Below are 144,179 nucleotides of genomic sequence, written 5' to 3' on the forward strand. Positions count from 1 at the left end.
GAGGAACTCCCTCGCTACTCTGCAGCTTTACACGTCTGCTGTGGCTGAGCACAAAATGCAACTCTGTGTGTGTGTGTGTGTTTGTGTGTGTACCGGTGGCAGAGTGCTTTGTTTCTGCAGGACAAACACAGGAATGCAGACAAAAACACACTGGAGAAGGTTGTGATCATCAAGTTACTAAAACTTTTGCTGCAAAAAATATTTTATTTACTTTTTTACTAATCCAATCAGACATAAATATATTAACAGCCTGTCATTGCCAAGCTTGAGATTTGAATTATTTCTGCAGCATTTATTTTTTAATTTTCCTTTCAGAAAACTGGAGCTCAGGCTCGAAGCTGCTCTGATGCAACCAAACTCATTTTTAATAAGCACATTTCCCCCCCTCTGTTATCGGTATGGACAGCTTATATTACAGAATGCAGGGACACCAGCAAGCCACTGAATACAATATATAAACTGTCACAAATGCAAAGAGGTCAACAAGGGAAGAAATACAAAAAAAAATTCAATTCCATCTAAAGAATTGACATATGATAGAACATGCTGATTACATGATTCATCTGCATCCCATTAACATGAAGCCAGTGCAGCCTACAATAAAAGCTGACAGACCGAATCCCCTCAATTCATTGTTGGACCTGAAATTCAAGCTGAAATTGCTTTCTTCTAAATTGCCCACAGTGCAAAAAATGTTCATGCATTGGAACGGCAGTAAAATGTCGCTGCGGTCGGTTTCATTTGCATTGAATTATTATGGGTGGCTTTTACTCACTTCATTTTAGGTCCACAAATTGATCTGAACCGACTGTTGTACAAGCAGGCAGGCAAATAGCTGCAAGTGACATCAAGTGCAAATAGAAATGTCATATTGTTTAACACTACAGTACAACACTGTGCGAGTCCCTTTTAGCTGTTGTACTTGAAAGTGAAGAGACAACACCTGAGGCAGATGGCGTGATCAATAGAACACTGACGAGTGGCGTCACTATTAATCAAAAAGGCCTAATTCTTCAGATGAAAAGACTTTAGCAGATGACGGCTTGTAAAATGTGATGTAATCATTTAAAAAAAAAAAAAAGAGGAGGCGGTACTGTCCTCGCCAATCAGACGTGTCTGTCAGGAGTTCATGCTTCCAGGTAAAGTTGTCTGACAAAAAGGTTGCCTGGTTCAGATGCTCAGACGTCAGTGTTAGGTGTGTTAAAGGAACAGTTGAACTTTTTTGGAAATGTGCCATTTGATATTTTTTTTTTGTTACAGTAGAAGATGTATAGAACTCTCACGTATGTACGCTAAATATGAGCCAGCTGCCAATTAACTTTGCATAAAGACTGGACGCTAAACACCAACCACAACCCCTACGCTTTACTAATTAACACGTTTTATCTTTATTGTTTAAGTTTGTGCCCAAACCGAAACGTGGCTTTTATTAGGAGGTAAAGGAGAATTCCGGCCAATTTTTACGTTAATCTTGATCGCTATAAATATGCGTGTACTTTCGTTTGAAAAAAAAATCGGTGCACGCAACACGGAGTAGCTGCAGCTACAGTGTACAAGCTTCCACTGAGCTAAAACGGCAAGTTTTAGAGTGCCTTTGTGCCTCCTAACGGACACAAAATGCAATTAAAATGTCATGAACAGGGCCCTTACGTGACAACAAGATGCGTTTTCAACTCAGACATTGTTTTAATTCACCTACCCTGTCTCGATTCTGTTGGCAGCTAGCTCGCCCTGTTAGCTGCTAGCTGCTGTCCGTGATAAGTGTGTTCAGCCAAAAGTAGCAGTTCCGTGTGTATTTGTACCTCATCCATTTTGTGTGTGATCGATCTGGTGTTGGTGAGTAGGAGGCTTGGCAGTGTCAATCTGTGTGGTAGTTCCCTTAGCCGCGCTAGCAGGCCCGACCGGGATCCTTGCTTCTGATTCCTCCCCACCTTCGTCGTCTCCCGCTCCCGAAAACAATCCAGTGAGCGCCCGGTGGTCTGGCTATGTCCTCCAGAGGACAGGTCATGCCTTCGCGACGAAAACTTGAAGTTTATTCCCACTTAAAAACAGATAATTGAGCACTGTAGTGGTTATGACCATATCAGTGACTATGTAACTACATAGAAGGCTATCTGTAGTCTCGCGCTGAACAGGAAAAGGTAAACAGTGTGCAGAGCGCTCTGAGAAGCAAGGTCGTGCCTGCTAGCGCTGCTAAGGGAACTAGCTACTACACCGATCGACACTGCCAAGCCTCCTACTTACCCACACCAGATCGATCACACACACAAAATGGATGAGGTACAAATACACATGGAACTGCTGCGTGATATTTTGGCTGAACACACTTATCACGGACGGCAGCTAACAGCTAGCAGCTAACAGGGCGAGCTAGCTGCCAGCAGAATCGAGACAGGGTAGGTGAATTAAAACAATGTCTGAGTTGAAAACGCATCTTGTTGTCACGTTAAGGCCCTGTTCATGTGGCACAGACATATTAATTGCATTTTGTGTCTGTTAAGAGGCACAAAGGCACTCTAAAACCTGCCCCGACCACTGCAGTTTTAGCTCAGTGGGAGCTTGTACACGTAGCTGCAGCTTCTCCGTGTTGCCAGCACCGATTCGGGTCGGGTTTTTTTTCAAACGAAAGTACACGCATATTTATAGCGATCAAGATTAACGTAAAAATTGGCCGGAATTCTCCTTTAAGTGCTGGAACTTTCTGCCCGGGCGCAGCAAGTTCCTAAAAACTTAACTTGTCATTTTTTACATTTCTGTTTATAAAGATAAAACATGTTAATAAATGTTTAAAACAAGGGCCAGGCTAGCCGTTTTCCCTGCTTCTGGTCTTGAGGCGAAGCTAACTGCCTGCCAGCTGGTCTGGTTTCCTGGAGGTACAGTGCGTGTGTAATGCATGACATCTGGCGGCGGGCATTCTCCTCCCTTTTCCGCCATCTCCGCTAATTATTTTTGCAAGGCCACCGTCGCTGCATTCGAGGCTTGGCGGCGCCCAGGAAGGTTGTGACTGGTTTAAAGAAACACAAACGAGACCCTTTTCAGAATGTTAACTTGTGCAGCCAGACCAAACTCCAGCTTTTTTTTTTTTTTTAATTACTGTAGAAAATCAGAAATCTGTGGCATGTAAAGTTAGAACGAAGTGAATCATATAAGTTTACACAGACTGTGCGTCGACACCCGGCGACGAAAACACTAAAAGTTGTGTTTGGCAGCAGGAAGACAAACCAATGTTTCTGTGCACATTATGGATATTTGTCTTTGTCAAAGAAATAAAAAAAAAGAAAAAAAGTGCTTTCTTATTCACTTTGCTCATGTGTTGAACGCAGATCTGCCTGCCAATAAGTTCTTAACGAGGAACATTAGCCTGAAGAATTGAGCCTAAAAGATTAATAGTGATATCACATAATACTAAACCGGAAAAAAATATTCAAGGCGCGATCCCTTTTCTAGATAGATTACATCCATCCATCTCTCCATCTGTCCATGTGTTGGGTTTTATTCTCGTCATCACGCCTTCATTCGTCCCGTTTTCCTCCCTGCTGAGAGGTAGAGGAGCTGCAGCCTCATTCTCCTCCGCAGGCTCACCGTCTGAAAAAACAGGTAGGTAAATTAATCAATTAATGAGTGGTAATTGGGTGTAGTTTCGAGAAGAAATAAAAATATAAAATAAATGAATTCAAAGTTACACGAGGCAGGCTGGCCATCTTTGTCAGCATCACACTGGGCTCAAAGTCACTGTAGATGTTATGATCCTGACCGGGGTCGTCTGCCAACATGTACAACTCTCCAGCATGGACATCTGAGACATTCACCTAGATGGACGCACACACACACACACACACTTTAGCAGTATGTATGGATGAGGAGTGTGTATGCGTTTTTGAAGAATAAGTAAGCATTTTAACTAGTAGCGGTCCATGAGTTGATGTTTTGCACATTGTCTATGTTTTGGGCGTTTTAGCCTGTGGTTTTACTGTCCACCATGTTTTTTGGTTGTGATGTTTTGTCTATGCCTTTGTATTGTCCATGCACCAACTTGCCCAACACACATTTCTCCCAAGGGAGACAAATAAAGAAACCTTGACACAAAAAAAAGGAGAATAATACAACGACACAGATAAGAGAAGATGATTTTCATGCTGTGCAGGTATGTGATACACCAACCTTAAATGTTTTAGGGTTGAATCCCAGCCAGAGAGTGTATCTATAGTCCCAAGAACGTATAGAGTAACCCATGATCTTTATGTCTTTAAGATCAGGAAGGTCAGAGTTCACCTGAAAAGAAAGAACATTGAACTGTAGAAGCATCTCACAGTACAGATCCATTTGACCGCGCAACGCTTCTGTCGCGGCGCGCTTCACTTTATTCCTATGGGTGACATCAAGCGACTTCAACGCGCCCGCAAAGCATTCCGGGAAGGCGGCGCTGCATTTGAAAAAATGCTGCGCGTCCAAAAGCTGGCCGATACCCATCTTTATGCAAATTAATCCGTTGAACGCGACGCGACTATCCAGTAGAAGTAAACGAAAATCTTTTAAACTGACCTTTGTCGATCTGAAATAAAGACAGATTCAGCAACTGCATGGCCTATTTCTCGCTTAAAATGTTTTCAGAAACACGTTTCGGTGAACTGTTTTCGTAAAATATGAGATCGGATTCTCAACGAGCCGCCATGACACTGTTGAAATTCTCGAGAAGCCAAACCCACGTCAGGCGTTCGTCCAATCAGCTGCCGGTCAAGGGTGTGGAGCATCAACCATGGATGTATGATGTCGCGACACCACGCTTCAGTCGTGTCGGACAAATGGATCTGTACTGTTAGGTTACATCTACACTACTACGTTTTGGTTTAAAATCCAACGTCTTTCGCAACGTTTACGCCTCACGTCCGCACTACTCCAGCGTTTCCGAGCCCTTAAAACGGAGACAATTGGAAACACTGACGCCCCCCCCCCCCCCTTTTGCTTTGAAATCTTTAGGGTTGCCTTTTAATCTGGGCGTGCACAAACGGAGACCTTTGGAAACAACGACGCACGTCAGTCTTATAATTAGGTAGGCTTGCAGAACTTTCAGTAACAGTTCAACCTCGTCATCGGTCCAAGCTATAAATTACTGGTCTTACTCTTGGCCATTGTTCTTTCTCCAAAGTATTTTCAGTATTTTCAACTTATACATCCATGATTTTGGGCCACAGAGTAAAGTCAAGACAATCCACTTCATGTTCACACCGGCACACACATGCCCAGTGTATGCAAGTGGTCATGTGATATGCGTTGTCAGACGTGTTAACTCTTGGGTTATCTTCATGCAACTTTTTGTTTTTCTGGGTCAAAATGTAAAAACACGACACTTTTGTCGCTTTCCCTCGATGTTTGTCTCTTTTTTCTACGTTTTTGTCACATTATCTGATGTTTTTGTCTCTTTTTTTCCCCCCTTTTTCTGTGCTTTTTCTGACAATTTTTCAACGTTCATTCATCAATTTTTCTTCAAATGTGATAAGATTGAATAAAACACCCAAATTCAATGAAAGTAGTGAACTGAAAATGTATTTTATTTGTGAAGAGCGTTGTATGGACCATCCATGTTATTTTTTATTTATTTTTTTTGACAATTTGGTTGAAAGAAACCCAAAGTTCTGATATAGAAACTTTTTGAAAATGGGTCAAATTTGACCCGAGGACAAAAGGAGGGTTAATATGGACCGAGATTAGTTCTGCTACTGGCGCTAAAACTCATCGTCTTAAAACGGCACCTAAAAATGAAAAGGTAGAAGTGTAAATGTAGCCTTAGAAACCTTTCTGCAGTGCTGTCAAATCTACGGCTGCCTCTTCAAAATGGGGCGGCACAATATATCATTTTCATTTGTTTTAAATTCAACAAGCAGAATACTGAAGGCAGCTGAAATACAGAACGGAGTACACTTTAATATCAGTTTATCGCAAGAAATATCGTTATCGCGATATTCAACAACATATTTTCCTCATATTGAGCAGCCCTACTACTGTACAAACTCCATTCGTTTAAAGATCGAGACGAATAAATGATTTAACCTTTAGACAGCTCATGACAGCTTTTTAATTTGCTGTTCTAAAAAACACTCCCGCCTGCTACCTGTGGTGTATCAGCAGGTCGAGGGTACTGGCTGAAAGATATGGCTTCCTCATCCTGTCCTTGTCCTTGCTCTTGGTGTAGGAAGGTGTAGGCCAGGTTGTTCCCTTCTGTACACAACTCCTTCTGGAAGCAAGAAAACAGACCCAAGAGTAAAAAGGAAATGGGCGTCAGATCACATTCGTATCGGCCGTGTTCGGGCTTGTTTATATTATTTAAGTGTTTACTTCTCCATTCATTTTGTTTGGCAATGTTAATACAAGGCTGTTTGAACAAACTGTACAAAAAAAGGTGCCTGAAGGTCTCAGTTCTGTTCTTGTGCTGCAGTTTGTAGAGAATGCGAAGTACAGGAAATGACATGAAAACATGGTTTCAACTTGAGATTACAGGAGTTCAACAAGCTCAGTCAAAGTTGCCGAGACTGAATTACATTTCGAATCCCACTTCTTTCTAAAGGTTTAAATAAGTTTAAATACAACAAGACAGAGTTTACAGCCATGCTAGCTGATCTGTGAGGCTCTACTTAAAGCTAAATGCTAACATCAGCATGCTCACAATGACAATTGTTGTTAGATTCATCCAAGACCATTACCTTAAAAAGGACAATTCCGGCGCAAAATGAACCTAGGGGTTGATAACAGGTGTACCGAGTTGACTGTTCTCTGGGATCTGTTTTCAAACAGCATTCGTGGTTCGACTGATCATGACTGTTTTCCAAGATGGCGCCCGAATGTAAACATGAACGCTACTGTCTTTATAAACTATCTTTTTAATGAAATGTTTGTACACTTACAAAGTTCTCAATGCTTTGGTTTACATGTAGGGACCCTCATTATGCTAAGTGTGGTGCTATTTTGAGCCTTGTTAGTGGTGTAGAAATAGCGATTTACCCTCTGCCTCAAAAGCTAGCGTTAGAAGCTAATCAGCGGTTTGTGCTAGCTTGTTTCAAGCTAGAGACACATTCGATTAGCATGAAAACATATCCCAGAGAACGGTTGACTCGGTACACATATGTTATTAACCCCTAGGTTTATTTTGCGCCAGAATTGTCCTTAACTATTAAACTTGTAGTCACACCAGATACACATCTACCTAATACCTAAAGCACATTTGTACACATTTGTCGCAGATTGGAAAGCAAATACTGTGTTGTTGGTTTTTTTGTTTATGTTAATATTGGAGTCGTTAGTTAAACTGTCAGTGATCATGTCAGCAAATTTACGTCATTTGCGTAGGCCTAATACTTTCAACTAAGTGGAAGACATCGCAGCTGTCAGAAATTCCTGATATGACAGCGAAGGCGAGCAGCTTTTTGTTTACATTCAACATGACGGCCACCGAAGCGCAGCAACCTGTTGATGCTGCTGTGTTTGCTACGTCACCCGGATCGTTGGTCTGATTGGTTGAAAGACTATCCAATTGCGGCCAGAGGCATTTGAGCGCCGTCCGTTGGTGACGCCCCTTTGGAAATGGGCTGTGAATGAAGCTTGCCCAGACCCACTCTCAGTTACAACTGAGAAAGGTCTGGTGTCAACCAGACTAGTTCCTAACGGCAGTGCAAGTTTCCACCGCGCTTGAAGAGAACCAATCGGAGCCGAGGAGTCTCTAACGCAGCGTCAATGACTGCTGGCGAACTGCAGTCAGACTGTAAAACTAGGCAGCGCTGATTAAATAACAATATTCTGTTATTGTATTGCCTATTTCTCACCTCAAATGTTTTCAGAAACATATTTTAGTGTGCTGTGAAGCTGTAAAATAAGTCATTGACACTGCATTAGAGACTCTTCGACTCTAATTGGTCGCTTTCCGTATGCCATTAGGAGCACCAGGAGGAGGCGGAGGAGCGTGACATTTTGCACAGATCATGTAGCACTGTCTGGATATAGTGATAGTTCTGAGCAAATATGACAAGTTATTTATTTATTTTTGAAAAGTTACCTACTGTCGCTTTAAGTGAAAACTACTGGATTGAATAAATGCATTCATTTTCATCCATTCATACCTGGAAGGAAATGTCAGGACAAGGTTGAGGTGCTTTGAGGCCAGCCATGTAGGAGACGGTAGGAAAAACATCCACCAGCTCCACCATGTTTCTTATAACTTTGTCAACTGGGGGAGGGGGGGGGGAGAGAGCGAGAGACAGAGAGCGAGAGAGAGAATGAGAGAGCGAGAGAGAGATGAGCGAGAGGTCAGCCAATTAGAGAAAGTCTTGCATAGCCACCGACGCAAATTAGTCAAGATATCTGAAATGTACTAGATACCCTGCTCTTTCATTTCATCATCATTGCACCATTTGCACTTGAAGTAAGAAAACTGTCCAAGGCAAAATATCAAAGTGTATTCCTGTCTAAATACTTTTGGGAGCTCTGTGTAAATCAAAGACTTCATTAAAGTCAAGTTGGCATAATAATAAATGTTTTAACACATTTTTAAAGAGGAATTAGGACCATGAATAATAAATCAAACTTCAGTTCCCTTCGGTGTCTTGAAGGATTGTACAGGGTTTTGGTTAATCAATAGTAACTTGTTGTCAGTGAAGGGGCCTTACTCTTAAAGATGGGCTCTGATTGGGTGAGGGGATCTATAAAGGGAAAGGTGGACTCTCGCAGCTGATCACGGCATGAGGTGACCCCAGGAACAAAGAAGATGAGAGGGACGTGTGTCGTCACATCAAAATTTGAATATTTAGCCCATTCGCCGTGTTCTCCTAGCGACCATCCTGCAACACGGGGGGACAAAGAGCGATAAGAATGATGTTAGTTTAAAAAAAATGGTAGAAATAAACTGAGCAAAAACTGTAAATATATAGCATAAAAGAACATGTTAGATACAGATTCCCAGTCATCAAATATTTGAAAATGATGGCATTTGAGTAAGCTCTACAGTGTATATATCAAACAGTCGTGGAAAAGATTCACTGCAGCATCCTCCACTGAAGGAGACATTAAAAGAAATTGAGTTTCCAAGTCACAAAGTTTAAAAAAAAACAAGGAGAAACTGCAAGAAAGAGCTGGGTTTTTAAGACTACAGCAACACTGTGGAAGGAGCCAATGCAATATGCTGTTACAACACTGCCATCTGGTGGTGAAAGCTGCCACAAGTCTGCAATACTACTACTACCTAAATAATTGAGAGCCTGATAATTGAGTTATTTCGATAAATATTTGAAAGAAAAAGACATGTCAGTGTTTTGAAAGAGAAATCAAACTCTACGGACCATGATCTGAGGTGAACACCACCGTCGTGCTGTTGGCCAGCCCAAGCTCATCCAGAGCACGGAGCAGACGCCCAACTTGAGCGTCCATGTAAGACACCGCAGCGTAATAGTGCTGACGGATACGCAGCTGGAAGACATTGGTGTATAAATATTTCAGGGAGCAGCAACTTGAAAACCAAGTTATAAATGGTTTAAATTTGAATGCAGCCAGTTCATACCTGAAAGTCTTTAGGAATTGGTCCATATGGGAAGCTAATGTTGAGCTTTTGGACATCGTCTCTCTTCCTCACGTCCGTCCAGGGGTTGTAGGCCACAGGTGGAAGTAGTTTAGGGACATTGGGGTCAGGGGCCAGAGTCATTTGCTCTATGGGATACAGACCCAGGTACTCCTGTAAGATGTAAGCAACAGGTTTCTAAAGGATGTTACATGAAAACAGGTACACATACACACAATATAAATACTGCATTTGCATTATGACGGGGCCTACATAGCTTAGGCTATGCTTAGACGGAAACGATCTGAAGAGAAAACGCAAAAGTGGCGTTGCGTTCTCACTTTTTATTCCGCGTTTAGACGAGTGTTTTTTTTGGGGGGGGGGGGAATCTAAGTGCATATGGTGACGCAAAAGTGTGAAATTCGGCGTAGTATGCACACCACGCGGCTAAGTTGTAGTGTGACGCACTGCCACACAACACCACCAAGTCTGCGCGCCTGCGTAGAACCTTCCTTCTACTTCTCTCCCTAGTAGCGCAAAGCAAACAACAAAAGCTGACAATTCTGTCTGCACGCACACACATGCATGCACACACACACACACACACACACACACACACGGTCAAGTCCCCGTACGGCTTAAGTACAGAGTGCGGGGGTTCGGTTCAGCTCCCGGTTCACCTCCTGGGTGGTGCCTTTCAGCAAGTCACCAAATCCCCAACTGCTCGGGGCGCCTCACTCTGACATCTTTCCATTAATGCATGTACAAGGTCCTGTTTTTGCATGTGTGTATGGTATCAATTGAGTGTACAAATGTAATTTCCCCCTGGGGATGATTAAAAGTATGTCTTCTTCTGTTCATCTGTTTTCCAAACTAAAGGAATGATCATCCCAGAAGCCTAAACATTTGCCAAGTGTATCCATGTTTTTACCACAGCACACCTCCAATACGGTGACACCTTGTTCACCTGCCTCAGCATCTCTCCATCTCAACTGGTCCAAAACACTGCAGCTTCTTTACATTGGCTCCCTGGCATTTTTAGGATCAATTTAAAGGTTAACTTCGTTTTCGTTTTTTTTTTTCAACCTGGACCCTATTTTCCTGTGTTTGTGTGTGTGATTTCAGGCTTTTATCCCAGCAATTTACATCTGTTGAGCCCGACTAGCATCAGATCAGTCCATAGCTAAATGAAATTGCAAAAGCTGGGTTTCAACCAGTAGAGGGCAATATTTAAGCACATTTATAACACAATATGCATAATTCAAATACCTTGAACCTAAACGTCAAGAGACGGACGGACGCACGCACGTCAAATGTCTGAAATATAGTGCAATGGCTTATCTTGCGTTACGGGAAGACTTGGCAAACAATGCGCTCAAAGATCATGCTGATCTGCTTGGCGAGGGCACAGAGTGGCTTCTAAGTAGGCCCAAACATGTACTGCTGGATTTGTGTTGCGATAATTGTGACCTTCTCCCATGCAGCATTTTTTGTTTTGTTTGTAATACCTCCTGCACTGAGTGAACCAAACAATATTTGTTGGTTGGATTCAACCTCATCTACCTGTTCCTCCATTTCTGCATTTGAGAAGTTCCTCTTCTCTGCCATCTTTGCCATTATTGCGGTGAGGGAAAAAAAAAAAAAAAACACATGAATGTGGTTGATAAAGGGATGTGTTGTTACCATATACGGTTAATTGACGGCGTTTCTGAACGCAAATGGCCTAATCGTGAACGAGCATGGTCGATAAGAACAGGTGGGATTTATCAAGACCGATTACTTACTGATGTGCGTACGATGGGCTTGCACACGTTTGATAAATGCCGATATTTCTTTCGTACTTTTTGCACATACTAAATTTCATTTATAAAGACAGAAATGTGAACATTTTCCACACACTGTTGATAAATGAGGCCCCTTGTGATTATTGCCAATGTACAGTATACAGGAATCCTTTTCATATGATCATTAACATGTGGGAAGTGACAGACTTTTCAAAAGGACTTAAGACTTCTCTAACCCTTGCGTATTGCTGATGTTCCCAGATGTCTTTGCTTCATTGACTTTCATCACTCCAGAAACTGCCGTTTTGGAGTTTTTAAATCTGGCTGAGCGCGCTGTGGCGTGTCCAGACACTATGGGGTAAATCACATGTAGCATACTGGTACATCACATGCCCAGAGAGCGCTGGCTTGACCTCCCCCCCCAATTTTCATCTCTCAACTTACACTTTGTGGGAAACCCGTTTGGCATGCTGACATTCGTCTCCGTTCCGTCTGTCTCTGCTCTCATCCAATTTTCTCTTCATCATGCCAAATTGCATCTCCCATATATCTAGATCAGTCCTCATTAAAAATTCACTTCACATACAGCATGCATCTGTCAATTCTAGCTTTCAGAGGTTCCTTTTCTGTTTTCTATTGCCTGGTTTTTACACATACAGACCCCACATCAAAACTAGCACCCTGATTGGTGTAACTTCAGGCTTCCGCTTCATAAAAACATTGTATTAAAAACAAAAACAATACCTAATTAACATAGCAACAGACCATATCAGATCCCAGGCGCGTGGGTTCTCCAAGATTCAAGTCTTTGTCCACAACAGCACTGTCAAGCAAAACTGCCTCTTGCAGCAGGACAAAGACATTCACTTTTCCACTCTACAAGTATAGGGGCCGGGGACTAAGTGAATTGTATAATGCATCCCAGTCGGTCAATGTCTGCCTTCATGAATGAGCATTACAGAGATTCTACCAGAAGAATAGTTGCATCCAGTTAAGAAAGAAAGAAAGAAGGTCTTTGCAGACCTGTGGTGTTCAACTAATGGTTTTGCAATAAAGCTAGACTGACGTGTCAGCAGATATATAAAAAGGACACATGTCAGCCAATAAGTAACAAGACATTTAGTACAGGAATGCCAAATCTATGGTTTAGGTCATTTAGAAATGTGTGTCCATCACATGATTTGTCCACCAGACAGTGACAGGTTTAGTTTTCAACTATAAGATGTCTCAGTCTGGCTATGGTCTGCAACTCATCAGTCAAGGTTCACAAGAGCTCTTCACAGACAGCATTATCAAGTCATGTAGCTCCCGTTAGATGTGCATGACCACCGATGCTAGGCAACAGCTCATTCACAGTAACCAATGAAAGAAACTGTCTTGTAAGATTACCAAAGTGTATCATACAGCCTAGGGCATTGAAAAGGAAGTGAATGGACAATCTTTTCAAGCGTACTGAGGCAGGCTGTTATTGCACAAGAAAGCATGTTAACACATCTACAGCATATGATCACCTGGCAGGAGAACGATTTGCCATGCATTACTCTTTTACAATGCACTGCAAAGAGACGAACAAATGACACCATTGACCAATATGGTTTAAAACTGTGGCTCAGATAGAGATCAAGCATTTCCCCCAGCGGATTGAAGAATGGTCTTAATAAATAAACTTGCTCTAGCATCTTATACACTAGGACTGGGACGATATGCTTTTGTCCCAATTCGATTCTTTCACGATACGTGGGTGGCGATAGCCTGGCTCCGCCCTCCTACGTACTTCCGCTCAATTTTTATTTTCCTTCAGTACGTCGTCTGGGTTTGCGGTATATTCGCGGGTTTTCTCCGGCCAAATCTTTACCGGTCCAATCAGCAAACAGAGGGAGTGGCTGAGAGCGATGACGTTGAGGTCGTGCACTAGTTTGAAAGTTAGAAAGATGCGAGCGAAGCCATTCGGTCCGTGGTGGCAACGCTGCCGAATGTCCAGAAGTTAAAGCCCGAGCAAGAACAATCTTTGCTGAGTTTTGTTGGTGGCCATGATGTTGTGGGCCCTCCTCCCTACGGGTTTTGGGAAAAGTTGCATTTCTGCATTTTACTGCTGTCGGCAGTTTTGCTGGAAACGGATATGCTGTAGTCGCCGTTGGCGGTACCATATAAACAGAAAATATTTAGCTGAATCATTTTTAAAAATAAATAGATTCTAGGGAAAAGAATCGATTTTAAAAATCGTTGCAAAACACCCTCCCCCCCACCCCCATATATACGATTTTTGATTTTTATTTTCACCCCTATTACACATAAAGGTTTTTAATACAGCCCTAAACATAATCAAAATGAATGTTACATCAAGCAGCAACATGTGCAGGAACTGGTGCATTTAAGGAGGACTCAGACAGGCACCTGCAGCTAATATCAATACAGGTTTTCACAATACAACTATTATTATTTAACTATTATCTAACCATTAATGCACGTCACATCTCAAGCGGTGTACTGAGGGTCTGACTGGTGTTGATATTAAGTCATGTACCTGTGGTATCCTGAAGGGTATGTGTGGTTTGTGAAAGCCCACAGCCAAGAAGAACGGAACGTCGTCGTTGGCCCGAGTCTTCAGTAATCTCACTGCCTCGTCTGTGCTCTCCATGTCAGGGAGGGTTCCCCCAGGCTGCTGGGTCACGTTCACTGCGCACAGTAAGTTGGCGTGGAGTTTACCATCCTCTCCTTTACACATCTGGAAACAAGGTTTTAATGCAAATTATTAGGGCTGGGCATCGTTAAAAAATATTCAATACCGGTACCAATACTGGGATTTTGATACCGGTTCCTGGAAGATTTTTATAAAACAAAAAGAAACAACATCACACATTACGGTACAAATCTTTTCATTTTTCAGCTCCTACTAGATGAGCCCCGTCTCTGTGCGTAACGTAGAGTTTTTCCTGCATGTCTCTACGATGTGCAACGTTAGACAGCCAGCATTATTATTAGATCTTGGTAGAAGCATGCTGCATGCTGATTGGCTCACTGACTCTGGTGAGATCTGCTCTTTAGGTATTGAAATTAGGTATTGACATTTAGTATTGAATGACAAGGCCTTTTCGATACACGATACTCATGCTGCGTTCCAGACACAATTTTTAGCCCGTAAGCTACGACTTCAAGTCACGACTCACGACTTGGTAGCGTTCCAGGCAAAGTCACCACAAACCCTTCTAGCTAGCGTTAGCTAGCGGCTACCTAACGTTGACGTTAGCTAGCGCTAGCTGATACTAGCGATTTCTAGTCGGCGACATATTTTGGGCTTCATTCATCAATTCCATACTTTTTAGGCCCCGACCGAATTGCCTCGTCACTCAATACCCAATTTCAATACCTAAGGAGTAAATCTCATCAGAGTCAGTGAGCCAATAAGCATGCAGCATGTTTCTACGAAGATCTAATAATGCTGCCGATTGGCTGTCTAATATGTTACACATCGTAGAGACACACAGGGAAAACTCTACGTTACGTAGTAGGAGCAGGAAAATAAAAAGATGTGCCGTAATGTGAAATATTATAATTTCTTTTGTTTTATAAAATTGGTATCGAAAAAAAGTATTGCTTAGGAACCGTTTCTATTCAGACCTGAAAACTACAGGATGCTTAGGTGATTACTTTCAGATATATTCCAATACAAATTACAGGAGGGGGAATAACTTGTAATAAAAGTGAACGGTCAGTGTCTGGTTCATTCACTAACCCGACATGCAGCGAAAAGCTACTTGAAGCAGGACATACATCCTTGCACTTAAAATAGTATTGCTGACTGACTTGCATTTCCCTAGTCTCTTTGGATCGCTGTTGACATTATATTTATTTCTTAGTTGTTTTTTTTTCTTAGTTTTTAAGCCCATTCTTTGCAATCCTTCAATGCCAAGACAGACAATGTCATCCAGGTTAAAAACCCAACATTTATAAACACAGATGCACATGTAAAGTTATGATCTTGATTTTCATTTAAATAAAATGTCTCTCAAAAGGTGCAGTAGGTAAGACTTATAAATAGGGCTGTCAAACGATTACATTTTTTTTTAATTGCGATTAATCGCTGAAGTTCTATAGTTAATCGCATATTTTATCACATGATTAAAATTCTATTATTTTGCATTTCAGAACAGTTTTTAAGTACATATTACCAATCGAAAGCAATTTTTACCAGTGTATCTTGATTGGGAATCAAATGAATGCAAAGAAAGTTACTTTATGAACTTGATTTTAAGATTTGTAATTATTTATTTACTGTAAACAAAAGAAAAATGTGTGAATCTGTCATTATTGCACAATTCCTCCAAGTACCTAACTAAAAAACTAAAAATCCCTATCCTTACTAGAGTCAATATAGTGTTTAGGAACTCCTAAATAATGTTGATTACTCACCACCAGTGATCACCGGTTAATGAGCAGCTCATTTCTGCACAAGTCCGTGTTAACACAGCCCATCTCCACTCTTACCCGGCGACAGAGAAACAGGCTGGATAGTCCGGTACGCTGTTGTTTCCACAACAACAAAAACACAGCGGTCTCTGAACTCGCGTTGGGAGTTTCGTTGAAGTTGGATGTAGTCCAGTTTTTGTCTAATTTGTCTAATGAGCGAACACAAGCAGGATTGATGGAACAGGTGGCCGGCTAGCGTTAGCTTTCCACCTAGCTAGGTTATACTCCAGCCCCCGTTCGTGTTTCACCGCTGAGGATGTCCCCCCGTGATCGCCCGCTCCGGCTGCCGTAGCTGCTGCTGCCCACTCCGGCCACCGCTGCTGCCCGCTGGTCAAACTAACCTGTACGGCGGGCCACAGCAACCGTAGGTGGTAGCTCGGGCTTCGGTGATATTTTAATTCGGCTTTACACAACGTGCATATGGCTTTCGACTTGTCTACGAGCCGTCCGGGAGTTTTGGAAAATAAAAAGCGCCATTCAGGATTTCATTGCTGCCGTCTTTCTCCATCATGCCTGCAGCCTGCACATAGACAGTATACAGGTGTTGGTCATATAATTAGAATATCATGACAAAGTTGATTTATTTCAGTAATTCCATTCAAAAAGTGAAACTTGTATAATGTATACATTCATTCCACACAGACTGATATTTCTTTTACTTTTGATGATTAGAACTGACAACTAATGAAAACCCCAAATTCAGTATCTCAGAAAATTAGAATATTACTTAAGACCAATACAAAAATAGGATTTTTAGAAATGTTGGCCAACTGAAAAGTATGAACATGAAAAGTATGAGCATGTACAGCACTCAATACTTAGTTGGGGCTCCTTTTGCCTGAATTACTGCAGCAATGCGGCGTGGCATGGAGTCCATCAGTCTGTGGCACTGCTCAGGTGTTAGGAGAGCCCAGGTTGCTCTGATAGTGGCCTTCAGCTCTTCTGCATTGTTGGGTCTGTCGCATCGCATCTTCCTCTTCACAATACCCCATAGATTTTCTATAGGGTTAAGGTCAGGCGAGTTTGCTGGCCAATTAAGAACAGGGATACCATGGTCCTTAAACCAGGTACTGGTAGATTTGGCACTATGTGCAGGTGCCAAGTCCTGTTGGAAAATGAAATCTGCATCTCCATAAAGTTGGTCAGCAGCAGGAAGCATGAAGTGCTCTAAAACTTCCTGGTAGACGGCTGCGTTGACCCTGGACCTCAGAAAACACAGTGGACCAACACCAGCAGATGACATGGCTTCTTTAGCCCAGGCGAGACTTTTTCTGACGCTGTGTCTTGTTCAAGAGTGGCTTGACACAAGGAATGCGACAGCTGAAACCCATGTCTTGCATACGTCGTGCGTGGTGGTTCTTGAAGCACTGACTCCAGCTGCAGTCCACTCTTTGTGAATCTCCCCCACATTTTTGAATGGGTTTTGTTTCACAATCCTCTCCAGGGTGCGGTTATCCCTATTGCTTGTACACTTTTTTCTACCACATCTTTTCCTTCCCTTCGCCTCTCTATTAATGTGCCTGGACACAAAGCTCTGTGAACAGCCAGCCTCTTTAGCAATGACCTTGTGTGTCTTGCCCTCCTTGTGCGAGGTGTCAATGGTCGTCTTTTGGACAGCTGTCAAGTCAGCAGTCTTCCCCATGATTGTGTAGCCTACAGAACTAGACTGAGAGACCATTTAAATGTTAGATGTGTCTAACTGCGTGTCAATCACTGCTCATGCACACGCATTCATTCTCCCTTGTGGGGGGAGGGGCTTAGGAGACCGTTTTGGGCTTTAGCGGAAAGTGGGGAGGGACTGAGAAGTTGTCGATGTTCAAATTGTTTGGCTAAGTCCTGGATCTTCACAATCCTACCTACGGCACCTTTAAGTCACTCTCTATTGCTGCACAAGGTAACACTATAGTGATTGTGCATATGGCCCATTGATCAAAGTATTGCAATATTTATACATTTGCAGTATTTTGAACTGGGTGTCCAGCATGACTTTTCCCTGGAAAAAAAGATGCTGCATTTCAGTCCCCCCCCCCATTGTATACACACATAAAATGGAACTATGCACACTAGGGCTGTGTATTGGCAAGAATCTGGCGATACGATGCGTATCACGATACATGGGTCACGATTCAATGTATTGCAATATATTTCGATACTGTGCGTAAGGCGATATATTGGGATTTTTTTAAAGTATAATTTTAGAAAAACTAATATTTAAAAAAAGACATGATGTGCATAAAAGTCAAAGAAGTTTACTTTAGGTAAACAATTCAGTACACAGAAAAATCAAACTGCCAGTTTGGGATTGTGGTTCACAGGTTCTTAGTGAGCTAATGTTTATATGCTAAAGTAGGCCAAAGTTCAGCCATAGCTACATTGTTAGCTTCTAGCAAAAAGTCAGGCACTGCTAGGGACTGTTAGGCAAGGACACTAGTGGTGCGTCTCAGCATAGCCATCTAGCGGTAGGAGGTTTAAACACAACATCAACGTGAACCACTGTCTTAAATGAAATTTTTTAAATGAGATTTTTGGGGGATTTTTTTTTCCCATCCCCAAAAAAAAAAATCAATATTGCGTTTTTGAAAATCAATATAGTATTGCTAAATAAAATATCGCGATACTCAAGTGTATAGATTTTTTCTTACACCCCTAATGCACACAATTTGAAAAACTTATAGCTCATGTATCAACAAGAACACCATGTAAATAGTATGAGATTCTTTCTGCATTAAAATGTCTAAAAATGCCTAAACCTATGTTTTTACTTGTGTACTTGCACTATTACAAATGTTTCCAACCGTGTTCAAAGCCAGAGAAATCTGTCATTTTAATCAATGACAGGTGTTGTGTTGTTTGGTCGTCTCAACGGCGTCATATAGCCTTTGAGCCCTCTAGTGACTCCAACTTCCATCAAAACACAGGAAACGCCAGACGATACGTTCGAGAGCAATTGCAAATCATACAACGTTAAAGAATTATACTGAGTAACGCAGCATTTTTTTTGCCACACAGCATCATTTTGTTCATTCATTAAATGATACTTTTTCCTATTCACACCTTTTCTTTCTCATATCTGAACGAAGCTGGGTGGTACGCAGGGATGGACCAGCTGTAAGGGTAGTCATCAGTGTGGTTCGAGGCAATACCTAAAGAAAGGAAATACAACCATTGTTACTGCTATACAAATCGGATGGACAGACTTTTTGAAAGTAAACAAATTCATTCTACCTGTGTGCTTCAGAATGGATTTAAAAAGTTCTTTTACCGTATTTTCCGGACTATAAGTCGCACTTTTTTCATACTTTGGCTGGTCCTGCGACTTATAGTCAGGTGCGACTTATATATCAAAATATATATAATTTAACATGTTTTTAAATGTTATTTCATGCTGAAAACATTACCGTCTACAGCCGCGAGAGGTGCTCTAGGCTTGTGACAACTATACGCTGCTCCTAAAGACAACTGAGAAAGAAAAGAAACTGCAGGAGACTGCAGGTGGTAAAATACGCAGCCGAAAACGGTAATCGAGCAGCAGAACGAGAGTTTGGAGTGAGAGAGAAACTTGTGAGGGACTGGCGTCTTACTGCAATGAAGAAAACAAAGAAAGCTAGTCGCGCGCTGAAATCCAGATGGCCAGAGCTGGAGGAAGGAGTCCACAGATGGGTGCTTGAACAACGTGCTGCTGGGAGAGGCTCGTCAACAGTGCAGTTACGTTACGTTAACATAGGGACACCTACCGTATTCAGCCCCTTGTTCTGGCTGCTGTTGGGTAGTTTAATAACTTGCCTTTCCAGATTAAATATCTATTCTTGGTCTTGGATTTTGTGAAATAAATTTCTAAATAAATGCGACTTATAGTCCAGTGCGACTTATGTTTTTTTCCTCTTCATGACGCATTTTTTGATTGATGCGACTTATACTCCGGAGCGACTTATAGTCCGGAAAATACAGTAATTTGTTTTTAAAGCTCTGAATGGTCTTGGCCCTAGTTATTTAGCTATGAGCCCTCTAGAACCCTCAGGTCCTCAAGTCATTTTATTGTAGTTGACTTTACCAGCTGACATCGCTATTAGCTGTTGAAACAGGTGATGTCTCTTAAGTCCAGTTCAGACCATAGACTGTTAATATTAATGGACAGAGCATGTGTGATGTCAGCCATTGGTTTGTGGAGATCTGCTATGAGCCGTTGAGTTTGCTGTTACGGGATTTTAGATGAGAGGGAGGAGTCATAATTCGAGGTAAGATTTAGCTTCAATAGGTTTTAAATGGGCGATAGTATATAGATGAGTATATAGGGTATTTCACACTGTTTACTTAGTCTTTACTTCGACCCCCTTAGCGACTTATTTTCTTTAGCCGGCTGTCATGTCAGACTGTGGAGCATCTGAACTCCGACACAGTTGAACCAAATTTGCAATTAGCCATCAATTTTTGTAAAACGGTCCATATTTGAGCTCTACATAGTCGATTTCTCGCATAAAAACGTCTCAGAAGTGAATTTAGTAATGAAATAGCAGACGAACAATGTATAAAGTGTCTAAGATCTGCGCAACAAACATTCAGAACACCAGCTGGTCTCAGACCAGTGGTTTGCAAGTAGATTTTGGGGTGTGACAAAGGTTCAGACTAGAGCCAAATAAGGTACAGCCACCTGAGTTGACGTCAACTACTGGCTTTGTTGAGATTGGCCCGTTTTTAGCAGCAGTTTCAAATTGTGAGATTTGCAGAGGAAAGGGTGGTCAATGGGACTTTGAGGTTCTACGTATGCCTATTTTACCCACCGGACTGATACAATCTCAAATTACAATCATGAACCTGAAATATGCATAATATGGCCACTTTAAAGTTTTGGCCATTTCTTTGCTCGCAGGTTTCTCTATAGAGCTCCCCCTACAGCTTCGGAATAGATATTTGGCAGGTCCGACGTTTACTTGTGTGTCTGAGTCCTCTCTCGGTCAGTCTGCCGTTTCCTCTCCCTGTTCTTCCGACAATGCTTTCTGCTTCTTTTTTGCCGGCTCAGCCATGACGATACGAAACTCCATCGTTACCTTGTTCTTCTAGCTAGCCGGTTCCTGAATGGGCGTATGTGTGCAGTGCTGTGAAGCCATTCGTTACATGGCGAGACCTGATATCACGCGATACTTCCTGACGCTGAGGGCGGCGGCCCCCGGCCCAAAGTTGCAAGGGTGGTTTTTCCGCTCACAGGCGCTAGGGGGAAGCGAGACGACCACCATTCAACCCGAAAAAAGTCATATAAACATTCCAATGACTCCAAAGTTGATCAGTTAAGGTAAATTAAGCTAAAAAAAACCCTGCATAGTTCCCCTTTAACTACCGCTTTTAATCATTTATTTAACTTCAAAATGCTGGGAGTTCGGTTCGGTTTTTTTTTGGTCTAACCCTAACCATGATCCATGATAGGGTTTCCCCAAGTTCTGATTTTATCAATTCCTGTTATTACTGATTTCATTTTTTCCTGTGTTTTTATATTAAAGTGCTCATATTATGCTCATTTTCAGGTTCATAATTGTATTTAGATGTTATACCAGAATAGGTTTACATGGTTTAATTTTCAAAAAACACCATATTTTTGTTGTACTGCACATTGCTGCAGCTCCTCTTTTCACCCTGTGTGTTGAGCTCTCTGTTTTAGCTACAGAGTGAGGCATCACACTTCTGTTCCATCTTTGTTGGGAGTCGCACATGCTCAGTAGCTAGGTAAGGACTACTAGCCAGTCAGAAGCAGAGTATGAGGGCGTGCCATGCTAGCAGCTAGGCGAGCATTATAACGTGTTACAAAGTGACGCACTTTTGTCCCTTTTGTGCTGTATCACTTAAAATTAAAAATGTAGATTATGAATCTCACCTGGATGAAACACCTTGCCCACAGACATAGTGAAGTACCCTTGAGATTTGAAGTATTGTGGCAGGGTGGTGTAGTTCCCAGAATGGACTCTCCAGTAAGACTTGAAGTCATAGAGCCTGGTGGTGTCTGGTCTTCGACTGGTTAACATGGACGTACGACTGGGAGCACACACAGCTTGCTGAGAGAGAACAAAACACAACTTCAAAAGGATTTCCACAAGGTAATATTTCAGAGCATAAACATATACAACACCAACTGACCTGCGCATATGCATTGAGAAAAACTTTGCTTTTGGATGCCAGTTGGTCAATGTTTGGGGATTTGACCACAGAGTCCCCATAGCAGCCTAATGATGTCCGCAAATCATCTGCCATGATGAAAAGGACATTTCTCCTCTCTGAAAGAAAAGGCACACCACACAACTGCTCTGAATGAACCCATGAAGTTTAGGCATATTTTCCAGATTCCTGCTATGTAACCTTAATAGTAGGGATTAGGGCTGGGCGATATGGAGAAAATCAAATATCACGATATCTTTGACCAAATACCTTGATATTGATACAGCAACGATATTGTAGCATTGACTATTGGTGCTTTCACAAAATATTTACACAATGAGATTTTTGATTAATAATCATCAGTAATGTGGATATAATGACTAAGTGGGTAAAGGCAAATAATAGAACAGTTACAACAGTCTGGTAAGTTCAGAAAATGACATCACTTTACTGTAATGCAGCCTTTAAAACCAGGAAAAGACAACACTTATGGCATATTACGATATCCAAAATCTAAGACGGTATCTAGTCTCATATCATGATATCGATATATTGCCCAGCTCTAGTAGGGATACAATTATCCTAGTAATTGTAAACTAGGTGGTATTAAATACGTAAATACAGCAACAACTTCAGTGTGTAATAGGGGTGGAGGGGAAAAAAAACGAATGTATGGTGACTCTTTTGCGACCATTTTTTAAAATCAATTATTTTCCCTAGAAATAATACATTTATTTTGAGCAATGATTCACCTAAGTATTTCCAGTTTATACGGTACCGCCGACTACATCATATCCGTTTCCAGCAAAACAGGCCGAAAGCAGAAAATGCAGAAAAATCCACGTTATGTACTTTTTTTTTTTTGGTTTTTAAAATGCAGCACACACCGGGCCGATAATCGGCCGTCGGACAGTCTGGCGAGGTCAGTGACTCGAGTCTGTTCGGTGTGTTCCGTGCCGTCGTTCGTCCGAGGAGCTGTCGGCCTTCATTTTGGCCGACCTGACATGCTCAGTCGGAGACAGGGCAGTCGGGACTCACCCTGAAATGGCGAGCGGGATGACCGTGACTAAGACTCTCAAAATCTGACGAAAACCTTTTAAACTGACCTCTGTCAATCTGAAATGAAGATAGATTCAGCAACTGCATGGCCTATTTCTTTTCGGTGAACTATTTTAGTACAATATGAGATCGTATTCTGAATGAGTCGCCAGTAATGGCTGGTGGAAAAAATCCAAAAATTCGCTTTTAATTTTATGGGCGACAAGACAGATTAGCGGCGCCTGCTGTTATGGAGACGTATTACGTCTCGTCGTTTCCGACGCACTTTTTTGACCAACTCGGGGAGACTGATCAGTCACACTGCTTTTTCTGCCGAGGGTCGGCCGTCTGGTTGGTCTGTAACGGCCTTAAAAGTTTAAAAAAAATGTCAGGCTGGCTGACTGTGCATTCTTTTAGAAATGTCTCATGATATATTCTCTCTAGAAGTGTATTATTCAACTTTTGTTGGAAGGAAAAGGAAACGAAAATTGCAATACGCAATACTATCAAATCGCAATTCTTCTAGAATTGCAATAAATGAAAACTGCAATACAAAAAAAAGCATATGTCCCAGCCCTAGTGTGTAACGTACTAAATGAAAGTTAGAGTGACACTGGGTAACATAAATACCACAGATAAAAGCTTGACAGAAGCTAGCAAGTTTCACTTCAACTAATATTAAATTCAATTAGAACTCAATAAATCTTTTCACGTGGCTCTAATCATCTTCCGTACCTTACAACCAAAGCACCATTCAATGAGCAAATTAAATGAATTAACATTAGCTTACTCTAGCTACAGCCACTAAATAAACATAACAAGCACTCATTAGTCGCTAATGTGAGCTAGTTAGTGAGATTTAGTGTCCAATAAAGCTGACAGCCTAACACAAACCACTCAAATAAATCTACAACCACACTATTAAGTGTATATGCCCCTGTTAGCCTTCATATGACATTTCCACACGTTTTGCTAGCGATACATTCAGCATTTGCTAAGTACAAACTCTAGCTAAGTTACCTCTTCTTGGCACAACAGCAAGAGCCAGAGTGTGAAGAACCGTGAGGAGAAGCCATATTCGGACCCATGTGAACATTTTGGACTGGATGGAGAAGACTAACGACACAATGCTGTCCTTCATAAAGTGTAACGTTACTTAAAAGTTAATCTTGCATCCCCATTACAGCTTCGGCAGTCTTCCCACAGTTTGGGATCTAAACAAATGAGCGTGGCCTTTGTCATCTTTAAACAATGTTTTTATTGGTCCACTCAGCAGTTGCCCCGCCCCGAAACGCTAATCATATTAGTTAAATTATGTGTCAATCACCTGTGTTTTTATTTATGAACTTGACACTGTGGGTAAGATATAGTACATGAAGCGAGGTCTCACTCTGCACCAAATTGACTTCTGCGATTGTAACGAAATTAACCCCAGGGAAATCTTATGGTAGAGCCCAAGTAAGTCTTACACTCAAAATCTTAACAAAGTATGTAAAAGTATATAATATTATCATCCAAATTAACTTAAATACTTAAAATAAGTATTGATTGTGCAGTAAAATGTTTCCCGTCAGTGTTTTATTATTATATGTGATGTTTCTGGATTAATATTACTGCTGCATTGTGTATGTTGCATGTATTTATTTATTGCATTTAGTTTAATCTACAGCAATGCATCATGTTCTATAAGATCATCATATGTTTTTAGCGTCGCTGTCCTGTTAGACGGGCAAATTGTCTCTATATTGAAGAACATAACGTTATTATCATTAATAAAAACCATTCCTATCTTTAGCACGGCAAGAGAGTCAATGCACGAGGCTCCGGACAGGGTTCACGGTTGTTGAGTGAGTTATCTTCTTACACATACACGATCTTTGGCCACAAAAGCAGCAACCACGAAACATGGCAGACACCCCGGCTAAACGTGAAATTGACAGTGTTGTAACTGATGAATTATCTCAGAAAGTCAAGAGGGCGAAAGCTGACAATGAGAATGGCGGAGGAGAAGTTGGAAAAGAACCTGAATCTGAAAATATTCTGCGTGAGTTTAAAACGTCCAACGTCTTGAGTGATTCTGCCCGGGAGAAAAACATCTTCATTCATGGAAAGGTAACGTTAAGGTTGTTGTAACGTACAAGTTAGCTAACTTAGCTTAACTTAGCTGTTAAATAAGGTATTTAGCTAACTCCAGCAATGGTTATGCAGTTGACAGCAAGTTTTGTTAACGTTAGAGGAAAATGTGTTATATTCAATATTCAAATTGGTCTGAGTAGTTTTGGAGATAGAACATGTCCTTCCGGTTCGATATTTCAAAATAATAGTCTGTGTAAAAGTGCATTATTGTAAAGATGGATTTGATAGAAATGAGCATCACAACGACATGCTTAGGAAAGGGCTGTTTTGCATTAATTTTATTAATTCGGGGGATAACGAGTCTTATCAGCCCAGACAGAAATAATACACTTGAACTGTATGGACTATACATCTGCCTATTGCACATAGTATATATTTTTTTGCATTCTTTACTTAACCCCATTCAGCCTTCTTTTTCTTATACTAAACAGCTATTTTGTATATTTGTTTGTGTTGCCGTATCTATTGTTTATTTCTTCTTGTGTAATATGTATGTTTGTGTATGTACAGTGCTCAGCATAAGTGAATACACCCATGCTAAAGTTGACTAAAAAGAGGAATAAAAAAAATCATCTTTTGGAAATTGATCTTAATGCCTGGATAAAAAAAAATGAGGAAAAATCCAACCTTTAAGGACACCAATTTTCTTGGTGAATGAATAATGTATCGTAAATAAATAAATGTTCTTCCTTTAAAAAACGGGGCATAAGTAAGTACACCCCTATGTTAAATTCCCATAGAGGCAGGCAGAGTTTTATTTTGAAAGGCCAGTTATTTCATGGATCCAGGATACTATGCATCCTGATAAAGTTCCCTTGGTCTTTGGAATTAAAATAGCCCCCCCACATCATCACATACCCTTCACCATACCTAGAGATTGGCATGGTTTTATGTCAGTTAGCCTAATAGCTGGTTTGATTTGCATTGAGAGATGATCTTATGGAAAGTACCCCATGCCAATCTCTAGGTACTTACTTATGAACATTTATTTATTTACGATACATTATTCAGTCACAAAGAAAATTGGTGTCCTTAAAGGTTGGATTTTTCCTCTTTTTTTTAATTAAGGCATTAAGATCAATTTCCAAAAGATGATTTTTTTTATTCCTCTTTTTAGTCAACTTTAGCATGGGTTCATAAACTTATGCTGAGCACTGTATGCACCAATTGCCAAGGGAAATTCCACGTAGGTGTAACTTAATGTGGCAATAATCTCCTTTCTGATTGTGATTCTGATTCTGAACATGTCATCGCCAGCTTGCCGATCAGGAGGCTGTGGTTATCCTGGAGAAGACTCCCATCAGAGAAGACACCCTGGCTGAGCTTTTCAGTGGTTCCAGGCTGAAACTGGAGATGAAGAACGACATCTACAGCACATATCGTTTACAGGCTCCCCCTCATCTCAATGGTACAGTCAGGAAAAAAAAATGAACTGACTAAAGAGATTGTGAATCCAGCAGCCACTTTTGGCCAGCTGGAACCAAGGTTTTGACACCCTCTGTGTTTCTGTTTTGCAGAGATCAAGACTACAGTCGTGTGTCCAGCCACAGAGAAGCACGTCAAGAAATACCAGCAACAGGAGAGTTTCCTCGTGGAGGAGACGGGGGAGGACTATCAGTCCATCATATTGCCCTACATTCAGAAGCAGAGTTTCAGCGTGCAGGTCAGTGTCCTGAAAATCTCCTCCATCGGTAACATGCTTGCATTGGCGCTCATGATGCATACTTGTGAATGTACACCATTATCTGTGGATTCATTTCAACATTACCTTCACTCCCCAGTGGGTGTACAACATCCTTGAGAAGAAGGCAGAGGCCGACAGGATAGTTTATGAAGATCCGGATCCAAAAGTTGGCTTTGTCCTCCTCCCAGATTTCAAATGGGACCAGAAACAGGTGAGATGCCACGAATATTGGCCACACTACATTTACACCTCTCAGGACTACAACCTTTTCTCCTGGTATGAAAAAGAACCTAATGTCAAACCCAATTGTGTAGTTAACGCTATAGTGCCTAGTTTCCGTCGACCCCCATGAGGAATTCTAAGTAATGACAACAACACTCTCGGCGCCATCCACATGACGTAAGCCTTCACTATTTGCTACTCCTAATATGTTACAAAACCCATTACTAACCTGTTCAAGAGCAGTAAGGCGACATCCGTGTCAGACCTCAGTCCTTTTTTTCGTTCTTTTTTTCAGCGCTCTTCAACTAGAAAAAAGCCACACCAGTTGTTTTCCGCATTTGTCACTTCACTCGTGGACGCTTCCTCGGGTTTTCAGCCATGCCTTCACCTGTCGCAGCAGTCCTCTTTCTCTCCGAAGCTGAACGCTGCCGTTGTCGTTTCTAGGCGGGGGTGTCGAACGCATCACTCGAGCTGCTGCGCGCCAAAGTCGCCAGACAACACCATTTTGTTCCAAAGTGACCACGTTTGTCTCTGAAGTAAAGGCTGGATTACAATAGAGCTGTTTGGAGCAGTTTGTGAACAGTGTTTTCTGTCCCTTTGGGGTGGACTTTGGGCTTTTTCACCTTGTAAACCTATAACGTACACAAAAAAAGATATATAACACAATAAAGGAAAGGGAAAAAGCCAAAAAGCATAATATGAGCACTTTAAAAAAATGCCAATAAAGCAGAGCACGTTTTTCTCCCATCCCGGAATGTTGTGTGGACCAGCCTACAACTGTAGGCATGTTGTTAGGGACCACTGACAAGTTTCACACATGCATGATTAGTAATGGACAATAATCCTATATTATCAGCACAAGAATTTCACCCCCGTCCACCTGATATCATTTTCATAAAGATAATCATGTAGGCTTAACAAGGCAATTTTCATGGCGACACAAACGGCATTCTTTTTCCTGTGCCATTTTGGACTGTACTGGCCGATTTCTGCACAAAGGCTAACTAGTGCTGCCTGCAGCCATATGTGACGGGGATTTAGGCCTGGTGGTGTGCCACTAGGCTTGCAATACGATGAGGGAAACCCTGCCATGTGGCAGTAAGTGATGGCTCCAAATCTGAGCACATTAGAAGTCAATGACATTTTTTGTTTAAAATGTGTTTAACTTGATAACCGGTCCTCTCCAAAACACAGACTGGTCCGTTTAAATGCAACTCTCTAATCTACACAAAGATAGAATTAGGCTACGTTCACACCGCAAGTCTTAATGCTTAATTCAGATTTTTTTTTTTTTGCTCAGATCCGATTTTTTTCATTTTGGCTGTCCACATTACCTTTTTAAAATGTGGCCTGTATCAGATTCCAGTGTGAACTGTTTGTGGTTTCGAACTGACCCGCATGCGCAAAAGAACAATAACAATGACATCAGATGCAGCACGCTGTCGCACTAAAGTTAGGGAGGTGATGGAGGAAGGAAGCATTTTGGCAGCCGTAACATTAATGAGCACACACTAATTGGGTCTAACACCTCACTCTCCCTCCATTGACTTGCTCCATCACTGTTCTCCACTTTGTAGGCCTCGTCAAGTTTTTAATGTTACTGCCTGTGTCTAGGGCTGACTTCCCGCCGGGGCATAATTGTGACAAATGTCGATGTAGATTGATGTAAAAGTCGCATCAAATCCGCCTTGGTTGTTCACACTGCGGCCGCATTGAAAAAAATCAAACCTGGGTCTGATTCAGGACCACATATGGAAGTGGTCTAAATCTGATTTGAAAAAATCAGATCTGGGCAAGATTTGAGTGTTCACACTCTACTCTGAAGAAGTCTGACCTGGTCACTGGACCCCAAAAAAAAAGATTTTGGACCACTTTTGCCTGCAGTCTGAACACAGCCTTAGAAAGAACAGGGTTTTTTGGGAGCCATACTTTAAAAATCTTAAGCCTCTGACTGGACTATGCAGTTTCACAATATCTGTCTTCTTCTTTTAGGTTGATGATTTATACCTGATTGCCATAGCACATCAGAGAGACATCAGGAGTCTCAGAGACCTGACGTCAGAGCATCTACCACTGCTGCAGAACATCTTCCAGAAAGGAAAGGTGAGGTAACGTAGTCACCCCAGGGGGTTACTTTGGAGAGAAAAAAGAACAGAACATGACCTGTTCTTCTAGCAGCTGCCATTAATATAACCTTTAATAATATAATCATTATCTTCAACCAGTTATACTTTCCATTTCATAGAGCTAGGACAAGCCATAGCTCTGAAAGGGGAACTTTGGGGGTTTTTTTCAACCTGGACCCTATTTTCCCATGTTTTTGTGTCTAATTGACTGAACAATAATCTTTGTCCAGTATTAAGCGAGATCGCTGCAGTCAGCATACAATATACAATAGAAAATGTAAGTCAACGGGCAATTGCACACCTTCAATTTACGTCCACAAACATGTAAATGAACAGTGACTACACTTCATGCAAAGTCGACAGACACAAAATAAAACTCAAAAAAGCCATTTTGGGTCGTCTTTTTCAATTAACCAACAATCACAACTCGATTTTTGGTTAAAAGTCTAGTTTTTTTTTTTTTTTTTTGTGTAAATGTAGTCTGGTGGGTTTAGCGATAACAAACTCTGAGCTGTTTCTGGTTAAACAAAAAGGTCTGCCTCTGTAGGGATCCTTTCCATAATGTTGTCAGACACTTTGAATAACAATCTGAGCCTGTCAGCGGCAGAAACGGAACTTTAAGTGGAAGAAATTGACGATGCACATTTGCCCTATAGGATTTTGCCCAAGCACTCCTGTAAAAAACAATTTTTTTAACCTTTATTTATAGACCTATCTCGTATCTTTAGCGGAGCAGAGAGGCGCTTCACGTACGCTTCTGGGATGCGCCGTTGCATGGCTGGTTGAATATCAGGCGTTGACTTGAATGGCCGCAATTGCTCGCGGGGCCTAGCCTGGAAATCCAGACCCAAATCTGAAAGATTAAGGGTCTGGCAATGAGTAATGAAAAATGGTCAAACTCAAGGGGCGGCACCAAGCATGCATTTGAAAATCTCACTGCACGCAATTGGATAACACTACGACCAATCAGGCTAATGCTTAGCTACCAGCGGAGCTAACTAGTAGATTAATTTTTTGCCGTATCCGGTCGGCAAAACAGCAAAAACGTCCTTGCGAAGGAACGATTTGAGGGCCATCTTCTGTTCCTCTTTTAGATAAAAAGCCAAGTCTGACTCGTTCATTGTAGCGGCCAAAGCCGTTTCAAACAACTGGAGTTCATCCGTAGCCATCTTGCAATGTTTACTAATGACTTTGACGTCGCAGCGCTGTCGTCATCTGTTTAGCTCGCCTCTGGCCCGCCTATATCAGATACACCGATGTGATTGGTGCGGCTCGGCTACAAGGGCATAGTTAATGAGCATCATTAATGAATGCCAGAGTGACTCGCTGAGCAAATTCAAATTGTGCTCTCGCGAGAACTCTGGACTTCCAGGGTCCGTAGGGCCCGCGGCACCTCCGGAACGCAGCAGAGAGAAAATGCCCGTTACACTGCAGCCCAGTACGTGGCTGCTGGTTACAGGTTGACAAAAATGAAGTTACTCTTTTATTACAGTATTAGAGACAAAAGAGAAATCCTTGGACATATTCATAATGCCAATCATAAAGAAAGAATGACAAAACCTGTGTGATTGCGATTTAGGATGCCATCCTGGAGCGCTACAAGCTTCCAGCCAGCAAGCTGAGAGTCTACCTGCACTACCAGCCGTCCTATTATCACCTCCACGTCCACTTCACAAAGCTCGGCTACCAGGCGCCCGGCTGCGGCGTCGAGCGGGCCCACCTCCTCGCAGACGTTATCCAAAACCTGCAGTCTGACCACCAGTACTACAAAAGCCGGACCCTGTACTTCCCCCTGAGGGCCGACGATGAACTGTTCAGCAAGTTCAAGGAGACGGGGAGGCTGTAACGGACCGTGTCGTGCACTTATTCACCGCATTAGTAGATTCCCAGCCAAACTGTGTGTTTTTGGGATAATACATTCATACATAATTTGTAGTTGTTTGTGTGAATCCTCAACAAGGTGTTTTTGTAATAATTTTCATATTCCTGCTTTCATTATGAAAAAAGAAGAGAACGTAGGACTGGCTGGACGTGACAAGAGTCAAACCAGTGGATAAAGGATGTTTCTGTCAATCTCTGTTTGAATATTTTTCATGTTTTCTATGGTGACTGAATTAAAGAGTAATTTTTTTCTACTCAGCCTTTTGATTTGACTTGTTTGGAATATCTGAGACAGGTTCAACTGCCTGAGACAAAATCACTGTATCGGCCAGTTTTCCAAAGTAGAGATATATCCCTCACCTAAAGGATTATTAGGAACACCATACTAATACCGTGTTTGAACCTATCCTATCAATATGGGCCAACATTTCTAAAGAATGCTTCCAGCACCTTGTTGAATCAATGACACAAAGAATTAAGGCAGTTCTGAAGGCGAACGGGATCCCCTACACCATTACTACACCACACCACCAGCCTACACAGTGGTAACAAGGCATGACGGATCCATGTTCTCATTCTGCTTACGCCAAATTCTGACTCTACCATCTGAAGGTCTCAACAGAAATCGAGACTCATCAGACCAGGCAACATTTTTCCAGTCTTCAATTTTGGTGAGCTTGTGCAAATTGTAGCTTCATTTTCCTATTTTTAGTGGAGATGAGTGGTACCCGGTGGGGTCTTCTGCTGCTGTAGCCCATCCGCCTCAAGGTTGTGCGTGTTGTGGCTTCACAAATGCTTTGCTGCATACCTGGGTTGTAACGAGTGCTTATTTGAGTCAAAGTTGATCTTCTATCAGCTTGAATCAGTCGGCCCATTCTCCTCTGACCTCTAGCATCAACGAGGCATTTTCGCCCCACAGGACTGTCGCATACTGGATGTTTTTCCTTTTTCAGAACATTCTTTGTAAACCCTAGAAATGGTTGTGTGTGAAAATCCCAGTAACTGAGCAGATTGTGAAATACTCAAACCAGCCCGTCTGGCACCAACAACCATGCCACGCTCAGAGTTGCTTAGATCACCTTTCTTTCCCATTCTGACATTAAGTTTGGAGTTCAGGAGATTGTCTAGACCTGGACCACACCCCTAAATGCATGGAAGCAGCTGCCATGTGATTGGTTGATTAGATAATTTCATTAACGTGAAATTGAACAGGTATTCCTAATAATCCTTTAGGTGAGTATATATATCTGTGTTAAGTGTTATATACATGACTTAGGGAAAGGCACGTTTGTAAAGCACCTTTTAAACACGGAGGGCAATTCATACAAACTGCCAAGTTTTATATCAAGTTTCATTTCATAATGTTGAGATACATTAACCCAGGCACAACACTAGATGGCAGCAATAATCCCAAAATGATTCAACGTTTGCACTGTGACACTGTCCTAATACAAAAACAAAACTCCAGTCTTTGGATACCAGGGTTTCTGTTTGTCTCCCTTTTCTTTACAAAATGAAGCAATGGTATGTTATGCTATACTTTTGCAGGTCATGTAGACACAAGGTCTATCATTTTCCACCAAACTATATTTAACCAAAGTCCGTTTACATACTTTTCGGAGCTGAAGTACCATATTTAGTTGGATTGATACCCACAATGCCAGAGGTTCACCGCGACATGCTCTTCCAGGAAAGATGACAGACAGTAGGCCTACAGTCTGAGAAACATAACAACTGGGACAGTCACAGCTGATTTGTTAGGAGTTTGGTTCTTTAACTGTGCAGGCGAAGAGATGTTCAGAGTTGATACATGATTCAATTGTTTGTTAATAAAGACATTTCATTCAGCGACATTTCTTATATCATCACAAAGTCAGTTGGCCGGTGCTGTGCTTAAGGTGCGTTTGAGTGTTCCTCGTAAAAATGTAAACTCATTAACAGTACCCAAACTTGTAAGGAAATACAACGATAGACTAATCCTTACTGATTATTATATCCAGGCACTATGTCAAGGGCTCTTTTCTATCAAACCCTGAGAAGCTACAAGTATATATATATATATAATTTGAACAAGGTTCAAGGGAAGTTTGATAAGCTCCAGCTAGGTTTACAAGTTGCAATATTAATACAAATATTTTTTTTAAATCCTAATTTTAGGGGGGGGGCGGAGTAATTTTAAGCCTGAATTCCCCTCTGGCCCCCCTAAATGTTGTGAATATTTTTTACACATTTTTCACCCCACATTTCTCCCCAGAGAGGGGAAAATTGTAATTGTTTCTCCAGCCGAACAAAATGGCGGCTTGTACGAAATACGATATCGTATTTTACGAAAACAGTTCACCGAAACGTGTTTCTGAAAACATTTTAAGCGAGAAATAGGCCGCGCAGTTGCTGAATCTGTCTTCATTTCAGATCAACAAAGGTCAGCTTGAAAGATTTTTGTCAGATTTTGAGAGGCGTTCGTCACTCATCCCGCTCGTCATTTCCGGGTTAGCACTCCACCAATCAGATTGGTCATTGAGTCCGACTGCCCGCCCTCCGACCGAGCAAGTCAGGTCGGCCAAAATGAAGGCAGACGGACGACGGCACGGAACACACCGAACAGACTCGAGTCACCGACCTCGCCAGACTGTCCGACGGCCGATTATCGGGTTGGTGTGTCAGGGCCTTTAGCGCCTGTCTCTTTAAGCTCTCCCCCCTCCTGAACATGCCCACTCTGCTCTGATTGGTCAGCGTTTCTCTGTGAATTGAGCGTTTTGATACTTTAACAGTATTTATATAGCACCTCGTCCTGCTTTATAATCAACAAAGACATGGGAATCTCACTTCTTACCAGTGGTGGAATGTAACAAAGTACATTCACTCAAGTACTGTACTTAAGTACACATTTGAGGTACTTGTACTTTAATTAGTCTTTTCTTTTCTTGCCACTTTCTACTTCTACTCCGCTACATCTCAGAGAGAAATATTGTACTTTTTACTCCACTACATTCATCTGTTACAGCTTTAGTTACTAGTCACTTTACACATTAAGATTTCTGCACACAAAACACATGTAGTTTATAAAATATCATTTTATTATAAATTAAACTACCCAACAACATAGACCAAGTCCAGCTGAGATGATTTGCCAATTAAACACGTAGTTGATTGACAGAACTGTTTGGATCGTTTCCGGTCCCTAAAATGTGAGGATTCTTCAGCATTGAGTACTTTTACTTTTAATACTTTAAGTACATTTTCCTGATGATACTTAAATACCTTAACTTATGTGAGATTTTCAGTGCAGGACTTTTACTTGTAACAGAGATTTTTACAGTGTGGTATAAGTACTTTTACTTAAGTAAAGGATCTGAATACTTCTTCCACCACTGCTTTTTACAATATGGGACCTTTAACCCTCCCGTTTTCAAAGTTTCCGCATCAGAAATGTGGGTCTCTTTCAACCAAATTGCCCCCAAAATAACACGCATTATTTTTTATTCAATTTTTATAGCATTTGAAAAAAACATGAAATCTCTCGCTTTTCTAAACAGTAGGCTATCCTGACTAAACTGTGACGGTCTGTGATTATCCACTAAATCGTAACTATTTGTCAAAATAGTTCATTATTTCAGAGTTTTTTAACTCAAAAATGAGGTATAATTTCATGTGAATGAGGTTTATCAATGATGAATTCCAAAAAAAAGTGCAAAACTAGAGGTAATAAGTTGATGTTAGTGGTGAATCCGGTGGTAGTGAAAAAAAAAGCGCAAAAAAAAAAAGGGAATCTTGGGGGGAATCGCCAGCAACATAAAAAAAAAAGGCGTCTAAAAAGGGTTAATTTTCATTTTTTTACCTGGGTGTACAACAAGTTGAATGGTCAACGGGAAGACAACACAAGGGTTAAACTCTATCAGCCAGTAGAGTTAGGATTTAGGAGATTCCGAGCCGCCTCTGAACGCAGCACCGCGGAGGAGCAGAGGACGCAGGGCAGGACAAATAATCCAATCATTAGTCCACTAAAACAGCGCAGATGTCTTGGTTCCAGTCTCTGAGGGATGAGTTCACACTGAGACCGTTTGAGATAGAGCAGACGCAGTAAGTAGACCTATCCTGTCCCTTTAACTGCACTACAGCTTTCTGAGAGAGAAACTTTGGCTTTGTTGTGCGCGGAGATGAGTTATTATTGGGCTGCGGAGGATTTCTGACGTGCGACCGGTGATCGATAGGCTACACGGCGGTCCCGAGTCCCGCAATGCTTTGCTTTTTGTTTGTGCATGGGGCTGAAGATGTTGATGGAGGAAAAGTGTGTGTTTCTGTTCGGGTCATGATTCATTGGCAACACTAAAGGGCGATGTAGGTGGGCTGTTTTTGGCTGTGAGTATTCTCCAATAGTCCAATAGTGAGACACATCTATGATATTAAAACTGAGAATAGGTTTGGTTATGCTGGTAACTGTCCCAAAAAAAAAAGTATAACTTCCAAAGGGTTTATAAAAAAAAAAAAGAAAGTTGTCTAAACTGTAAGTTTGAGTGTTATCAGATCAAACTTTGCCAGCAAAGTGAGCTCAGTGTTTGGTAGTGGCGGGTCAAGGACGGTCCAGATTAAACAGTTGTCTCTCAGAGTGGGAGCCACTGTAATCCTGAACACAGACACTGACTGATTCAGACTAGTTGTGTTGTTCGGTGTGAGAGGATGAAAGACTCTATTGATCTTGGATCTGCTGATCTGATCCTCATGAGGATTTGACTGTAGCACAATCTGAGCAAACACACACAAAAATGATGACGATAGACTGGGCATTTGGAGTTGGGGCTGCACAATATATCGTCATCTCGATATCAATTGCCGCAATAAACGCATCGTGAAAGGCTGCGACGTATCGCCACATTTTTTTTGTGTGCGTTAGTTGTAAGAAAATATTAGCAGACAACTGGATTTAATTATGTAACTGTCATCCTTTTTTTGTTTTTTGTAGTGGTGTCTTTTCATATTCAATTCCATGTTCCATTTGTTAAATAAAAGAATGTGGGCCATTATTTCCTTTCATTTGTTTTAAATTGAACACACAATTTGTTGTATTTTAGCAGAACACTGAAGGCAGCAGAACTGAGTACACTTTTGATTTCTGTGTATTTATCGCAAGTAATATCGTTATGGCGATAGATATTTTCCTCATATCAACAGCCCTAATTTGCAGTAAATCAAGTTGGCACTATCACACTGGAATCAGGACATGACGGGCCCCCACAAAGATAGTGAAACGAGTGTGTGTGTGTGTCACAGCCCTCCTGATGTGAGGGCAGATCAGGTCATCTGTCACTGGGTCACTGAACAACCCCTCAGGGGTTTTACGGGGACGTCCTGTTTGCTGTTCCTGTCTGTGAGAAAACCCTATCATGATAACTGACTAATACATAATTAGACAATTAGACATGTTGCTGTGTCCCTCTCAGAGTGTAACTTATGTTTGTGGTTTGTCTCTCTTGCATGCAGCCTGAGTCACTTGATTTGAGACTGAGTTCTGTATTATTTCCTGCATAATTATTAAAGGGGAACGCCATCAATTTTACAAATGCAGGTTATTGTACTTTGCCTGTTACTGCTCAACCTGTGAAGAAAAAAAAAGGTGTGTGATGTTTTTGCGTGGCTCTGGAGGGTATTTATCAGGCAAGGAGCGTCCAACAAAACTATTTTGTTGGTGGTATTATGGGAAATGTAGGATTTAGCTAGACTGGGTAAACCCAGCCCGATCTGCCGGCGATTTGATTTCTCCCTGCAGCTCAGGCTGGAAAAGGCTGGTCTTATCCACCTGGCGCGCTATTGGTGAGGTTTAACACGATGACGATAGAGAAGCGACCGAGCAGCTTCTTGTTTACATTCAACGTGGCGGCCACCAAAGCGCAGCAACCCGTTGATACCGCTGTCGCTGCTACGTCACCCGGATCGTTGCTCTGATTGGTTGAAGGACGGTCCAATTGCGTACAGAGTCATTTGAACTATGCCCGTTGATCACGCCTCTTGTCTCCCCGGACTAATGTTCAATCTGAAAAGATTGAGCTTGGTCTGGTGATAGCCAGACTAGGATTTAGCGTTATTGGAGCTTGACTAAAAGTTAGGATATCTTGGCCTTTGCTGCACAGATTTTTGATTTATTTTATTTATTCATCTGTCCCATGTGACTGAGTCCCCCAACTTTATGAATTTGCAATACTAAATCACCGGAGTGCCCCCCTTGGCAGTTAGTAAGTCTGGTAAGTTCAGAAATGACATCACTTTACTGCAGCCTTTAAAACAAGGAAAAGACAACGCTTGTGTCATATTACGATATCCAAAATTTAAGACAATATCTAGTCTTAAATATCGATGTCAATATAGTCTCGATCAGACTGAGCTGCGGAGGAGGGTCTGGCGAGTCCACACAACACTCCGGGATGGGAGAAAAACGTGCTCTGGTTTATTGGCATGTCTTTAAACCAATCACAGTCGTCTTGGGCGGCACTGTTTTAGTTGTGCAACAGAAAACTCAGATTGGACAGATAGTCTAGCTGTCTGGATTTACCCTGCAGAAAAGAGTGACATCCGATGGAATTTCCGGCTGCACCAGAGCAATCCCGGAAGTGGAAATAGACTAATGTCGATATATAATATTGATATATTGCCCAGCCCTAGTCTAGTGCTGCATCTCATGTCTCTTATTTGATAGCTCCTCGGTCCTCTGCTGAACCGGAAGTTGTTCTGTCCCTCTTCGGTGAAGGCCGTCTCAAAGCTCTTAGTTGTACCCCGAGGAGTGAGGAGCGAGGATTGATCACCAAGGAGCTATAGGCGAGGATACACAAGAGCATCCTTCCCCAGAAGCCGTGCAGCTAACGGACTAAGACGCGAGGAAGGGAGGTAAGTGGAGGAGCCGGGGGATGCAATTTAAGAGAACTGAGTTGCAGCTTAGGCATGCCAGGAAAGGTAATGTCCCTTGGTAAAGGTGCGTTCACAGTAGGCTTGGTGGTGACTACGGGGGAGCTAGGGGGAGCTCGGCTCCCCTTAATAAGACATGGGCTCTCCTGAAAACGTGATTTGTGAATTTTTTTTGGGGGGGGGTCTCTAAAAATATTGACAGTGTGTCATTTTGACGTGCAATTTCATTTTTGTGTAATATGATCATCGTGGATTATTATGTGTAAAATTGCAAAAATATAATTCATTCATGCATGACGGCGATTTAAACCTAATTCACTTCAATAACTATACATGCTAGCATCAAGGCGTGGCAGCGCTGCGGTGCAAATTCAACTCATGTTTAGTACATGTTAACTCAAAGATTCATAGAAAAAATACAAATGTTGGAGGCCATTAATCGGCACGCAAAGTCCTTGAAATCCATTCTGCAGTTAGCATCATATAGCCATGGCAAAAAGAAAACAAGGCAGTTTAATTCATTTTGGTTTTACTAAGAAATTGTGTAGCGATGGCGTTAATAGCACGACCGGTTCACCTGCTGCAAGCCCTGTTAGCACACCTCCCGCCGGGGTGACGACGCAAGAAGAAGCTGAAGAAATAATGTCCTCTCTGGCTGAAGATGGTGGTGGTAACCGCTCGTCAGAGTTACTACTGAAATTGGAACAGCCAGCAGTGGAGAGACTGGAAGAGCCGATGTACGTGGCTGTGGAAGCTTGGGGTGCGTCGCCTAGGCCTAATTGAACGGAGGAATTATGGTATTCTTCGGTAGCCTGAGTAACTTTAAACTATACTTTTTTTCTGGGATTTGGTCTCTGGTGCTTCCACATGCATACAAACTTGGAAAAAAAAAACATCCATGCTGTTTTGAGTGAGATACGGGTTTCTGAATGTAACCTGCCTTCAGTCTCCGGGTGAGCTGGTCAAAATCTGCACGGCTTTTTCTGTCACTAGCCGAAACGAGGTGGCTAACCGTAACATGCTAGCTCGTTCTGAATGGCAAAACACTGCTACAACACACACTAGTTCACCATAATCTACAAAAGAACTACTTCCATGTCCCTGTTCTGCAGGTATTCCACGCAAAGTAGGAAGTGTGCCCTCGTTTAGAAGAAGTCTCCCGGCTAATCCTGCCTTGTACTACTGAAGTTGTAGAAACAAACAGCTAGCTAGCTGATGTGATCTTACCTAGCTACTGAGCATGTAGTCCTTACCTAGCTACTGAGCATGTGCGACTGCCAACAAAGATGTTACAGCAGTGTGAGGTCTCACTCTGTAGCTAAAACAGAGACCTGAACACAGGGTGAAAAGAGGAGCTGCAGCAATGTGCAGTACAACAAAAATATGGTGTTTTTTGAAAATTAAACCATTTAAACCTATTCTGGTACAACCTCAAAACACAATTATGAACCTGAAAATGAACATAATATGGCCACTTTAACCGTTGTTCATGTGAAATCTCAAAGACAGCCTGATGCTTTGTTTATGGACTATTTGTGGGTGGCTGTTTGCTGTTTGACCTATCAATTCCTGTCGATAAAGTATAATTCAATCCTGCATACACTTGTACCTGTTATGTATCTTTGTAAGTCATTGTAAGTTGCAAGCGCAACCGCCCCCGGTGAAAAAAAGACAAGTGGGCTCCCTCAAAGGCCACGGTATAAAAACGGTATAAAAGTGAGACTGAGCAAATATTCGCACAGTAGTGTAATGCGAACATACACTTAGCGTGTGGTAGGTAGAGGATGAGGAAGTTTAGTTTTCTTTTTTTTTTATCCATACTCACTGAGTTTTGGATTTTGCTGTTTAACAGTTTTAAGTTGTAGCTCCCTTTTCCTTTCTTTCCTTGCGTTTTCCAAGCATTTAGCAGTATTTTATGTGCTTCATCTGGCTGGTAGTATGGAATAGAGAATGCTCAGATCAACAGTTGCAGGAGACTGTTTATTACAAGCCTTTTGCTGCACCCTGGAGGAATGAGAAGCATCATAAGTGTGTTGACGCTGTATAAAAGCTTCAGTTTCAGGTTAATAGGCGAACGTTATTAAGGTAAACTCTTTGAGTCAATTTTCTCATTTGCCTCATGTCGTTTCAACACACACACACACACACACACACACACAGGTTTGTGGCACTATCTTTGTGGGGACCCGTCATTGACATAATGCATTCCCTAGCCCCTTACCCTAATCTTAACCATCACAACTAAATGCCTAACCTTAACCCTTACCCTCACCCTAACCAGAACCTCATTCTAACCCTAATCCTAAAACCAAGTCTTAACCCTCAAACAGTCCTTTTAAACTTGTGGGGTCCAGCATTTTGGATCCACAAAGCTGTCGGGACCCCACAAGTATAGTGCACTCCCAGTTTTTGGACCCCACGAATATAGTTAAACAAGCCCCACACACACACACACACACACACACACACACACACACAGAATAGAATTGTGAGTGAGCAAGTAGAGTTGTAGACGGCTGTTTTGTTTTTATCGCCCCATAAACCTCAGCTGGGACCTGGGGTTGCGAGAAAGAAGAAATCTCAGCTTGTTGGAGGAGTGTGTTATGTGTAAGATCTTACACACACACACAGATATACACACGCACACACACACACCACCCAGTGCGGCAGGCTTGGTGCTGGAGTATGATTACAGGGCTATTTACATTACAACATAGAGCGACAGAGAAAGGGGGCGAGAGATTGGCAAAGAGAGAAAGAAGATGGTTTCCAGATGTGAGGTGGAATTCAGAGAGCTCCCCTCCTACTCTGTACGGAGAGCGAGAGAGAGAGATCTAGATCAGCGTGTGCACGTTGTAATGGAGAGAATAGGAGACAGAGAGAGAGAACACAAAAAAAGAGGAGAGGGAAGAGGTGTTGCACTGCAGGGGGTGTGTGAGAGGAACTCCAGCCAGCCAAGGGGGAAAGAAGTGATGGAGATGGGGAAGGGGATGGAAAGACTAAAGAAGAATGAGGAGAGGGTAATAAAAGCAGGGCCTCTTGGTTGACCACAAGTCCAGAAATCTAACTGGATGGGAATTCTGTTTGGTTTTTAGCATTGGTGAGCAAAGAATCCACCAAAATGAAACACTTTGCAGAACTCTTTTCCAAAAAGCTGTTGTGCTTCTATCAGGGTCAGTGGTGTAGTCTACGTGATAACGCAGGTATACACAGTATACCCACCAAGAAAGCTCCAGGATTTCCATAGACCCACTTAAAAATGCCCAATGACACGCAACAACATACTTTACATTATATTTTTGATATATTTTGAATTGTCATCTGCGTTTTTCTTCTTCACATATAATAACACAATAAAGGGATTTCCACCGTAAATTGGTGCATGAAAAGTGTATCCGAATACAGGAAATGAAGTCGTTGATGCTCAAAACTTCCCTGGGGGAGGACACCCAGACCCCCCCACTATGATATGCCCCCCCCCCTCCCCCAAATGCAGATTCTGGCCAATATACAGTACAGTATACCCACTACAATACATTAGACTACACCACTGATCAGGGTCTTATCTGAGCTTGTTTCTGGTGTCTTTTTTTATATATATATATACATACACATAGCACATCAATTATAGGTCATGGTAAGACGGACATAGGCACTGTGTGATAAAACTTAGCCCCTTGTTCATTTCATTTCAATCAATTTGTTTCCTCGGACAAATGAAATCCACCGGTGATGTTGCCAACAGGTTACTGTGCTCTCTACATACTCTCTCCCTCCTCATTATGCGCCCCACAATACCTTTCGTTATCCGTAAATTATGAGGCATGTTTTCCTCCTTTTTGTTTTTTTAGGTGCCACTGGTCAGCAGGTGTCTCTGATTGTCACCATGGAAGCATGGGGACAGCCTAGGGGTGAGGGTGGCTAACCTTTTTTAGGCTTAAAATAAATCAAGTCTTTGTCTGTGTGAGACTGTCTGAGTTTACATTGGACTAATATGAGAGCAAAATGAAGAGAGGCCTAATGGTGTGTTCCAGTTGAACAAGGAAGTTGGAATTTTCGAGTTTCCACTCGTAATTTTCAACTGGAACGCCCCCTCGAATGTCAGACTCAGAAAGTGGAGAGAAGCTCCCCAACCCCCGACCTCCCAATCCAACATGGCTGCTCGGAGCATCAACAGCAGTGAAAGCTGTAGTAAAATGTCCAACTTCTAATCTGTGGACATGTTGCTATGGTGTTTGTACGCACAAGCACACAGCATAATGCGTTGCTATCAACTGGTATTGCTAACAGTGGCTAACCTCTATAGGTTTTTCCGACATGCAACTGTAACAAGGTCAACCTGGGTGTGGCGTCTTTCCCAGTTCGGAGCTCCAACTTCCGAACGCAGCGTAACACTACAGACCAGTCTAAAATATCTTTGTAAAACCATCCACAAACAAACTGCTCAAACTAAAGCAGCTAAATGGAATTCAGCCATCATTTATACCTGTGCTTTACCTACAAGTTTACCACAAGTATACTGGACTCCCGGTTTTTGGACCCCACGAATATAGTTAAACAAGGCCACACACACACACACACACACACACACACACACACACACACACTCTCTCTCTCTCTCTCTCTCTCTCTCTCTCTCTCTCTCTCTCTTTCTCAGTTGGTCCAGACTGAGGGCCATTTCAGGAAATACCAACATCTACTGTTTTTTTCTTCGAAGGGAAACTGACCGACATTCCTCTTGGCTCTATAAACAGAAAGCTGTGTGATTGATACATGCATATGCACATATATACACACGTACACTCGTGCACATTTACATATTACATGACGAATTGCGCCATGCTCTCGGATCCGTTTGGACATGTCGGCATTGAGAAATTCATACGGCACGCATACACAGAGTCATTGGATAGCTGTGTTTGGAAAAACTCCTCTTGTTGATCTTCGAGAGGTTAAAACGAGTGAGAAGCCAGGTGTTTCATATACTGAAAGGTCATAAATCTCCCTCCACAGGGCTGTTTTTAGATTCCTTCGCAAAAGACTTAAGGCGAGTTCATTTTTCCCACTTCAAAAGAAAAGTATCATTCGTGGATTTGCGGTGACTCCCCTTGATGCTATAATTAAAGCTGCACTAATCAGTGGTGTTTAATCCCAACATCCCAAACTATGGAGGCCAAGCCATGTCCCTATGTACTTTGTTGGCCAGGTGCATCATTTAGCAACAGTGAAAATCAGAGACCAGCACCCCTTTTTCAGCAATGGCTTAGAGCAGGGGTCTTCGACATTTTTTAAGCCAAGGACCCCTTAACTGAAAGAGAGACAGAGCAGAGACCCCCCTACTACACATATTGTATAAAATGAAGTTGCATTTTAAACTGGGCATGCAATAACGTGGAGGGCGGCCCAAAGCCTTTATACATACCTTTTTAGTGCATAGAATACTAAGCTGTTAAAATAATATATGTTTAAAAAAAAAAATCATCTTTTAATGTTACACATACATGTTAGCACAGTGAACACTCAGGATTACCTGTATCTTTGAATGGCTATTTTAGTGACTACCTTACCTATAGGCCAATCAGCCTAACATCAGTGGGGATTTATATTTGCTAATAATATGTTGGATTCATGTTAGGACATTTCAATTTTAGAAAAAAACTTTCAAAAATTAACTATAATTTGGAGGCCCACCTGCAACAATTCTAAGGGCCCCATAGGGGTCCTGGGCCCCCTGGTGAACATCCCTGGCTTAGAGAGTTTGGCAATGTACTACACATGGAAAGACTCCTCTATACGGAAGATGTCTAACAAAGTAATAATATGGCATCGTCATTTGTCGAATTTGTCATTTCTTCATTTTTTCTCTCTTGCTGGCTTTTCTTTTTCTTTGAGGGGTGGGGGGTGGGGGTGGCATAGGCTTTGCAGGCTTTTGTTGTTTTGTTGCTGAAATTTTCCGAAAACTCTTGTATTGCTATCCTGTATAACCCCATGTATAAACAATTCCTTCAATAAATATATTTAAAAAAAAGAGAAAAAAAATAGCTGCACTTATCAAGAATTTTATATCAACAACAGGTCAAAAGACTATATGTGATGTGAAAAGGGTTGCTCATAGTGACAGACGATAATTATTACCCGACTCTGCAGTTCCGCTCAGTTGACCCAGCTCTTTCAGCATCATTTATTTTGGGGTCACTGTTAAAATAATCAATACAGCCTTCCGGTTGCAGCATAAAAAAGCAAACATAATTGTAACAAACGAAAGTTGTTTCTGTCTGGAATGGTAAAAGAGAGAACATGTACTGTCTTGACATCCCGGCTGCAGCAAAGATGGAGAGATTCAGGATGGGAAATCGGAGCGGAGGTAACGCAGAATGTATTGGTGGAAGCAGTGATTAACATCTACATTAAAATGGTGGAAATGCTCTGTCAACACTACTTCACCCTGAGAGGGTCCTTCCTGATGGATAATTGGCAATGTCATGTGGTAGACACTTCTATAGAGAGGTGTGTGTGTGTGTGTGTGTGTGTGTGTGTGTGTGTGTGTGTTTGTGAGTATGTGTGAAGGAACTTTTCAGTCCCAGCGTGCAAAAACTGATCTTAGAGACTCTGTGTTTGTGTATCATGCTGATGAAATGGAGCAGCAGAGCTCTGGATCTGATTTGTTTACACTGACACACACACACACACACACACACACACACGCTCACTCCACTGACTTAGATCAATTTCAACAAGTTTCGGAATGAATCACACAGACAACTTTAAGTCTGGGCATGTTGGGATTGAGAAATTCATTCCACTACACTGTTGCCGCTCCTCTGTGAGTGGTCTGATGATTCATGTGATTTAGCCAATCTGAATCTTAATCTGAATAACCTTATGTGTAATAAGTTCCAAAGTGCTATTGGATAACAAAGCATGTTTCCAAGAAGTCCAACTTTCACTTATCCTGGGACTATTTTAACATGTAAAGACGTGCCCTGTCGTAGATGATAATTTAACGTCAGATTGTTTTTAACCTTTAATGTAATGATCCTACAGATATCATTTAAACTAGACAGATGTGTGTGTGTGTGTGTGTGTGTGTGTGTGTGTGTGTAATTGGTAACTGTCCTATCAATAATAACAATAATTTCCCTTATCTGTGTGAAGTGGACATATTTCTAGAGTTTTTTTTAACTTTGAGAACACACAAATAATAGGAATGTTTTTATCCTTGTGTGTGTGTGTGTGTGTGTGTGTGTGTGTAATTGGTAACTGTCCTATCAATAATAACAATAATTTCCCTTATCTGTGTGAAGTGGACATATTTCTAGAGTTTTTTTTAACTTTGAGAACACACAAATAATAGGAATGTTTTTATCCTACAGTAATCCTAAGTAAACTAGCCGTGTGTGTGTGTGTGTGTGTGTGTGTGTGTGTGTGTGTTCTTGTTTAACTATAGTCACGGGGTCCAAAAACCAGGAATACAGTATACTTGTGGGGTCCGGACAGCTTTGTGGGGCCAAAATGCTGGACCCCACAACTTTTAAAAGGCTGTTTGAGGGTTAAGACTTGGTTTTAGGAATAGGGTTAGGGTTGGGTTAGGGTGAGGATAAGGGATACGGATTAAGGTTAGGCATTTAGTTGAGATGGTTAAGGTTAGGGTAAGGGAGCTAGGGAATGCGTTATGTCAATGATGGGTCCCCACAAAGATAGTGAAACGTGTGTGTGTGTGTGTGTGTGTGTGTGTGTCTGAGAGGTTTTAGCAGCAGGGAATCTCGGGATCAATCCTAATGTCACCTATGTGACATTAGGGTCGCTACACACACATAAGCACTCGGAGCTATAGTGGCTGTAGATAGGTAAGCTCCCTATTTATAGTGATTAACTGTGACAGGCTGTTGCACGGCCGACGGATAGAATGATTAACACGAGGCACTGTTTTTGTGCGAGCATTCGATGGCCGGTGACATACAGGATTTGGCCAGTTCAGTGTTAACTTAACTCTAACAAGCTGCACATTTGTATATCTTAATAAACAGTATAGGCATGGCAACATGTGACATCAGAGAAATAGTTTTGATTTCACTTGTATTCAGTGTACATATTTGCTAATGGTGGCGGCGGCACACAAGGTACATGCATGCATACTTTGCGGTTGCATTTAAAATCAAACTAAAGCCTCCATTATGGAGGTCCCATCACGAGCATCTGTCAACTGAGAAAATCGATGCTGTCATCACTAAGTGCTGTATATTGATTGATTTTGAAAACGCAAATCCATTATATTAAAATTGAACACTACAGTGTACTAGGAAAGTCTTCACTGAATGGAGCCCTAGTACTTATACTGTATGTTAAATCAAATATGTCCCTGGATGGCTAAGAGAATGGTGTTTTTGTTAGTTTATATGGCTTCAACTTTTATAAATCGAGAAACGGCTCTGTTATATTCTCAAAGTTCATCAATACACAGCACTTAATTTCCCTCAGTTGACAACACAACCTACGCAATGTACAGTAAATACCGTACTCTACTTAAATACTTAGTCTTGCTTCAGAGGTCCAGTACACTAGTTGCATCGATGTCTTAATATATATCATATATATAGTCATTGTATGGGAGTACGCCATTGAGTAGTCTAGCTCAGTTCGGGGCAAGCAGTGAGAGAATTGAGAGGGTGCATACCCTTCTCGCTCGTGGTAATAACTTTATAACACAACAATTAATAACCCACAACTAACTCTCTTTAACAGGGTAAAACAACACGCACACAACAATTTTGTCTCACACATAACTGTACATTTACAAATGTATTGTCTGCTGTGTTCAGACTCCGCTACATTCAGGATGTGTCTTTTCTAAGAGCAGATCCAATAAAAAGGGGAGTTCGTATTTATCTGGCTGCTTGAATTTGTCGATAAAAACCATGTGTAGCATTATATTATAATATTGAGGAGGCGACGCATCGTGATATCGATTTGAATCGTTGACAGGATAATCGTAATCGAATGGTGAGACCAGTGCAGATTCACACCCCTACTAGTTACGTGCCACCACCATGTCATTCGGTAACAGGTCGTGGTCATTTCACGTATTTCTGTAAGATCAGGCTAGTCTGTATCGACGACGTTTGTTCAGGTGCCGTCGGAAATTCTGCCGGATGTCCCTCATTTCGGCTGGATGTCCGTTACCTTCCACTTTCTTTGTGTTGGCGTTCTAAACTCCGGTGGATTAATAAGGACTATGGTTAACTGCTCCTCAGATCTCTGCAGGGTAAATCCAGACAGCTAGCTAGACTATCTGTCCAATCTGAGTTTTCTGTTGCACACCTAAAAACAACTTTTGAACGTACGCGTGTTCCACCAAAACAAGTTCCTTCCAGAGGCTATTTTGCAGAGGCACTGTCATTGCGTCCGGGGCTTAGCGCCGCCCAAGACGATTGTGATTGGTTTAAAGAAATGCCAATAAACCAGAGCACGTTATTCTCCCATCCCGGACTGCTGTGTGGACTAGCCAGACCCTCCTCCGCAGCGCTGTGGAGGAAGGTCTGGCAATGAGAGACTGAGATCAGGCTGACTGAAACGCTTGCCAATGTCCAATTAATGCATCTGTTTAAATAAAGTCTTGTCATTGGTTAGTCTACAAAAGAAAAAGATTGTGGATGGAACTAAACCGTAGAGAGACGAAGAAAGAGGATAAGGTCATGGGGGGGCAGTCTCTTGTTCACTCTTGCCTCCTCCCTCACTCCACCCTCTGTATCCTCTTCCCCCCACCAGCCCTCCCTGGGCTACATTACCAGCCGCGGTGGTGGCCAGGAGGATACAGTGAGTGAGGCATGCAGCAGCTACTCACTCAGTCATTTAGTCAACTGTTTTCCCACTGCCGTATTGTACCAATCCAAGGATTTCTCTTTTTTTCCTTTTTGAAGACATTCCTGATTCATTTGAAAAAGGAGATTCCTGTTTTTCAAACTCTCTTGCTGTAATTCTGTGCTTGTCGTGTGATATTCGGATCTGTTATATTCCCACTTTGGCTGCTTTTGTACTGTATGTGATACTGGAGTGGTTAGGATTGGCTTGCTGTTGTGCATCTGCTGCCAAAGTTTGGAGAAGGGAGCTCTGTCAAAAATTTGACTAGTGGAGCTCAAAAGTGGGAGGAACCTCAGAGGATGGTTTGACTTGGACGTCTTTCTTGTGGAGTGGCATCTTCTCTTTTGCAAAGAGAGAGAAGTCATCGGTTATTAGGAAGAAAAGGGACTCTGATGTGGGACAACGGCACAGAGTGTAGGATCTGAGGGGTTGTCTATTCTTGAAAAACAAACAAAAAGCATCATCTATTTAGCAAAGAAAGACGTATTTTGTTTTGGTACAGAACCTTTTACCATTTTTGACAACATGGCTGGGATGTATGGATGCTTCAAAAACAGGAAGTAAGTTTCTTTTTGTAATTCTGCCATTGCATTTTTAATTGCATGTGTATTACTGGCAAATGATTATACCGTGATACTCAATTCTGTTCTGCCAACAGACATTGAATTAATGTATTACAAAATCAGCCATAGAATTGCGCAATCTTGTTTTAAAATCACACCTGACAACTAATATACTGTCAGCTGTACTGAACACAACAACATGTGTTAACAGTCATACCCTCTGCTACTGGAAGTATTTATTTCACCATTGGCTGTATCTTGCACTAAAGAGCCAAATCTTTTCTTAGAGGGCACTGATTTTATTAGCATGTCGGGGGTTTTTCCCAGAGTTGACGCTGTCTTTTGTTGCAGCTGTCTAATCAAACTTTTGTTTCTCTTTTGTTTATTGAGACAATTGATGGCTTGCAGTTGGCGCTGACGGTCCGCTGTATGACTCAGAGCTGATTGACTGACTGAAGAGACCTGATTTTATACTGGAAGTGAATGACTAATTAGAAAATCCCAGCACTTTGTTTTGGTTTTGCCGTTATGTGGGAGAATCGGGCAGATGAACATGATTCCCTGTTAATTCTCTCTGATGCCGGATCAGTCATATTGTTGCTCAACTGACAGCTTGATACTCGATAGCTGTGGATGAATTTTATAGCTAATAGTCATAGCTAACGGTATAGCTGCAACGATTAGTTTGATGATCGATTAAACGGTTTGAGTCGTAGTTTATGAAAACCTGTAAAAGAAAATATCTGATTCCAGCTTCTTAAATGTTAGTATATTTTCGTTACTCCTCTACGACGGTAAACTGAATATCTGTGAGTTGTGGACAAAACAAGACATTTGAGGACGTCATCTTGGGCTTTGGGAAACCCTGATCGACATTTTTTCTTCATTTTCTGTTATGTTTTTAGACCAAACAACTAATCGATGAATCGATAAAATAATCGACAGATTAGTCAATAATGGTTAGTTGCAGCCCTAGCTGATGGGAGTCCTCAGTGATTTTAATGCTGTGACTGGCTATATATATATATATATATATATATATATATATATATATATATATATATATATATAGGACTGGGCTTGGCAGTGGGATTGGACCACAGAGGGCTTAGGATAATGAGTGCCTTGAGCTCTTTGACTATAGTAAAGTATATTTTTCTGTACCAGAGCTGTGGTGTTGTGCGCACTGATAAACCCCCTTCCACTTTCTTTGTCTTTGGCCTTTCAGTCTCATGACATGACAACAATACAGGCTTTTATGGCCCACTCAGCGGAGTTGACTTAGACAAACATTTTGTTTGTGTGTGTGTGTGACAGAGAGAAAGTGAATTAGGAGTGGGGATGAGCAACAAGACAGCTACACGCAGATTCAACTAAAGAACCACAATGTGAGCTCCTGGAATTGGTTCACACTGAAACCAAGATTTACTTGAATCACGTCTTAGTACAAACTTTCAGCACGCAGGCAAACCCAATATGCTTAGTGATTTAAATAGTTTACCCAAAAGACATATAAATTGTATATAGCATGGCACTCATCTCCCTAGGCTCTCTATGGTCCTAGAAAGATTTTTTTTTATGGAAATGGCATTAAGGAGAGCAAAACGCCCCAAAAATGAAAGCATATCAGTGGAAACTTTGATATTTTGAGGGAGAGCGAACAAAAGGTTATAACACATCTGAGAAACTTGAAAATTCCTGTGCAGCATTATCCAAGTGAATTTGTATCCATTCGTCGGTTCATGGGAATCCAAACACAACTATTTTTGCTAAACTATTGCTAAAGAAAGTATGTCTGAAAAATGCAAACATGCTCACAATAAATTCCTGCATGGACTATGCTTTGTTAAGCAAGTTTAGCTCCGTCAAATACGCAGGGTTCCCACACATTTTCATGGACAAAGTTTAAGATTTTTTCCATGGCTTTTCAACGACCCATACTAAAAAAATATCATGACCATTCACAACTTATAACTAGGGTTGGGTATCGTTTTTTACCAGTACAAAAGCGATACTTTTAAAACGGTGCCGGTGCCTAAACGGTGCCTGAACCAGTACTTTTTAAGAAAGTTAATCTCTGGTTGAGATGTTTTTCCGTCGCTCTGCATACGTCATCTCCTTCATCGCTCTGATTGGTTGAAGGACTATCCAATTGCGCACAGAGGCATTTGAGCAGCGTCCGTTGGTGACGCCCCTTTGGAAATGGGCTGTGAATGAACCTTCCCCAGACCCACTCTCAGTTACAACTGAGAAGGGTCTGGTGTCGACCAGGCTAGTTTTTACCCCTAGTATTTTAGTCTTGATTTAGTTTTTCCAAAAATCAGGGTTTAGATGCAGCCCACCAGTGGTAGAGCTCCACAGTAAAAGTAGATGAGATTTGCAAAGCTGAGGACAAGTGTGTGTTCTCACTTTCTCACCAGGCCCCATCTTTCCCAATATCTCCCTGGTCCATCAGTCATTATGTAACCACAGGAGGTTAAGTTTGTTTAGCAGGAATGGTGATGCAGCTGTAAATGAATGTAGACTGTGCAGAGTGACTGATGAGTGTTTGGTCAGGTTCTGTCTTGAGTCCATGTAAGGCATGTTGCTAAGAGCACAGCCCCGCTTATAAACAGGAGGAGATTGAGGAGAGAATGTGGCAGAGTAGAGCTGCAAGACTGGAGAAACCCCAAACCCAAAAGAAGGGTTTGTAAATTGTAAACAAACCTCAGGGGTTAAAGGCATTTTGGAGCTATTTGGACAAAAATGCTATTTTCAACAATAATTTTTAATCTGAAGTTGGCTTTCCTGAATTTCCGTTTGGTGTGACACTGTCGTGTCAATTTTAGAAATAAAGAAAAAGACACATTAGTTCTTGTGTTTGACCAAATAATCTCTGGAAAACACTTTAATCCCAGTAGGTCATATTTTTCAAACACCAAAGTCTCTCAGTCAAATATATACTTAAGTGCATTCCAATATCAAATGGCTATTCCCACATCAGATTAGAAAGGCAACTGTTTTTGTTGGCACTGATGCTTGACGGGACTAAATCATGGCTGTTTGAATGCTAAATACAATGTTAGGAATTTCAAGGCTCGTGTATAAGGGCACGTTCAAGATTTTACCTATGTTTCTTACCTACATATTACCTTACCGACCGATTAATTACCTATAGACAGGTTTCTATCCAGAATGCCTTGCTAAAATGACACATTCCAGTAAGAAATGCCAGCTAGTAGCAATGATAATGATAGCGGTGAATATACACAAAGTTAGCTCTAACGATAGGGAAATTAACTGTGACTGTCCTAAACCTAGGCCTGCAACCAGGGGCGTAGCCCTAATTTCCGAATTGAGGGGGACAGATTGTTCAGGAGGATGATTTTTATTGAAAAGATCTTCTACTATTTGTCTCACCAAATCGCATATTTCAAGTAGCCTACATTTCATTTATGATTGATGGAACAGAAATTTGGGGGTAGTGTAGGGGGGTCCTGTGGCATGCCTCCCTGGAGACATTTTTGGCAGTAATAGCCCAAATTTGGTGGCCTCTGGCACATTCTAATGCCACTATTCCATCATATACACTGTTCTTAAATATCTTGCTGATCATCCATCCATCCATCCATCCATCTTCGTCCGCTTATCCGGGGTCGGGTCGCGGGGGTAGCAGCTCCAGCAGGGGACACCAAACTTCCCTTTCCCGAGCCACATTAACCAGCTCCGACTAGGGGATCCCAATGCGTTCCCAGGCCAGGTTGGAGATATAATCCCTCCACCTTGTCCTGGGTCTTCCCCGAGGCCTCCTCCCAGCTGGATGTGCCTGGAACACCTCCCTAGGGAGATGTCCAGGGGGCATCCTTACCAGATGCCCGAACCACCTCAACTGGCTCCTTTCGACGCGAAGGAGCAGCGGCTCTACTCCGAGCTCCTCACGGAGGACTGAGCTTCTCACCCTATCTCTAAGGGAGTCACCAGCCACCTTCCTGAGGAAACCCATTTCGGCCGCTTGTACCCTGGATCTCATTCTTTTGGTCATGACCCAGCCTTCATGACCATAGGTGAGGGTTAGGAACGAAAACTGACTGGTAGATCGAGAGCTTTGCCTTCTGGCTCAGCTCTCTTTTCGTCACAACGGTGCAATAAATTGAATGTAATTCCGCACCCGCTGCGCCGATTCTCCGACCAATCTCCCGCTCCATTGTCCCCTCACTCGCGAACAAGACCCCAAGGTACTTGAACTCCTTCACTTGGGGTAAGGACTCATTCCCTACCTGAAGTAGGCACTCCATCGGTTTCCTGCTGATCTTATATATTTTTATTATATATTATTTTAATATTGCCTATATCTGTACGAGTCTATAAATCAACTGATGCAATCTGAGTAACGTGCACACTCGCCTACTTATGGTACCCAGACGTGTTGTAAGTGTGGGGGATGGAGGGCACCGACATGGAAAGTGAAGGGGACATGTCCAACGCCGTGCAACCAGTAACCAGTAACATAGCTCAAACACAGCATTTGTGATTCGACTGCTCATGACTGTTTTCCAAGATGGCGCCCGCATGTAAACATGAACGCTACTGTCTTTATAATCTATCTTTTTAATAAACTGTCTGTACACTTACAAAGTTCTCAATGCTTCGGTTTACATGTAGGGACCCTCATTATGCTACCGTTGAAGTTTGGTGCTATTTTCAGCCTTCTTAGTGGTATAAAGTAGCAATTTACCATCTGCCCCAAAAGCTAGCATTAGCTTGTTTAAAGCTAGAGACGCATTTGATTAGCATAAAAACAGATCCCAGAGAACGATCGACACATACGGTACACATATGTTATTAACCCCTAGGTTCATTTTGCGCCGGAATTGTCCTTTAATAGTTGACAACTAATCGATTATTCATTTAATCTTTGCAGCTCTGCAACAACATCAAAGGGCAACTTGGTTACAGAAGCCCCCTCTCACACAAATAGCCTTTTTGAAAAGTAAGATTAGCATTAAGAAAGTAACGTTAGCATATACTGTATAAAAGTTTGTCAGCTGCACAAGTTAGGAACACAGAACCTCCCTCATTCTGGGTATTGTATGAATGTGCGCATGTCACTGATTACGTTGCCTGGAAACTTGTCTGTTGGCAGATTGTTGTTGAAACATTTCAACATTACAGATAAGAAAATAATAGATTTTTCTGATATTTCTTTTACTCTTTTTGGTAGCAGAAACTTTTTGTTATGGTGGTCAGCTAAACTTTTATTCTAAGGCACAAATATGGTGCCAGGTTTTCAATTTAGAGTCTATTTTAATGTTTGTGTAATGATATTAGCAATATTATCCATTCTGACCCATGCAGTTATTATAACACACTTGGGAGGTTTTGGCAGTACCGTTAATTTCTGAAATCTTTCTGCATTTTAAGCCATGGGAAAGTCAAAGTAACAGTCATTCTTTAGAGCTCAGGACTGAAATTTAAATAAATAATTTCCTTCATAGTCACCGTCTCCTGCTGACTGTGCAGGCGTTGAATTGTTGAATGGGTCAAGAGGAAATACCGTGGTTTTAAAGGCCATGTTCCCAGTTAGTTCCCGAGAGACAGAGGAACAGACAAAGACAGAGAGAGGAGGGATGGTGAGATATTGAGACCGGAGGTAAAAAGAATGAAAAGATAAAGAGGGGAGGAGGGAACAAAGAAATGTTGGTGTGGAGCTGTGTTATCTGGCCACATTCTTTCTCATATCCTTTTATGGCCCTTTGGCTCAAATTGAGCTCCTTCAAGGAATGGAGATGGGTTATACAATAACAAAACTAAAAGCTTTTTAACATCTGTGGAGAGAGTAATGGTAGAGTGAAAGATGTTTATTCTGTGTGGATGCTGCCCTTTTTTTACATGCTGTCCCCCCATTCATGTTTTAATAGATAACATGCAGAGAAACTTGTGACAAGATAGCAGAAGGAAAGACTGGATCTTGTACAGCATTCAATTGTCCATCCCAAAATGATCCAGATCCAGGAAGAGCTACTTTTCTTTATCTATGGTGTTGATTGATGATGAAGTTTGAATTCCTGATATTTCTGGTTTGATCTTGAGGAAAACATTTGTTTTCTTGCCAAGAGTTAAATTAGATTATTGATGACGCACTGTCATGTCGGTTAGCTTAGCTTACCTCAAAGACTGGACTGACAGCAATGCTGTGTATCAAATCGGATACTTCCGTTAGTACACTTCCATGTAGTACACTGTGTACACGCGTACTTACTTGCGTAGTGTGTGAATTTCGACAAGGTAATCTCAAATCGCACACAGGCGTTATGTAACGGAAATGATGATCGCAACATTTGACCGGAGGAGGAGGGTCTGGCTAGTCAACACAGCATTCCGTGATGGGAGAAAAACGTGCTCTGGTTTGTTGGCATTTCTTTAAACCAATCACAATCGTCTTGGGTGGCACTAAGCGCCAGACGGAGCCACGGTGCCTCTGCAAAATAGCCTCAGGAAGGAACTTGTCTCGGTGTTATTTCAGCATGTCAGTACAATCTCAGCTTCTTTTAAACATATAATAATGACAAGTTGAAAATGTTTAAATGTACACTTCCTTAAATTGCATACGGTACATACTTTATGTTGTGTACTGTACACACTTTGAAGTTGACATGCATGCTGCTTATGTCTGTATACACAACATGTCTGTCTGCAGCTACAGCATATCTGGACTCAGTGGCGCAACCCAGTCAGCCAAGTGTATCATTTCAGCTGACTGGAAAAATCCCATTTACTCCCTCACAACTCTTTCTTGATTCTTTTCTGCATCTCTCTCCTTCTCTCTGCGTAAAATTGAAGGCTTGCGGCTCGTCGTAGACCCACTAACATCATATTAGCGTGGCCAATTCATCTGCACTGCCTCGGCTCAGCCTCTCATCTCCTCTCACTCGGCTGGGAGTCAAGTTTAGGGCTTGTCTTTTTGTGTCTCAAACATGGGGAATATATTCTTGAGTTTTCTGGCCAAGCACCTAAAAATAGGGTCTTTCACTTGTCTTTTTAGGTTTCCCAAATGGATTCCAAGCAGTGATATATTGAAGGGGGGTTCCTACTAAAATAACAAACTGTATATTGTAGCCAGAGCTTTAATAGTCCAGATTATTCCACCCCATACACGGAAACGCCAAAGAACCATCACAGTGGTCAGGCTGTTCTCATTAACTGTTCGTATCAATACCTAGGAAAAGTAATGCAAGTTAAATGGTTCGTAACCCACGTAATCATGTGCCAAGATATGCACGGCTGCCTCTAAGGAGGAAGTTGGGTGACGTTGTATAAAGACTTGAGTAGGGAGGAGGTCGGGGTGGATGGATGGGTCAAACAAACACAGGACGTCACCCAAGAGTTTGTTTCCTGTGTGAAAGCAAAAGTCAATGTTGACTTATTTTAACTTACTTTTGTTATGTAAATTACATATGTAACTAATGACACATCTGTGAGTTACGTTATAAACAAACCCAAACTGCTGTCTTTTCCCTAAACCTACTCTATGTCGACGACACTCAGATCTCTGCAGGGTAAACAACTTTTGAACGTACACATGTTCCACAAAGACAAGTTCCTTCCCGAGGCTATTTTGCAGAGGCACCGTTGCTCCATCTGCACCGCTTAGCACCGCCCAAGGCGATTGTGGTTGGTTTAAAGAAATGCCAATAAACCAGAGCATGTTTTTCTCCCATCCCAGAATGCTGTGTGGACTAGGCAGACCCTCTTCCGCAGTGTTGTGGAGGAAGGTCTGGCAAAGCGAGACTTTCCTAAACCTAACAAAGTAGTTTTGCTGTCTAAACAGGTTCTGCACTGCAGGCGCCTCGGTCGCTCGTGCTGCTGGACATGCGTAAGATAATACAAATACAAACTGTCGAGGTGCCCTTGTAGCTTCCCTGGTTGGCCGTGCGCCCCGTGTACTGATGCTTAGCCCTTACCGCAGCGGCTCGGGATTTGAGTCCGACCCGCGGGCCTTCACTGCATGTCATTCCCTCTCTCTCTCGCTCTCTCTCTCGCTCTCTCTCGCTCTCTCTCGCTCTCTCTCTCTCTCTCTCTCTCTCTCTCTCTCTCTCTCTCTCTCCCCTTTCCTGTCTTCAGCTGTCAAATAAAGGCCCAAAATTCCGAAAAAATAAAGCTATAATATGAACAGTTGTATGTGGATACGTTGCAGTGATCATTACCTCAAACATCCATTTTTTAATTATGCGTATTCTCAAGGCATAATTTGTAAAAAAAAAATGTAAACGTTTCTAGATAATACCAGATTCTGCAAAGCATTGAAAACCCACACTAGTGTTTGCTCATTCTGCTCTAACTGCTCTCACATGACTGAGGTTTAGCTATGCTTTTACTGTAAAACCACCACAGCTGAGGAGTTTGTTCTGTTCGAGCCTATAATGAAAAATCGTTACTGTAATTTAATCATGTATCTAAGAGAGAAAGCATTAAAGATTCCGTGAACTGGTCACTGAAACTCTGCAGCGATGGACGTCAGGTTTCAGTGCTAAGGGTGTTTTACTCAACAGTGTCAACATCATTTGTTAAAAGCTGCCGGACACAGTACATTTGCCCTTTCTAAGCTCTGCCTCTGCTGCTGATTGGTTGTAAATCTTTTACTCTGTGGTACCTAGTTGCTGTAGTAATGTAATCAGGTCCATATTAGCCCAGTTAAGTACTGGTGGCACAGAAGGATTAGGACTGGAGTGGAGTGGATTTGTGTTGTAAAAGCACAATGTCTGTAATAGGACCTACTATAGAAGCCCCCATGTTACTACATTAGATTATCCCTTATCCATATGTATACAAGCACGAGATGTGCCTGTAGACGTAGAAATCATTTTAAAATCATGAATGGGTTTATTAAAAGCTTAATTTTTGGCTGAACCGTTGGGGGATCTTCAGAGTCGTCGCAGTCCACATCACGTCCGACATCTGAACAAGAGCCAATTAGTCTGCAGCGTAAGTCGTGGTGCACTGAGTCCAGTGACTGGTTCCATTGAGGGTTTAAGGCTGAACTAGATTAGATTTGTTTTACGTCAGAAGGACAGCAACCCAGTGGACAAAGTCAAGTTATAGTCATTTATAACAAAGAAGCTTAGTGTTCATTTACACTCATCATTCACTCCCATGTTGATCTGAATTGCGTGCGTGGTGTCAATGACGTTATGTCATGTGTCTACTAAAGGTAGACCCCCTACTGGTCCGAATACCTCTACATGCTAATCCATATAATGGTTACACTGCAACTCTGTAGAACAGTGGTTCCCAACCTTTTTTCCTTGGCGCCCCCCCCTACTTATGTCTAAGAAAAGCTGAGCCTCCCCTCCGAAACCGAAGTTGAGGTAACTCTCGAGATAGAGCCTTACTTTCTTTTTTGATACAGAGGAGTTATCAGCACTTTTACGTTTCTCCGCCATGTTTCATTCATGAAATAGTGATGCCGTGGCGGAAGGACAAACGAGGATGATAGCAGCTAGCAGCTGACCTGATGACAGAAAGGGCCCCAGGTTAAGAGGTCCCGGAGGTTTGGCCTACTATGTAGCCTGCCTACAATTTTAAGTGAGAACAAAAATATATAGTTTTTATACAGACTTTTGTATACATTATATATTCTAGTGTATTATCATAATTTGTTTAACATGTGCAAATATATTTGCACTTGCGCACCCCCTGTGATCTTTGCCGCCCCCCTGAGGGGTCCCCGGACCCCAGGTTGGGAACCACTGCTGTAGAAGTATCCTTAAGTGAAACAGCTGCCAGAAATATGTCCAAGAAAATATAACATTCAAAAAATAAAAGCCGTCTGAAAGTAAACACTTTGTTGAAATAGCCATAAAAATAAGTAATCAAGGCCCCAAGATTGCTGTTGTGGTTTTCCATTTTGAAAAAAAAACAAGTTCAGATCTACAAAGTGATGTAGCGTGCTGTTGTATATGAGAATATAAAGTAAAGAGGGAGCTCCAGCTTGTAAAATGTTTTGCTGGACTGTGAAATATAGTTTTAATGTTATGAGAAAAGATGTGTTTATAGGGTTCCACGCCCTCCATGTTAACGCTGTAGAATGATTACTGCTTGATTTAGCTTATGCATTATATTTGGTTAACACAGCTGTGAATGTGTAATATTGACTATAAGACTAGACTAATACGTAGCATTGCTGGCTTCATCTGTCTGTTGAACTGATTGCTTTCGTCATTCAGATGTGTTTATTGAGTTTTCCAGTTTATTAAACAGATTTTTATTTCCTCTGTGCATAAGAAATGTTGGAAGGAGGCAATGTTGCAAAACACACATTTAAACTCCAAAAAGACCAACACAATTGCCATCAGATTAATGTAAAGGGGTGCAGGTCTGAAGGGTTTGGTCAATCTACATTTTTTTTACTTACAATAGATGCTCGAGTAGTGTGTGCTGTAGCCTACATAGGCTACTGAGCTGTAGTTGGAGTACACTGTCAGTGGATGAACCAATGGATGTATTGTGAACTGTGGGATATGCTGTATGTTGCAAACTCAGTTATTATTATTATTATTATTGGATTATGATCCAGTGTCCCATAATAGTGTTTTATCTGAGGGCATATAAACTCTTTTAATCAGCCATTACATTCAAACCTGATGAAGTTGACATGCACTACAAAGAGATAGGCTTAATGGATCTGAAACTATTAAGCATCGCAAATAAGTTCTCTTTTTGCAGAGCTTGCTAATGTTGCCTGCTGTGACATTACTTTTTTAAAACTCTTTTATTTAGAAACCAGTTTGTCCCCCAATGTTTAAATATAGATGGGAAAAATACCCCCCAAAAGTACCATCATTTACGGAGAGGTTTGTTGGAAAATATGGCAATTGCACAAGAATCATCTGTAGGCCTACTAGATTTATTTTTGCTTGTCTTTCCAAGTTTATTGTTGCTAAGCCAATTCCAAGCCTTTGTTTACTGATTTTTAATATGTGTAAGTGAGAAAATATTTTTCACTACGGGCTTCTTACAATCTTTGGTTGACAACCAAAGTCGGTTTTCTCTTTTTGTCCCTCTGTTTTTCCTAATATTCGTCTGTTTATCTAACTGGCTCTTCTTTCCTTTCATGCTCTTTCCCACAACCCCTCTCTTTGACCCCCCACCCTCCCTCTGTCTTGTCTGTCCCTGTCTCCTTGTTTTTCTCACTGTCTTCCTTCTCTCTTGCCTTCTTTCACTCCCCCTCGCTCTTTATTTGTGTCCCATACTCATCCTCTCATCTATAATTGTCTTCCCCTGTCTTGTTTATCTCTTCTCTTTTCAAATTTGTTTTTCTGTCCATTTCTGTTTCCCTCTCCTTTCTCTTCATCCCTCCATCCTTCTCAGAGATGAAAGCCACGGATGTCACCATGGGGAGTCAGCCTTGGAAGTGGGTGCATGTCAGTCATTTTGACCCTGAGCTTAATAATTACTCATAAAACTGTCCTTCGACTTGACTTAAGGACTATTCATTTTGGAATACATGCTTATTCGCTTTCTTGCTGAGAATTAGATGAGAAGTTTGATACAGCATTCATATCTGAGAGCCGGAAGTCGGCTAGCTTGCTGTAGCCTAGCTTAGCTAGCGTTAAATAGTTATAGTATGAATAACTTGTAATTTCCTTTTTTGTCTGGAATGAACAAATGGGATACCATGTGTAAATTAATGAGCTTAAGAGGTGTAAGTAGGCAGTGGTTTTTCAATTTAGAGGGAGCCAGGCTAGCTGTTCACCCTGTTTCCGGTCGTTATGCTACAGTAACTTAAGCTAACCGCCGCCTAGCTTCAGTTCCATAATGCACAGACATGAGAGTGGTATTGATCATCTCATTAACTGACACCAAGAACAAGAATGAGACTGTTTTTCACAATTGAAAAATAACTTTACACTATTCCTTTCTTTATCAGGCAGTCATATTGTAGCATTTCTCCGAAAAAACGTCTCACAGCCCGGCCATATACAGGTTTAATTTTTTAGATCCCAAATATAAGAGTACATTTTAAAATGTCAATACGTTTGTTTCACCTGTTGATAGAACATGTAGCCCTGTGTTGGTGTTATTGGGTTTTTAGACTGGTTTCCCTTCTCTCCCTGGCACTTCATCATTTCCTGAGTTCATATCATAGACAACATACTACATGAATGTCTGTGTTTATCTGTGTTGTTGTATAAGTATCTGTTTCCTAGAGATGTTATTAAGGCTCTGTAACTAGAGTGTGGGTGTGGGTGGGTGGGTGGGTGGGTGAGTGTGGGTGGGTGGGTGTGTGTGTGTGGGTGTGGGTGAACTTTTGACCGTAGTGTCTTCCTGTGGCATCATACAGGAAATAGATCGGTCCAGTACTATCAGCTCACAACAGCAACAACACCACCAGTGTGTGTCTTTGTTTATGGCCATGAGATGCAATAATGCGAATATCAAAATATTGTAAATACCACAGTTTATGGTTTATTTAAGAAGGGATGTCACAGACTGTTACAGTTGAGTTCAGTTGTTTCTCTCTCTGCTGTAGATGATAAGGAAGGTAAAGGTGGCGATGCTGATGATTCTCATGACTTTAACATGGGTTGAGTTGATGATAATAGCTAATGGCTGCATAATAGTAATACTGACGAAAGCCTCTCAGCACGTCAACAAACCCTCTGGAATGTTCCATCTGTTTCTAGAAGACAAACTCACTGTAAACACAGTTGACAAGAAGCTCTCCAGCCGCTTCCTTAATGGAGAGAAAGAGCCTGGTCACACTCAGAGCAAACATGGTTTTCTTGTAAACTTTCTAAAGGAATTGAAGAAATGACAATCATTTCTCCACCATATTTAAGCATATTTATTGTTATGCTTATATGATCCCAACTCAAGGTTGACTTATTAGCTTTTTCTGGAGCTGTTAACCATATGACATGGTCTTCATCAGCGGATGGAGTTTGCTCTGATGTCATGGAGACGGGTATGTTGACGTCTATGCTCAGAAGAGACGATTTTATCCATAGTACTTTGAGAACTTCTCATCCGCTTTGGCTTACAGTTAAGCATGCGACTTGTGAGGCATACAATTGGAATATTAGCACTAGAGCTTAGTCATTTTATGTCGCTGGTATAACCAATGGGTGTTTTTAGAAAACGTGAAAATGTTGACATTCATGTTGGTCGGTCGATCTGTCCACCACTTTGGAAATATAACTATTGGATGAATTGCTATGACATTTTTGTGCAGACATTCATGGTTCCCACAGGATTAATCCAAATGTCTTTAGCGATCCCCTGACTTTACCTCTAGCGCCACTATGATGTTGTTATTATTTGAGGTTTTAAGAAAAATCAGACATTCGTGTTCCCTTCAGGATGAATTGCATTACCTTTGTTGATCCTCTGACTTTTCCTCAAGCAGCATCATCATTTTAATCTCTCCTACACTTGTACTGTCACCCAGACCAGTGATAATAAGGCAGGCTTTCGTCTAGTTACTGTATTGCACATACGTTGTCATCCCTATGTTCCCAGAGCTATACGTCCAGGATATAAACAATACAAAACATTGTAAGAGATTGGTAAGGGATATCTTAAAAATCTGTTCATCCACTGTGAAGATATCGATGTCCAAAGTCAAAGTCAAGAAAAATAATTGTAGCTGTAATCTTAGCCCCCTGCCCTTCAAATACTTAGCTACGCCCCTGCATCAAACATGCAGAGCGGCATTCGCACAGTCTGGTTCCCATGTACCTTCCCCTGCCACCCTGCCAAGATCTCTCGCTACCCCTTTGCCACCCCATGTAAAATTTTCTAGATCCGCCACTGTAAAATACGTAGGCAGTAAGCTATGTGGGTAATTAGAGCTGCAAAGATTAATCGATTAGTTGTCAACTATTGAATTAATATCCAACTATTTATCTATTAATTGGTTTGAGTTCAAAACAATTCTCATCCAAGCTTCTTAAATGTTATTATTTTCTAGTTCACTCCTCTGTGACAGTAAACTGAATATCTTTGAGTTGTGGACGAGACATTTGAGGATGACATCTTGGGCAAACAATGGATCAATCGACAATGAAAATAATTGTTAGTTACAGCCCGTGTTCAACATATTGACCCAGTGAAACATACAATGAAGTTTTGACCTAGGGAAAAACATTGCTGAGAACATAAAACCCTTTGAAGGTTCTCCTTAATGTGTCATATTAATAAGATATTGAGCTGATGAACATAGGACCCTGAGAACATAGATACTCTCCCATCTGTTTTGCCTTGTAGTAGCCCATCACAGCTGTTTTGGAGGCTGGACGGTTTCAAGCTCATTTACGTATGCTGTAAATGAAAAGTTTGGCCTAAGAAAACATTCTCATATCTCCCCTATCCTCCCTATTCTCATGACGTCCATAAATTCTGTGAAAATGACTGCACCAAATGTATGTTGACATAGCCACAATTATTCTCAGATGTACATTTACTGAAATCAGTATTGGCTCAGCTTCCTGCCAAACTGCACAGGAAGTCTAGTACATAACGTGCATAGCTAACTAGATTTGAGCCCGAGGTCATGTAAAACTTGGTGAATTAATCATCCCTCTGTGAGAGAGCGGCTAACTGGTTCATCGTGCCGGCGCTGATCTATCACATGGCCTCCAACTTCCTGTCTGCTGGACAAGGCAGACACTTAAAACTGGGGGTTTGTGATTATGATGACTTACAAAACTAAAATGTTATTATCATTTTGAAATGTATCCAACACCGGCCTCTGATACTGTTCTCTCGTACAGTAGAGGTTCACTTAGCGGAGTAATGAGCTCCATGCTGCCTCACAGTCCGAGCAATAACAAGATATCAGTTTGTAATGGGATGTCAGGTCTGTTTGAGTTTGTGTCGGGGGTTGCTGGGCATCTGCTGGTGCTAAGACGTGAACGTTTTCAGCTGACTGAAGTGGATGGCAGAGCAGAGCAGAACACTGGAAACAGCTGAGATGCCTCAGTTGAGACTGTTTGGATTTTAGCAAAGGATTGGACTGGAGATGGCATTTAGATCGGACTGAAGTGTAACATACCGTAACAGCTTAAGTTTAAATAAGCAAACTGAAGATTGTTTCAACAATTTAAGAAACACTACACATGTTTAACTTTTAAGGAGCGAAGAAATGGATGTATGATTGTATAAGGCAGTGGCTTGTTACAGGCAGTGGGGGGGTGGCTTCTGGTGCCGAATGTTTTCTCAAAAGCCCTGGATCTTTAAGGCCGACTTACTGTCTTTCATAGGCTTTAGGCTTGGTCGGTTTTAAAGCTACAGTGAAGTTATATATTGGTGTAATGTGAAACTAACACTCCAAAGTTAGGCTAAATTTTGGAGAGGGAAAAACTGGCATGGCAATGTTTCAAAGGGGTCCCTTGACCTCTCACCTCCAGATATCTAAATGAAAATGGGCTTTATGGGTACCATCATGTATTAACAAATGGTTTGCAGATTTTTCGGTTTCTATTAACACACCTTGAAAGAAAGTGCTAAGTGGGACGCACCTGGTAATCCTTTAAATAAGCCTGTGCAGTCCTGTGTGATTTCAGGTTACACGTGCCAAGCCACTTTCACTGGCAGTCACGACACTCTCAAACAGGACTTTAATCACTATGTAATCCAGCGAGGGACAGCTACAAAAGGTGTCATGGAAGAAAAAAACTATTTCCTGCTAAAAAAAATTGGTTGCATGCATTATTATCAGGCAAGCATGAGAATCCTCCCTCACCTTGACTGACTGGAATTTTTCAGAGTTCTGCTGAACTGTGCAAATCAATCCAATTAGTCATGTTATCGTTACGTTATTGCACAAATGTTTTTTTATTGAGGAACAGTTATGCTCATCTATCTCTCTCCCTGTCTCACAGCAGTGACAGCGCTGTCATGGCATCGGGAGCTCCAGATGTGATGGCCAATCAGGAGTCTGCTGATGTCGTGGAAGAGTGCTCAGGTAACAATTTGATTAAATGTTCATTTAAAAAGTGAAGAAAGCCACTCTCGATATGTTATTATAACAAAGTAACAGATCTTCATTTCACATGTTTCTAGCCCGTTCCTTTTTTTGCTACAATCTGGCTTTTTTTGTGGTTACATTTATAGAATTGTCAACTAATCTCACTTTCCACTGATAAGAAATTGCATGATTAATTGACACCGAGACCAGCTAATTTGGATCGTCATTAGAACCTCGATCACCTTCACACGCCCCAGCTTTTCATTCGTATATTCACGAATATTCTGTGGCCAATGTGACCACAGCCATGATGTGCAGAATTTGTAATTTATTCATGTTGTTAAAACAAAACGGCAGATTATTAACAAAAAAAACAACATTTGCAGTGTTTGAATTTCTAACATTTGAGACACCCAAGACTAGATTAACTAGTATTTTCAGTGACATGGATCTATCTGCTTATGATGCACAGTTTGTGTATTTAAGTTCAAATATTCCAGCAGTACATGAAAGTCTTCTGAATCCAAATACCAGAGATGGGAGTAAGTCACACATGGGCAAGTCACAAGCAAGTCTCAAGTCTTAACCTTCAAGTCTCAAGCAAGTCCAAGTCATTTTTTGTGAAAATCAAGCAAGTCAAGTCATAGCTTTGGTCAAGCAAGTCACAAGTCAAGTCATACAAAAGTTTCCATTTTTAAAGAAGCTAAAGACAGTGGTTATGAACTGCTGAGTTTTATTTGCATTTTTTCCTACTCAATATTCAGAAGACATTGCGTCCAAGCCACATACATCTGAACAGTTTAAATTTATACAGATAAAAGCACAGCCTAAAACTGATATTAGGCCAACAATAAATCAGCATACATATTTGTTCAATATTGGTGAGTGAATGTGTGTGTGTGTGTGTGTGTGTGTGTGTGTGTGTGTGTGTGTGTGTGTGTGTGTGTGAGAGAGTGCAGAGTGTGTTGTGTGTGTGTGTGTGTGTGTGTGTGTGTGTATGTGTGCCTAGCTTTATTCACATACGTCTGTGTGTGTGTGTGAGAGAGAGAGAGAGAGAGAGAGAGAGAGAGAGAGAGAGGTTTGTGTTGTGTGTGTGTGTATGTATGTATGTGTGTGTCTAGTTTTATTCGCTCTTAACGCCTCCCCAGCTCCATTCTCTGGTCACTACCTGTTCCAACAAAACAAGATGGCGAGGGCCAAGATCCCAAACTTGAGGCTTCAAAACACAAACCAGTGAGTGACGTAATAGTGGCCACTTCTTTTATTCAGTCTATGGTCTCACTTAGTAGGAACATCCGCAAAGTGGTAGATTTTAATTTGTAAATCTCTGCATTGTGCTATAAGTTCAAAATAGTTTCTCAGGAACTGCTGCTTTTACCTAGGATGACAATAAACTATGTGTCAGAATGGGTGGGTAGTACTAATACTGTATGAAAGTCTACGTCATATCAGCAATGAGATTATGTACACAGACACAGCAGAGAAGATCAGGCCAGCTTTAACAATCTAGATCTGCTCGCTGCTCTTGGCAGGAAATGAAGGAACAGAGAAAGCTAGTATCATCTCTCTCACACACACACATACACAAAACCCAGATGCACACTGTCTATACAGATGGATATCACACATGCTGCTGATATAATGGGAACAAGGAAGACGTGCATTGGGAGGTCAGGGAGGTGTGTGTGTGTGTGTGTGTGTGTGTGTGTGTGTGTGTGTGTGTGGGTGTGGGTGAAGCCACAGCAGGAATTTTAGCTGAGGCGCTGGGGATTATTAGACAGTGCAACAAAGTGGAAACAGTCTTTCATGTCTGAGCTTTAGACTACATCTAAACTAGGTCCTCTTTTTATTCTGACACTTCAGTGAAAATCTATTATTGCAGGACTTAAATAAGCACAAAACTTACAGATACAATAATTGCGAGCTATAATTTTCTAGTGACATCAACCTGTTCTCTTAGATATACAGTGGGGAGAACAAGTATTTGATACGCTGCCGATTTTGCAGGTTTTCCTACTTACAAAGCATGTATAGGTCTGTAATTTTTATCATAGGTACACTTTAACTGTGAGAGAAAAAAAAAATCCAGAAAATCACATTGTATGATTTTTAAATAATTAATTTGCATTTTATTGCATGACATAAGTATTTGATCACCTACCAACCAGTAAGAATTCCGGCTCTCACAGACCTGTTATTAATCCATTCCATATTGACGTTTGACCCAGAGCCGTTCTAGCCACCATTCGACTGTAAAATGAAGGAGGGAGACGAGAATGCGCTGTCTGGATCATTAATTGGAACATTTACTTGTAAAAATCTTCTTCCTGCCAACCCTGGCTACCGAAATCTGGTGCCACTGATATGCCTGGGCTTCTCTCTGATGCTCTGAAACAGCGATACAGGCAACACAAACACCACTGCACGTGACGCTAGTTAACACTATACTCGACAGCAGCTGACGTTAGCCTACCGCTAGCTAGTAGCTGGATTAAAAACCGTTAAAATGCTGACAGCTAACGCTAAATGGTGTAAAGTTTGACTGTGTTTTACTGTAGAGGATTCAACAATCTGCAGCTGCCGTCGAAAAAACAACGCAGACGGTGCTGGTAAACTATAGCCTCGTGGTGCATTTGAAGTTATTCTAAATGTCCTTTTCCCATCTGGTGGTTGTTTTTGTCGTTCAACAGCAATTTACTAGTGAAATAAGTTATTATTGTTGTTATTGTTATACATTATTATTAAATCATTTAATTTTGACCGTATGGCCTTAGCAATAAACAAGCCGTTCTTTAATGTCACCAACTGTTGTTTAGTACCCTTTTTTTTCTTTTCTTTTTTTACTTTCTTAAAAAGTATCGGTTCAGGCACCGTTAAATATGTATGCGATTAATTTCTATTAATTAATCACAGAGTATGTAATTAATTAGATATTTAATCGATTGACAGCCCTAGTATTAACTGCACCTGTTTGAACTTGTTACCTGTATAAAAGACACCTGTCCACACACTCAATCAAACAGACTCCAACCTCTCCACAATGGCCAAGACCAAAGAGCTGTGTAAGGACATCAGGGATAAAATTGTAGATCTGCACAAGGCTGGGATGGGCTACAGGACAATAGGCAAGCAGCTTGGTGAGAAGGCAACAACTGTTGGCGCAATTAATAGAAAATGGAAGAAGTTCAAGATGATGGTCAATCTCCCTCGATCTGGGGCTCCATGCAAGGTCTCACCTCGTGGGGCATCAATGATCATGAGGAAGGTGAGGGATCAGCCCAGAACTACACGGCAGGACCTGGTCAATGACCTGAAGAGAGCTGGGACCACAGTCTCAAAGAAAACCATTAGTAACACACTACGCGGTCATGGATTAAAATCCTGCAGTGCACGCAAAGTCCCCCTGCTCAAGCCAGCGCATGTCCAGGCCCATCTGAAGTTTGCCAATGACCATCTGGATGATCCAGAGGAAGAATGGGAGAAGGTCATGTGGTCTGATGAGACAAAAATAGAGCTTTTTGGTCTAAACTCCACTCGCCGTGTTTGGAGGAAGAAGAAGGATGAGTACAACCCCAAGAATACCATTCCAACCGTGAAGCATGGAGGTGGAAACATCATTCTTTGGGGATGCTTTTCTGGAAAGGGGACAGGACGACTGCACCGTATTGAGGGGAGGATGGATGGGGCCATGTATCACGAGATCTTGGCCAACAACCTCCTTCCCTCAGTAAGAGCATTGAAGATGGGTCGTGGCTGGGTCTTCCAGCATGACAACGACCCGAAACACACAGCCAGGGCAACTAAGGAGTGGCTCCGTAAGAAGCATCTCAAGGTCCTGGAGTGGCCAAGCCAGTCTCCAGACCTAAACCCAATAGAAAATCATTGGAGGGAGCTGAAAGTCCGTATTGCCCAGCGATAGCCCGGAAACCTGAAGGATCTGGAGAAGGTCTGTATGGAGGAGTGGGCCAAAATCCCTGCTGCAGTGTGTGCAAACCTGGTCAAGAACTACAGGAAACATATGATCTCTGTAATTGCAAACAAAGGTTGCTGTGCCAAATATTAAGTTCGGCAATACTGATGTATCAAATACTTATGTCATGCAATAAAATGCAAATTAATTACTTAAAAATGTGATGTGATTTTCTGGATTTTTGTTTTAGATTCCGTCGCTCACAGTTGAAGAGTACCTATGATAAAAATTACAGACTTCTACATGCTTTGTAAGTGGGAAAACCTGCAAAATCGGCAGTGTATCAAGTACTTGTTCTCCCCACTGTACATACGAATACACTGCAGAGGCTTCTTCATCTCCCCAAATGTCCTTTATCATCCTCTCCTTGCAGTGAATGGAAAATGAAATGCTTCACAAAGTAAAAAAAATGTGCTCTTAGAATCTGTATTATTAGGCAAGCAGCTCATAATAGTGTTGTAGTCGAGTCACCAACTGTCGAGTCGGAGTTAAGTCTCGAGTCCCCAGTGTTAGAGTTAGAGTCCAAGTCCGAGTCACCAAAGAAGAGTCCGAGTCGAGTCACCATTACCTGAGTTTGAGCCCGAATCGAGTCATGAATCTAGAGTCCAGGGAATAGCTACTTGAGTCGGACACGAGTCCGAGTCCAGAGAATAGCAACTAGAGTACTCCATCACTGCCTGTTACACATAAAAGCAGTCAGAAACACCTGAGTCCTGTTTCATGAATGCTCAAATCCGATTTCATAAATCCTCGGGTCCAAGTCATCAGTGCACGAGTCCAAGTCAAGTCACGAGTCCGGTGAATAGCAAATTGAGTTGGACTCAAGTTGAGTTGGACTTGAGTACTCCATCACTGCCTATTACACATAAAAGTAGTCAGGAACTCCTGAGTCCTATTTCATGATGCTCAAGTCCGATTTCATAAATCTCCAAGTCCAAGTCATCAGTGTACAAGTTCAAGTCGAGTCCAGAGTCCAGAGAATAGGGACTTGAGTCAGACTTGAGTCCGAGTCCAGGACTTGAGTACTCCATCACTAGCTCATAAATACAAATGCGTTTCACTCCAGCTCCCCTGACAATGTACTCTACATGTCCAGACCCAAAAACAATGTAGAGAGGTTTTAGTTTCCCTCTCCTCCTATTTCTCACTCTGTCCATGGCATTGTTTCCCTGTCAAAGGTTACCATCTTCTCATTGTGTAAGCCAAGGTCAGTTCCCCTTAATATTGACCTTAGACTGCCTTGAAATTCCCATGATGTTATTTTTAATATGTATGTGTAGTCATGTTTGTAACTGAGGGAATGTATATTGACCTTCCATTGAAGCAGTGGCCTTTGTCAGCTTTCTTAGTGCAGACCTTTAACTTAATAAAGTATTGTGCCTAAAATAGTACACTAAATGGCACCTTCGGCTGGTGTTTCCCCCTGATTTTTCATTTTGGCAGTGCAGAAAGGCCTCTGAAGCATCATCAAAAGCTGGTTGGAAGCTCCTCAAGTAAATATAGCAGTTCACTTAAAGGTCCGGGCAAATAAGAGGAAAATTTGCAGCCAACATTTCTTCACAGAAACTGTGAGGTTTGATGGCAACTCATCAAAATAATGTTAGAGGTGCCATATTTAGCCCTTCATGCAGACAGTTTGTGACTGCAAATTAAATTTGTACTTAATTTTGTGATGTTTTTTCATATAACATATGCCAAGATCTGAAAAAGCTGCTTGTACATGATGTAAAATCTTTAATGTAAAAATAAATAAGCTCATTCTTTTTGTGACATGTTGTTTAGCGTATGACCCAAAAATCTTAAGCGTCTTTGCACTGGTTCCAGGTTGAGATTCCAAACATATTTCACTGTAATTTAGTTCCAACCAGAAAGTGTATCTTAAGAGAAAGGAAAGAATGCTCAAGGATTCCCCACCAGGAGTAAGACAGGAATGACACAGCTAGTTTATAAAGAATGTGTGTCTTTTTTTAAGTCTCTTCTAAAGCATTTTTGTGGCTCAGGGATGTGAATTCTCAAAATAGTTAGATCACAGTTGTTTGTTTTTTTCACTGCTCCTTCTTTGTTCACAGTTCCTTTTGCCTATGTTTCCCTCTGTTTGGTGTCTCAACACTGTCCAGACTCTGGGGATTACTACATCCATCTGTTGGGACAGTATATGCGATCATTTCTTCATTTGGAGATGCTCCAAATTAGTATTTGTCACAATGACGATGTATATTGAGTGTGTCTGGTTTTTGTCTGTATTGCAATGTTCATTTACAATCTCTGGTCAGGTCAGAGGTCATGGAGTGGACACATTATACAGCGTTTGGTGCTATGAAGCTGTCCTATAGCACTGATAGAGGGTAGCTGCAGATTAGTCTATGATCATCTTTAAAAGAGTACTCCACTGATTTAATGTTGTACTCCTATAACATTGTAAGACTCGCAATTAGAGCTGTAACAATTCCAAATTTTGCTGTACAATTAATTGTCTCAGAAATAATTGCCATTAACAATAGAATTGTCTCTTTCATTCAAATTTAAAAATATCTATGTATTTATTGTTCAGAAAAAAATAAACTTTTGAATGAATCCCAGGATACACCTTTTGGTTACATCACTGTTATGTGACCCAGATAATGTATGTAATAACACATGAAACCACGCCTCTTTATTATCATAAAACATTGTATTTTTTCTTAAATGAACATAAAACTGATAATTATCATCAGTCATACCCCTTAGGACCTTAGCTAATGTTAGCAATTAATTGCGGTTAAACAAAGAAACGGCAATACTTAAAAAATATTGTGATTAGATAATTATGCAATAACTGTTACAGGCCTACTCGTAATGGACAGTAAGGGTAAAAAATACTGATGCAGCAGATATTGCCTTTTTTATCCCTGCATTGTTCTTCCTTGTCAAAACCGGCAAGGTCATTACCCACAATGCAACTCAACCATCAACAGTTTGGACAGAGCTTTTTGTGTGTTATGCTGATAGCGGCTGATGTAGCCTCAAGCAGAGATTCAGCAGTCATATTCAGACTTGTGTTCTTCAGACCCAACTGACGCTGACTCAAGTGACATCACTTGAGGACATTTATCCAAATTTGCACAGCTCCCTCTGGAACCACAAAAGCCTTTTATACAACATTTCGCACACATACAATAGTACCCCACAACACCTGTAAACAGACTTTGATGTATAAAATCAATGCACTTTCCCTTTAAGAGCCAAAGACCAGCTGGCACATGTATTTAGCCATGGCATGGCGTGACCCAAATGATGGCTATATTGGTTGGTCAGTTGGTCCAACCACTTTGGTCCGGACTGCAATATATCAGTAACTATTGGATGGATTGCCATGACATTTTGTTCAGACATTCATTGTCTCCAGAGGATGAATCCAACTGACTTTGGTGCTCCCTTGACTTGTCCCTCTAGCGCCACCAGCAGGTCAAACCTTTGTGTTGCTACAATACCTACTACACTAATGACTCAGCTGGACTTTGCATTTTAATCTAATTAGCAAATGTTAAAGTGATGAACTGATAAACTAAGATGTTTAACATGGCGAACATCATCCTGCTAATCATCAGTTAGCATCATGTTAGCATTGTCACTGTGTGAATTTTAGCATGCTGAGTTAGTGTTAAGCTCAAGAACAGCAAGATTGTGCTTAAAAACAGCGTCACAGAGCTGCTAGCATGGACGCCAAAACAGTGCAGGTTTAGAAGTACTGCATTCTTGGTACAAAGTAACCTACTAGGGATGTGTGCCTGCATGTTTTTGATTGGCCACCGCAGTGTCTTGCCAGATGATGTAGAGTTGCGTTGCTGCAGGTTTTGTTTTGCCACAGCCCCACTGTGCCACCGGACTGCTTTCATTCGAATAAATGAAGAGGCTGCGTTTTTACATGCAGAGCACAAGTTGGTCTGAACGTGGCCTTAGTCTTGTTATTAAAACACAATAAGGACATTTTTCTTTATACTGACTATTTCAGTTGAATATAAGACTAGATGTTAAGACAGCTTGTTGAATGTGAGACAGAGAGAGGACCACTGGGCATTTCAGGTTCTAGATGAGCGCCTTGCTGACTGAACGCAGTGAAAGCACTTTGTAGCTGTTTAAGGAGTTATAAAAAAAGTTGTTGAGTTTTTCCACTGCAGTGCTAATGGAGGTGGACTCACTGGGGGGGAGGGTTTACAAGCAGAGGAGTGTATGTGTGGGAATCTGTCTTTATGTAAGTCTCTGTGTAAACACACATCAGTCTTGGTGTGTAGTATCTTCAGGGATGCCTACCTAGGGCTTTACAGCCAACACAGAGCTAATTGCCCAGAGTCCAGATGAGGGCTGTGTGTAAAGATGCTGTGTGGGTAATTGTCTCATTAACATGTCACTGTGCAGTTAGTTGTAAAGAGGAAAAGGTAACTGTAACGGGGGTTCAACCAGTTTTCTTTAATTTTCTCTCTTTTCTCAATTGTCTTCGCAGGAAAGAAGAAGTCCAAGTTCCAGACATTTAAGAAATTCTTTGCCAGGAAGAAGAGAAAGGAGCCGCCAGCCGCAGGAGCAGACGCGGGGCTTAAAGCCAGCCAATCAAGTGACAATGTCAGCAAAACATCCGAAAATAACACGCTCACTCGATCAGAGAAGGATATGGGCTCTGGGTAAGATCACACACACACACACACACACACACACACACACACACACACACAGGTTTGTGGCACTATCTTTGTGGGGACCCGTCATTGACATAATGCATTCCCTAGCCCCTTACACTAACCTTAACCATCACCACTAAATGCCTAACCTTAACCCTTACCCTCACCCTAACCAGAACCTAATTCTAACCCTAATCCTAAAACCAAGTCTTAACCCTCAAACAGCCCTTTAAACTTGTGGGGTCCAGCATTTTGGCCCCACAAAGCTGTCGGGACCCCACAAGTATACTGGACTCCTGGTGTTTGGACCCCACGAATATAGTTAAACAAGCACACACACACACACACACACACACACAAAAACACGAGTTAACGGTGACTGCAACACTTTTATTGAAACATCAACACAGTTACATACACATGTATGCTAAGTGCCTGTCAACTAGACTAAAAAAAACAACTTCTATGTGGTTTATTTGGGAAATGTTTGGTTTAAGTGCTACATTTTGCATCTCAAATCTGCAATCTCACCCATTTTGCTTCACATTAAGCTTTATATTTGTTAGAGAAGGTTTACAGAATGCCTCATCTAATCCTTTTTTGTTTGGACTTTGAACTGTCCTCATCACATTTTCTCTAAGTCAAGTCATTCCAGACTACTCCAATTTCTTCCACCACAGTAGTTTTTACTGTACATGCAGCACATGATTAGTGTTTCTTTCATAATTGTATTTGTGTCAAAAGCCTTTTAAAAAGGCGTTTAGTGCATCATGGTACACTAAAACCGAAGCTAATTAAATATATTTTGGTGGGTTGGCAGATCATTAAAGGAACACGCCGACTTATTGGGACTTTAGCTTATTCATCATATCCCCCAGAGTTAGATAAGTCCATATGTACCCTTCTCATCTCCGTGTGTGTCGTAACTCTGTCTGACGCACCCACCGCTAGCCTAGCTTAGCACAGATCCTGGAGGTAACCGGCTCCAGCTAGCCTACTGCTCCCAATAAGTGACAAAATAACACCAACATTTTCCTATTTACATGTTGTGATTTGTATAGTCACAGCGTGTACAAATAACAAGGTCACATGAGACACAGCCATCTTCTAACCGTATACATACTGGGAACTATATTCTCAGAAGGTGAAGCGCTGCTACTTCTGCTACTTGGGTGGAGTGATTTGCTCACAGCACCTGAGAAGCCCCGTGGTGAGGAGCAGAGAGTAACAACGGTGCTTTTCAGGTGTTGCGCTAATCACTCCGCCCAAGTAGCAGTGCTTCGCCTTCTGAGAATATAGTTCCCAGTATGTATACGGTTAGAAGATGGCTGTGTCTCATGTGACATTGTTATTTGTACACGCTGTGACTATACAAATCACAACATGTAAATAGGAAAATGTTGGCGTTATTTTGTCTCTTATTGGGAGCAATAGGCTAGCTGGAGCCGGTTACCTCCAGGATCTGTGCTAAGCTAGGCTAGCAATGGGTGCGTCAGACAGAGTTACGACACGCACGGAGATGAGAAGGGTATGTATGGACTTATCTAACTCTGGGGGATACGGTGAATAAGACAAAGTCCCAATAAGTCCTTTAAGGTGAGATGACCCATCCCAATGAAATATGAATCCAGTTCAAGCAATGTCTTGTTATGTTTTTTTTCAAAGATATGCTCAAACGTTCCAGTGTTTTATTCAGCCACCACTTATTTTACACCACACGCATTTTAAACGGGTTCACCAACAAAACACAGCCGCTGACAGTAGATGTAATGTGTCATTGTCCTGCAGCCCAAGTTTTATGTGTCTCTCCAACTTGTTGGTGTTCCCCTTGTCTATTTAGACAATCTTCTCTTGTGTGAAAAGGATAGAGATAATTTATGAAGGGAAGATCATGTTTTAACATCCATCTCCTGTTCTCCCTCAGCTGGTGCTCGTGGCTTCCTGTTTTCGTAACAAGTAGTGGAATGTGTCTTCCTGTGGACAGTCCTAATTTCCTTTGTTTTCCTAGGCTGTGCCACTTCCTGCCGCGTCTACTCTGGACTTTTCCTCGTTGTCACAGGATATACTGTATCTGCTCCAATTTTATTGAACTTTCCCCTTATAATCATTAGGGAATACGGTACAAAGTGGTTGGACAAACAAGAACATAATAAGAGATTATTGATTCATTTTAAATGATTTTCTTTGATAACAGAAGAGAATAATAATATAGGGTAAAAAAAAATCTACTGACCCATCGGGGACTCCCAACATCCAGTTCTCTTTATTTTGTTTATTATGTTTTAGAATCTGTGAAACATTACTTTCTGCTTTGTTTATTTCTTCTTCTTCCTCTTTCCCCAAAGGTCAAAGATCAGCCTGGGCAGCAAGGCCTTGTCCCACGACTCTGTCTTTGTTTCGGACTTGTCGGAGGCCAACGAGGCTCTGGGGGCATCTCAGGATAGCATTCACGGGAAAGTGAAATCACTACAGGTAAATAAACATTAACAGCCTCCCTGGTTTTTTGGTTTGAGATACTGGTTAACCAGAAGAGCCTAGTTTCAGTATCTCTGTCTTTTCCTGGAGAAATAAAAAATGTCCCTGACCTTTGACCTGCCTGTGGAGACAGGCAAGAGAAAAGAGCCTTTGACTGCAGGTTAATGAGGAATAGTAGACAAATAAAGAATCACTGTCTGCGTGTTTGGGAGTGAGAGTGTCTATGACCCTGTACTGTTCTCAGCTGTCATAAGCAGTATTTATCATTAAAGGAGTTGATAGAGAGAGACAGAGCGGTACCAGCTGATCTGCTGTATGTTTACTTTCTATATTTAGTCAGACGGGCCGAGCTGATGTGTATCACAAAGGGAGGTTAAAGTGAAAGCGTCTGTCAAAGCAACATGGAGTGGTTGATGAAAAGAAAAGCAGACAGACAGAACAAATGTCTGTCACAACAACAGGCTAAAACGGGAAGACGAGAGACCCAGACAGACGGACTGACCTTAAACTGCTCCACTGAGCGATCCTACAGGGGAGTGAGAATTAAACACCATCTTAGGGGGGGTTTGCTAACTTTGGGCTGTAGCTACAACACAGAGGAAGTGTTTAATTTGGGTCTGTTTGCAGATGAGACGGCAGTCACACAGTGTACGGGAGGCCAGCAGACAGAAAGACGTGATAACAATAATTTATAAAACAATTTCACAAGCAAAACTGCACAAGTATTTAGATTAGCTCGAAATAAAACCTTGAAGGTACACTGATTTGCATAAACTGACTTTACTTTTGAAAACAATCTGATGGAGATTTCCTTACCTTAAAGTGCTCATATTATGCTTTTTGGCTTTTCCCCTTTCCTTTATTGTGTTATATATCTTTTTTGTGCATGTTATAGGTTTATAAAGCGAAAAAGCCCAAAGTCCACCCCAAAGGGACTTCGTCTCCAACAGAAAACACTGTTCACAAACTGCTCCAAACTGCTCTATTGTAGTCCAGCATTTACTTCCGTGACGAACATGCGTCACTTTGTAAGACACGTTATAATGCTCGCCTAGCTGCTAGCGTGGCACTCCCTCATACTCTGCAACTGACAAGCTAGCAGTACTTACTGCGCGTGTGCGACTCCCAACAAAGATGGTACAGAAGTGCGATGTCTCACTCTGTAGCTAAAACAGAGAGCTCAACACACAGGGTGAAAAGAGGAGCTGCAGCAATGTGCAGTACAACAAAAATATGGTGTTTTCTGAAAATTAAACCACATAAAGCTATTCTGGTATAACCTCTAAATACAATTATGAACCTGAAAATGAGCATAATATGAGTACTTTAATCCTCACGTTGAGCTGCCTGTTTGATAAGCAGAATGAGGCGGCTCCAGAGCCAAATATAAACACACTATGTAGGGATCAATATTTTACAAGGTGCATTGTGATTAGACCATAATGCACAGTGCAACACTGTAAAGTGCATATGACATGGTGGTCACTGACTTAAGATAATGTTGGTGTCAGTTTGTAGATATCCCAAACAAGGCCATACAATGGAGGTCATTACTGTATTCCAAATCCACCCCTGTAAGATATGTTTGACTTGCTACCAAACATTTTTTTTTAAATATTTTTTTCTTAACATTTAATATAGTTACATTCTATTTTCTGTAATTTATCTCCCTGCAAAATGCTACTTCAGAGCCCTGTCCACAGTGCCAGGATATCATTCTGATGGAGAAAAACAGTCCCATAATGGTGTCCTCAATGGTAGCTAACAGAATCAGACATGCTAATGACTTTGCTAGCACGTCCTGTAACAGTTGTGATATTAATATTCACTAAACAAAATCATTTGACATAAATTGGGCAGTACACAGTAAAAAAAAAGAAAAAAAAAAAAAAGATGAGAAATAAGAAAAGGGTAAACGCCACCTTTTCGCTGTTTTTTCAAAATGCTAACGTTGTTGTTTGCTAGTTTTTGGATGTCACAACTAATGTTTTTTTTTTCTCGAATTAAGTCTCATTCATGTGAAGTTATAACACAACAGCATTACGAAAATATATGTCTAGACAACAACATTTTGTACTGTTTTATACTCATTTAGTAATAAACTGAAATGTATGTGCTAGCAAGTTGAGCTTCCTAACACAACTGCTAATGGTGAGATAAGCTATTCCTATGTCTTTTTTTTAGTTGGAGCTCCTCTCTGCTTCTCAGTGTGTTAGAGTTACTGTAACAATATTTAAATATCAACATTGAAAACTGCAGCGTTCGTGTTTTGATGTCAAGGTCTTGGTGTGTGCCTGTGTCCAGCACGGCTAAAGAAAAGCTGTATTGTCCAGTGTTTGCTTTGCACCTTAGTCCTTGAGTGACTTTTACAGGGAAACACAGGTAACAGGTAGATAGCAAGTCTGTTTGAGTTTCTGTGATACCTGCACAACACACACACACACACACACACACACACACACACACACACACACACACACAGTCAGTCTCTGTTAAGCATACTCTACACTAGTAGTTGGCTCTTCTCCATCTCTAAACACACATACACCTGGAAAACACCTTCACTTCCTGCTGTGATATCTACAAGTGCGGCATTGTTTCCAGGTTTTTGATTCACACATTCTCACACCCATCGCATGAAATACGGACGCTTGGTCAGGTGCCTTTGGCTTTGTTATTGACGCTAAAAGTCTCCTTTAGCGTCAGATCTAAACGCGCTTTATCTAAACGCGCTGGGTCGGGATTATTGGCGTCACTTTTGACGCAGTTAGGTTAAGGAAAAGGTCGTGGGTGGGCTTATAAAAAGGTACGTTTCCATGACACACGGAACAAGAACGGGATAGTTGGGTTTAGGAAAAGAAGAACGGGACAGTTGACACACGGGACACGATCCCCGGTCTCCTGGGTGAAAGTCCTGTGTTGTTTGACCCATCCACCCCCTGTGTTGTTTGACCCATCCACCCCCCCAACCAACCTCCCTATGCGGATTTTCGGGCTTTCATACTACTTGCTAGCGACTACGTCATCTTCAATCTTCGTTCTACAAACGCTGACAGCCATTGCCCAAACGTTCATATTTTACGAGTTCGGAGTGAGAAATGGGTTGGTTTTGGACATACAGAAGAGGACACACACATATAAACACAAATTTGTTTTTTTCCTTTGCAGCTCCAGCTGAAGCAGGCCATCAGACTGGGCTCTCCTCCATCCCTCATGTGTGTGAAGAAAACGGACGATGCCGGAACCGTGTCTGAGGATGACGGCCTGCCCTGTAGTCCACCTGAATACAAGACACTTCACGCAGCCATGGTAACACATATTATTGAGTAATGTCCCACTCTGTAGTCCACCTGAATGCTATTTGCAGACAGCACTGCTAACACTTCTTTCTCCTCTCTCTGCATCTCAGAATCAGGCTCAGAGGAACAGCTCCATCAGTCTGGAGGGAACAGAGAGTGACGACGACCAGGTAAACAAACACTTTATTTTTGTGATTAACAATTTTTAATTAGATTTTTTAACCATATACAAAACATACAACTAACAACATGAACCAATCCCCCCGTCATCACCACCCACCCAGACAAAAATCAAGAAAAGATGACACAGTAACTACAATATTGCAGACCATTCAACAAAATTAAAACAAAATAGACAATAAACCATAAAACAAATAAACATATGTATAAATGACAACACCATAAGCCCATCATACACGTCTCTCCCCAGCACAAAGCTTCCTAGGAGCCCTCCAGAAAGCTCAGGTACTTCCCCCATTTTCTAGTGTAGACATATAATCTGGCAAACGTTTCTCACCCGCCCTCTCCTGGATTGATGGCCCCCTTGCATTCTTCCATCCTCTTAAAATAATCTGTCTGACTATCATAAAACTAGTCTGGACCCAGCTTCTTATGTGCTTTTCCACCCTAAACAAACACTTCAAAGAGCACTCATACTCCGCTACAATGATGTCGGACATTGTCATTTTCAAACTTGTGGTCTTCGTACTCGACCGACCCTGACTCAAGTGACATCACTTGAGCTAATTTATCAGACTTCACACAGCTCCTTCTGGAGACACAAAAGGCTAAATCCACATCTAAACTCCAATACGTGGTACTGTTATAAAAACAAATAGCCTCCACGTAACATAGTGAAGGATTTCCCCCGTCAGCAGCCAAACAGCCATTTAAGTCATCTCATGGTACGATAATGTGCCTTATAAAAGGACCTTTATATAGTGAGTGTGACATTTCTCCACATGTGACTGATGGTGAAAAACATCTGATGGTCCAATCTAATCACAGAAACACAACTGAATTAAAGCCCCCTTCGTGCAAATTGAACGTCTTCCCTCAGTCTCTTAATCCCCATTCTTTCTTATTCCTATCTTTCTCCCTCTGTATCCTCTAATTGTCTGCTGAGCTACACTGTATGTGTTTGTGTTTCAACTAATGCCCCTTGGTATGCCCCAAATGCTCCCTGACGGCACTGTCAGTTAAAACAATTCACTGCAGTAACTTTTCAGCTGGACACTGCCAATTTGTGATAAGGCGAATGTCCTAAAAAAAACCCTCAACTATCAATTTAGTCTCGCTGGGCAAAAAGCACAGTCAGCAAAGTATGACAAATGAGCATTTAATGATAGTGCCGTTTTAGCAATTTCAGAAGGGGTTTTTGGCCAGTCATTTTCCCAATGAAAAAACCCGCAAATGGCCCGCTACAAAGACATGCACACAAAAAAACCTGAAAATATCCCTTTTTAAAGTGCATTCCACACAGGAATGTGGTCAAGGAGGACTGCAGTGACTTATGAATTGCAGTCAAAGTGGAGCTTGAGCTTGACCAACTCACTGAGAACTCCCGACAGACTTCATGGAGATACAGAATGTTTGTTTAGATTTTTTAAATTCTGAAAATGAATTTGGATTTCATTGCAGGGCTAACCGCTTTGAGCTAGACAACATGTCCATATCAGTCTAAAATCAGTCTGGGTACTTGGGTCTGGGTCAGTCTGCCTTCATATTTACTGTAAATAGAAATAGTGCAGGCTTACGTTTTTAACTCTGCGTGTTAAAGCTGCACTAATCAATATTTTTTATATGAATTATGTGCAATGTGAAAGTTGTTGCTGATGACGATGAACCCTCAGAGAATTACAATCAGACTCTGTCCTGTTGTAGTGCCTTTCAGCTTGTTATTTTTTTTTTTTATTTCCGGCCTACAACTTCACTGTTCTGGTTCACTCACGCAGCTCTTATCAGATGATTTGAATTTGGTGTAATTTAAAGTGTAGAGGCTTCTTAAGTCAGATACGTTTTGTGTGTCCACCTGAGGATTTAACGATCTCCTGCAGCTCTGATTCACACAGTAAATGCACAAAGATAAATGTATCTGTCGCACAGTAAATAGCTGTCATGTGCTTTGAGTGTGATGCTCAAAGATGGACCTCAGGGGGTGTGTGTGTGTGTGTGTGTGTGTGTGTGTGTGTGTGTGTGTGTTCAGAGTGCATTCCAATGGTTTCTCTGGCAGTCACCGTGTCTGCTCGTAGTTATAGCATTTCAATTCTGCCTCAACCCGCCTCTCTCTCTCTCTCTCTCTCTCTCTCTCTCTCTCTCTCTCGCGCTCTCTCTCTCTCTCTCTCTCTCTCTGTCTCTGTCTTTCTCACTCACTCAAACACACACGCAACACATACACAGAGACCTGAAAACTCCATAAACAGAAATCTAGAATTGGATCACATGCCTCTAACTGTCACACAATAACTCTGTGTAGTTATGATTTTTGCTCAAAATCAGACAAACGGTCAGTTCAACCAAATAATAAAAACATATCGTATGACCTCTGGTGGGATCTAGCCACGCAAATAGTTTTGGTTTCATTTGCGGATGTTCGGAGATTTTCATCTCTGAACTGCTGCCACCAACCCGAAAACAACAGAGCAAAGAGTGGTGCTCAAAGCATCAAAAATGAGTCATCAGTGTATCTTTCTGTAAATGAGTCACAGACCTCAACATGGAAAGTTTTTTAGTAGAAAATAGAAGTGAATTCTGTCACCTGAAAACTGCCACTGTACTCCTTTAGTTAGTCCAAGTGTGTGTTGACATGTCCAACTGTAAATAATTTGTACTCTGTTAGGGTTTTTTCTTAAGGATAATGGATGGGAAAAGGTAAAAACCTCTTTAAGATGTTTATGTGAATCTGTCAGAGGACAGAGAGGGATACTTCTCCAGTGAGGACAGAGAAAGTGTTAGTCCTGCAGATAAGGACGGCTAATATTTATACAGCTGGACTCCCTCCCTTTCTCTCTCTCTCTCTGCTGGTGTTGCTCTATTCACTTTTTTTTTTTATCTGCTGCCTTCATTTTTTTAAGGGAAAAACCACCTTTTATCACAATCAACTTTACTTGTGTTCTGTTGAGGAGAATTCCCCCTGTTAATACGTTATTTGTGACGCTCTGTCCCCTTGTCTTCCCAGTTGTCCTGCGCTGCCTCCAGCGGAGCTCTGAGCCCCCTGGTGGTCCCAGGGGACTTCAGTCTGCCGGCCAGTCCCTTCGGCTGTCTGGATAACTCTGCTGCCAAACACAAGCTGGGCCTGAGACACAAAGCCTGCAACAGGAGGAAACCTGTCTGTGTAAGACATTCAGACGCATACAAACACACTAACATCAGCACTTTATTTAACAGGACAGATCTTAATCTGTCCTGTAGGGGAAGTGGGAGAGAGAGGGGGATGACATGCAGCAAAGTGCCATGGGTTGGAATTGAACCGGTGGCCACTGCGGTAAAGACTAGGTATATTGGCCGCACGCTCTACCAGTTGAGCTACCAGGGCACCCCCATTATATGTGCTTTAAATGATCATTCTGGTTTATTACAACTTGGGTCCTGTTTTCATAGTTTTGGCTATAGTTTCTTCTGCTTATCATAACATTTTTATGCGATGCAACAAAGATTTCTGTGCGAACAGACAATAAAGTTTTATCCTATCTTATCTTACTCACAATAATTCCTCTGTTCGCCTTGGTTTTCTCTTCCAAAATATGTCCCTTTGCCCCATTGGACTTCTTTTTAAGGGAGATGAAGCATTGAGTGACATATCCAGTTCAGCCAGTCATAACATGCTAGTTATAAATGATGATAGGGTCAGCCATAGAACCGGTGTTCTGCTCAGTGGCACTTAAACGGACTATCTAACTGTCACCATGACCATCACAGTGGTCATTGAGAATGATGATGTAATCGCTAATGTCTCCTGTCCATGCAGAGGCTGGAGATAAAGGCAGAGGGAGACTCTGTGGTGGAGGAGACGCTGAACACCTCCATAACAGAAGCTTCTAAGGAGCTGGAACAACAGAAGACGTCAGAAGGTACGGTACGGACTCTGCTCGTATGGAAGTCTCTCACTGCCCAATATTAATATGAAATCATTTAGTCAAATAGAAATTCCATATTCCATTTCAGTTTGCAAATGAAATATATGAAAATGCATAATTACTCCAAAAATCATAATTAAAATAAAAGCTCCATTGGCAAATGCTTTTCAGTGTACTCCCGAGCATTACATTGCAATAATGCAATAAAGGCAGTAAAAAATAAAATAAAAATGAAATTGCTCTATTTTTAATTACTGTATGTCCTGATTTCTAATGAAAATAAAATGGCTTTTTCACTTTTATATTGGTTTGGGAGAAAAACGTTTGTAATTTAGTTTTCAAATGTAATCGTACTTTGTCCACCAATTTGTCCAACAAAGAATTCACATTCAATTTCATTATCAATATGATAGTCATATGCTAAGTGAGTGCACTCAAAATTATTATTTTTTAACTACATTTAGCAAATTATGCATTTCCTTCTTTTTTTTTATTAAAAACTTTACTTTAAATTGTTCTCATAACAGTCACACAGTAAACTAGACAAGACAGCAATAAAGAAAGAAGCAAAAACCCCAAAAATAAAGGAAAAAAATAAATAAAAAACCACACACACACACACATAGGTAGGGCTGGGTATCGTTTAAAAATTTTCGATATCACTACCAATATCGTGACTTGGATACCGGTTCCTAAATTATACTTTTTTCGATACCAATTTTATAAAATCCATTATAACAAAAGAAATGACAACATTACGGCACAAATCTCTTTTAAGTTACCTTACTAGTTTTTCCTGCGTGTCTCTGCGACGTGTAATGTTAGACAGCCAATCACCAAAATTATTAGATCTTGGTAGAAGCATGCTGCGTGCTGATTGGCTCACTGACGCTGATGAGATTTACTCCTTTTTTGGGGGGTTTTGGATTCAATTGGGTATTGAATGACGAGGCATTTTTTGATACTTGATACTATGGTTCGGTTGGTGCCTCAAAAGTATTGAATTTGGTACCCAGCCCTACACATGGGTGGAGTGCTGCCAGAGTATCAGAGTGCAAGATCAAAGCATGCTCACATTTAGCAGCAAATCTCATCAAGCAATATCAAAAATTGTTTCCACACCTTCAAAAAATATTTTTGTGAATTCCTTTTGTTAAAACGATTCTGTTCCATCTTAGCAAATTATGCCTTTTTTAAATATGATCATGAAAATGCTACTCATTTTTGTCCTACATTATGCACACAATGAAATCATGAATCTTTAATTTGGTTAAATTATTTCATGATAAACATCTGGCAGCCATAGACTTCCATACCCTTTGCTGGCACTGACATCATATCAGGTTGCCCTCTGAGACCTTTGCTTCTGTCTGTGGTCCAGCTGTAAGTGTTGATGAGCTGAAACCAAAGGTGGATAGGAAGGAGGAAGAAGAGGAAGAAGAAGATGAGGAGGAGGAGCAGCCACAGCATTCCAGACACTCCCTGGTGAGAGATGAGGAGGAGAGGGAGGAGGGAGAGGACGAGTCTGAAGCAGAACAGGATGTTTCTCCCGGGCCGGACTCTTCCTCTCCTCCGGAGCTGTGTCACCCAGACGCCCAGCCCCTGGCCTCCTCCAAGCCCAGCTCCAGAGCCTCCTCTCTGGACAGTCCCGGGTGATTAGACATGATTTCCTCCTTGTTTCCTCCTCCTCTCAGTCTGACTTGTTTTTGTTTTTCTCCTTCTATTGATCTGACCCCTTGATAAGAAACATTTCAAATATTAGGTCGGTTCTATCTATCGTCGACTGATCGTCGAATCATGTGGGTGGGGGGTGGATGGAGGGGCGACCGTCGGTTCCGGATCGTGGAAAGTGAAACATAAATCTGTCATGGGGCGGTTGGATTTATTTACCCACTTTAAAAAGATGTATCAAAAGCAGAGGTTTCAAGTAACGAAGTACAAATACTTTTACCTTACTTAAGTAGACATTTTGTGTATATATACTTTACTGGAGTCATTATTTTACAGCAGACTTTTTAGTTCTACTCCTTTTTTTATGAAATTATCTGTTCTTTCTACTCCTTACATTTAAAAAAATAGCCTCATTACTCCTATTTCAGTTCGGCTTGTTTTCATTCCGGCTTGTCATGTGTCACGTGCTCTGGTTTATCGGCATTTCTTTAAACCAATCACAATCGTCTTGGGCGGCGCTAAGCTCCGCACGGAGCTCCGCTGCCACTACAAAAGAAAGGAAGGAACTTGTTTTGGTGGAACATGTGTACGTTCAAAAGTAGTTTTAGTCGTGCAACAGAAAACTCAGATTGGACAGATAGTCTAGCTAGCTGTCTGGATTTACCCTGCAGAGATCTGAGGAGCAGTTCACCATAGTCCTGAATCCACCTGAGTTTAGAATGCCAACACAAAGAAAGAGGAAGGTAACAGACAACCGGCCGAAAAGAGTGACATCCTGCGCAATTTCCGTCGGCAATGGAGGAATCCCGGAAGTGGAAGGGCGTGGCTATAGACTAATGTTCGAGCGAGCTAGAGAGTAACTGAAGAGAGCGAGCGTTGTTAAAACAAAGCAGTGAATCAGAGAAATAAAACGTTTTTCCCCGTTTCATCACTAGAAATGTAACTGTAGCAAGCATTAGTGATGGCCAAATGAAGCTTCGTGAAGCATTTTCTTTATTTTCTGAGCCCACTAGATGGCGCTCTCTGTTCAACAAAGGTTTGAGATCACACTGAATTGCAGTGCCTTAGGCCTTTCTCTTAAAACCAAGAGCGCCATCTAGTGGGCTCAGAAAATAAAGAAAATGCTTCACGAAGCTTCATTTGACCAACACTAGCAAGGATCTCACTATCACTAATGTTATCCACATTCAATCAATTCATATCACGCAACAAATGATATATCCAGCTACAAAAAAAGCCTGAAAGTCAGAAGTTGGGATGGAAGTGCAAAGAGTCGCTGTGCTATGAAGGTGATACAGCGCCTCGTCTCGTCTCATTGGTGTAAACTGGCAGGTTTCAGAACGGTGCAGTCCGGCGCGTTGCAAGTTGCTCCAAGTTTACATTCGTCTCGTCCAGAGTCTTTGGTCTGAAATGGACTTTACGGCGCTGCGAAGATTCGCCTGTGAGACTGACAGTCGAATCAGGCTCTTTCCTTTGAAGCATTGAATATTTGACTATTCGTGGGTCACCCCTAGGTCACTCCCCGGTCAAACCTGAAAACTAAAGGTGATCAGGCCTTCTCTGCTCGGGGCCCTCCAGTTGTAGAATGACCGGAGGAGATCGGGGAAGCCAAAACATTGTCTTCTTTTAAGTCTCTTTTAAAAACTCACTACTTTAGACTTGCTTTTTATTGATTTTATTGTTGTTTATCATCTGTCATTGGTTTTTGTGTTTTTTAAATGAATGTTAAGCACTTTGTAACTTAAAAAGCACTTTTCAAATTAAGGTAGTATTATTATTATTATTTTTATTATTATTATTATTATTTTTATTATTATTATATCTGCTTCTAGAGCCACACCGGAGCCCCCTGCAGCTGGTCTCAGAGAGTATCTGCTGGACCCCCCCAGCGTTGCCGATGAAGCAGAGGAGAAGGGGTATGAAAGTGACTCGACACTGAGCGGAGAAGAAGACGAAGTCCAGGAAAGCAGAGAGGAGGAAAGCTCCTTCTTACAGGAAGTGCTAAGCTCCTTGAAGACGGAGGGTGTTGTCCTGGAGACGGAGGGTATTGTCCTGGAGACGGAGGAGGAAGGGAAGGAACAGGAAAGGAAAGATGTGGAGATAGTTGAAGGAGAGGAGGTAAAGGAAGAGGAGGCAGAGGTGGACGAGCCTGTCGGTTATCAGGCTGGCTCAGATCACACCACACAGGAAGTGGTTAGCACTTTGAGCGCTACTTCCTGTCAAGATGTTGAAGAGGAGGAGATAGTTGAAGAGAAGGAAGAAGAAGAAGAAGAACAAGAACAAGAAGAAGCAGCAGAGGAAGAAGAAGCAACAGAGGAGGAGGAACTAGTGGTGGAACACGTCAGTCAACATGGTGTATGTATCTTTGATTTATTTTTGAATTTTGTAATTGAAGTAGCTTTAACCTAGTGATGGTCTAATGAAGCGTCGGAAACCATTTTCTTTACTTTTTATTTATTTATTTTTTTTTCATCATGATTAGGTACCAGGAAGTACATCAAATAAGGGTGAAACAACAATGGAAAAAAATTAAACAATTTCAGAATTTCATCAAAATCAGAGTTTCATCAGAATTTCTCTACTTTTACATACTATGCTTCCCTCAATACTTATTATTGATTATACCGACCCACCCCTACCAACCCAACTCGCTTCCCCCAACCCACCCTACCATCCGCCCACCTCTCCCACCCCCGCCCCCGTTTACCCGCCCACCCCGCACATTGCTGGTCCTCATTCAAGACAGGTCCCACATACACATACACACGACAAAAAAAATAATAATAATAATAATAATAAAGGGGGTTCCAAAGACATGCTCTAGAGGGCATTATAAATTTGGCTCCATTGGCTATCAAATTGTTTATTTTTTATTTTTGTCCTCTGACATTGATCTTTCACTACTTTTTTTATTTTTATTTTGAATTTTTTAAATTTTTGGGCATTTCTGCCTTTATTGGACAGGAAAGCAGAGAGACATGAAAGGTGAGAGAGAGGGGGGAAGACATGCAGGAAAACTGTCACAGGTCGGATTCGAACCCTGGACCCTCTGCATCGAGGAACAAACCTCCGCACATGCGCGCCCGCTCCACCAACCGAGCCAACCGACCACGATCTTTCACTACTTTAACCCTTTAGCCGCCTACACATCATCCACGCTAAAACTGCTCTACACTGGCCGTTCACTTGTTTTCTTATTGGGAGAGCGCTGCCACCCAACTATCCTTTTTTTAATTCATGACACAGTTTAAATACTTTTATTAATCATTATGGTTTATTGACTTCCATTGCCTTATAGCTTAGGTCGGACTGGTTTTAGGGATATGAAGCATTTGAAGAAACTCCAAGAAATGACATCACAATAAGCGAAAATACCAATGTAGGCACTGGCGGACCATTTCCACTGCAGAGTTCAAAGGGTTAAAAACCAGTAATGCGCCACTACCAGCTTGCGTCTATCTGTACCGTGTGCAGTTAAAAAACTCAAACCTCTACTTGTCTTATGTTCCTCTCTCCTTTATCTTACAGCAAGAAGAGGAGGGCGAAAAAGACGAGGCAGAGGAAGTCAGCCCCGAGGAACGACATGATGTGCTTACAGGAAACGCTGTCGACCGGGAAGAGGAAGAGGAAAGAGAAGAAGAAGAAGAAGAGAGTGAGGGAGAGGAGGAGGCGATAGAGCTGGAGACGAAGGAGCCCGCGGTGGAGGAGGAGGGATGGGAGAAGAGGGAAGAGGACGATGAAGAGGTGAAGGCGAAGGAAGCAAAGGAGAGAGTCGCGGAGGCGATGGAAGACGAGAGGGACGACGCAAAAGAGATGACGGAGACGTTTCCTGAAGAGAAAGGTGCCGTGTTGCTGCAGGAGGAAGAGGAGGGTGTTGCGGTTGGAGACGTCAATGCGTGCACAAACGATGCTGAATCAGAACTGGGGGGTCATCAGGTGTTTGCTGTAGTGCATGGAAGTCAAACGGCGTCCAATGAAAGCTTCGGAGAGGAGATGGCAGATGGAAAGGAGAAGGGGGAGGAAGGCGTAGATATTGACCGCACAGAACAGAAATCCGAGCAAGAGGAAGAGGGTGAAGCAAACCAACCTGATGCAGATCTGACTGAACAAGATCTGCAGCGGGAAGGTGTCGAAACATCCCATTTAGACATGAAGCAAGGGGGGGAGAATCAAAGTGAAGCCACAGAACAGGCTAAGCCTTCTTCGCTGTTTCTTCCTGAGCCGCATTGCGAGGCTCCGTCACTGGAGAGTGGAGCCAGCACTCCCAGTAAGACCAGCACCATCCACATCAATCTGCTCTCTCCGAGCTCAGAGAAAGCCACACCTTTCTTTCCACAGTCCCCAACTGCCGAAAGTGAGACATCCTGTCATGCTGTAGCAGCCACACAGCAAAACACAGCAGCCACAGAAGAAGGAAAAGAACCAGCTGACAATGTGGAAACCGTAGAAGTGGAAAAACCGCGGGCCCTGGACAGAGAAGCTACACCTCCCGCCTCTGTGGAGGAAGATGTTAAACCATCGTCCAGGGGATCAGATCAGAGCAGAGCCCGCTTCACCGTCGTCCCCGCCTGGCAGAGATCCCTCTCTGTCGGGGATGTAGAAGAGAGTTTGATTCCTCCCTCCTCCCCACCCGCCTGCGTCTCCCATTCGCCGTCCGCCGTCACTGGGCCCGGAGATGTGGAGGTTGAGGCTGAGAAGGACCCTGAAGTGAAAGCAGAGCCATCGAGTTCAGCTAAGGTTGAACTGGTGTTGAGCACCGGCAGAGTGAGGAACGCAGGGACCGGCACTGCATCATCGTCTCCATCGTCCGTTCAACCTCAGACCTCAGCTGCTGCAAAAACAGACAGTAAGCATGGTAAACCAGGGGGCGGGGCCAGATGTTGTAACCGTTCAGGGCTCAGACGAAAACCTAGGGTCCCAAGGGCATGAAGATTTATTTTTTTCTGTTTATGGCAGCTAATTGCACCTTTTTTCAAGCGATTTGTTAATAGAATGCCTACAAATTTCACGATTTGTGAAAAATATCATAGTTGCCGAGAAACAACCACATTGGATTAGCATAAAGTAGGCATGTCTGTAACAGGGAGACTTATGGGTACCCATAGAAACCGTTTTCAATCGGATATCTGGAGGTGAGAGGTCAAGGGACACCTTTGAAGTGTCCATGCCAGTTTTTCCCCTTGCTAAAACCTCCCTTGGCCTACCTTTTGGTTATTTAGCGTCATATGATACCAATATCTAGCTTTAAAACAGAGCCCGCCACAGCCCCTGAAAGACAGTAAAGTTGGCCTAAAAGATTCTGGGCCTTTAAGAAAACATTCGGGGCTGGAGCCACAGAAGCCCCCGCCATATTCCACCCCTGCGATGAACAAGTCCAAAGGTAGACCATGAAGATTCTTGATTTGGGTACTTAGGTCTTGTCTTTTTTGGGGCCTTACAGTATTATTCCCTGGTTACGTTTTCTCTTTGCACTAGTTTAAAGTTTATTTCATTTATATAGCACTTTAAAAAGCAAACAAGTTTTGCACAAGTGCTTCACTAAGACAGAAACATATGTACTGTATATAAACACGTATATGTATATACACACATATATATATATATATATATATATATATATATACACACACACACACTCACCTAAAGGATTATTAGGAACACCCTACTAATACCGTGTTTGACCCCCTGACGCCTTTCAGAACTGCCTTAATTCTTCGTGGCATTGGTTCAACAAGGTGCTGGAAGCATTCTTTAGAAATGTTGGCCCATATTGATAGGATAGCATCTTGCAGTTGATGGAGATTTGTGGGATGCACATCCAGGGCACGAAGCTCCTGTTCCACCACATCCTGAAGATGTTCTATTGTGTTGAGATCTGGCGACTGTGGGGGCCATTTTAGGACCGTGAACTCATTGTCATGTTCAAGAAACCAATATGAAAAGATTTAAGCTTTGTGACATGGTGCATTATCCTGCTGGAAATAGCCATCAGAGGATGGGTACATGGTGGTCATAAAAGGATGGACATGGTCAGAACAATGCTCAGGTAGGCTGTGGCATTTAAATGATGCCCAATTGGTACTAAGGCCTAAAGTGTGCCAAGAAAACCACCACCAGCACAGTGCACAGTGGTAACAAGGCATGACGGATCCATGTTCTCATTCTGTTTCACCAAATTCTGACTCTACCATCTGAATGTCTCAACTGAAATCGAGACTCATCAGACCAGGCAACATTTTTACAGTCTTCAACTGTCCAATTTTGGTGAGCTCGTGCAAACTGTAGCCTACTTTTCCTATTTTTAGTGGAGATGAGTGGTACCCGGTGGGGTCTTCTGCTGCTGTAGCCCATCCGCCTCAAGGTTGTGCGTGTTGTGGCTTCACAAATGCTTTGCTGCATACCTCGGTTGTAACGAGTGGTTATTTGAGTCAAAGTTGATCTTCTATCAGCTTGAATCAGACGGCCCATTCTCCTCTGACCTCTAGCATCAACGAGGCATTTTCGCCCCACAGGACTGCCGCATACTGGATGTTTTTCCTTTTTCAGAACATTCTTTGTAAACCCTAGAAATGGTTGTGCTTGAAAATCCCAGTAACTGAGCAGATTGTGAAATACTCAAACCAGCCCGTCTGGCACCAACAACCATGCCACGCTCAGAGTTGCTTAGATCACCTTTCGTTCCCATTCTGACATTAAGTTTGGAGTTCAGGAGATTGTCTAGACCTGGACCACACCCCTAAATGCATGGAAGCAGCTGCCATGTGATTGGTTGATTAGATAATTGCATTAATGTGAAATCTTACAGGTGTACCTAATAATCCTTTAGGTGAGTGTATGTGGTGGAAATAAAACAAGATCTAAATAGAAACAAGTGGAAACAAATTCAAAACCAGGAAATGTAGAATAGATAGAAACTACAAGCAATGAAAGTAGTCTGCTCTACGTCACATGAGGTGAACTTGCTGTTGGGAAAAAAAAATGTACACCACAGGCCAACTTTTCCACCTTTCCGCCTACAGAGAGCTCTGTCGTAGTGGAGGGAAACCCCGACAATCCGTTTGGAGTTCGGCTGAGGAAGACGTCAGCTCCACACCGCTTCAGCTCGGAGGAGGAATACACAGAGGTGCTCCCCCCCGACTTTGTTGTTACTGTTAATAGTTTTACTTCCATTCAAATATGAAACATTCCCTATAAGAAACACACTGTCATTCTTTAAAAGCATTAAAGATGTTCAATTCTAAAGGTTTCTGCAGGAATCTGAAGTTGTCTTACCTTTGGAACACAATGCAGATAAACTGAAACTTAGCTTAAAGCTTTAGTGCGTAACTTTTTAATAGTAATGAATGTCCGTTACATTCAAGCCATCGTCAAATGAGTTTCTACAAAGCTAAATAAGACTAGCAGCTCCGCCAAACTCTCTCTGTATTTCTCAGTATGGCTGTGTTTAGAAATTGTTTTCTTTCTGGCGACTTTTGCACGCAGAAACTGGAGTTAAAGGACAAATCCGGCGCAAAATGAACCTAGGGGTTAATAACATATGTGTACCGAGTCGATTGTTCTCTGTGACATGTTTTCATGCTAATCGAATGTGTCTCTAGCTTGAAAAAAGCTACCGCAAACCGGTGATTAGCTGCCAATGCTAGCTTTCGGGGCAGAGGGTAAATCACTATTTTATACCACTAACAAGGCTCAAAATGGCACCACACTTCAACGGTAGCATAATGAGGGTCCCTACATGTAAACCGAAGCATTGAGAACTTTGTAAGTGTACAGACACTTTATTAAAAACATAGATTATAAAGACAGTAGCGTTCATGTTTATATGCAGGCGCCATCTTGGAAAACAGTCATGACCAGTCGAACGACGAACGCCGCTGACCGCCATCTACTACTACTAACTAATAATAGTACATTTTATTTGTATAGCGCTTTAAGAGGTACTCAAAGACACTTTACATGGTAATAAAAACAATAGTCTCGCATTGCCAGACCATCCTCCACGAGCTGCAGAGGAGGGTCTGGCTAGTCCACAAAGCATTCCGTGCTCTGATTTATTGGCTTTTTTTTTTTTTTTAAACCAATCACAATCGTCTTGGGCGGCGCTAAGGGCCGGACGGACCAACGGTGCCTCTGCAAAATAGCCTCGGGAAGGAACTTGTTTCAGTGGAACATGTGCACGTAGGGAGGCGAGCTCTGGAATTAAAATGGCTGCCGAGTGTGTGATGAGAATTTTACTCAAAAAAAGATAAACATAATTTGATTGTCGGTTCTAGCTCGGAAGATGTTTCCCGAATCGACTGGAGTTTAGAATGCCAACACAAAGAAAGCAGAAGAGGGACATCCGGCAGATCCTCCAGCGACACCGAAACTATCCCATAAATGAAACGTCGTCAATATAGACTATTAACTGACTATGGATAATTCTTTTTCAGCGAAAACAGAGCAAAAACCGAACTAAAAGAAGAGGGAATATTAGACTTATATTACACTTAATAAACACTAATGTTGCTCCCTATCCAATGGATGTGTGAATGAAAAGGCAACTGTTTGCTAACATGTTCGCCTTGTCAACTTTTCAGGACCCCAAGAAGACTAGAGGCACACCCATGTGCTTCTAATGGGGATCCTTAAATAAACTATAAACAATAAGGTGATAATGTGTTAGTGCTGTGTTTGTAGTTTGTTTCTGCTGCCCCCAAGAGGCCAACAAAATAAATGAATGCAGGTGTAAAATAAGTTTTGTATTGAATTTTGTATTCATGATCTTATTTTCCCTTATTCAGCCTCCCATCGAGACTCCAGCTCAGCCAACCAGCTGTAGCGTGGACTCCCCGCAGCCAATCAGTGGAAAGCCCTCCATAAGTCAGCCAGTCAGCAACAAGCCTGCCCTCCCTAAGAAACCGGATGTACACGGAGACAGTATAGGGAAAAGCAAGCGCATTTCAGGTGTGTGTCCACACGCAAACACACACCATTTTCATTTTCATATACTAAGTGCTTACAGCTTTCTTATGCATATGTACGTGTATTTGCCCAAGACATAAATCAGACTAGTAAGTAAATGGTAAATATCTCATGGTGTAACAGTGTATCTGCTGTGTTTTTGATTCAGACCAAGCTGCAGGTCGTGGCTTTTCTGCTGGATCTGATTCTCCCAGCTGGATCTCTGTGGCCAAACAGAAACAGAAGATCTATAAAGAAAACTCACTAGAAGAAATTACTATCAAGAAGGTCATTTGTGTGTGTGTGTGTGTGTGTGTGTGTGTGTGTGTGTGTGTGTGTGTGTGTGTGTGTGCGCGTGCGTGTGGTCATGTACATGTCTTTCATGTGGACACACATTCCCAGCAAAACTGTGACGTGACATATGGAATAAAGTGTCTAAGATTGTGCACAAAAGGAAACCTAACTATCATAAAGTTAAACAAATAAAAAAAAAAACACAATAACATGGATGTCCTATGAGAAGTGGAGCAAAATATATATATATATACATAATTGCATTGTAGCCTAGATTTGAGCTTAATACCAGGGATGCATGTTAGTCACAGTCCAAGAGGGGTGGGAGTCAACAGAGGCCCCACCATACATTATTAACACGATACATATGTCACCATACGCTATTATTGCAATTTTAAACATATTGCGATTTTCTGCGACATATTGCAATTTATTAGGTTAGGTTCAGATAGAGGGGGCCTTGAATGGGATGGTTATATACTCTGTGTCGGCTTCCATGTGTTCACAATTACACCACCACACATTTCCAGTCACATAATCTATATAACTGACTGTGCTGCTCTCTGTCGTCAGGAGGAACCAGAGAGCAAGAGTTCACTGCCAATGTCTGTCAGCTCAGCTGCAAGCAGGGAACCCAGCAACAGAACAGCTGAGTCCACCGGAAAAGGTCAGAGCACACACACACACACACACACACACACACACACACACACTCCCATTGAACGTGCTGAATCTCTGTAATAAGGTGTGGTTTAACCCTTCTGTTGTCCTCCGGAATAATAATGTGGATGGTTCCATACACCATTACTCTCCACAAGTAAAATACATGATCAGTTCACTACTTTCATTGAATTTGGGTGTTTTATAAAATGGTATAGCATTGATAACAATTTAACAAAATTGATAAAAGAACATTGAAAGAGTGACAAATGTTGGAAAAAGCTTGAAAAACGTGGAAAAACCACAATAACGTCAAAAGAAATGCAGGAAAAAATGACAAACATCTGAAAAAGTGACAAAAATTTTGACAAAAGTGACCAAATGAGAGGGAAGAGTTTTGATTTTAAATGTTGACGCAGAAAAACAAAAAGTTGCATGGTCGACAGGAGGACAACACAAGGGTTAAGCTGACTAAAAACGTTCCTACTGTTTGTTCTGCTCTTGTTGTGTGGAGGTAACGCTTTTGGCTGATGCAATTCTGAACTCATCTGGACAAACTGTGCTACTGCAACCAAACCTGACAGAACTGTTCAGATCACATTTTAACATTCATCCTCTGGTCTCTGAGGCACTTAATGGTTGCATTGATCACACATGATAACTGACTCCTAAACACATGACTGTTATAATAAGGATATTTTTCTGAATTGCTGAGGAGGGTGGGAAAAAAAACAACTTCAAACCTCTAATATTGACTGTTGATTTGTGTCTATCCTACTGTCTACTCTATTCCCTTATAATTCCCATATTTAATGCTGTCTTTTTTTTTAAGTTTATCCTTGCACTGCTATAGTTTTTATATTACTATGTTTACATTATTCTCCTATATTGTCCATATTTAATGCAGGCACTATTGGACCTATTTGCACTATAGCACCATGACACACACTCTCATACTGAATCACAGGGTCAGTTCCTGCCCTCTCAGTGCGAGCGTCTCATCCTTATACATCCCTTAGTACATTCATGTGAATTTTTTATTTTATTTAGTATTTTTTATTTTATTGTCCATGCTATTCATGTGGATTTGTTATTTTATCATCCTGTTTATGATGTATGTGTATGTTGTGTGTGATGTTTTTAAGCTACTGGGACCTTGAATTTCCCCTTGGGGATCAATAAAGTATCTATCTAAAGTAAATTAAAAGTAAGTGTTGGTCATAGAGTATAAAAATGGAAAAAACAAACCGCTTAACAAAAAAACATAATATGACTGTGCTTCACTCTGGTGTGTAATTAGTGTGATTAGTATTCGTTGGTGCTTCTTTTGCTCAAACCCATTATGCAACTAGTGCTATTGATATATTGTTACATGCATAATTGTATGCAGTTTCCTGCAAATGTATCACATTTGTACCCGTCTGCCTATTTATTGAGCTATTTTCTGAAAACCACATTTTTCACTTTTGATATGACATCTTTCTTACTAATATGATGTCACATTGTGTGGTTGTTTGATGTGTGTGTTTCTGTTTTCTTTCCTTCCAGTGAGTCCGCTGGAGATCAGAAAGCCTTCAGCGTCCGTAGAAAAGGAGGCCAGGAGGGCTCTCTCTCCTCCTACTCCGGTGCCACCTCAACCTCCTAAACCCCAGTCGCTCCCCTGCCCTGTCCCTCCCAAACCCCAGCTTCCCCCTGCCGCCGCCAAACACCCAGCCCAACCTAACTCCCCCCAGAGATCCCTGTCACCCCCTACTCCGATTCCTGTTCCCCAAAAATCTCCCGCTTGCGTAAGCCCGCCACCTCCGTCCAAAACTGCCACCTCGTCCAAGACACCCCCGCCCCAGAGCACGACACTTACCTCCCCTCCGTTTTCATCGAGAACCGCCCCGGAAAAGTCTGGTTCAAGAGCTCCGGGCCTTTCCAGCCAGACCCCGGCCTCGCAGCGAGGCCCGCCTCCCCCAGCTTCGCCCCAGGATGAGCCTCCCTGGATGGCCCTGGCCAAGAAGAAGGCCAAAGCCTGGAGCGAGATGCCCCAGATCGTCCAGTGACGGGCACAGGGTTCAGTAAGATCTTGTAAATAGGCCCAAGCCAGGCAGATCTGGAACGGGGGTTGAATGTGGGCAGAGAGTTTGGATGGACCCAGAATGCATTTGCACTCAAAGAGCTGTTGTTTTCTGTTGTTTTCTTACTTCCTGGTTTGTATCCTGGCTTAAGTCTTCAGATTGGTACAAGCTGAAGACTGGCTCAGTTTAACTCCTCCTTTCTTTACGTCCTTATGTTGTACAGTCATGTTTTCTAAAAGACAGGGTAAGACCCCCAAAACGGTAATGCGTCTTACTTGAAGTGGATTCCTATTTTTTCAGTATATTAAAATGTGCCTGAATGAGACGAAATATCTGCGGTCTCGCAGCTGAAAGTAAAAATCTTTATCGAAAGTATCAGATGATTCCACCGATATCACTAAATATTTCAGGGAAGACAGAATAATTTTATAAAGAGGAAACTTTATCCACAGAAAGTTGGTTAAAAGTGACAGAGACAAATCGTTGTCTTTCTGTCAGTCTTTGTGTGTGTGTGTGTGTGTGTGTGTGTGTGTGTGTGTGTGTGTGTGTGTGTGTGTGTGTGTGTGTGTGTGTGTGTGTGTGCGTGTGGTTATTTTAAGCCAGTGATACATGCTCACATTTTGAGGAATGTGGAAAATGTTGTGACCAGACCAGTAAAACGGGCTAAGATCCAAGTTAAGCGGAATTTGCTGAACTAACTGCTGCCGGTCATGAGCTTTAGTACAAATTGCTGATTCATGTTTCCTCAATCTGCTGTCTCAGTGTATCAGGTTCTCTATAAATTTATTTCTTGTAACACCATCCACTGACACTAAAGTGTTTGTTGTGTGTGTCCACCATGTTCCAGGTTGTCAGTGAAAATTATATTTTTAAATGTTCTCTTTTTATATTTTCAATACATAACTTCACCGTGTCTGTGCATCCTACAGAAATCGTATCATCTCCAAAAAATGAATCCGTTCAAGAATCAAAGTAACCTATCATCACATTGACTTTCGTGGGTTTTTAATATTTTTCAGTGCATCATTATGTTGGCAGCGTGGTTATGAAAACATTTTCCACTTCTAACCAAACATGTAAATAAAACAGAAATCAATACACTGCTAATTAAGCATCCCGGAGATTGGTTTGCTGCAGGATGCAAAGCATCGCTAGAGGAAAGAGTTTCAACGCTGAAAGTTTACTTTGTATCAATTAAAGCTGTCTCACAGTTACAGTATGGTTTATTTTGCTTTCTTTTTTAATTGCCTTTTGAGAATTTGTCTTGTACATAAAATGTGCAGTAAAGAACAAATGAAAGTTGGGTTTTTTTTGCTGTTGTATTTTCTGTTTTTCTCCATACACAGTTTCTGCAGTGGAATTAAAAAGTAAATGTATAGACCTTTTTTTTCACGGCAGACGTGTTGACATGTCATAGTAGGAAGAGCACAGGTGTATTCAGAACCATTAATGATGGCTGCATTCCACTTAGGAGAGGCCCTGGTATTGGGCATGCTGACTCACTGAAATAGCTCACTAGGACACTTGATGGAATTGAGCCATCGTTAAGGTTATCAATTTCAGCTGTGCTTTTCCTACTATGACGAGTCAAAATGTCTGCTGTGAAAAAGGTCCATTTTTCAACACAGCCAAGTCCATCTATTTGGCTTTGAAAGTTAAAATGCCTTCAATGCACTATAAATTCCATGGACATTTTATAGGCTGATCCCAGTACTTGTTTACTATTAATGTATTTTTATTTCACTACTACCCTCACAACTACTAAATAAATAAAGGATTCATTATTTCCCAACCAGAATTGCATCCCTGGAAGTGTAATAATACATTTTAAACAATATTATAATTCAACAGTTAACAAAAGAAATACGGACATTTTTTTTTTTTTGGATTCTCTGTTTCAATCCTCAGAACAGCCTAATGCCCTATCAAAGTCCCCTTTTTAAAGGAGTTCTCCAGCAATTTAGTATTGCACTTCCACAAAGATAGGTTACTCTAGCCTGTGAAAAACCCTGACGAACTTCCGGCAATTTTGAGATTTGCTCTGCAAATCAGTCTGGCCAAGAGCCATAGACAGTAAAAGAAATGGACAATGGGTCGCCGTAGATTTCCAACCCGTTCTCACTCCGAACTCGTAAAATAAGGACGTTTGGACAGGGGCTGTCAGCGTCTGATGCGACGAAAAAGGCGTCTTTCAGTGTGTTTGTGTAACGCGCCAGGGAGAGCAGCGGTTAGATAGGATTTAGCGAGTAGTATGTAAGGGCGAATTTCCGCGTAAGGAGGTTGGTTGGGGGGTGGTGGGTGGGTCAAACACAGGACTTTCACCCAGGAGACCGGGGTTTGTGTCACGCTTGCTATAGTCGTTTTTTTCTTTAACCGACTCATTCTTCCCACGTGTTACGGAACCGTACGCCCACCAACAACCCTTTCCTAAACCCAACCGTCCCGTTCTTCCCACGTGTCACGGAACCGTAAGCCCACCGCAACCTTTTCCTTAACGTAACTGCTTCAAAAGGGACGGCAATAGTCCCGACCAAGCGCATTTACTTAAAGCGCTAAAGGGACAGCAATAGTCCCGACCAAGCACGTTTACTTATAGCGCCAACGGGACGGCAATAGTACCGACCAAGCGCTTTTACCTAAAGCGCTAAAGGGACGGCAATAGTCCCGACCAAGCGTCCATATTTTACAAGATGGGTGTGAGAACCTGTTGAGATTTCCACTGAGACCAGTGAAGTCTATTAGAAGCACTTTTCCGGTGATGGCTGAGCGTTACTGAGCAGCCTCCAACTGAACTTGAAGACGTAGATGTGACGTGAGCAACCTGTCTGAAAGTTGGAAGTCTTCTGGTAGCTGTGCCAAGAGAAATCTCAATCATTCCCAATCTTGCAGAGACGGAGAGCGTAGGTATATGTAAGGAGATAACATAGACTAATTATTGCTAACTAAAATGCTAGTTAACATTAGTAATTAAACTTAAACGGCTAATGTAAGTCCAAACTGCCTGCGAGCTTCTCCTGTACTATACGGTAATTCCTCTACTATGCGACAGTAAGTCGCGTGGTCATGACGCAATCGTTAGCCTATTTTTACAAAAACTTCTGCTACGGAGCCATAACGTGAGATACAAGGTAATGGAGCCTTTTATACATTGTCGTGTTTCTTTAGAAATAAACAATGGACAAATGGTGGCAGTCAATGGGATGCTAATGGCGGGTGATGGCTTGTTAGCAACAAAATGGCTCCATAGGAGGTACGCTTTGTGAAAGCTTGCTTACCCCCTTGCCCAGAGCCCATTCAAGCCCATTTCCAATTTTTCCAAATCGTGGCACCAATCACAACCGTTTACATGATGACAATAGCACAGCGACAGCAAGCAGCTTTTTGTTTACATTCAACATGGCGGCCACCAAAGCGCAGCAACCCGTTGATGCCGCTGTCACTGCTACGTCACCCGGATCGTTGGTCTGATTGGTTGAAGGACGATCCAATTGCGCCCAGAGGCTTTTGAGCAGCGTCCGTTGGTTTTGAAATGGGCTGTGAATTAACCTTCCCCAGACCCACTCTCAGTTACAACTGAGAATGGTCTGATGTCAACCAGGCTAAGGTTACTCTCAAGTGACAGATAGCCCCCCATGTGGGTAAAGCTCCGAAAACACTGGATCCTACATTTCCAATCATGCACCTTGGCGACATCTTTCATGAGACCCTCGATGACTGGTAAATACCGTATGTGTTCTCTATTGGATGTCCTCACAAGAACAGTAAGATGAGAAAAATCTGTGAGGATTGTATCAGTGGGCTTTTAAAAATAAGTTTGCCATGAATTGAGTAAATGTTGGGTTTGCCATGTTATTGCTGTGGAGGGGTTAAAGGTTATTGAATCATCAAGTCAACGAGTCAATACTGTAGTCTGTCCTCACAAGTATAGTGTTACAAATAAAAGCTGTGGTCTGCATGTGGTCGGATTGTGTTCCTATGCCAATGGAAGTCAGGTCATTGGCTCACCGTGGGTGTGGGTCCATTAATGTGTGAGTAGGGACTGGTCCAAGTGTTAGCGGGAAACACTGTCACGCTTACATAAATAAGCCTGATAGGGGATACAGGCATTGGGTGGGTAGGCTTTTGGAGGTGAGGGGTGAAAGAAGGAATGGCTGGAGAAAGAGCACTGTGGTGGTGGAAAGTAGTGCATTGACAGATGGATTTTGCACGTGTGTGTGTGTCTGTGTGTGTGTGTGTGTGTGTGTGTGTGTGTGTCTGTGTGTCTGTGTGTGTGTGGGTGTCCTTGCCAGTAAATGTTGCGTGGGTTTGTAGGTCGGATCCACACCATAAACGCCACACCTCAGTTTGTAACGCATGCTTATTATAAATGTGTACTGGTGTAACTTTAGAACAGGCTGAGTAGTACTATGGCACTTAAACTGACCTTCATATGTAAAATCTGTGTAGTATCACTTTAAGCAACACACTCATTCAAAGTCACTTTATACCTAGTCTCGCATTGCTGGGCTTTCCTCCACAGCACTACAAAGGAGGGTCTGGCTAGTCCACACAGCATTCCTGGATGGGAGAAAAACGTGCTCTGGTTTATTGGCTTTTCTTTGGACCAATCATAATTGTCATGGGCGGTGCTAAGCGCCGGACGGAGCAACGGCACCGCTGCAAAATAGCCTCAGGAAGGAACTTGTTTTGGTGGAACGTGTACATTCAAAAGGTTGTTTAGTCAACAGAAAACCCAGATTGGACAGATAGTCTAGCTAGCTGTCTGGATTTACCCTGCAGAGATCTGAGGAGCAGTTGACCATAGTCCTCAGAAATCCACCGGAGGTTAGAATGCCAACACAAAGAAAGCCCAAGAAAACGGATATCCAACCTAAATGAGTGAAATCTGGTGTAATTTCTGTTGGCAACAGAGAAATCCTGGAAGTGGAACTCACGTGGCAAGTTTGGCAAGTTTGCTGACCTCTGGTCTAAAGTAGTCTTTAGACCAGAGGTCAAACTTGCCATTTTCAGCTAAACATTTTTTTTTTTTGTCTGGAGCCGCAAAACATATTGAGCTTCATAATGAAGGTAACAGTGATATTGATGATGAGATTGGTGATGTTTGTTGCCATTTTTATGGCCCTGTCTTTAATAGTCACATTTGCTCTTTGCACTTTTCCGCAGCAGTTCCAAAATCACTCTGTTTCTCAATGACTTTTTTTTGACGTTGTTTGCGGTGGAAGCAAATCTCACCACGCACTATAAATTCTTAATTTTCAAGACTGCTATTAAAATTGGGCAAAATTTAGAGCATAAGGCGTGGCTCTGGAGATGTACGTATGCCATGATGCACATTTTACTTGACTGAAATGCTGAGTGTTGAACTTCACGCCTACAACAATGTCAAAGCCACATGGAGCTACTGGAGAGGGCTCCAGAGCCGCAGGTTGCAGACTCCTTGCTTTGGACACATAGTTAAAGGACAAATCTGGCGCAAAATGAACCTAAGGGTTAATAACACGTGTACCGAGTCGACCGTTCTCTGAGATATGTTTTCATGCTAATCAAATGTGACCAGTTTTATCGCAAACCGCTAATTAGCTTATAACGCTAGTCGTCAGGGCATGCGAAAGTAAAAAGAAATCTCCATTTCTATACCACTAACAAGGCTCAACATAGCACCACACTTCCACGGTAGAATAATGAGGGTCCCTACATGTAAACCGAAGCATTGATAACTTTGTAAGTGTACAGACAGTTTATTAAAAAGATTTTATAATAAAGACTGTACCGTTCACTATACCGGCAGGCGCCATCTTGGGAAAACAGTCACAACCAGTCGAACGACGAACGCCGTGCTTGAGCTATGTTACTGGTTACACGGCGTTCGTCACGTGGTGCTATTTTACATGCGTTATTAACCCCTAGGTTCATTTTGTGCTGGATTTGTCCTCTAAGAATAAATCTAATCAACCTAAAACATTCTGAGACTTATTTTATTACTTTTAGCTAGTGGCTTAATTTCACTGAACAGATTTAGCATATGCAGGGTTTATAGGGACGCTATTTTGAATTTAAATGAAAAAAAAAAAAAAAAAATCAATTTATAACACAATACATTATACTGACTTACTAAAAACTTGCAAAAAATCATTTTAAACTGATGAGTACTTTGCCAAACAGAGAGTTTTGAACACTTACTGTACAGTCGTGGCATGTACACGTATGCACATCTGTGTTGTGTGAATGTGACTTTCTCCTTGTGTGTGGCCAGATTTGGAGCCAAATGTTTGTGTGCTTACTTGCATCAGTGTGTGAATCCTGCGATATGAGCCAATGTTTTCATGTCTATGATTGATGGCGTTTGTGTGTGTGTGTGTGTGTGTGTGTGTGTGTGTGTGTGTGTGTGTGCCAAGTATCCATAGCGATGACTGCTGGGTGCTGACCTTCTCATTTACAGGTTATATAACCAACCAACTTGGCAGAATTAACAGAGGTGAGGAGACAGGGGTGGGGGGGGGGAGGGGCACTACGATCAGTAGGAGATCACAGAAACTGTTGAAGAAAGACTCGCATAAACAAAACAGATACTAATCCTGCTGTGAAAAAATTGTCTTAGCGTTAAAAGCAATTACAGTTCTCATAATTTAATTTCATGCTTGACCACTACCATGTCTGCTAGCATTTGTGTCAGACATGATATGACGTAATATGATGTTTCTGCCCAGAGCAGGGACACATATAAAACTTAAGAGGAACCAGCAAATAAACATAAATCTCCCACACAGTCAAACCTCCTTATTGGTGTCACTTTTTATCAGGGGACGACGTTTGTTTTTTTTCAGCTGAAAAAGAGACGGAGCAGGGACCCCTTATTACAGTGGGGTGGGGTGGTTGGTTTTCATCTTCAAGGCCTTCGCCAACGATTCCGGTACTCGGGCCGTAATTAATAATTTGGTGGTCAACGTGCAGTAACTCTGAGGACCCCATAGGTTCTGTTGAAGAGTTTTTGTATCTTCTAGAAACAGCAGCAGAACAGTTTAAGTTTCACACTTTCAACGGGTGATATGAATCATCTACTTGTTTGCTAAACCTGCATTAACCCGCATTTTTGGTCACTTATGGCAGGGAAAACTGTATTAAAAATGTATTTTTTTTTTTTTTAAACATTCAGCTTGAAATTAGCCTACAACATATACATCCGCTCTGCTCGCCTAGCTCCGTTTTGGTCCCCACCATCTCCTAAGGGAAGATTTTGGCTCTTAAGAACCTGAGACAAACAGCATGTCCAGTAAAGTAGCCAAAAGTAACAGAAGCCAGGACCCCAGGTAAGTGCGCAGGGCTATAAACACATTGGTTACACTTTACTTGAAGGTATCTACAGAAGAGTGACATGACACTGTCATGAACGTGTCATAAACATTATAAACAAGTCATAAACGTTTATGACATAACGCTTCTTTTAGTAAGTGTCATTCGGTTTTTGTCATGACAAGTTAGGGTTAGGGTTAGGTTTGGGTTAAAGTTCAACGCCCGGGATGGACGCTAGTCATGACACATGAACCCTAACCCTATGACTGTGTCATGACAGTGTCATGTGTTCTTCAAGTAAAGTGTTACCAACAAATTGAATATAGTGGCCAAACAGTAGCTGGGTTTACAAATCCAGGCCTGTCACGTGATGCCCTGTGGCACAAAAAAAAACGTATTCCTATGACTTACATGTTGAAAGAGATGTCTGAAAATCAGTGAATGCACTTTTTTCGAGCGTCCCAACCCCAGCGAAATGACTCGTTTCACTATCAGAAGTTGATCCATTCGGAAGTAACCAGATGGGCCAGCGGAGTCTCTAGGGTACCTGCTTTATGGGTCGCAGAGTCCAGAAGCAGTGCCAATCATCCAGCTAATTTTATACAGTATATGGTTTTGGCTACATGCTGGCATCATGCCCCACTGAGCAACTCTGATACTGTAGGAATGAACGGGGCTCCGCTTCGAACGCTGTATCCATTTCTTATTATAGATGCATGCTGGCAGCAGAGGACCAGCTGGACTTCCACAGACACACACTCTGCATGCTTTGGACTTTAGTCAGACTGGCCCGACCTCATTGACCGCTGTGTACAAACTGCCCCCTGTGACAGTGACTTTCAACACAACAAGGAGAGCACTAGCTGGTTTAAACCTGCAAGAATTTGTTGCCGTGTTGCCATCGGTGACATTATCATCAATAAAGCTAAAGAATCAATCTGATTCTTTCCTCTCATTTCCCTACACACAAAATGTGATAGTTACCTTGTTTAACATACTAGAAGATTTAGTATTCCTTAAAGTGACTACACTGTTATCCCGAATTACTTTTCTTTACTAGAAATTTGCGTGGAAACCTGTTGTATTAACCCAGAGCGGTAAGTTGATGCAGTAGACATCAGTGTTTACTCCAACAGTAGTTTACATTAGTAGTTATTACTAAAAATCATTAGTAAACATAATTTATTTTTTTCTGGAGTCATGTTGTAGCTCTAGTGCGTAACTTTTTATAATAATGAACATCCGTTACATTCAAGCCATTGCCAAATGAGTTGCTACAAAGCTAATGAAGACTATCAGCTCCACACAACTCTCTCTGGATTTCTCAGTATGACTATGTTCAGAAGATTGTGGCGTCCGGCGACTTTCCCGAGCAGAAGCTCGAGTGAAGATAATGACCTCTTCTGAAGAGTCCATCATGTTTTTTTAATCCTCCGTGTCCTCCTTGGCTACTAGCACCTGCGTCATTACTTAGAATTCCTCATGGGGGAGACGCACGAAAATACGCACTATAGCTTTAAACAAGCAAAGATAACAAATATAAAACATTAGGCTACTTATCGCTACTAAAGAAATAATTTGTTGATATGAATATGTTTTTTTCCTTATGACAGTATGATTGTGAGAACTATGTGTTCAATACATTTTTTCCCGAAAAAAACCAGAAGAGGAATCAACACACACAAATCATTGTAATTTTACAATGTATTGTACTGTTTGGATAATTTCACTCAGGAGATAAAAGTAACTGATTTCTAAGCTAAACTGCTTGACTCTGATTGGCTAACAGCTAGCCAATGAGAGCCTGGCTATCAGCATCCTTTAACAAGCGCAACTGGGCGAGTATCATGAATAGTAATGAGCTCAGGCAACACCTGAGGTAGCAGTTCATTTTCACATTCACGATATAACACAAACACATATGGACCTATTTAAAAAAAAAAGCAAGTAAAAACGGTTTTGTGTGGCAGGGCACCTTTAATAAAAAAAGAAATCAAATATGTCATGGCTGCCGTCAGCTCTTTGTTCAGCCCTTTGATTTGACGTCTGATTGGACAGTGCCAGTGCTTTGCACGGACATCACTGAAGCACGCTGCACCTCTTCACTTTGTGTTTTGTGTTGTGTGTTGATTTTATTTTGTTGATGTGGCGTGTTATTAAAGACAAAAAGCTAAATAATTGGCATTTAACACTTTTTTACATTTAACACATTAAATGCATGCATGTACATATGACAGTGTGTATCGCATTTCACTGTATTTCTTTTTTGTTTTATTGTAGGCTAATTTAGGCATTTTAAATCTCCCATAGATTAGATTTAAGCATGAAACACATTTCTCTGGATTCCTTATAGACTGAGTGCTGATTTGCATAAACAGGATACATCCTAGACACCAAGTAGAGGTTTTGATGAAAGACGTTTACTGTATGCAATATACAGGTCTCGTTAAAGCTTCTATGTCTCTATATTTATAGGCGCTGGGATTGGCACAAGTAGGCCGCAAATCTCTAAGAGTACTTATGGGACTGCAGCGAGCTAAACCTGCTAATCTGCAGTGTAATTATACTGAAGAGTAACAAATAAAGAGTGAGCCAGGAAGTTAAGAAGCTCTCCTTCTCTAATACTTTTTTCTGCCTCTTTGTAAGTTTCTAACTCTGAGTGACCTATATTTAAATTGCTTGCATAACCAGACTTCCTGTCTGTCCAGCTCTCCCCCCTCTCTCTGTATAGCAAACTTTTTTTCTGTGAGTGTGCAGCTCAAACATATTGGAGACGTATGTGTGAAAACAAGCTGTCACTGTCCCAAAATGACCCTCTCTCTCTCTCTCTCTCTCTCTCTCTCTCTCTCTCTCTCTCGCTCTCTCTCTCGCTCTCTCTCTCTCTCTCTCTCTCTCGCTCTCTCTCTCACAGACTTGTTTTCTCTAAGTGGCAGTTTTGTTCTCTTCAACAGTCTTTTCCTGGCTTCTTGCTCTTGTTTATTCTGCCTTATTTATCTCACCACAGTCGCTCGCGCGCACACACACACACACACACACACACACACACACACACACACACACACACACACACACACACACACGCAAACCACCACCGTCCTCTTTTTCTATGAACTACTCTGCTTGAATCTGTGTCCATCAGCGGTTTGTAGACTTTCCTCCAGAGAGCCTCTACTTCAGAGGAATGTTTTCATGACCCAAATTGTTTTTTATGAGAAGCAGTGCAGATTGACTGTATCAACCGTTTGTTTTGGCTATAACCCCCACTAACCTGCAGTGTTTTACTCAGCCCACCTTCTACTGACCTAACCTGATAGGGCCTACTAAATGTTGTTGAAGAGTAACTCTACGCTGAAGGACGTAATGTGATTCGTTGTGTATATAACTGCTATATAACAGGACAACTCTGGGCACACTGCCAGCATGGTAACATTTGAGAGGGTGTCACATTTGTCTATATCTAACCGGGCTCAACTTGAAGTGTTACCCTACTTCATTCCTGCTCTCCTCCACTCTGTCTGCAACTCCATTTTGTAACCTCTTTAATCCCACTATCCACTGGCAGGCAGTAGCCTATACAGCAGTAGAGTTGTAACAATTCCAAATTTTACTGTTCAATATAATTGTCTTAGAAATAATTAAGATTAACAATCTAACTGTCTCTTTCAGTCAAATTCAAAAATGTTTATTTATGTATTACTTTTGAAAAAGTTTTGAATGAATTCCAGGATCTATCTTTTGGTTATATATTACTGTTGTGACCCAGATAATGTAAGAACACAAATACACAGCGTATGAAGTACACTACGGCTCTTTAATATCAAGAAACATTTTTTCTAACTGTACAATTGAATCAATAATAAAAAGATATAGTCCGACCAATAATCACTTGTGTTTTTACAACTTAGCATATCTAAACAAAATCAACAATTGCCGGTAAAAAAAGACATATTGGACTCCTCAGAAGAGATATGTCTCGAAAGCCATTCCCACTCCCTATTGTACGTTCTGCCAACCTGAACAAACTGGAACTTTCCTGCACATGGATTGGGAGTGTGAACAGGTGCATGAGTTCTGGCATAAAACAACATCAATAATATCTGATGTGATAGGATATCTAATTCCTACTGACCCGATTGTTTTGTTACTTAAAGATGACTCTAAAATACACCTGCTCGAGAGACAGAGGAAGATTTGGCTAGCCGGCTCAACTGCAACCAAGAAAATGATAGCTCAACGCTGGCTCCCCCCTCCCCCCCCCCACTCGCTTTGTATAAAACAGTGGTTAGCGTATTTTCTAGACTTAGTTATGCTTGAGCTCAGCGTCACAAGAATTAGAGGAGAGTGATTAGGCAAGGTGTGATTTCTGTTTGTTTTTTGTTTTGTTTTCCTCGAGAACGCAGAGGGTTTTTGTTCTTGTTCATTTTGTGTTTATTTTTTATTTTTTATTTTATTTATTTATTCGGGACAGTGCACATTAATGAACAATCTAACATTTCTGTACAGACTGTAAATGAGCCAGGTTATAGCATAAATGCTAATTTTCACCTGTAGTCCCGAGGCAGGAAGACAACAACATACAAGATAATACAACACAAAAGAATATGACAATATAAAATATATATATGTTTCTCTGTTCTGTGCACCCCTCTCCGGGAACCATCACCTTATCGTGGTGGAGAGGTTTGTGTGTCCCTATGAACCTGAGGGCTGTGTTGTCTGGAGCTTTGTGCTCCTGGTAGGGTCTCCCAAGGCAAAGTGGTCTCAGGTGAGGGGCCAGACAAAGAATGGTTCAAAAACCCTATGAGAAATCGAGGTAGAGATGGAGTGACCCTGCCCGGAGGAAGCCCGGGGCCCCCGTCTGGAGCCAGGCCCAGATGGAGGGCTCGTCAGCGAGCGTCTGGTGGCCGGGTTTGCCACGGAGCCCGGCTGGGCACAGCCCGAAAAAGCTACGTGGCAGACATCTCTCCATCCCATGGGCCCACCACCTGTGGGAGGAACTGCTGGGGTTGGGTGCGCTGCTACACGGGTGGCAGTGAAGGTCAGGGGCCTCGACGGACCAGACCCGGGCAGCAGACGCTGGCTCTGGGGACGTGGAATGTCACCTCTCTGTGGGGGAAGGAGCCGGAACTTGTGCGGGAGGTGGAGCGCTACCGGTTAGATCTGGTGGGGCTTACCTCTACGCACAGTCTCGGTTCTGGAACCATACTCCTGGATAGGGGTTGGACTCTTTTCTTCTCCGGACTTGCCCAGGGTGTGAGGCGCCGGGCGGGTGTGGGGATACTCACAAGCCCCCGGCTGAGCGCCGCTACGTTGGAGTTTAACCCGGTGGACGAGAGGGTCGCCTCCCTACGCCTGTGGGTTGTGGGGGGGGAAAACTCTGACTGTTGTTTGTGCATATGCACCAAACAAGAGTTCGGAGTATTCGGCCTTCTTGGCGACCTCGAGTGGAGTCCTGCATGGGGCTCCAGTGGGGGACTCCATAGTTCTGCTGGGGGACTTCAACGCGCACGTGGACAATGATGGAGACACATGGAGAGGCGTGATTGGGAGGAACGGCATCCCTGATCTAAACCAGAGTGGTTGTTTGTTGTTGGACTTCTGTGCTAGTCATGGATTGTCTATAACGAACACCATGTTCAAACATAGGGATGCTCATAAGTGAACTTGGTACCAGAGCACCCTAGGCCAAAGGTCAATAATCGATTTTATAATCGTTTCATCTGATCTGAGGCCGTATGTTTTGGACACTCGGGTGAAGAGAGGGGCGTAGCTGTCAACCGATCTCCATCTGGTGGTGAGTTGGGTCAGGGGGTGGGGGAAGACTCTGGACAGACCTGGTAAGCCCAAACGGGTAGTGCGGGTAAATTGGGAACGTCTGGAGGAGGCCCCTGTCCGACAGACTTTCAACTCACACCTCCGGCGGAGCTTTTCGTGCATCCCTGTGGAGGCTGGGGGCATTGAACCCGAGTGGACAATGTTCAAAGTTTCCATTGCTGAAGCTGCGGTGAGGAGCTGTGGTCTTAGGGTCTTAGGTGCCTCAAGGGGCGGTAACCCACGAACACCGTGGTGGACACCAGTGGTCAGGGAAGCCGTCCAACTGAAGAAGGAGTCTTTCCGGGATATGTTATCCCAGAGGACTCCGGAGGCAGTCGCAAGGTACCGAAGGGCCTGAAGGGCTGCAGCCTCTGCCGTGAAAGAGGCAAAGCAGCGGGTGTGGGAGAAGTTCGGAGAGGACATGGAGAAGGACTTACGGTCGGCACCAAGGTGCTTCTGGAAAACCGTTCGCCACCTCAGGAGGGGGAAGCGGGGAACCATCCAAGCTGTGTACAGTAAGGATGGGACGCTGTTGACCTCAACTGAGGAGGTAATAGGGTGGTGGAAGGAGCACTTTGAGGAACTCCTAAATCCGACTAATATGCCCTCTGTGGTAGAGGAAGAGCTGGAGGATGATGGGGGATTGTCGTCAATTTCCCTGGTGGAGGTTGCTGAGGTAGTTAAACAACTCCACAGTGGCAAAGCCCCAGGAATTGATGAGATCCGTCCAGAAATGCAGTCAGTTTTTGTTCCTACCCTCACCTATGGTCATGAAGGCTGGGTCATGACCGAAAGAACAAGATCCAGGGTACAAGCGGCTGAAATGGGTTTCCTCAGGAGGGTAGCTGGCGTCTCCCTTAGAGATAGGGTGAGAAGCTCAGTTATCCGTGAGGAGCTCGGAGTAGAGCCGCTGCTCCTTCGCGTCGAAAGGAGCCAGTTGAGGTGGTTCGGGCATCTGGTAAGGATGCCCCCTGGGCGCCTCCCTAGGGAGGTGTTCCAGGCACGTCCTGCTGGGAGGAGGCCTCGGGGAAGACCCAGGACTAGGTGGAGGGATTATATCTCCAAACTGGCCTGGGAACGCCTCGGGAACCCCCAGTCGGAGCTGGTTAATGTGGCTCGGGAAAGGGAAGTTTGGGGTCCCCTGCTGGAGCTGCTACCCCCGCGACCCGATACCGGATAAGCGGACGAAGATGGATGGATGTTCTGTGCACCATCTGATATTACCTGGCACATATTGTGGAATCTGTTCTCTATGTCTGAATGATAAATGGTGCTAATAAAAAATGTATCTAAAAAAAACCAATTGCCAGTCATACATCTTAAGACCTCAGCTAATGTCAGCAATTAATTGCAGTTAAACAAAGAAAGCGTGATTATGTAAAAAAAAAAAATAATAATAATAATTGACAATTAGTTATGTAATAATTGTTACAGGCCTATTACAGTAGTGCATGCTGTCCAGCTAAAACCCACAGACCTTTAAATTATAGCAGATTACAAAGATACCAAGTGTAAATAGCATCTGTGAGCTAGTTACATTTACCAAAAATGAACTGTCAATTTTCAGATGCAGGAAAATACTTTTAGAGATTTAAAGAAATATAAAAAAATTTGAGAAATACGCGTATTCGCTTGTTTGGCAAGAGTTGATTGAGAAGATACAACTTGTGTCTGTACATTAAAGTGAAGGGTTGAACAGTTAGTTTAGCATAACGACCCGTTTTCCTATGATTAAAACAAACAAGATGTAACGTGTTAATGAGTGAACAAAGGTGCTATTTCGTGGATTTTGTTATCTTTTTGGACAGTCCCTAGGCTAGCTCACCTGTTTCCATATTTTATGCTAAGCTAAAATAAGCTAACCATCTGATGGCTGTAGCTTCATATTTATCTTACAAACACGAGAGGGGTATCAGTCTTTTTATTTAATGCGTAATAGTTCAGTAGACTACAAAGTAATTCGTTATTGTTGTTTAACTCCGGATTTCCACTGGATGCGGAACGTCTGCGGACCGGCTCCGCTGCGGAACGGCTGCGTGCTCCGCCGTCCGTCAGTACCCACCAGGTCCGGATTTGTTGCGGCACGGCTGCGGCCATGACTGACAGCTGTAGTCACGAGGACCCACGAGATCTCGCGAATTCACGTAGAATAGAACCACAAAACCAACAACAGTTTGTTTCCATCCAGAGGAGTAGAGGGGAAACAACTCTGTGCTGTGTTTTCAAGGTGTAGTTCAGGGAAATATGATCCGCCGTGAGCACGGTGGATTTTATTTTGAAAATTAACCGGATTTTTATTTTGTTTCTGTGCTCGACTTCCTGTCCCGCACTGCCATCTGCCATGTGCTGAATTGCCGAGGAGCTCTCCGGCGTCCGGCAAAAATAGAAGCTCTGCGTATCTGCTCCGGAGGGCAGTCGGAACGCAACCGTTCTGCAGTCAGTGGAAATAGACACACTGACTTTAATGGAAACTAATGACTCCGCCGACATTCCGGAGCGGATCCGCAGACGTTACGCATCCAGTGGAAATTGCCGGTAAGCCCTCCAAAACTACAGTTGAGTTTTTAAGAACAGCTTTAAAAAATACATTTTACTTTCATGAACATCTCTGAAAATGGAGTTAGGTTTTAGCAACATGTGTTGCTGAAAACACTGACTATCTCCCACTCTCACAGACTGTATATGGAAAGAATTTCCAATTACACTGAAGGTCATGATTCATCTTATGCATTATTAAAGACAAAGTGATGTTACTAGTAAACTGATCTGTTACTTTCTGAGAAACCCAGTCGGCCCACACAAACAAAGGAGACGTCAGACTCAAGTCCAGTCCAGTATGTTCACATCCCAAACCTTTTGGTTTATTCACAAGTTGTAGCTTCAAGACAAGTTATGCACACTAAAGTTTTACTATCAAAAACAGACATGTACAGAAAACATCGGAGAGATGTCGAGACATACATTCATCTTGTGCCAATTCACCCAGACACATTTAGAGGCCATGGAGTTCTGCAGGAGGTTAACATCCTTTGAAAGAAGCAGGCAATGTAGTGACTGACGTAAGTGCAAATATTTGAAAATACGAGGAGCGCTCGGCAAACTTTTTTTTTTTTAAAGAGATGAAGATTTTTAGAGTTCGCAAAGCATGAACGTTATATCAGAATTTCAACGTGACATCATGACTTTGCGTAAACATACACGCCCACTTTCTTAAGCCAAGTGGCGTGTTATCTGTACGCATTTTGAGCTATCCGCGTGGATGTCTACGCTGTATACAGCGGAAGTAAACATACACGCAACGTGGCGTGTTATCGTGAGAAGGAAGCGACGGTTGAGTTTAGGAAACGTGACACGCGGGACACGATCCCCGGTCTACTGGGTGAAAGTCCTGTGTTTTACCCATCCTCCCTACGCGGATTTTCGCCCTTTCATACTACTCGCTACGGTGTAAATTCACACGCAATCGCAAGGTAATGTAAGTCAATGGAGGCCAAACGGCGTTGATAAACCCGCTAAAAAGCGAGTATGCGTTTTGATAACACGCCAATAATGGCATACGAGTTGGCGTGTCATACATACGCCATTTCATGAGATCAGTCTGCAGAATTTTGTCAACTTGCACTTTGTTTCCAAGACGCTATGCACTTTGCCAGGTGAGATAAATCAAGTGGTCCTTCAAATACTTGTAAGTATTTGAGATCAGTATCAAATACATTACACAGAAAGCTTTGATTCGACAACTTTGGTTGACAAATGACACCGTCTGTGTGAAGTGTTGATAAAGATGGTGCATTTTAACATTGGAACAAATGCGGAAAGTACGTTTTGGAGCGGTGATGGGACTAGGATGATATACATTAATTGTTTAGACTCTCAAATTACACTTTGGACATAGACTACACAACAATGACAGGAAAACACCAACAACTTAGGAAGCATAGTTTTTCTTTTTGTGTAAGTGCTCTAGGAGGATGCTAGTTACACTAACACTTTGTAAGACTTCCTCAAAAGATAAATGGTTGAATTTTGAAAGATGAAGTTATCAATAGGCGCTAATCCACCATCCTACTGTTTTTGCATAGCTGGATAACAAAAGATCAAAATGGATCCCACTTCTTCTAAATTGGCATTGTTGACATTTTGTTGTGGTTAATGAACAAACCAGAAGCGTTGACATCACTTACAGTGTGTTTGTGGCCAACTCTGGGATGCTCGGTTAACCCAACGCTAAAATAAAAAAGGTTGGTGTCAGTGCCAGTTTGTCAAAGTTATCAAGAGTTTGAATTGCTACAAAATGTCAAAATGACACCATCAGGCTTCACTAGTTGACACCAAGACAAATGCCAATTGGTCAAAGCTTATAGCCTGTGCTGTTTCCTGACTAACACCTTCTCCTCTGAAATCATCTTTGTGATAATCCAAGTGTATGGAATCCCATCAGTGACGAAAATATTCACCCTTTCTCAAAAACATACCAATTGGAATGCTATAATTGCTGTTCATAATATGAGTCAACTGATTACAGGGGATAAGGGTGTTGGTTGCTTGCCAGTCCTGGGAAAAGGTCAAATCAATCCCCACAATGTCTTCAAGAACCTATGGCTCGAAAACTCATTAACATGTTACATATAAAACAAACACGACAAGTTGTGGTTTTAGGGGAGGTTATGTACTAAGCTAAGCTAACCAGCTGCTGATGCTAGCTAATACTTCAATTAGTAATTTAACCTGAAGACATGAAAGTGGTATTGATCTTCTAACTCTAATAAGCTTATTTCCAAAAAATGTCAAACGTTAATTAGGCTGGCTGGATATGTAGGATTTCTGGGAACCAGATTACATAACAGATTAGCATTAATTGGTGTTGTGTTTCTCAGCAAAAAAACACCTCCGCCATAAGCCAGGTTCTTAAAGACATCTTAAGATGCTATTTAGGGAAGCCCAGGTTGTCGCAGAAAACATTAGCATACAGTGGTTGCCATTGCAGTTTATACAAAGTGAAAATGGAAGAAGTCCAATTTAAGGCACTAGAACTGCTGTCACAGATGAACAATAATTCACAGATATCAGTTTTAAGCCAAACTCCATTTTGGTGTCATACTTTAACATTTGTGATGGGGAAAAAATAAAATAAAATAAAAAACACTGGATGTGACGGTATCTGCAGACAAAACATCAAGACGCTTTACTATCGATGTACTTGTTCAGAAAGGGAGTTTTACTGTTTTTCTTGGAACGTTTACTCATGTTCACAAATAAAGCTGGAAAGAAAGAAAAAAAAATAGGAATAGCATATGTGACTTCACTTGAGGTGGATTGTTCCTTTACCTCTATTTCTTCACGTCTATCAGAAATCTGAATCTGAAATAGTTGTGCAATATGCTTTTACGATGGAGGTGTGATTAAATCTGTATACATGTTATTTTTTTCCCTTTCCTGCCCAGGTTGAGAAAAGCATCTTCCAATGGAATTTTACACTTGGGTCATTACACAATACATTTGAATACAGTATTGCTTTTTTTAGATTGTTTCATACTGAAACCATCTGACAATACAATATCAACATTTATTTGTGGAAAATATTAAAAGTTTGTGGTATTGTACTTAATACGTTTCTCTATTTTATAGCATTACATGGCTTGGACCCTTTCAGTAGAAAATAATAAATGTAGATGATCTGAAATGGCACTCCCTGTACTATTACACATGAAATAAGGAGAGACAAACACCAGTAAGTGAAGAAAGTTACACAATATAAAGAACCTGATTGAACATAGAAACATGTAAGGTTAAACACTTGTGTATAAAATAAAATGTTCTGAAGGCAAAGCTCAACAATCTCTTGCATTTTCCAGAGATTAGCTGTTGCCATGTAAAAGCAGACATGTCACAGATATCAGCAAGGCCCCAATATGTTTTCAAACATAATTTTCTCAGAAATATGTCTGTGGGAATTCTCAAAATGGGTTTCTCTTGTTTTATTCCCACTTACATTTATTTAGTTACTGTCAACATCATGTTTTGAATGGATCAATTTCCAGGGTAAATGAACATTCAAATGAGCCTGGTATTAGCCTGGTACTACTTAACATATTGAATTGTTCCACACCATGTTATTCTGTGGTAAGAAGGCACTGGCCTTTTCTCCAATCAAACTCATCTGAATAGAGATCTTTTTCCAGTAGTGTTGGCCTGCTAGACAATGCAGATAGGCTTACACTTATGGACCGTTTACCAATTTAACCACCAGAAGATTTTACTTTTTTTCCGTGGTAATACAAATAAATTATGTATTCTGCTTCTAGAAATAGTAGAAATACACATCCTGAGGCCTGTCTGCACTGTTTCTTTCCCTTACTTAAAGTGGAAGTGCAAAATAAGTAGGAATAAATACTAAATAAATCTTAGGACATAATGGTATCAGAAATCCAGATGTTGCTTTCTGTATTACTGACAGGCTCTCTCAAAGCCTGTAAGTATTACAAGTATCCCTGCTGACGGCGAGTGAATCCAAATATGTTTGGTCAACATAGCTCGGATTGTGACAGGCCAATAAAAAAAATAAAAAAAACTGCTTTCCTTTGGGTCACCAGTGATCTAAAAATATGTGGTCTGGGGGAGAATCTGTCTCAACTCATTTTCAGACATTGCCATGGATAGTTTTCAGTGGCAGTCATTTTGGCTCCAAGTTGTTGTTTTTTTACAGTAATAATACCCTACAGTTACCAGGGTATTATTTTTAGGGTTAAATGTTAAAGCAATAATCTCGAAGATTTTCATTTTAATAAATAAATGGCTGTTAAGTCACTATCCATTGCCGGATGAGGTAACGCAATGGTGACTGAGCCCAGTATTGAAAGCCCTTGCATTTCCAGTACTACGAACTGGGTGTCGGTGTCGACATTCCCCCGGAAAAAAATCTCAAAGACTACAGACAATGAAACTTCAAAATCAAGGGAAAGTGAGATCCAAAAACACACCGGCAATTACCGGTTATCGCCATAGGTGATACCAAAAAGGAACGAAATGGAGATCTTCGTGATTGGAACTTTTTTTTTCTTTTTTTTTTTTTTTTTAAATCCATTGGAAAGTGAGCAGGTCAACATCTCTTTCTGTGAAATGTAAACAATGTCACGGCATGCATAAATAATGACAAAATAAATAATGGAAGAAAAACAAATCCAACAAATACAAAAATGGATGGATAAAACACAAGAACGAGGGCCTAAAAACATGCCAATGTAAAGTTTCAATCTGTTGTTATTCAGCTGCGTAATGTAGAGTCAGACAGGGACAGAAATGAAGGAAGCAAGGAAGGAAGGAAGGAAGACAGAATAGCAGCCCCACAAAATGGTTGTTGTTAAAGTTATGGTAAAGGTGGCAGAATAGTAAAGACATAGCTTTATCTTCAGACGTCTACACTTAGTAATGGGCATACCAATTAAGACACATCAGCACAACAGTTTCTTGTTGTCCACATGGAGCTGTTCGACAAAAACATTTACTTAGCATGTGGGCATTTGCATTGTTACAGTGGCGTCCAATGTTAAGGAAAGGAAGGTGATGATTCTGTTTAAACTAGGGCTGTCAGCATTAAGGCGTTAATCGCGATAAGATTAATAACAGAGCATAACACGTTACAATTGTGTTCACCGCGTTAATCGCGTGCACCAAAGATTCTTTATTTTACATGTTAATGGTGCCGTTACCAAATAATCGATGCAACGACGAAATGCTACCATTCTAGCGTGGTATAGAAAGCCTGCAGGACGACTCTGCTCGATTTGTGCCAGTTCTCATTAATATTCAACGAGCTAAGCTGCTTGACTCTGATTGGCTAACAGCTAGCCAATGAGAGCCTGGCTATCAGCATCCTTTACCCAGCGCAACTGGGCGAGCTCATGAATAGTAATGAGCCTATAACTTCTACAGTAGTACAAATAGTTTCTGTACTCATAAAAAGAGGCATTAGAAAGTTTGTAACACAGAAGTATGTAGTAGTAGTAGTATGTAAGTATGTAGTAGTAGTATGTAAGTACTGCGCGATAGCGCCGATAGCGCGGTAGCAGCCGAGAGGAGTATCCATCAGGCAAGTGTTACTTAAATATATTTCTGGTGTAGTTACAAACTCTCTAATGCCTCGTTTCATTAGTACAGAAACTATTTGTACTACTGTAGAAGTTTGGTATCATTCAGGGCATTATTAGTGGGGTAATTTAGGAGATACAAACGTGGATCCATTAGCGCCTGCACTAAGCTAACCAGCTGATAACGCTAACTCGACCAACGTTATAACAAGGGAAAAAAGCTTATGGGGGGTTGTTTGGCTCGAGGTCAACGTTCAAAGCAGCCGAGGGTGAAATTAATCCGAACCATCACTTTAACTATTGAAATTCAGCGATTAATTGCAGATAAGAAAAAATGAATCGTTTGACAGCCCTAGTTTAAACCTAAATGTAGTCGCTTTTGTAATGTAATTTTAAGAAAGAAAGAATCCTTCCTGTCTGAACATAGCTTCAGTCTGCAGATCCGCTTGGTTGGTTTTCTGTATGGTGTGAAGGGAATGTTATGAATGGAAGAAATGTTGTATGGATTCAGACCAACAGTCTTTTGTTGCTGCTTTTTTGTTGTAAGACTCTGTAGTGTGTACGAGTCCAGTGCTGCGTTCTGAATGGGATGACGCAACAAGGAAGGTGCAACAACATCAGGTCTTTGTGCGTCGAAATGGAAAAACAACAGGTCAACTGCTGCTTATGGAGGAGGGTGTGTGCGGGGCAGGTGGTTAGATGCTGCATTTTTTCCCAGGTAGGGTGCACACATGTGGAGCGCATGTCACCGGTGCTTGCTGTGGGCCATGAAGAGCAGCACCTTGCGGATGCCGCTGAGGCGTTCTTTCAGAGAGGTGATGGCCAGGAACGGCAGCTGGGCTCGGCCTTCTAACGGAAGCACGGCGAGTAACCACCAACACCACGAGGGACCGTTAGGACTGTCCTGAAGGAGGAGGAGACACAGTGAGAGGGGATTATATCCACTTATTTTAATTTATTTTTTATTGGGAACACAGATGGTTTACATAATACAGCACAAGTATGCTTTTATATATATACTTAATAAACTGTATATGTAGAAAAGAATAAAATGAAACAGGTAATAAGGTTACATTTGAATAAAAAATGTGCAATAAAAAAGTGGACAAAATAAATGTAATAATAACTCAAATAAAATAATTGGAAAAAAAATATATTAGTGAGAGGGTTTTTTTTAAGATAAAATAAAGTCGAAATAACTTTAAAGGTCCCATGGCATGAGCTCAGATGGGCCAATCTGGAATCTTCCCTTTATGATGTCATAAGGGGAAAGGTTACCTCCCCTTTCTCTGCTTTACCTGCCCAGAGAATTTGGCCCACCCATGAGAAAGAGAGAGACATCATGGCTTTCAAACGAGCGAAGCATGACAGTTGGTCAAGGCCACACCCCCACCCTCCACCTGCCCCCCCCCCCCTCTCTCCTCCTCAATAGCATTTAAAGCTACAGACACAGAAATGGCACATCCTAAGGAAAGCTCATTGTGGGACTGGCTCTAGTAGCTGTAATTCTGCACCAAGGCTGAATTTCGGGAAAGAGACTTCAGATACAGTATTAGGGGACCACTAAGGTCTATATAAAAGATACTTCAGATATAGTATTAGGGGACCACTAAGGTCTATATAAAAGAGACTTCAGATACAGTATTAGGGGACCACTAAGGCCTATATAAAAGAGACTTCAGATACAGTATTAGGGGACCACTAAGGCCTATATAAAAGAGACTTCAGATACAGTATTAGGGGACCACTAAGGCCTATATAAAAGAGACTTCAGATACAGTATTAGGGGACCACTAAGGCCTATATAAAAGAGACTTCAGATACAGTATTAGGGGACCACTAAGGTCTATATAAAAGAGACTTCAGATACAGTATTAGGGGGACCACTAAGGCCTATATAAAAGAGACTTCAGATACAGTATTAGGGGGACCACTAAGGTCTATATAAAAGAGACTTCAGATACAGTATTAGGGGGACCACTAAGGCCTATATAAAAGAGACTTCAGATACAGTATTAGGGGACCACTAAGGTCTATATAAAAGAGACTTCAGATACAGTATTAGGGACCACTAAGGTCTATATAAAAGAGACTTCAGATACAGTATTATGGGGACCACTAAGGCCTATATAAAAGAGACTTCAGATACAGTATTAGGGGACCACTAAGGCCTATATAAAAGAGACTTCAGATACAGTATTAGGGGACCACTAAGGTCTATATAAAAGAGACTTCAGATACAGTATTAGGGGACCACTAAGGTCTATATAAAAGAGACTTCAGATACAGTATTAGGGGACCACTAAGGTCTATATAAAAGAGACTTCAGATACAGTATTAGGGGACCACTAAGGCCTATATAAAAGAGACTTCAGATACAGTATTAGGGGACCACTAAGGCCTATATAAAAGAGACTTCAGATACAGTATTAGGGGACCACTAAGGCCTATATAAAAGCATCCAAAAAGCAGCATGTTATAGGACCTTTAATGGGAAATTAAAGTGATGTAAAAAAACATGTTTTTCAGTGGAGGCTGTATCACAAATCATATTTTATTTAAAAAGAAACATAAGATACATTTGAAAGAAGGATGAATAAGTAAAAAGTGGGAGTTTGTAAATCCTGCGTTTACCTGAAGTTCAGAGTCTTTCTGAGGCATGGGTCCAAAGTGTCCTTCGATGCGTTCCTTCTGCTCGGTTTTCAAGGAGTTGACCCACACCAGGGCCTGGTCGTACACCGTATCATGCAGGGACTGCAGCTCACGCTCTGCCACACCCTCCACCTACACAAACGCGCGCGCACACACACACACACACACACACACACACACACACACACACACCTTTGAGTTAGTGCTGTGCAATCGACACGTCATGAACATTTCTAATTGCGATTATTTTTGACTGATATTGCATTGCGATATGATTCACGATATTGGAGGGAATGATCTTTTTTTGTATCATTATTCTCGTTTTCATTGAAAATATTAAAATAAAACACAAATTAAAATGATTATAGTGTGATTTCTGCAAGGATCTGTAGGATACAATTTGCAGGCTGGCATACTTAATTCAGAATGGTTTGATACCCCCAGCAATTTGGATATTGCACTAGTCCATACTGCGATTTCGATAAAATGGCAATCAATTGTGCAGCCCTACTTTGAGTTAGAAAATCTTCTGGTAATTCTCTATCAAGCCACCACTTCTCCATCCAACCATCCCTCTCCCAGCTACTCATCCCTTCTGTTATCTCTTCCTCATACCTTAACATCCTCCAGGTACTCTATATCGGCTGTGTTGTAGCCATCCCTCTCGCTTTGTTGAATGACTTTAAACCGCCGTCTGCCAATGGTGTCCGCAACTGAACGGCCATCGGAAAAGAACTTTACATCGCGGATCTCCAACAGGCACCCGTAGTCTGCAAACCTAGAGACGGGAGGAGGGAGAGGGCAAAATATTACACTACCTGGATATATACTCTGACACTCATGTATTAAACACATTACCAGAAGTACACGTAGGTACTGTACTGTACTGTCCTAGCACTGACCCTTTGAGGTTGTCTTCCAGACACATGCCAAAGCACTTAGTTCCCGTCTCCATGCATCGACGAATCATCAGTCTGTAGCAGGGCTCGAAGATATGGAGAGGGCACGGCACAGTGGGGAAGGCCATGGTGCACACAAATATAGGCACATTCTTGTTAAGACTGAAGACAGAAAAGAAAAAAAGGAGCATGTGTTAATGTGGTGCACAGCAGAGTCATGGAAATATGTATATCTTTTCTGTTTTCAAGGTAAAGAAAGTACTTTCGATCTTAACTTTCAAGCCTACGTGAATGAAAAAAAGTCCTTTAATTGTTCATAAAAATGAACACAGGTCCCATATGTATTTCAGGTTTCTACAAGAACATGTTTACATGCCATGTATTCACCCTCCGTTTTAGCGCCTGTCTCTTTAAGCCTGCCTCCTGAAAAAGCCCAGTCTGCTCTGATTGGTCAGCATGTCCGGGTCTTCTGCATGTGTGCTCCCGGAGTCTTTGCACCGTCATTGCAGCTGGGAAATGACTGTAACGGCACTGTAGCGGCACTCTCTAAGTATATATATAGTAAAGTTGTGACATCACAACCGTCCTGACGGCTCGTTTAAAGGCACAGTTTCTGAATATGGGCTGTGTGCATTTCTCTGTGGATTGAGCCTGTTGATACTTTCACAGTATTTTATATAGCACCTCACTTGCTTTATAATTAAAAAAAGACGCTAGAGTTTAGATTCTCTGCCCGAGCCCGAACCGGACCAGCGATATTTTACGCCGCTATGATCGGGCCGGTCCGGGCAGGGCCCTTGATCAAGTATTTCTTTTTTTAATCATTACTTTATTAGCCTTGTTCGGTGGGGAGCAAGCTATGCCTCCAGCTTCTCCCGTAGCTCTGGGTGTAGGCTATGTCCTGCACTGACTTGAGTGTGAGGTAAACTGTGCTACATCGTGTCTCCCCCATCTGTAGCACTATTGTCGGCCAGTGCGTCAGCATGCAGACCGTGGCGAAGGACGGACAGTATTAATTAGGTGATCGAGACAAGAAAGTCTCCTATATTGTTCCAGGGCTTTGATTATGTTGTTGCCTTGATCTGTTACCCACACTATTTGGCTGAGGGAGCTAGGGGCCGGTTTCTTCATTCGGATCCATTTGTGATCCATTCCATTCTGAATAAACAAACAGCGCAGTTTACATGCTTCATCCTTGTTGCATTATTCATTAAGATAATTCTAAACAGATTTCTGTAGTTCAAACAACTCTGAATTGTAGCTGAGAACGTCAGTTATAACGGCCCGCGTATAAAAGAAAGTGTTGGGTTTAAATCGGGCTCGGGCTCATAATTACAGTTAATGTGTCGGGCCTGGCCGGGCTCGGACACAACGTGCACGGGCTCAGGTAGGGTCGGGCTTGATTTTTTGGGCCCGATCTAAGCTCTAACGCACGCTAAGAGGTCCGTGTGTCAGACACACAGTGTTGTCTACTGTAAGTCAGTACATCAAACATCAGTAGAGGATATTCACATAGAGAGTGTTACGTCAGTCACACATACTCAAACACAGGCCGTAATCAATGACAAGACAATATTTAACAAAAGAAGAGAAACCAGAACAAATAGAGCATCAAAGTCAAGTCAAACCAGATGTTGAGGTAGTGGAGGACACAAACGTACTTAGAGAACTCTGCCATTTCATCCTGGTGGATTCTCTGTCTTTCTATGAGCTCTGAGGGAAGATACTTCGATATCAGGTTCTCCATTAGTACTGTCTTACAGAACTGCCTCTGGACCAGGTACTGGAGAGATATACAGACAGAAACTATATTAGAAATGTGTTTTTAGTGTCAGAAACATAGAGTGAGTGAGATTGATTCACACAGTTTTCAACAACATCCATGCTGTGGCCTGCTCTATACTTTGCCCAATGACATCATCCCATTCTGTGTGTGATACGTATTTGCCAAGATAGTGACCTTATTAAGCGATTGGGTATCGGCCATGACATAACCGATCCAAATTAAACACAGTTTGTGCATCAGAAATAGCCCCCCCCCCCCCACCCTTACACTGAACAAAGTCAATCAACACTGTTCTGCTCCTCTACCTCATGTATATTTTCAATCTTACAATTACAATATTCTTATTAATATATTAGAATTGCACTGAACTGCGTTGCATTATATTTATATTGAAATGTTAAATCTCAGACTATATTGATATTGCACTATTCCTTCCCTGTCTTCAATTGTTATTGTATATTTCGTGTAAATTTCTAAATTCTATTGTATTGTTGTACTGCATACTTAACTGTATTTTTTTTTCTTATATTTCTTGTCCTTTCTGTTTTTATTCTTTATATGTTAAGTGAGTGTGGTACTTTGAGAGCAAAGATTAACCCGAGTCAAATTCCTTGTTTGTTTACGCAAACCTGGCCAATAAAGCTGATTCTGATTCTGATCAATTTCATTTCAGAATTCAGCATTTCCATGACAGGCCACCACATCTGTTCCAATCCCCAGTGTCTTGTTCCCGTACATTAAAAATGACCCTAATGAGTTCCACAGTGATGTATATAGATTTCAAATTGGGGGGTAAATAGATACTCTTGAGTATGGTGTAATAAAAAGTTGGATCACTGCATCCGTACTGGATTCAGTTTAGAGCAAACTGAATGGCACCTTATGTTATAAAGTATGGGGGAGTGTTCCGGCACGTACCTCAGACAGCTCCTCTTTACAGAGTGGACACTTTGGGTTGTGGTCCAGACATCTCTCCAGACACCGAAGACAGAACGTGTGACCGCACGGCGTCGCCACTGGCTCATAGAAAAGTCTAGGTGGGAAATACACAAAAGTACAACACCTCAAAAACGATGGACATACGAGTGTGTGGCTGCGACTAATGATTATTTTTCATCAGCCGTTAATCTCCCAGTTATGTTTGCGATTAATCGATTAATCATTTTGCCTACAAATTTAAAAAAAACATTGTGAAATACGTAGAAATGTCAGGATGTCTACTAGCCAAGACAAAGACTTTTTTTTTCTTATCATTTTCTTAGAGTCTCCAATCCTGTATATTGATACCGTAAAGCTGTAGCTTATTAATTATTTCATCACAGGCTATATAACTGTCAGTGGCAATTTAGCACACGTTACACAACTGCTAGCTTTATTGCATTGTGTGACTGTTGATAAAGACGTAGGTCTGAATCAAGCTGTAAAGTAAATCTCACCTCATACAAAGAGAACACTCCAGATCTTTCGGATCCAAAACATCACCAACCGCAGAACTCAATGGATCAGTCGCCTCTGCTGGCTCTGGATGGAGAGAATGTCACAATAAAAAAATAAGACACGAATGCTGCTAATGGAGAGAGTGCTTGGTTACGTCCATGTGTGTGTGCACAAAATGCAAAAGCTCACCAGATTTTGCCCTCTTGTGATCGTCTCTTCTCTCCTGTCCTCCCTCCTCCGTGTTCTCATCTGTGCTACTCCGTTTCCTTTTGAGGAGAAAACAGTGGTCTGGTCTCCTGACTTCGGGCTTTCTCTCCTCCTCTGGCATCTCAGGTGCAGGAGGAGTGGAGGCAAGACTGGACACTGACGACCACAAGCTGGGACTAAAGATCTGAGAGAAGGAAAAGAATGGAAGGAGAGGATATTGAAACATTGTGTCCCCTCGTCCTTTTTTTTTTTTTTTTTTACTTTTGAAACTGCCGACTTGCGGAGGTGGAGCATCTCTTACCTGTGAGGGAGTGTTAATGCTGTTTTTGATGTGTGTTCTGAAAGACAGTAGATTGGAGTAGTCTGAGATGTGTTCAGGGACCTGATCTGTAACTGGAGCCAGGAGATCACCGAGGAGCTGAAAGAAGACAACACAGGATGATGTGATTATTCTGCATACATTTATGATAGGGCTGGGCGATATGGAGAATATCAAATATCACAATATTTTTTACCAAATACGTCAATATCGATATTGCGGTGATATTGTAGAGTTGACAATTGGTGCTTTCACAAAACATTTACACAATGAGAATTGTGATAAATAATCATCAGTAATGTGGATATAATGACTGAGTGTAAATAAGAGAACAGCTAGAACAGTCTGGTCAGTTCAGAAAATGATATCACTTTACTGTAACGCAGCCTTTAAAACCAGGAGAAGACAACACTCATCATATCGTCATATCACAATATCCAAAATCTGTAAAACGATATCTATTCTCATTAGATTAGATTCAACTTTATTGTCATTGTACAATGTCCAAAATTTAAGATGATACCTAGCCACATATATCAAAATAATATTGATATATTGCCCAGCCACTAATTTATGATGATATAATATTTCTCAATGCTAATGCAGTGTGTCATGTTTTCTTTAAAACAGGCTACACGCAACTGGACAAAACAAAGAAATGACAAATAGCTTAATACTATAGAAGATTGTGAGACATTTTTTTATATATATTTAACCACTCTTACACTTATTGCATTTATAATTTACATAAATGAACACAAAGGTACTACAGGTGGCAGATGGAATAAATATATTTCATCTGTGGGTGCGTACTACAATACTAATGTTGGCTTTACCTTGTGAGCCTCAGTCTGGGCCAGTCTACAGTCGGGCTCTATGGACAGACAGACCAGGTACTCCCTCAGAGCTTCCTCTGTCCTGCCCAGCGACACCAGGGCCTGAGCCTTACGAACATGACCCTGTAGGCAGGAGGAAGACATATCCCTTATCATCATAACTTAATAAAACAGATGGGAGCTTTTGACATACTTTACATTTGACTTACATTTATATTCACATTAGGGCTGGGCGATAGGGAGAAAATCAGACATCACGATATTCTTGACCAAATACCTCGATATCGATATTGCGGCGATATTCTAGAGTTGACAATTGGTGCTTTAACAAAATATCTTCACACTTAGATTTTAGATAAATAATCATCAGTAATGTGGACATAATGTCTAAGTGGGGAAAAGGCAAATCATAGAACAGCTAAAACAGTCTGGTAAGTTCAGAAAAGTACATCACTTTACTGTAATGCAGCCTTTAAAACCAGTAAAAGACAACACTTATGTCATATCACGATATTACGATATCCAAAATCTGGAAAAAAAAGATGATATTTAGTCTCATATCACGATATCGATATAATATCGATATATTGCCCAGCTCTGATTCACATAATGCAAAATAATATGTCTTCCATACCTTGGACCAGTGAGGCATGAGTCTGCAGGCCATCTCAGCGTCTCTCAGAGCCTTTTCGTAGTGTCTCAGACTTGAGTGGATCTGGGAGCGATTACTGAACAGTATGTGGTCCATGGGTGCTGAGAAGGAGAGAAGGGACAGTTAGTAAGACAGTCAGTTGGATAGTTAGGTAGTTGTTACTAACAACTATAGTTAGATTGTTAGTGTTACAAAAAAAATAAAATAGGGCTGCAACATTTTGTCATAATTGATTAATAGTGAAGACCATCAAAGTTTCCATGAGTCCAAGGTGATGTAGTTAAATTGCTTGTTTTTGTCTGATAAACAGTCTAAAATCCAAAGATTTTCCATTAACAATAATGGAAAACACTGAAAAGCAGCACTTAAGCAGCTGAAACCAGTGCATTTCTTGGCATTTTTGCAGCATTAGTTACTTGATCAATTAATGTATTATTAAAATAGTTAATAATAGTAGTAAATAGTAAATAAGTACTCTGTCAATCAACTAATCATTGCTCTTTTCCCTTTACATACAGTAAGTTGATTGACCCCCCATACTGAGGCAAATGTTTCATAATATACTGCAGAATCTTTGAAAAAATGCACGGCCATTACCTGTTTATTTTGTTATGTCTTGTTATGTAAAGCTGAATTTACTGGTGATATGGGTTTCCAGGTTACGTGAAAGAAGGAATGTTTCAAATGGATCAGATTATAAAACGCTATGAAAAGAAATGGTGCTGCATTACAAAACCGTGCAGCACTATCAAGGCCACCCACATTCCAGGTTTCATAACTATAACAACTTATGCAAATGTCGCAGCTAGCCCTATGGGAATCGGAGGGAAACATTTCCCTGACTCTAGTACAGGGCAGGCTACAGTCACTCCATGACATAAAAACAGCAATGGAGTTCTAAAAGAGAAGTAGGGATTGTTTTACAGGATAACTGCACAGTACTTATTTTCAAGACTGATTAATGCGCGTGTGCGCGCACGTGCACGCACACACACACATGCTTGAGGACATTGTGCTGACTTGCATTAACTCCCTGGAGGCTTACCCTAACTATAACTACTGCATGGCATAAACACAACCCTTACTTAATCCACATCGAACAAAATGCATAGCACACACACACACACACACACACACACACACACACACACACACACGGCCCAGAACAAACACTATGCAGATGACTAGACCTTTTTTAATAACATAAAATATATTTCCATGAAATAAATGAATAAATAAGGTTATGTACGCAACAGATTCTGCGAGTACAACATGCGCTACCCATTTCCATACTTCGATGAGAATCAGCTCAGAAACTAATTTGCATTCATTCTTTAGTTAAGCAAGTGATTTATTAGGAATTGCGTGCTGTTAGTTAATAACCAAAACTAAGTCCAAGTGATACAGTTAGTCATTGCGGTTTGAGCCAGTCCTTTCTAATATACCACAATTATGTCATTCATTGTTAATCATTATTTATCAAATCACTGTTGCTAAACATGCTGAATCACATTGAACATCATCCTCTCGGTGAACTCTAAGATCCTGAAAACAGCCCAGGCCGATCCTATCCCTATTACCTTGGGAGTTACCCAGCTCAACAACAGCTCCTCTGCATCAGCTAAGAGATAAATGCTCTACTGGTGGGGCCCCACCCAGCATACTCATCTCAACAGCAAAGCCACCAAATGCAAAGCACGGACGATTGCACACGACCCCAGTCATCCCCTCTACCTCTTCTTCACACTGATTCCACCAGGACGCAGATACAGGTCCTTGGCCTAGAGACGGAATTACAGTAGGAGTTTTGTGCCTTCTGCCATATTATCCTTAAATGAAGCTTCCCAGTGGTGATTGTTATGTGTGTGTGTGTGTGTGTGTGTGTGTGTGTGTGTGTGTGTGTGTGTGTTATCTATATGTTGTGTATGCTGTGCACAAGGGGTGTTAGTGTAACGGACTGCAGGGAACTGTGCATTATATGGTGTTTGGGGTGAAGGTGTCTGTGTTTACTGTATGTGTATGTATGTATATTTGTGAGGCCCTGTACAGACTGTGATAAAAAGGTGGACCTTTTAGACCGTCCAGTACCATGTGAATACCTCACTGAGGAACCAAGCGACAGGTGGGAGGATCTGAGCCTGTGGACCACTCGTGGGATGCTTCACCAAGGGGTGACTCCTGGCCGTAAAGCGACCTAGACCATCATGGCCCGCCGTAATAGCCGCTGCAAACACCCCCAAGGTGAAAACGGTGCAACGCCTGTCTAATAAACCCTGCAGGAAATCCAAAACACCCGTCCAGGGGGCAGGACCGGTACCTGCCACAGGTTTCCAACATTGCTAGCCGTGCCACGTCTGGGAACCACCTGGTGCCCTGAATCTCTGGCACTAACCCAATACTATAGCAATTACATTAGTCGCATAGGAAGGAAAGGCATACAGCAGGCTGGAGGGCCAGTTTGGGTGGGCTACTGTGTCCACCCCCAACGAGGGCTTGTCGGTTGACCCTCAGAGAAAACCAAAGAGGACACTGGGTTATCTCCCCGTTTGCAAATAAGTCGGCCACCAGCTGCCCAAACCGCCACTAGATTTGTGCGGTTATGTCCAGGTAGGGACCCCATTCTCTGGGAGCAGGCTCCCTCAGGACATGAAGTCCGTCCCTGTCTTGAAGAAGTCCATATGCGCCTCCGAAGGGAGGAACTGTCACTATGGCTCCCTTGAAGAAGACTATTTTACTCTGTGGAGGTAGAGAGAGAGGTCTGAAGAATGCCACTGGACGGTGGGGGTTGGCAGCAGAATTGCTGAGCGTAACCTCTCCGTAGAATCCTGTGCAGCCAGGCAGGGAGAGGGCCGCAGAGCCGCACCCACATCGGGTAATTGTCCGTGAGCGGCAGAGCGAAGAATTCGGATAGGAGGGAGAACGGACCCACCAGCCATCCTGACCCTCCCGTTCTGGGAGGGGACATGCATGTCGTCCTGCGGATAGCGGTGGGCCACCCAGGACTTTCCCAGGAAGCCCAGAGGAAGTGCAGCCGCCACTCACGCTCCTCCCTGGGGAGCGAGAGATAGGCGGTGCAGTTGGTCTCCTGTAGGTGAAAGCAACACAGGCAGAGGAAACAGGACTTGGGGATCCGAGAGATGCATGGATGCGTCACAGGTGAGACAAAGCTTGCGTGAGCCATAGTAGATAAGTTCGTAGTAAAAGAAAAATTATGAGAAGAAAACCGTGACATCAGAGGGTGACAAAAACTTGCGTCAGATCCAAAACAAGGTGGCTGAAAAAAAAAAACTGCAAAGCCCATTAAAGGGCAGTCTAGCGCACATTCTCTGAACTGGAGTAACATCCAGGCAACTACTATTTACACAAACTCAACTAAACTCAGTTCAATTTACTTTATCCAGCTTTGCATCAATAACATAAAGCAGAATACAATGTATGTGTATTTGGGACATATACCCCTATAAGAAGTAAACATTATTCCAGACTATGGATCCTAATTAATAACTGCCTGAAAATATAGTTAAAATCTGTACATATTATAGTTTATTTCACTAGTAGTAATCCCTGTCTGTAGGTCAAAGGTTACCCGTTCCATTACCACCTCTGCCTATATAACCTCTGGTATGGCTGTGAGCATCATTAGTCCCTAGTGGCGACCTGAAATAGTACCCTTGACCTACTTATGCCTGAATCATTGTTTGACGTTACACAATGACGGAGCTGAGGGGAGGGGGGTGGGGCGCGTTACATGCTGATGCACTTGCCTAGCTTCCATAACCTATTATCCAACATATGGCTCTGTTGCTCTCAGATGCCACCAGAATATGGAAAGCCAACCAGTTCAACTATATGTGATATCCAACATGTAGACAACATGTTAACAATGCGCAAACGTGTTGTCTATGTGTTGTTAACACGGTCATTTTTTCAAACGTTAACAAAACGTTTTCTTCTCACCATTTTTCTTCTACAACAAACTTTTACTACTGTGGCAGACGACAAGCTGTGTCTCACCTGTGCTGTGTCCATGCCTCTCTCGGACGCCCACGAGTGCTGTTTCTACTGGCCGTCACCTAGAGGAGACCAACTGCACCGCCTGACTCTCGCTCCCCAGAGAGAAGCGTGAGCGGCGGCTGCACTTCCTCAAGTTTTCCCACCATATTCCCAGCCCAGAGCCAGGTGCCGGAAGTGGGAAGCCCCCATCAAAGTCCTGGGTGGACTACGACAAGGAGGACAACCGCCGGATCTATGACATCGAGACTTGTCCAGTTTGAAGGGTCGAGTCAGCCTAGTATTACATAAATGGTTTAACCATACTGCTCAGCAGTATATGGGAACGTATGACACTCACCCGTTAAAACTGGCCAAATTGGGGCCAAATGGCTCAGAATTATATGAAATCAACGCTTTGTCAACTTTTTGTAAATGTGTGAAAATGAACGTGTTGTTAACATGTCACATATATTTGAACTGACTGGCTTTCATCAGTGGCACCTAGCTACTGCAAAGCATGCCACAGAGTATATAACACACTTATGAAACAAAGTCATATGTACGGAAGAGGATTAGGGCCACATGTGAAAAAAATTATTTGAGTTCTGTGTTTAAAGTCAGAATTCTGAGAAAAAAAAGTCAGAATTTAAAAACAATCACAATTCTGAGATTAAAGTCAGAATTCTGACTTTATTCTCAAAATACCTTAAAAAAAAATTTTAGACTGAAATTCTGAGATTAAAATCAGAATTCTGACTTTTTCCTCAAAATTCTGAGACTTTATTTTCAGAATTCTGACTTAAATCTCAGAATTCTGACATTTTTTCTCAGAATTCTGACTTTAAACTCAGAACTCAAATAGATGTTTTCAAATGTGGCGCGAATCCTCTTCCATACATGTTATAAAACAGGGTTATATAATTTCTTTATGGTTTTATGACAAGTCATTTGGAATGTTATTATGTAGCAAAACCTTATTATATATAGTCTACTAAAGAGTAACAATAGAAAACATGAAGTTAGAGTAGCAAAAAAAGCTGTTTAGCCCAATCACATTAGCCTAACGTTACGCTGTAGCAACATGTCTGTTAAGCCATTGTGTAATGTATTAAGTTTCTCATACCAGTAAATTGTTTACTGTCCTACCTATCAATATGGCTTGGTTATATTTCTCCAGCGCTGCTTCCATCTTCTTCTCTGCGTATAGTCCGTTGCCCTCCCGCCTCAGCAGACCGGCCTGGTGCGAGGTCGGGAACGACTTGGCCAGTAGGTTGCTGAGGACCACATTGACCCTGTAACTCTGGACGTCGGCTACTCTGGAGCTGTCCCTGCACTCTTTACACATCACCGGCTGCTCCTTCTCCTTCCTCTCCCTCTCCAGACACTTTTTACAGAAGCAGTGTCCGCATGGAAGAGTCACAGGCTCGAACAGAAAGCTCAGACATATCCGGCAGGAGAAGTCTTCGTACCCAAAAGCTGTAGCACCAACGCCCGGGCATCCAGCTGCAACCGACGCCCCATACTCCTCTCCTCCCCTCGGGCCCCTGTTTTGACTGTCACCTCCGTCTTGCCTCTTGATACTACCCGACAGGTACTCTATAAGGTTGGTCAGGTGAACAGGTCTCAGTCTTTCTGTCTCCGAGGCTTGTCTGTACACCTCGAAAGCTTCGGTGAATTTGCCCCCGAAGGCGAGTGCGTCAGCCCGCTTTACCATCAGCTCCTGCCGGCTCCCTGGATCTCCATGTCTCGCTAGTTGGCACTCGTAGATATCCGCAGCTAGGTCGAAGTTTTTCGACTGGAAAGCCTCCGCTGCAAGCTGCAGCATGCTCTCCATCTCTGTCTCCATACCCAGCAGGTTGTTTGAAGCCTATACCCTCACCTATGTTTGCGACTGTGGCTGCTGGGAAACTGACTAAAGCACATTTATGAGCTGGAAGTGCCCACAACATTCTCAATGTAGCAGCGCAGGAGAAAAAAAAAATGTTACGTAAAAGTTGTGTCATGTGATGCCGGCCAGCTGTTCTCATTGGATGAACTTATAAGACGAAAAATACTGTTACAAAACAATTTGCCATGTAACAGTTTCAGTGTCGGGGGCCGGAGCCTGTCTGACCTGCATGCAGGACAGTGGCGGGGCAGTGTGAGCCCAGCCCAGGGTGTGTGTGTGGGGAGAGCTGGAGGGTTCCCCACCAAATAATGAACTTTATTTGTATCACAATTCAAGAAGCTATTCCAAGTAATTCATGTTTAATAATGGTAGTTCCCTGTGGTCCTGGAATGCCCAGAGGAGACAGACCTAAACTGTTCGGTGTGGTAGCTACATAAATGAAAGTATAGCCTATAGGCTACTTCTCAAATAAGGTTTATTGGGGTGTCATTAAAGATAGGTATCTATCAGTCTTTTTAGTTGTTGGTTCAGTGTTTAAAACTGATCTAGGGCACAATGATTAACAAATGGGTGTGGACTTTCAAATGCATTCCCTCTTTGTTTCTGTTTACATAATTATTCCCAAAAAAATGGCAAATATGTGACCTGCTAAGAGTTGCTGTTATGTGACTAGCAGTTATGCGACATCAGAAAATCACAATAAAATCATTAGACTACTTCTTTTATGGATCAAGTACAATTTCCATTTACAGTACCTATCTTTAGAAAAGATATAGCCTACCAAATGTTATGACACACAGGCAGCAGTTTGAGTACAACGTAAGCTTTGAGAACAGTTTACATGGGTTTCCGCCCCGTGCAACACCCTATGAGAAATGTAGGAATGTCAATGCTTCTGCTCATGGGCACTTTGGACCCAATACCACCGCTTTCAAACTGACTGCTGGCACAGAGTTAGAATATAAATCACTGTCAATACTGGGAAGTAAAAAAAACATTTTACTCACTCATTCACTCAATCCACTCGACAAATCAGGTGCTGGGCAGGTAAACCTGTTCAGATCTTACACAAACTGTAGCTACATCTGCAGAGGGGTCGTTGAATCACATAAACTAACAGAAAAGCATCTCACCCCCCCCCTCTTCACTGCCCCTCAGAGCACTTTCCTGGTTGTCAGACATTTGGCAACAAAGTCTGGTCAGATATCAACTTATAAAACTGTGACACTACCACAGAGCAAACTGTGTTTCATAACTGTGACAGCCAGTCACTGTAGTGCTTTAATCACTGTTTCATAAAAGTGTTATGACAAAAACATGTAACACCTTACCAAACACGTCTAGAATTTTGTAAGTCATCATAACATAACTTGCAGTAAGGTAACCTACAACGTTAGTACTACTACTATTAATACAACATTCTCAGTAAGGTCTATTAAAAAAATTACTTTATTGAACAATATGATAATATACCTCAGCATATTATAAATATATATAACGTTTATAAGGGATTCTTGGTTACTGCAGATATTTGGCATGGCACTCAAAGCATTGTTTAAGTCCCCAGTTAATGCAAGACTAGGTAACTATTAAAGGATGATTGACACATTCTTCATCTTGAAGATGAATTCATAAGCAATAAAACTCACCCTTTTCACAATACAATACACTCACAGTTTTGCTTTGTTTTTTTTTTGCTACAGCCTTTAAACAGATCTTGCTATGTAACTGACATTCAGTGGCGGTTCTAGACCATTTCAAATAGAGGGGTCAGGCTGGGGTCACATGCGATTTCATATATATATTTGGTTCTACAAAAGACTACTGATAAACATATAACGATAAACACAAGAATACTCAATCAGTGTTAACCTACATTTCATATATCACTACACATAAATAATATCCCCTTTTTGAGGATAAAGGTGGGGTTAAAGACGTATGAAAATATTTGCCACAGTTAGGGGAGCCAGAGTGGGGTCGAGGCTTAATATAATGGGGGGCACTGGCCACCCTTGGCCCCAGCCCCCTAGAACCGCCATTGCTGAAATTGCATTTTAGCATTTTCCATTAACCTGTTATTGGGACTTTTGGGCACAGTGGCTGGTGTTCAGCCTGTTAGACTAGATATAACGCTGTAAGTAGGTAAGGGTCAGAGTTTAATGACTCTGATTACAGGATTGTTGTCATACTAGACTACATGGTATTATTAGCATATCCTGAAGTAGTGTATCCGGAACTCCTCAAATAAAACCGGTTTGATGCGCGCATGTGTGTGTGTGTGTGTGGAGATTATAGGCTGGTCAGTCGATCAGTGTCCATGTCAGTAGTAGTGGTGCTGGAAATGTAGGTCGGGTGGTCTAGCCTGTGAACTCAATCCCACAAACAGACACAAACGCTGACTGACATATACACCGCAGACAGAGACACACACACACACACAAAACAAAAACACAAAACAGATACACTGACTTATACTTATATATATATATATATATATGCAAATGAGGACACTCAGAGTATTATGCATGCAAGCACAAACTAATCACACACACGCCCAGTCAGACACACACATACGCAATAATCACAGCTCCTCATGTCCCTTCACACCTTGAAATTGTGTTATGTATCTAAATAGGCCAACAATGCAGTCTAGCCAGGTATTCTAGCACAGACTGTCTGGATGTTGTATATTGGGCTGGGACCAGCAGTTATCCTCAAAGTCACAGACTATTATACAAGGTTCTTACTTACTTGGCTGGAAAGAAAGCTGGATATTCATGTGATGGATTCCTTTAGGAAAAGAATGCATAAACATACTGGAATAAGAGGCATGGAAGAATCACGATTACATGTGACAAGGGGCTTTGATCAGATTTTAACTGTATGTGCCTAATACATGTATGACCACAAAAATAAGGCTACATTTTTGCCACTTCATGGAACATATGAGTTTTTTTTATGGTTACCTAAACAAGCAAAATCTGATTTACGTTGGTCTCTGTCTGGTCAAGGTCAGTTCAAGTCTGTTACTTATTAAAATAAAGAGCAGTTTTGTGTAAAATATAGCCTCTTTATCTGTATTGAAATCCCAGCATTGCTAGTAACTGCCTTATTACAGTGATGAATGACGTTATCATCAAAGATAAACATGTATGCAGCTTTCACATAAGCTTCAAAATCATTTACTGATTTTAAATAAAAGTTATTGAGCCTTGCATTTTCTTTTTCTATTATTTTTCAGTGCTTTGTGAAAATGCATGCATTTTCTAGGTATTTAACATATGACCGATTTTAAATGATACTGCAATTTTTTAAAATGAATGGTTAATATTCTATTTGCTAATTAGTGGTAAACACAAAATACAGTTGAGGCTGATATGACAATCATTAGTTTTACAGGTATTTGATGATCGAATACCTGTAAAAGTATTGGACAAACTTAAATGTGAAAAGTCAAGTCATCATCACAGTTATTACAATTCATCATGAGGGGAACATGAATGTGCGTATCGAATTTTATCAAACAAAATAATATTTTGGAAGACATTTCACCCAAAACCACAAATGTCAACCACATGGTGGGGCTAGATGAAAAGTCAGAGGATCACCAAAGTCAATATGACTCATCTTCTGGGGACCATGAATGTCTATACAAACCTTCATGGCAACCCATCCTGTAGTTGTTGAGATATTACAGTCAGGACCAAAGTGATGACTGACAGTGCCATCCCTTATTCTAAGCCTGGCTTAGAATAAATGCTGTTCAAACCTTTTCAAACTATATTTTTAAGGCAGTCCCACAAGTTGACAAAACATACTGTATGTTCAAACAATATTTGGGCCAATTTGGAGAACATTTATTTTTGGGTTAAGAACAATTTGTATATGGCAGCGCGAACGCTTTGGGTTGGGTTTTTAGAGACATTCCCTTTTCTGTTTCAGTTCATTTCTTTACACAATAAACTATATAAGCCCTATGATTGAAGGCTTCGTTGACGATGAACCTTTGAAACAGCTTTATAATATGATTTGTCAACTGTCACGTCTGTTAAGGCTACTAGTTTAGTTGTTCATGTGTCAACTAATTTCCAAAGTGTGTTTGTGGTGGTGTTGTATAGGTGATAAGCCTTTAAAAAAATGCCATATGAATAGTTACTAGTAGTTAATAGTATAGCTCGAACAGATCTGAACAAATGATTCTTTGCCAATACAGGAATGGACAGATTTTATTTAAGAAATGTGGTTCAAGAGTTAAACACTCTTGATGTTATTATGGCAAACATACAAAATAAACAGAAAAAAAACTCACTATTTGACTTTTTATACAACAGTGCTACAACTCAAAAGAGAAGTACATCCTTTGTTCGGTCACTGGTTTGAATTACATGTATAAAAACATGAGTAGAGAAAACAAATCTCCAGATTCATTTTTTGATTTGCACATCCTCTTGTTTCAGAAGTGAGTGTACAAAATGTTCAGTCTCAAACAGCACACGAGACCAGGTAAAGTGGCTACTTAGTAAGAGAGTATCTGAGTGCTCACTTGACTGCATTTGTATTTTGGCACAATGGAGGCTTTGCAGCTGACTCAAAATTCCCATCGACCACTGAATGTAATAATGCTAATATGTACAGTTTACAACAAGGCAAGATAAAGAAATACAGGCTGGGAGTCCTTGTCTTTTTGTCGTCAGTATGGCCATTAGGTACTCCTGTAAAGCAGCCAGCTGGCTAACTCTTGTTATCATTTTGCACTCTGTCAGCAGTTATGTTGGATGCCAACACCATCAAATCATAACACCATGACAGGCAGATTACTATTATCTCTCATAATATCACATTTGAAATGATTAAAATGATTCAATGCAATTTACAAAACTCCACTAAATCTTACAAAACAAGCAGAGAGGACAGCTTTATTAAATAACAGGCCTGTGTTGTATATCAATCTTGGATCTTGAGAATGTTCCTCTTCTCCAGATCATTCATCTCTTTGAGAATCAGAGCCACGTTGTAACGGAGCTCTTGGAATTTAGACACAGGCACCTGGACGAGAAAAAACAAACAATTCACCGACAATGTAACAACTGCATAGCCAAGGTGAAACTAAAATGTAGATACAGCATAATATTACCACAATGAGATACAAAATACAATAGCGATAGCATATCGGCTGTTATTTGTAAATAACGGCGGAAGAAATAACATTGTTAGACAACAGAGTTGGTAATTGGATACAGGATTTTTTGCCAAATAGGAAGCAGCAGGTTGTGGTTAATGGTGCCACCTCAGATTGGAAGTGGGAACCCACAGGGATCAATTTTGGGCCCTGTTCTCTTTGTTATATATAAAAATGATTTGCCAGGTATGATACAGTCTGATGCATACGTTTTTGCTGATGACACAAAATTATTTAGAATAATTACCAGGGACACCGACCCAGCCCATCTGCAAGAAGCTCTCCATAGCATGAGCAAATGGTAAATGAGTGTGCGGTAAAGCATGGAACGAGCTTCCAGAACAAGTAGTGAGGTCCCTTTCAGTTAACGCTTTTCAAGAATACGTTGGATACATTTTGTTTGTCAAAATGTACAATTATAAAGCTGGTTTGTAATTTATTTATGCAATTAATTTATGAAATGCAAGTCATTTTAAAACCATTAAATTTGTGTGATTTATGAAATGAGTGCGATATCAAATTTGTTTATTACAATCATTTCTTTTTGGTTTTATTCAGTGTTGGTCTGGAATAGAGGATTTTACATCCTGCACAAACATCTTAACGACTGAAAATGGGCTGCTCCCAAAACAATGTGTTTTGAGTAAAACACATACGTACAGTACATTATATATTTATTTATAGCTATCATCATTTATGTGCCTAGCATTCTTGTGTTAAAGATTCAAGCTGACTTTTTGTAACTAAAAAAATTAAAAAATACCTCTGCTTATTAAAAAAGAGAGGTTAAGAAAAAAAAGTGCAGCCACCTCCTTTGTTTTTTGCGATTACAGCAGCAGATACACTCGTCAGACACACACACACACACACACACACACACACACACACACACACACACACACACACACACACACACACACACACACACACACACACACTAAAAATACACATCAGGTGACGATAAGGTACGTCAATCAATAGAATCTGCCCCCGGATGTTGTTGCTACTAATCTTCCAATTCTGCTGTAATCTCATTACACAACCGTTGCACTAGGTTAGGCGACAGGCTCAAGTAGAAGTCCTCCCTCCTGCTTAGCCTAGTAGCCTACTTTGAAAGCAGCATCCATCCTGAAATGATCAGGCATGTTTGGAGTATGGCACCCCCTGCTGAGTAAAGCATCGTATTTGCTTGTTGAAGATTAGACCCATTTTGCTGCAGAGCTTCATACTTTGTCTGCTCACTCTTTGTATTATTTCTGAATCACTCATCACTAAACATTTGTATGTTTATAATACATGGTACAAAGGTTATATTATAATATAATGGGCTGTGCAGGCAGAAAGCTTGCTACACAGGGAAACTACAATCCTTTGTTTAATATAAAGTCCCATTGTTGTGTCTTTTGTTTTGTTTTTTAACTGAAGATTGGATCTTTTCATGTCATTTGAACTGATAGGTTTGTGAGAACAGACAGAAGAAACACAGTCAGAGGTTCAGCTAAAAGAGGCTAAAGAAAAAGGCTACTTTGGCAGTTATAATATCTATTCAATTCTGCTATGTAATAAATGTTGCGTTATACAATATGTGTAACAAGTAGAACCACGCAGATACTGTTTAAACAAATACACAAAACTGCCACAGTTTATCAGAAAGACTTGGTCAACAACAGGTTCTAGGTTAGGCTGTAGTTAACAAATGTTACCTCATTCCACTGTGATCCTAATATGCAACAACAGAAACTGACCTACATTAAGCCACTGGCTAACAACCAACTTCCTTCAACCCTCAGGCTGAAGATCAGCTGGAAATACACACTGCCGTGTAGAAACAACACTAGCCATGTGGACAAAATGACCATTCATAGGAAGACAAACCTTTCACACTTTTATAAAGCAATCTGAGATCTATTTAAGTTTGCAAAACATGTATGTACTGTGGCTGATATTTAGACATATCTAAGTATTGCCCAACACCTGTATCAGGGGGAGGAGAGGGGTTAGAAACCACCCTTCTCTCTTTTTAACAACTACTTGAGTGAACGGGCCTCATTCACCAATCTCTTACCATGTTTTTTTCTTAAATTCTTTCTTGAGAAAGGTCCTAAGAAAAGCCTACGTCAGATTCATGCGGTGTCCTTAAACTGCAGAATTGTTCGCACCTGTGTTCTTATAATGATAAGACTCCAGAGGTCTTTTAAATCAATAAAAATCATTTTAAAATCAATATTTTGTGCAATTTATTAATTTCTTTAGTAAGCAGCGGCGTAATAAGCAAGATAATGTAGAACGAGCGGGCCCTTAGTGCCTTTGGAATTAAAATAGCCCCACATCCCCTTCACCATACCTAGAGATTGGCATGGTTGTATTTCAGTTAGCCTGATAGCTGGTTTGATTTGCATTGAGAGATGATTTTATGGAAAGTACCCCATGCCAATCTCTAGGTATGGTGAAGGGGATGTGATGATGTGGGGCTATTTTAATTCCAAAGGCCAAGGGAACTTTATCAGGACTTTATCAATTTCCAAAAGATGATTTTTTTTTTTTTTTTATTCCTCTTTTTAGTCAACTTTAGCATGCGTTCATAAACTTATGAGCACCACTGTATTTATGATCTGGGCGCATATATTCAAAACGAAAACTAGGGATAGACCGATTATCACGATTAGCGCTACTTTGGCTCGGCTACAGCTCCGTCTGTCCCTCTGCTTCGGTTTCACTCCCCACTGAGTCTGACATCATGTCCTCTGACTATCTTTTACTGGGTATTATGTTGAAAGTTTCTCATTTATTAAATAATTGCTTAAAACATTTAAATAAAGTTTTTGTGTTGGAGTTAGTAACATTCCAAAATCTTCATTTTGACTTAAAAGAACACGTCGACTTATTGGGACTTTGTCTTATTCCCCGTCTCCCCCAGAGTTAGATGAGTCCATACGTACCCTTCTCATCTCCGTGCGTGTCGTAACTCTGTCTGACGCACCCACTGCTAGCCTAGCTTAGCACAGATCCTGGAGGTAACCGGCTCCAGCTAGCCTACTGCTCCCAATAAGTGACATAATAACGCCAACATTTTCATATTTACATGTTGTGATTTGTATAGTCACAGCATGTACAAATAACAAGGTACTTGGGTGGAGTGATTAGCTCACAGCACCTGAAAAGCCCCGTGGTGAAGAGCAGATAGTAGCAACGGTGCTTTTCAGGTGTTGCGCTAATCACTCCGCCCAAGTAGCAGAAGTAGCAGTGCTTCGCCTTCTGAGAATATAGTTCCCAGTATGTATACGGTTAGAAGATGGCTGTGTCTCATGTGACCTTGTTATTTGTACACGCTGTGACTATACAAATCACAACATGTAAATAGGAAAATGTTGGCATTATTTTGTCACTTATTGGGAGCAGTAGGCTAGATGGAGCCGGTTACCTCCAGGATCTGTGCTAAGCTAGGCTAGCGGTGGGTGCGTCAGACAGAGTTACGACAAAGAACGGAGATGAGAAGGGTACGTATGGACTTATCTCACTCTGGGGGAGACGGGGAATAAGACAAAGTCCCAATAAGTCACCGTGTTCCTTTAAAGATTTTAATAAGAGATGAGCCGATACCGATACCAGTATTGCCTCCAATACTGCCTAAAACGCTGGTATCGGGAAGTACTGAAGTTAATGTACCGATCCGATACCACGTAATAAAGCCCAAAAGAAAATCTACGTTAAAGTAGTTTATTGATGTTCTTTTTCCGTTATAACTGACTGTCAAACTGGAGAATAAAAGAAAGTTCTGGGGCGTTCATTGTTTGTGTTTGTTTCACAAAGAGTTTAAACTGAGCCAGACTGACAACAAAGATAGAAATCATATCACATCCATACAATGGTATCGGGCCATCTCTAATTTAAATTTTCACTGTAAATGCATATTGGTTCCAAAAATCGGTTTTATTAACTACCAATAATCTTTTTTTTAAAAAAAAAAAGAGAATGTCAACCTGCCGCTACTATCAGAAATAAAATAAACCTTGTACCTCAAAGCGGTGAAAGCTCCCATCTGATAGTTTCATCTGCATCAGAACAGAAGGCTGCAGGGCCCTGGCTAAAGAGCTGTGGAGACAGAGGATATACACAACGACATGGACTTCACTCACTTTACACTAAGTGGGAAATTACATTTATTCAAGAAAATGTTTCCAACGCTGTCACATCTTTGAACTACCAGACACCAAACAAGTAAAAAATAAAAAAAATAAAAAGCTTCAATGAAGTGGTTATAAGTTGAAAAACAAAAACATGTTTTCTCGCCCTCAGTACATTACCTTGTAGAAATGGCAACATCCACTCGCCATTTAAAGTCTTCTAATGTGGGGAGGTGAGGATCATTCCGGGAAGTTGCCGCATCTAGAGCTGCACGCCTGCATTACAAAGAGAGGTGTCACACAGCAATGATAATGTCTCTATGACATTTGAATGCCATTCATAGCCACAGCACTGTTTTGAAATTCATGGACACATCTTAAAGTGCTCATATTATGCTTTTTGCCCTTTCCTTTTGTGTTATATATCTTTTTTGTGCACATTATAGGTGTACAAAGTGAAAAAGCCCAAAATCCACCCCAAAGGGACTTACCATCTCCAACAGAAAACACTGTTCACAAACTGCTCCAAACAGCTCTATTGTAGTCCAGCCTTTACTTCAGAGACAAACGTGGTCACTTTGGAACACACGTTATAATGCTCGCCTAGCTGCTAGCGTAGCACGCCCTCATACTCTGCTTCTGACTGGCTAGTAGTCCTTACCTAGCTACTGAGCATGTGCGACTCCCAACAAAGATGGAACAGAAGTGAGATGTCTCACTCTGTAGCTAAAACAGAGAGCTCAACACACAGGGTGAAAAGAGGAGCTGCAGCAATGTGCAGTACAACAAAAATATGGTGTTTTTTAAAAATGAAACCATGAACGCATTCTGATATAACCTCTAAATACAATTATGAACCTGAAAATGAGCATAATATGAGCACTTTAAGAGAATGTCTGAGCTTAGTCCTGTGGTAATGAAAAGCAACCACAACACTGACCAAACAAGTTTAGGTTACAATATAAAAAAGGCATGTTATCTTTATTGTACTCAAGGGAGAGCTGTGCTTTTACGCGAAGACACAAAAACAGAGACTAAATGTATAAAAGGTCTAAATTTTAGAGGCCGTAAATCCAACATACCTGTTGCCAAAAACCACACTGGCGAAGTCTGTGATAAAGTCTTCAGGTATCCTAAGTGACAAAGTATAAATTCAGCATCTGAGGATGAAATTGTGTTGTGTATAAGCAGCAGTGATAATGCATGAAAACGTTGAGGATATGATTAAATGATGAGCCTTGCCTTAGTTCTGTGAGATCTTCTCTGAAGGCCTTAACAGGGACACAAACAAAATGTTTGGAGTAGTATTTTATACTAGTGAAAAATGTTTACATCTTAAAATGTACATTCAGTGCTTATGAAGAGGAGCTTTTGTTGCCATAGATACCCACGTAGGTGAGTTATGTGTAATTCAGCAAGAAGTCAGTCATTTTCTTATTTACACCTATGCTTTTTTAAATGTCTTCTGTGAGAAGTTGTCGATGTTCAAATTTTTTGGCTAAGTCCTGGATCTTTACAATCCTACCTACAGCACCTTTAACTTAGTCACTTTTCCAGTGTCAACACACATTCTCAATCAGAATTAGTATGTAACATGGAATTGAGACTCCTAATGTCATGTCTTGTAATAGCAAGAAAACGACATCTGAAACTAATATCAGTAATATTTGCTTTGTTCCATTTAAGGCCGTTACAGACCAACCAGACGGCCGACCCTCGGCAGAAAAGGCAGTTGGACTGATCAGTCTCCCCGAGTTGGTCAAAAAAATGCCTCGGAACACACCAAAGCAAAGAGACGTAATACGTCTCCATAACAGCAGGCGGCGCTAATCTGTATTGTCGCCCAAAAACTTAAAAGTGGCAGCTGATTGGACGAACACGTCACGTGGTTCTGGCTGCTGCTTCCGGATTTTGGATTTTTCCACCGGCCATTACTGGCGACTCATTCAGAATACGAAAATAAAACGAAACGTGTTTCTGAAAACATTTTAAGAGAGAAATAGGCCGTGCAGTTGCTGAATCTGTCTTCATTTCAGATTGACAGAGGTCAGTTCAAAAGATTTTCGTCAGATTTTGAGAGGCTTAGTCACGGTCATCCCACTTGCCATTTCAGGGCGAGTCCCAACTGCCCTGTCTCTGACCAAACATGTCAAATCAGCCAAAATGAAGGCCGACAGCTCCTCCAACGGACTACGGCACGGAATACACTGAACAGACTCAAGTCACTGACCTCGCCAGACTGTCCAATGGACGAATATCGGCCCGGTGTGTAGCTGCCTTTAGGTGTATTGGTAACTAAAGTCATGACAGGGCAAGCAATCACAATACCAGGATCCTAAAACTGAAACACTTGAGTCCAATGAACTCATTATTAATGTTTTTAGTAACATCTTTGCTTTTCCTGCTATGACATAACTAAGTGTCTTCTGTGGGAAATGGTTTATCTGTATGTGTAAGCTGTAGCAGGCTTAGCTGCCAAGTTACTGACACAGAATCATTTTGTGTTTTGTGCAAACATATTCCAACAAATGATTCCCAGTGTTTAACCTCAACGTACCTCCTGTTTAAGGGATGATGTGGGAATGCGGATGGCCTCGGACAGCACTCTGTACATCCCAGCTACGATGTGACT

At 41.6% G+C, this 144,179-nt stretch overlaps 5 protein-coding genes across 11 annotated transcripts in view; 2 read left to right on the forward strand and 3 right to left on the reverse strand.

Moving 5' to 3' along the window:
* Positions 1-342: 342 nt before the first annotated feature.
* Positions 343-24,200, reverse strand: ids (iduronate 2-sulfatase). Of its 3 annotated transcripts, none has more exons than XM_078261119.1 (13): positions 23,989-24,200; positions 21,913-22,049; positions 21,653-21,830; positions 18,844-18,932; positions 13,847-14,047; positions 9,542-9,712; positions 9,324-9,450; positions 8,655-8,825; positions 8,109-8,215; positions 6,110-6,229; positions 4,162-4,272; positions 3,684-3,809; positions 343-3,585 (listed from the first exon to the last, which is right to left on the reverse strand). In XM_078261119.1, the coding sequence occupies exons 1-13, from the start codon at positions 24,107-24,109 to the stop codon at positions 3,505-3,507; spliced, it is 1,740 nt and encodes a 579-aa protein (XP_078117245.1). In that variant the 5' UTR covers positions 24,110-24,200; the 3' UTR covers positions 343-3,504. The 3 variants fall into 3 exon arrangements, with proteins under 3 accessions (XP_078117245.1, XP_078117244.1, XP_078117246.1); XM_078261118.1 differs by having other exon boundaries at positions 6,110-6,232; XM_078261120.1 differs by having other exon boundaries at positions 6,110-6,232; positions 21,913-22,074; positions 23,989-24,069.
* A 640-nt stretch (positions 24,201-24,840) lies between these two features.
* On the forward strand, positions 24,841-31,271 carry dcps (decapping enzyme, scavenger). The gene is made up of 6 exons (XM_078261121.1): positions 24,841-25,080; positions 26,362-26,512; positions 26,622-26,767; positions 26,886-26,999; positions 29,003-29,113; positions 30,716-31,271. The coding sequence occupies exons 1-6, from the start codon at positions 24,874-24,876 to the stop codon at positions 30,980-30,982; spliced, it is 996 nt and encodes a 331-aa protein (XP_078117247.1). The 5' UTR covers positions 24,841-24,873; the 3' UTR covers positions 30,983-31,271.
* Positions 31,272-34,954: 3,683 nt separating this feature from the next.
* On the forward strand, positions 34,955-97,685 carry LOC144524688 (uncharacterized). Of its 5 annotated transcripts, XM_078261126.1 has the most exons (17): positions 35,006-35,097; positions 37,706-37,893; positions 64,193-64,275; positions 72,729-72,903; positions 75,246-75,372; positions 78,544-78,684; positions 78,785-78,844; positions 81,853-82,008; positions 82,642-82,744; positions 84,132-84,402; positions 86,254-86,776; positions 87,950-89,276; positions 91,441-91,544; positions 93,205-93,367; positions 93,534-93,652; positions 94,232-94,325; positions 95,867-97,685. In XM_078261126.1, the coding sequence occupies exons 3-17, from the start codon at positions 64,209-64,211 to the stop codon at positions 96,364-96,366; spliced, it is 3,930 nt and encodes a 1,309-aa protein (XP_078117252.1). In that variant the 5' UTR covers positions 35,006-35,097; positions 37,706-37,893; positions 64,193-64,208; the 3' UTR covers positions 96,367-97,685. The 5 variants fall into 5 exon arrangements, with proteins under 5 accessions (XP_078117249.1, XP_078117250.1, XP_078117252.1 ...); XM_078261123.1 differs by lacking the exon at positions 37,706-37,893 and having other exon boundaries at positions 34,955-35,097; XM_078261124.1 differs by lacking the exon at positions 37,706-37,893 and having other exon boundaries at positions 34,955-35,097; positions 87,950-89,267.
* Positions 97,686-114,456: 16,771 nt separating this feature from the next.
* LOC144524689 (LON peptidase N-terminal domain and RING finger protein 3-like) lies at positions 114,457-132,332 on the reverse strand. The gene is made up of 12 exons (XM_078261128.1): positions 131,500-132,332; positions 126,343-126,461; positions 125,709-125,831; positions 124,855-124,971; positions 124,536-124,737; positions 124,346-124,430; positions 123,828-123,942; positions 122,785-122,906; positions 121,127-121,285; positions 120,840-121,002; positions 120,207-120,356; positions 114,457-118,476 (listed from the first exon to the last, which is right to left on the reverse strand). The coding sequence occupies exons 1-12, from the start codon at positions 132,197-132,199 to the stop codon at positions 118,318-118,320; spliced, it is 2,214 nt and encodes a 737-aa protein (XP_078117254.1). The 5' UTR covers positions 132,200-132,332; the 3' UTR covers positions 114,457-118,317.
* A 4,120-nt stretch (positions 132,333-136,452) lies between these two features.
* commd5 (COMM domain containing 5) overlaps positions 136,453-144,179 on the reverse strand; it is a 9,093-nt gene continuing 1,366 nt past the window's right edge. The window contains exons 2-7 of the mRNA XM_078261139.1: positions 144,105-144,179; positions 142,790-142,818; positions 142,630-142,680; positions 141,728-141,823; positions 141,440-141,515; positions 136,453-137,290 (exon numbers count right to left, since the gene is read on the reverse strand). The exon at positions 144,105-144,179 is cut by the window's right edge and continues 86 nt beyond it. Of these exons, the coding sequence (XP_078117265.1) occupies positions 137,189-137,290; positions 141,440-141,515; positions 141,728-141,823; positions 142,630-142,680; positions 142,790-142,818; positions 144,105-144,179 (429 nt within the window). The 3' untranslated portion in view covers positions 136,453-137,188. The remainder of the gene's footprint in view (positions 137,291-141,439; positions 141,516-141,727; positions 141,824-142,629; positions 142,681-142,789; positions 142,819-144,104) is intronic.

This window comes from Sander vitreus, chromosome 10 (assembly GCF_031162955.1).
Source record: "Sander vitreus isolate 19-12246 chromosome 10, sanVit1, whole genome shotgun sequence".
Lineage (NCBI taxonomy): Eukaryota > Metazoa > Chordata > Actinopteri > Perciformes > Percidae > Sander > Sander vitreus.

Coding starts and splice junctions, on each gene's coding strand:
- ids (XM_078261118.1), bottom strand. CDS start 24,109: ATGAAGGACAGCATTGTGTCGTTAGTCTTCTCCATCCAGTCCAAAATG. Junction 9,713..13,846: donor TACCCTTCAGGATACCACAG/GTACATGACTTA, acceptor TACATCTTACAG/GAGTACCTGGGTCTGTATCC. Junction 8,216..8,654: donor ATCAGAGCCCATCTTTAAGA/GTAAGGCCCCTT, acceptor CCCCTCCCCCAG/TTGACAAAGTTATAAGAAAC.
- dcps (XM_078261121.1), top strand. CDS start 24,874: ATGGCAGACACCCCGGCTAAACGTGAAATTGACAGTGTTGTAACTGAT. Junction 27,000..29,002: donor TCAAATGGGACCAGAAACAG/GTGAGATGCCAC, acceptor TTCTTCTTTTAG/GTTGATGATTTATACCTGAT. Junction 29,114..30,715: donor ACATCTTCCAGAAAGGAAAG/GTGAGGTAACGT, acceptor ATTGCGATTTAG/GATGCCATCCTGGAGCGCTA.
- LOC144524688 (XM_078261123.1), top strand. CDS start 35,033: ATGTCTTGGTTCCAGTCTCTGAGGGATGAGTTCACACTGAGACCGTTT. Junction 82,745..84,131: donor ACAACAGAAGACGTCAGAAG/GTACGGTACGGA, acceptor TCTGTGGTCCAG/CTGTAAGTGTTGATGAGCTG. Junction 94,326..95,866: donor AGCTGAGTCCACCGGAAAAG/GTCAGAGCACAC, acceptor CTTTCCTTCCAG/TGAGTCCGCTGGAGATCAGA.
- LOC144524689 (XM_078261128.1), bottom strand. CDS start 132,199: ATGGAGACAGAGATGGAGAGCATGCTGCAGCTTGCAGCGGAGGCTTTC. Junction 124,972..125,708: donor CCCAGACTGAGGCTCACAAG/GTAAAGCCAACA, acceptor GTCTTCTTTCAG/CTCCTCGGTGATCTCCTGGC. Junction 124,431..124,535: donor TCACAAGAGGGCAAAATCTG/GTGAGCTTTTGC, acceptor CTCTCCATCCAG/AGCCAGCAGAGGCGACTGAT.